The 115,046-nt window shown below is 48.6% G+C and overlaps 4 protein-coding genes and 4 non-coding genes across 9 annotated transcripts; 3 read left to right on the forward strand and 5 right to left on the reverse strand.

Moving 5' to 3' along the window:
• The first annotated feature begins 10,287 nt into the window (after nt 1–10,287).
• Nucleotides 10,288–48,884, forward strand: DOC2B (double C2 domain beta). The gene is made up of 9 exons (XM_064166424.1): nt 10,288–10,830; nt 23,644–23,723; nt 29,958–30,032; nt 33,875–33,984; nt 42,956–43,082; nt 43,261–43,418; nt 45,621–45,702; nt 45,879–45,975; nt 46,670–48,884. Exons 1-9 carry the CDS (start codon nt 10,500–10,502, stop codon nt 46,804–46,806), a joined length of 1,197 nt encoding a protein of 398 aa, XP_064022494.1. The 5' UTR covers nt 10,288–10,499; the 3' UTR covers nt 46,807–48,884.
• A 101-nt stretch (nt 48,885–48,985) lies between these two features.
• LOC135187591 (pinopsin) lies at nt 48,986–53,639 on the forward strand. The gene is made up of 5 exons (XM_064166425.1): nt 48,986–50,797; nt 51,359–51,541; nt 51,795–51,940; nt 52,151–52,390; nt 52,843–53,639. Exons 1-5 carry the CDS (start codon nt 50,449–50,451, stop codon nt 52,984–52,986), a joined length of 1,062 nt encoding a protein of 353 aa, XP_064022495.1. The 5' UTR covers nt 48,986–50,448; the 3' UTR covers nt 52,987–53,639.
• A 1,954-nt stretch (nt 53,640–55,593) lies between these two features.
• Nucleotides 55,594–93,584, reverse strand: TEX14 (testis expressed 14, intercellular bridge forming factor). Its single transcript, XM_064166136.1, has 34 exons — nt 93,470–93,584; nt 93,040–93,190; nt 84,132–84,246; nt 83,677–83,842; nt 82,851–82,987; nt 82,156–82,237; nt 81,587–81,717; nt 81,176–81,289; nt 80,599–80,722; nt 79,997–80,175; nt 78,164–78,315; nt 77,240–77,430; nt 76,880–77,027; nt 75,621–76,540; nt 74,820–74,923; nt 73,624–73,703; nt 72,795–73,061; nt 72,156–72,256; nt 71,680–71,844; nt 71,002–71,089; nt 70,157–70,247; nt 68,844–68,906; nt 67,912–68,039; nt 66,973–67,163; nt 64,988–65,039; nt 64,481–64,552; nt 63,513–63,590; nt 61,985–62,093; nt 61,702–61,797; nt 60,669–60,778; nt 59,352–59,415; nt 58,691–59,187; nt 57,621–57,872; nt 55,594–56,475 (listed from the first exon to the last, which is right to left on the reverse strand). Exons 2-32 carry the CDS (start codon nt 93,170–93,172, stop codon nt 59,154–59,156), a joined length of 4,485 nt encoding a protein of 1,494 aa, XP_064022206.1. The 5' UTR covers nt 93,173–93,190; nt 93,470–93,584; the 3' UTR covers nt 55,594–56,475; nt 57,621–57,872; nt 58,691–59,153.
• Nucleotides 84,786–85,001, reverse strand: LOC135187776 (small nucleolar RNA U3). Its single transcript, XR_010307437.1, has one exon. It is a non-coding gene; the product is annotated as a small nucleolar RNA U3 (small nucleolar RNA).
• On the reverse strand, nt 88,481–88,696 carry LOC135187786 (small nucleolar RNA U3). Its single transcript, XR_010307446.1, has one exon. It is a non-coding gene; the product is annotated as a small nucleolar RNA U3 (small nucleolar RNA).
• Nucleotides 89,686–89,901, reverse strand: LOC135187787 (small nucleolar RNA U3). Its single transcript, XR_010307447.1, has one exon. It is a non-coding gene; the product is annotated as a small nucleolar RNA U3 (small nucleolar RNA).
• On the reverse strand, nt 91,989–92,204 carry LOC135187788 (small nucleolar RNA U3). The gene has a single exon (XR_010307448.1). It is a non-coding gene; the product is annotated as a small nucleolar RNA U3 (small nucleolar RNA).
• Nucleotides 93,585–93,773: 189 nt separating the features above from the next.
• Nucleotides 93,774–112,146, forward strand: RAD51C (RAD51 paralog C). 2 transcript variants are annotated; one of them, XM_064166264.1, is made up of 9 exons: nt 93,775–93,925; nt 95,096–95,354; nt 95,601–95,767; nt 96,732–96,865; nt 99,568–99,699; nt 102,393–102,459; nt 105,336–105,396; nt 107,937–107,997; nt 111,826–112,146. In XM_064166264.1, exons 1-9 carry the CDS (start codon nt 93,808–93,810, stop codon nt 111,922–111,924), a joined length of 1,098 nt encoding a protein of 365 aa, XP_064022334.1. In that variant the 5' UTR covers nt 93,775–93,807; the 3' UTR covers nt 111,925–112,146. The 2 variants fall into 2 exon arrangements, with proteins under 2 accessions (XP_064022335.1, XP_064022334.1); XM_064166265.1 differs by lacking the exon at nt 99,568–99,699 and having other exon boundaries at nt 93,774–93,925.
• Nucleotides 112,147–115,046: the final 2,900 nt, after the last annotated feature.

The following is a 115,046-nucleotide window of genomic DNA, read 5'->3' on the forward strand; positions in this document are numbered from 1 at the left end:
GGCTAAAGCAGAGATAAGCTAAGTGCCAGGCTTTGAAGCTGTCAGGACACAGTGTGGCTGAAAGCAAGGATCTTCTAGGGTTGGATCACTGCAAGTGAGCAGCTTCTTAATGCTTCTTTTCTTTCTAATGTTTTCAGCTGCAGGAAGTGGCAAGAAACCAAGCAGCTGTGGGTTGGTTTGAGTGAGCAGACCCTGGAAACACCAGAGGACCTCATCTGAGCAATGCTTTGATTTACGTGGCCGCACATTACCTGCACCAGCTAAGGGGAGATGTCTGCTCTGGCTCACTGCATCCCAGCAAACTTCCCACCCAGCTCCTGCAGGGTTTGCTGCTCTCACTGGAGTTGATTGGTTCAAGCATGTTTAATCCCAAGGGCACTTCAAGGTTTAGCTCAGCATCTTGCAGGTCAGTGCTTGGAGATAAGTCAGGGTAATTTGCAAAGCTTTCGGTGGTGGCAAGGCCTGTGGTTACTCCAAGTCTTGATGGAAATGGTTTAGACACTGGTGAGCTACTCCTTTTGTCTGCTTTCATGTCAGCATTTGGAAGGAGGACAGCAGCAATTTCTGGGGCTGGAAATGCCTGGCAGTGAGCACCCCTTGGTCCTTCCTGACTCATAATTGCAGGGCCTGTGAAGGGCCATGCTGACTGCCTGAGCAGCTCTGCCTCACAAGAGTCCTGGGAGGCATTCAGTCAGGCAGCTGCTGTGCTGCTCACTGAACACCTCTCACCCTATCATTTTGTGGGTGGGCTGCAGAACTCTGCTCAGATATTCCTGCACTACTTCACTGCTGGGGCAGCTTCTTTTCCTACAGCCCAACCAAACTGTTGCAAAGTGGCTTTGAACATTTTTGTGCCTCTCACTGGTCTGTGGTTGTAGAGCCCATATTTCTGTGTTGAGAAATCAGGAATCAAGTAATTGAATCTCTCTCCCCCTTCCTGTAAAATCAAGTAATTGAATCAAAGATCATGTGGCTGAAAAAAAAGAACCAACAAAAACAAAGATCAAATATTTCATTTGGGGTTCTCTTTATTGGCCTCTTAAATCCTGGAGCTTTCTTTGCAGCCTACTAAGAGTGTTTTATGAATATCTTTTCACAGCTGTGAGTAGGATGGACTTAACTAAGCTGGTGAAGGGTCATGAGCACAGGTCTTATAAGGAACAGCTGAGGGCACTGAGGTTGTTCAGTCTTCAGAAGAGGAGGCTGAGGAGAGACCTCTGCAACTACCACCAAGGAGGTTGGAGCAATGTGGAGGATCCATCTCTTTCTGACATGTAAGTGATAAGAGAAGAGCAAATGGCCTCAAGTTGTGCCAGAGGAGGTTCAGGTTGGATATTAGGAAAATTTCTTCACAAAGTGGGTTCTCAAGCACTGTAACAGGATGCCCAGGGAGGTGGTGGAGTTATTGTCTCCGGAGGTGGTTAGAAGATGTGGCTGTGGTGCCCAGGAATATGGTTTAGTGGTAGTGGCTTAGCAGCAGTGGCGGGATTGTGAGCTCTAGGTGAGCAGCTGGACTTATCTTGAAGGTTTCTTCCAATCTCAGTCTGTGATTCTATGAGTCTGACTGCCCCTATTGGAGCTTGGCTCTTGGGAGGTAACAAGAATCCATGGGACTGGAAAGGGGACGGTTTTAGCCTAGGTTACCCCAATGCTGAAGCTGGAGGTGTGCTGCTCCATGAGAAGGGGCAAAGGGGCATGCCTATCTCAGCTGAGGTGTAACCTGTGTGAGCAAGACCTTGAGGAGGAAAAAGGTTGTTGTTTTGTTGGCATCTGAGTGGCCTGGGATTGTGCCTGACAGCACGAGATGGTCCCTGGGGTTGAACTGCCAATGACCATGACTGGTCACCCAGAAAGCTGCTGAGGATGCAGTTGGATGAGCTTCATTGGGATGCAAATGGATGTAAATTAATGTAAACATATGTCTGGGTGCAGGTAGTGGCTCGTGCCCAAATTATGCAAATGTTCTAATCCAATAATGCTAATGTCATGATTATCCAGCAACACGGTGTTCATTAATATGGTTCCCTGGCTCTTACACCCATCACTGTCAACATGATTATGCTGAGGCATAGACTTGTAGTGTCTCTGGCAAGTGGAGCTGGTGTCAGGGAGGGAAGGAAAGGGAGCACACAGGTCACAGTGGGACCAGGAAGGGCTGCTCAGCTACCTAGCGAGGCCCAGATGTGCCACATGCCCTGGAGAGTCCCCTCTTTGTGCCTGGCCAAGGTAGCACCTGGCTGCCACACTCTCCTCGAGAGGCAAACTTCCTCTCAGGAGCAAACTGGGAGCAGATTTTACAGTCCCCAAAAGCCTGCAGAGCAGCCGTACAGCGTTTCTTGATATCCTTTGCTGTGATCAGATGAGCAGGACTAGCAGGGCCATCTAGTGACTCCTCTGGCTGCTTAATGACCTGGGAGGTGACTCCTCCTTAGATGGGTATAATTTTGTTGTTTGTATTTTGAACCATACCCTTCAACTTGTTCACCTCTCCTTCCATCTCCCCCTTTTTTTTTCCTTTTGGCTGGTGGCTGTCACTTGCTCTATAGTTTTGTTTCCCCTGGTTCACTGCAGAGCTAGAAAATACTTGGGCTTCCTCCACAGTGTGATGGAAATTTGTTCTGTGTTGCTTTGGGTTGGGTGCCGTATGGTCAGATGGCTAAATAGCCTGTAGATCTGAGAGGAGAGGGACCCTGTGGGCTGGCTTTCCCTTCCTCCGTGCTGCCAGTAAAGCTGCTCTCTGGGCAGGAATCTGCTTGCCTCAGCTGTGGCCTCAATTTCTTTGCTGCTAACCCGCAGGTGCCAGTAGAGCCTCTTGCCGGGGCACTGCAGGGCTGCCTTGTCGCCGGCTGCTCCTGCAGCTCCGTGCCGGCTGGCAGCCACGGGGAGCTGAGGGCTGCCGGCCCCAGGGAAGGGATCAGCACATCATCCTGCTGCCTTCCCAGCCGGCAGGACTGCTCCCCCCCGTACCTCCTGTGGGTACATCCATGAGGTGTTTTGCAGTCAGAAAGAGAGCAGGTTTGTCTCTCTGGTGCCAGCATGAGCAGCCCTGCCCAGTTCGGGGAAGCTGAGGCTGTTTGCCCCCTCCAGCAGTCTGACCCCGTAGCAGATAGTAGCTACAGACTTGCCCTTCTCCTTCCACTAATCCAGGTCTTTTCGTTTTGCCTTCCCATGTGCGTTGCTTTTGGCAGTGTTGACATGACATGGAGTTTTATGGAAGTGGCTGAGGAAACGTCCTGGCGGCCGTGGTGACAGATTCCCTCAACTCACTGAGGCCGGTTGAGCCTCACGATCCAGGGATGGGCAGGACAACTCCCGGCCGTGCCAGCAGCGTCTGGGAGGAGCAGCAGCCAGGGCAGAGCTCCACCAGCCACTGCAGGGCTCTGACAGGTACATTTACTGCACCATCAGCACGGAGCAGGGGCTTTGCTTGGATTGCTTTTGACAGGATGTCGTTAGCCTGCTGCCTGTGTGGGAGAGGAGCAGCTATAATGCTCTCTTAATGCAGCCCAATTGCTCTTTAATTTTGCAAACCCGAGATGTTTCCTGAATCCCTGGAGCTCGCTGCGCAGCGCCTGGGTGCTGCTGGTTATTGGTGGCCTTTTCCCTCTGCTCGCAGTGGTGAGAGTGTGGGGTGGGAGCAGTCCTACCCCGGCCTTTGTGGAGCTCAGCTGCTCTCTGCCCTTGCTTGGCTTCATGTGTGTCAACTCTGGGAGCTAGTGGTGACTCCTGAAATGCCTCCTCCCACCAAAATGAGAGCAGAAAGTCTTATCAATTTCCATGGCAACAGGGCCGGGCCCTGTGCTAACTCTGTTCCTGGACACCTCTGGAGTCTGAGGAGTTGGGTGTGCCAGAGGCAGTGGTGCCCAGCCTGGGTGCAGCTCCCCAGGGCAACACCTGCTGCTTGTGCCAACTGCTGCAAAACACACATCAGGCTTCACTCCTGGCTGCCTGAAAAGTCTTGAGAAGTGATGTTGTCATCCTCCTGCAGCTGGGAGACAGTCGGGAAGGGGAGAGGTAAAAACAGGCTAAAACTACTCAGATAAGTCAGCTGGATAATCTCAGAGGACACTAACTCCAGTTTGGAAAGGCACTGAGAGCAGATAAAATTAGCCTAATGAGAGTTGAAGCTGCACAGCACTCTCCCCTCCTTTGAATGCAAGGGGTTGGGTCTGCATCTAGCTTACAGGCACACAATGCAAAGAGCCAGCGTGATGCAAGAAGCTGGCTTTGCCTGGCCTTGCGATGGCAACTCCGTGGTAAGGCTCTGGGGTTAAGGAAAACTCAAGGACCACGAGGAAAATAAGAAGGAAAAAGTCAAAAGAGGCTCATTCCTAACACAGCATCCCTGAGGAATGAGCCCTGGGCAGTACTGTGTCAGGGAGGTGTCAGCAAGGGCGGAGCAGGCAGGACAAAGGCAAGTAGGGGTAGGGTTGATGCAGAGGGGAGTTTTGGGGAGCCTGGGGCTTGGGGTCCTGCTTTGCTCAGGGTTGCCCTAGCTCTTCTTTCCTGCAAGTTCTACTTCCTCTGGTAGGTGCTGGCTGCAAGGCAGCTGATGCAGTGCTGACACCGGTGGGAAACATGGCTCACATTTCTGTTGAGGGCTGAACCCAAACCACCCAACGTTCCTAACCCAGCAGAGAGAGCTGGACACTGCTGCCTGCCAGCACAGGCAATGCACAGGGGCTCCTCTCTGCTATTGGGAGACTCCTGAAAGCAGCTAGACCAGCTCTGGGTTAGATGGGTGCATGGGGTGGGGCTGCTTCTGCTCTCAGCCTGGGTTTGGGGAGCAGTGAGTACAGGTTCCATGCTTGCAGAGCTGCCCAGAGCCTGGCTGGCTTCAGCCTCCATGTTGAGAGACGTGCACAGGTCAGCGAGGCTCGGGGGGAGCACAGCCTGCCCTCGTGCCCTTTTGGGTTGGATTTTCCTGCAGCTTCTCCTTTTCACTGCTCATAGATCCACCTCTAACGAAGTCCTGCGTTTGGAACACAGGCTCCACACAGCTAATATTTACAGCAACTGGTGATCTGCTCTGTTTGATTTGCAGGTGAATAGCGTGTTGGGAATGGTACATCAGGGTGGCCATGCACAGCAGGTTCCCTCCCTCAGCAGCAGGGTAGACATTTCATAGGACTCCAAAACCTGGTGCATTAAAATTACCAAACAAAACACCAACTATTTTGGGATTCACATCGAAATGGCAACATATGCTGCACATTGAACATCAGCCTCTACTGAAAGCTTAGCTATTCTGGGTCCATCCTGCATGGCACTGAGGATGCACAGGGAGCAGATGCCTCCCTACCTCCTCCTGTCCTCCTAGAAGCTCGCTCGCCGGTCCATCTGCGGGTAGCAAAGTGCTGGCAAGGAAGACATGGTCCACTCTTACCTCCAGATGGGTGTCTGATGATGTCTCTGGGAACCCTAGGTAAGATTTTGAGGGAAGAGGGCTCTCTCTTGTTGGCATTTGCCCTTTGCCTGGCTTTCTGAAAGGGTTTGTTTGTGTCTGCTTTGTAATAGAGCGTGGGCTGTATTTTACCACAGCGATTTTGTTCGCAGCTAGTAATTGCTGGTTAAATCTGGTCAAATGATGGTTGTTAGCAGGGTCTGTTTGAGCACAGATAACCTCAGATATTATTTGTGCCCAGGAGCAGTGGGGGCTAGGGTGCACTGGGATATCGGCACCGCTGGAGAGCCTTAATCGGCACAGCCTGGAGTAAGCCTCTTAGGATTATTTAACCAAGTTTCCTAGTTATCATTATTGTTATTGCTTTATTTAGCAAATGCAAAGGGTCTTTAACCAGATAGGGTCTGCAGTGCACTCGGTGGGCTCAGCCAAGCCTCCCCAGCAATCAAGGGCAGGGATCTTTCAGGGCAAGCAGCCTTGTTGCTGAGAGCTGTGCATCAGCCAGAAGACAGAGCCTCGAGTGAGCCAAAGAGCAAAGGCACATGTTGCTTTTCAATTAACCCCCTTCCCGAGTGCACAGCCATGCTGGAGCTAAGCTCATTTGAAGAAGAAAGAAGTATGTTTCATGCTTACCAGTGGGGTGCAGTGAAGACAATGTAGGTCCTGAGTCACCCCAAAGGGATGGAGAGGTCTGTTCGGCAGAGTGGTGGTTGAGTTGGACTGGCAACCTGGTTCTGGCCCCTGCAGCTGGGTTGAGCTGATGTTATCTGCTGGCACCACCTCATGCATAAGGCTGCAGGTACTTGCTGTGGCTTAACACGGGCTTAAAAATGCCTGGGGAAAGGACAAAAAGCAAGCTAGGGTTGTGCAGGCTGTGTCACCTACCTGCATGACTGTCAAACCTCCCTGCTCCCAGCCTGCAGTGGATGCCCCTAAATTCAAAGGTGCATGAGGTAGTTCCCTCAAAGGGAGGCTTTAATTTGGCATCAACTTTTTGTGTACCTTCCAGGCTCATGTGTTCTGCTGCAGCACCAGCAGAGCAGAGGGTTTCTGTGTGGCTGTTGGGTTTGAGCTGGCAAGGTATTAACTAAAGAATCAGTGGGTCAGTCACTGAATCTCTGGTAAGCCATGGGGATCTGCAGTGCTGTTGCTGTACTTTTCATTTGGAAATGAATTGATTAAACTGGAATCAGCTCTTGTGCTGGTAGATTTAAACCTGAGGGTAACTGACAGCAGAACTGGTGCTTAGTGTTTGAAACAAATTTGGCTGGAGAGTGTCCTGAGGACAGCCTGCGTTTGAGGTGTGTGTTTAATCTACGTGCTGCTGTTTTGTTTGCTGTAGGAAAGCTCCTTCTGTTTTCCCATTTGCATAGCACCAGCAGGACGGCTCACTGCTCACATAAGGCAGCTGGGCTGCAGCATGGCTCTGCTGAGGGCTTGGGGTGAGTTAGTGGCACAGGCTTTGTTTGGAATGTGCTTAAGTCTCTGCTTGTGCCCCTTGTTCAGACCAATAGTTAAAGTCTGAGCCATTCCAGGACAGGATCCTTTCCTGAGCCTGGGCTGGAGCCAGAGTGATAGCTCCTGCACCTCTGAGCCCAGCTGTCGTTGTAGGATGCTTTTAGCATACCAGTCCATGCCCTCATCTGACATGAGCAGCCAAACTTTTGTTGCACCTCAGAACAAGCTGCTGAAGTGCAATGTCCCATGTACTGAGCTCAGAACCTTGTCACAACTTGCATGTGTGGCTGGGAGGGAACATGGTCGTTGACAGGGACAATGTGCTCTTCTCCATCACTCCTTTCCTGCTTTGGTGCTGGCTCCACGATGGCCACCTTCACCTTCTCTAAAGGATGCCCTCCCTTCCTGCAGGAATGGGGTATCCCCTGCAGAGTGGCTCTGCTCTCTGACAGGCAGCGCTGTGGGTCCCACTGCTGAAATCAGCAACGTGATGTTTAAACTGTCACCTTTTGCAGGGCTGCTGAGGAAGCCAGCACCCCTCTTACCTAGAGGGGAAGGCTGCGTGTGTGGGCACTGCAGTGGCTCTAAATCACCCTGGCAGAGTGAGGGATCAAATCAAGTCACATTCCAGGGCATTAGACAGACGGTGGGAATTAAAAGCTTTACCTGGAAACAGGCTTTGTATCTCCAAGCCCTACTTTTGTCTTCCAGTCCAACTCTCTATTTTTGTCCCTTCTGTCTTCTGTGTTGTTGTACATCATGGCTGCCAGTGGTTGGTGCCCAGTTGTGCAGCCAGCCCCCGCACGTTTGGGGAGCTCTAGGTAAATATTGGGCTGTGCAGTCTAGGAGGAAACATTCAGACAGAGTGAGGTGATAGGAAAAGGGTGGTTTATCAAAACCAGGCTGCTTTGGGACTCATTAAAGGCTAAGGAAAGGCTCTGGCTCCTTTCAGTAGGCTTGGGATTGGTCACAGGCTAGGAAGTCCCATCTGGGCTATTAGCAGTAAGTCTAGTTTTTGTTTCAGTCTGTAAGGTCTGGAAACAGGGTCTCCCTTGGGGGCCAGTCCTGCCCTGACAGCAGGGAGATTTGCTTGCTTCAGCTCTCTCTTCACTTTTCCTTTATTCTCGTCCCCACATTCACTCTGCCCCTTGCATCATCAGTTGTTCTCTGCATCCCTGGGTTTGCTGAGCATCTCTCACCAGTGCTGCTGGACCCTGGTCCCAGCTGTGGGCTGTCACTGCTGCGGGACAGCTTTTAGGGTGCTGTGTGACACAGGAGGATGAGATGCTCAGAGGGCTGCCCTTAATTCCCAGAGCCTCAATTTCCTGACCTATGAAACAATCCTTGTCTCTTTGGATCTTGTGCTCTTTGAGGAAACATTTGAAATAATGCTGCTGTTGTAATGCTAGCAATGACATTAGGCTCTCATACATAACTTGATTTGCTTTATTTATTTATTTGCCCTTTCTTAAAGGGAGTTGCTGCTATTTTCTGGGCATCAGGCCCAATTTTTCTGTCGTTCTGAGTCCACACTGCATCCTGGATGCTGTACCCAAGATGGAGGCTGTGTGGATCAGCACATCCATGCTTTTCCAAACCCAGAGGCAGCTATTTGTGTCTTCCATGACGTTCTCACCCACTGTCTTGCTACCTAAAGATTTTCAGCCTCAACCACACAAATGTGAAGCAGGTAGCATTTCCATCTGAGTTAATACAGGAGGAGGACTTAGATGTGGGACGTGGATTATACTGTCCCAGGCTGGATCCACTGCTGGACCTCACTGCTCCTGTCGGAGTGCAAGAGGTAGGAACCATCTCAAAACAAAAACACAACAGAGAGAGGAAGGAGCAGCTGAGTGATCTCCTGCTCTCACAGGTTGTTAGAGGATCCATGTACATCATGTCTAGGTACAGAGCGATGACAAGTTTGGATGCTTCAGGAGAGAAATGTTTGCTTCCCAGCGGGAAGTAAATGAGGATAGTTTGCCTAGTGTTATGTTATGAGTCAGGGTTGTTCATTAACATTTACCAAAATCTAGATGAAAACTGAGTTCCTCATTAGACAGAAAGCTTGGGTGTCATTTGACTGAGTTGAGGGGGAAATTCTCCAAAGAATGGAGCTTTATTTTTGTAGTTATCTGCATGCCAGCCTGCAGGAGACTGCAGTTCTGTGTGCGTTGATGTGAGATCTGTGTGTTGTCAGGTTACCTGGCAGTACTGCCTGTGATCAGCTTGGCACGGTGGTGGTGAGCAGTGCACCCAGTGTGTCCCAGCTTCATGCCAGACCCACCATGTCTGAGCCGGCAGAAAGTCTGTGCTGGGGGAGTTGCCCCTCAAAAATACTTCAAATGCATTTTCCTGGGCAGGGAGAGTTTCTATGCAGCTTTTTCACCATGTTCTCACAGCATTTATTTTCTGTCACTCCTTGCTCAGAAGTCCACTTCCAGTAGCTTGTGGAACCACAGATTTATTGATTTGAACACAGGAGGAGATGAGGTAAAAACACCAGTTTGAGACCAGCTCCCGATGCAAAACACAGTTCAGCATTTACGGGGGAGCCTATGACAGGCTGCAGGGAGCCTGTCCCCTTCCCAGCTGACGATGAGGCTCTGTCCCTGCCTGGAAGTGTTGCCATAGGAGTGCTGAGCTTGTCCACAGTGGTTGTGGGTCCTGGCCCAGACTGTCACTCGCTCCTCTGTGATGCTTCGCCTGCTGCACTGCTCCATGCCGGCAGCCACAGGCTGGATGGAGAGGCTGTGCCTCCCGGGCTGCCAGCAAGTGCCATGTGTTGCTCCAGTCCCTGGTGCGTTCCCAACCCCAGAGGCTTGTGGGCAGGATGCTGCGCTCTGTGAGCGGGCTGGGGCCAGCTACAGCAGCAGGACACCACATCTGAGCTACCCCTGTGAGCAGCGGTGCTGCTGCAGCTGGGAGCGGGCAGCATACCACCCGCGCTCCTGCTCAGTATGCAGTAGAGCACCTCCTGGCACGGTTTAGCAGAGAGCCCTGAGGGCACGGGAGCTGCCACAGACCCTGGGGGCTGGGGCAGCCCTTTTGCCCTCTCCGCAGCGTGCCAGGGGTGCAGCGCAGCAGGACATCGGCTCCTGACCCCATGTGGTGACCTTCCCCTCTCCGGAGAGGTCTGCCGGGACTGAACCCCACTTTGGCAGGGGATGAGGTGAATGGGTGCGAGGAGGTGGGCTGCAAAGCTTCGACGCAACTTCTGTTTGGCTTCCCCTGGTCACAGAGGGGCTTTGCTGGGGAAGGGGCGAGGGGCTGACTGCCCGCACTGGTGGCCAGACCGAGGGGCTGGCCACAGCCCTCATTCCTCCCCTGCTGGGTACTGCTTTGTTGCTAGCTGGTGACATCACCCGAGAGCCCACCCCCTGCCTCTTATCCGTCTCTCCGTCTCCCTCATTTATTCACAGGCAGCACTGGCAGGAGCAGGGGCTGTGCCAGAGCCGGAGCTGGCGGCAGCAGCATGCGTGCGGCGTCTGAGGCTCAGGGCACGACAACCACGTAGGCTGCCCACCGGAGCTTCCCCTCTCACCTGCCTCCGCTTCCCGCAGCAGAAACTTCACAGCTCCCCCACGCACGGTCCGGGCTTCTCCGGGGGGGCTTGGCACCGACAGCCGCATGCATGACACTCCGAAAAGGAGAGAAAATGACCATAAGTATCCAGGAGCACATGGCTATTGACGTTTGCCCCGGCCCCATCAAACCCATCAAGCAGATCTCCGACTACTTCCCCCGCTTCCCTCGCGGGCTCCCCGCCGCTGTTGGCCGCAGCAGCGCCCTGCGCTCCGCCGTCAGCCAGCCCTCCGTCAGCCCCGCCGAGGCCCCCCGAGAAGAGGACGAGGACGTGGACCATCTCTTTGGAGCGTATGGCACGACGCCTGCCGAGCAGCCAGCCAAGCGCCAAGCACCCGAGGAGGTGGTGGATCCCGAGGGCTACGAATCCGACGACTGCAGTGAGTTCTTAAGTTTCCGCGGGAGTTTGCCGGGGGCCGAGGGCTAGGGTGGGTTTCAGGGCTGCTCCCCCACCTTGCTGGCTGAGCCGTGCGCCCTTCCCGGCTGCCGGCCGCGCTGTCCATCTCTGGGATCACATTGCAGCAGTGACAAGCCCCCTGCTCTAGCCAGGGAGGCTGTCACAGCACAGCTCCAGAGCGGCTCCTGAGTGCAGAGTGGTCCTGGGAGTGTCCCTGCTGCAGCTGGGCTGACCACTACACCCAAACTAGGGAAGTCTCCCAAGAGCCACCAGTTGCTGTGCTTTCCATTGTGGTTGATGCACTTCTCTGCCTTGTCTCTTGCCCAGATCCTTGCCTCCAAAGGCAGCTAGGCTCAGACCCTTGGGCTAATCCGTCTCAGTGGTGCAGCCTGCTCCAGCCACCCTGCCGATTAGCTGGCGATATGCTCCAGCATCGCCCGCTCTAGGTCAGGGAGATTTGTTCAGAGTGACATCTGCCTGGAAAATCTCTGTCCTCTCCCTCGGCAAACTCCAACATGTCATTCCTGACCCTCCAGCTGCAGACAGAGCCCAGTCTCACTGCATGCGACCGAGTGGGGGCTTTGGAACAGAAGGCTTTGGTGTTCTGGTAGATGCAGGTGTTTGCAGTGAGGTTTAACCCCTACTCACCCAGAACGTCCTTCCCATCCAGCTCAGTGGAGCTTGCAGGCTGCAAAGCAGCTGCCACCTGGCTCTGCCAGCCACAGTAGCTGGGCCAGCATTGCTTCCCTTGGGGTCGGTTAAAACCCAAAGTCTCCATTCAGCCCAGCCCAGGACAGATCCTGCAAGGGTCTGAGCACAAAGTTTGATGCTGAGGAAGGGAGTCAGTGCTGCTGAGCAGTGCTGCGTGCTCACTCGGGGGGAAGGGGGAGGCTGAGCTCCCACGACGCTGAGCTGTTTACGGCCCAGTGCTGGGCAGGCACTGGCTTTCCCTGCGTGAAATGTCACAGCCCTGCCTCGGCGTCGCTCCCTCGCTGCTGGGTGCTAGGCTGGCCTGGACTGCTGTCACCTATGCCAGACCCTGGATATGACCCCAGGGAGAGTTCCCCAGAGGACTGCTTACAGCAAGGTGGCACGGCCACCCCTGTGCCCATATCTGCCTGCTGACCACCAGCTAGAACTTGGGGACATGCTGGGGCTCTGGGTGCAAGCCCCAGACTGATGTTCCTTTCCTCCTCATCCCAGTGCTGGGGTCTGGAGGAGGCCAGAGCTGCCACACTCCCGGGGAGAACATCTCTGCTAAGCCGCGCGTGTCCCAGCCGAGCAGTTAAAGTGACTGTAACCGGATTTGGGTTATTTGCTGCTCTAATTATTAGATCTTCTTTGCTCATCCTGGCAATAGAAATGAGATCAGCTGGGCTCAGGGGCAGAGGTGTGTGAGAGCTGAAGCGTTTGGTGCCCTGGGGCACAGCACTTGGACTGGGTGACTTGAAGGGGAAATTGCCCAGGTACCGCATTCTGCGTTCAGCCCCTCCAGCGATGCTGGGAGCGGCTCTGCTGGGTGCCAGAGCCGGCGAGTGTTTGTCTCACCCTGGATGGTGTTAGGAAGAGTGTTTCTTGCAGCGTAACAGGTGTCAGGAAAACTGCTGAGGCTGGCTTGCCAGATGTGGTGGGTTTTCAGCTGGCAAAAGCAGAGCGGTGCCAGAAGCAGAGCAGGGAAGTGGGACTGCTGGTGTCACGTCTGTGGGGACAGCACGGTGTGGCCCTAGCCACTCTAAGGGCACTGGTTGGCATACATTTGCAGCATGAGGCTGTCACTCCTCTGTGTTTCACAGCCAAGTCGCAAGGCCAGACGAGGGCTCACTGGCCCCATTTCCCAGGCAGGGAGCTGGGAAAGGATTTGTACAGCCTGACTTGAGCCATCAGCTATGCTGGGGAGTGTCTCGCAGCTCCCCTGCATCCCTGGCAGCTGCTGCATTCATCACCTGCACTAAATTTCCCCTGGGGACCCTGTCTCTGCCTGTACAGTGAGGCAGTGTGGGGGTTTGCATGGTGCTAGTTCCCACGGGTGGCACATGGAGTTCAGGGAGTTGACTGAACACTCTGGGATGGTGATATGAGAGCCTGGGTACAGCACCTACAAGCCAAGGTCTTGCTGTGCTCCCAGCACAGTGCTGAAGAGGTGCACGGAGAGGGATTTTTGTCATGGCTGGATCCATCAGGAGGAAGAGCAGAGGATGACCCCTTCCCATTCGTCCCACCTGCCTGCAGGCTTCCCTACCTAACACCAAAGCACTGGTGCTGACTGCCTCAGCTCACCTGTGCTGTCTCCCTGTGCCATGCTCCTTAATCCTTTGCCAAGTCATGTTCCTGACCCCCCACCAGCAATCCTGGAAAATGCCTGTGGAGCTGGCAGGAGTTTGCCTCCTGCAGACAGCCTTTCCCTGGGACATAGGCAGCCCCAGAGCAGGACAGGCCTGGGAGGAGCTTTAGTGTCTGTTCTTACCCAATCAGGGCAGCCTGACCCCATGGTTTGGCATCTGTGGAGAGCAGAGGTGTGTGTGCATGCATGTGTTTGGTGCTTTGGAAAACCAAGGCTTCCTGGGCTGCAGAAGGCAGGTGGGATCCCTCCAGAGATGGGCAAGGATCTGACTGAAGTGTAGTAGGATGGGAGGGGAGCCACAGACCTGGGCATTCACTGGGAGGCTGATGCAAAGGCTTCGAGTTGTGTGGGGCTGATGCTGATGGCTTGGGTCATCACAGTGCAGTCCTGTGGAGCTAGGAAATGCAGTGCTCAGGGGTGCCGTGGAGGTGCTAAGGAAAGCAGACATGGTCCACGTGGAGCAGCCATAAGCAGCCTGTTGAATGCAGTGAGTGGCAAGGAGCAAGCAGAGCTGGGGAGGTGACAGAGCAGATACAGTGGAGACATAAGGTCTGGCTCTGGGCACGCTGGGAATCGTATGGAGCCAGCTCTTCCCACCACAGCTGCTGTGAGGATTTGCAGGGTCATGTTTGGCACCCTCTACCATCTCAGGGCCCTATGCCTCTTCTGTCCTCTGTCTGCAGGCTTGTTCTGGGAATGGAGCCCAAGCTGCAGAGCAGGACTCTTCCTGCAGTGTGTTTGTCCCCACTGGAGCTGCTGAGGCTGGGGAATGAGGCAGGAGCAGTGAGTATATGTGTTTAGTGCACATCTTGCAGCAGGGTGGTTTGGTGATTTCAGATCAGTGCTAGCATCTGCTGTGACATGGAAGGACCAGCCAGGGTTTGGGGCTGGGAAGAGGAGGATTCCCTCCTCCTGCCTCGGGTCACCCAGCTGTCACCTCAGCTTTGGTTCCCCTGGCCTGTGAGTGGTAACAGCAGCAGTGCCCTGGCCTATGGGGTCCCCAACCATCAGGGATGCTTCCCACCCAGTCACGCAGCACAGTGCCAGGGGAACTTGCTTCACATGCAAAAGAAGCAAATGCCAGCTAGGTGGCAATGTGCCACCTGCCAGGAGCTGGCTCTCACCTCCCATCTCCCCGATTCCATACAAATCACTGCCCCTCGAGCAGCTGTACTTGCCCCTCTGCAGCACCAGCCTGAGCTTGCTCCTGACTGGTTTAGAAAGGTGTCTGAATTCTGTGTGCAAGCAGCACCAAGGTAGAAACGGGGTCCTTCTGAGAGCACAGCTCTGGAGGGAGCAGCCATCCTTCTGCTGCGACGTGCAGGTTTCTAGCCCTTGAAGAAAAGCTCCATTCCCATGAACTGCTGCTTGGCTTTGAAGCAAGGCTGTGGCCAGCACTGGAATATTTCTCCTCTGTGTATGCTTGGCTCTAGACTTTTTGCTGAGAAGGCAGCCCAAGAACAGGAGGTTGTGTTGGGAGTTGGCATTTCTGGAAGAGCTGCCCTAGACTGTGGCTGCCAGTGCTCCAGGGCTGTTTCTATGTGTACAAACCCAGCCAGTTTTACAGTGTGCCCAGTTTTACTGATGGTGGGAGCAGGCTCATGAGCTCCTGAGCTGCAGCAGCATAAAGCCAACTTCAAACTAGAGCTGAGAGGCCTGTCCTGGTGCTCAGCTGCTTGTGACGCCTGCTGCGAGCAACGCCACAGAAAGTTATTTAGGAAGGCTCTTGTTTTGAGCAAAGAAGATAATTAGGCAGGCAAAGCCTTTGTGAAGATGTTCATCACTGGCTGCTTAAGGATGTAAAGAAGAACGAAAGTCTTAAGGAATGCAGGGCTTGCAAGTCACCTGGTGATGCTTTTGGGCAAGCAGGAGGGACAAGGAGGAGAAATGTGCATTGGAACGATGAGCATATTTACTTCTGAAATGCAGCTCCTTGGCATATGCTGCTCTGCTATTTATAACCTTTGAATTGTCTTTTCAATCCAGACAAGGCCAAAAGAAGTATTTTTTTTAAACTTGGAGAACTAAACAAACCACTGCAGATTTGGGCAGAGCCTGGAACATGGTTTTGCCAGTCTTAACCATGACTTGAGCTGCCTGTGCCACATAAATATCTGTAGGTGCTGGGCAGTGTCAGACTTGAGCTTTAAGGGCACTAAGGAGCTTGCAGTCTTCCTAAAGGAGACATGAGGTGTCAAGCAAAGTGACTTTGGGTTAGTTCCTGTCTGGTTTTCCCTAGGATACCCTGATGTGGGATGAGCTCTCACCCTTTCCTGCTGGCTGTCCCACCAGTGGTCCAAGTGGAGGCAGTGCATCAGGTCCTCCTGGTCCTCCAAGGAGCCTTCAGCCCCCAGAGATGCTCATTCCTAGGAGGTGGTTGTGGCCAGGGACACCCTGAAGGGATAAAGATAAATGTGGGGCACCTGGAGAGGTAAGGCTGAGCAGGATCTGTTTGGGCACCCCTCCTCCAACAGCAACAGAGGGGACCATATGGGCAGTGGCCTCCAGCATCTCCGCTAATGAAGGAGCTGTGTGGCTGTTTGTTAATGAGGGGCCTCCTGCTGCCCAGCTCCCTCCCAGCAGCTTGCCCAGCCCTTCACCTTGTCCTGGCATGATAGAGGAGGGAGGTTCCCTGCCTCATGATGTCTCTGCCACCCTCATCCTGTTACTGACACCCCTCACTCCAACGTGTTCAAGGGCTTCCCAGATCTTTCATGTTTGTGTTTAACGCTGGGGGCAGATTTTGGGGGGCTGTTAAGTGCAATCCTGTACTTCATTAAAGGAAGAGAGCAGGAAAGATTTGAAGGCCATCTCTAAATTGAAATTGCTGAAAGTCTAATTGCTGCTGACATCAGGGACCATTTAGTGCTGTAAAACATAATTGCATCTCTGAACTGTTCTGAGCAGATAAGTGTTCCTTTGAACACTCCTCCTGGAGAAGACAGAGTTGCTGATGAGCATCCATCAACCAGCCTCATGGAGAAGCAGCTCCCTGCTCTGGAGCTTGCCAGTGGCTGGTGCTGTGTCACCAAAACGAAGCAATATTAATTGCCATAGGATTTAAGGCAAAACCCCCATGACAAGACAGGCAGCAGTAAGGAGAAGGAAAAGTTGTGCTTGCTCCTCACTCTGGGTCCTGTGGAATTCAACCACATTGATGGGGCTCCTGTGTGCTGCATCTGGTCCCTGCTAGGATTTTGTGTAGGACTGGGAATGTCCTGCCCTGCCTGCAGCAGTGAACCAGAGTTCCCTGAAGCTACCAGCTGGCACCACGTGGTGCTGGTGCCCACAAGAATGTCTGTGTCCCAGCATGGTGTGCTGTCCACAGGACACCTTGCTCGTGGAGCCAGCTCATGGTGGTGCTGGCTTTCAGAAGTGTCCTGTTTCTGCTTGCCCTCACCTTCCCTGGCTAATGCTGAAACCTGTAGATATGCCTATGTCTGTAGGTTCATGCCAGGGGTCCATGCTACCATCAGACTTGGGGGCTTGGAGCTGTCAGGGTCTGCAGCACTGTGACTCAGCACCTTGCGGGATCCAGCCCTGACAAGCCAGGACGAGCTCAGCTCTGCCGCTGATTTCCAGGAGTAACCCTGGGGGTTTTCCCAGGCTCACTTCCCATGCAGCCCAAGGAGTTGGTCCTCAAGCTGCCCTGCTGTGTGCTGCTGGACCTGAAGAAGACACTGCTGTACCCAGGGGAGGCAGGAGGGCATGCAGCCACCCGCCGGAGTCATCTGCAGCAGCCCTGCTTGGAAATGGCAAGAAACAATTCCTATTCCTCCTGAGAAGTCATTTACCAACGTTTTACGTGGGGCTGTAAGTGTACAGAATTACTTGGTGCCTTTCAGGACCTTTAAAATTATCTCCATTGCAGAAGAAAATTAAAGCAATGGAAGAATAGGGCCCTATCTTTTATAGTGCATTAAAAAATACCCAGTCTGAAGGTTACTGAACCTGTTCTTTCTGTAAGGGAGAGCTAATCCAGACAATCCCCAGCAGTCCTTTTACTGCTCCACTCTGATCTCCCTGGCACAAAATCCTTGAGCAGATTATCTTGGGAGCAGCAATGCTGATAAGCAGAGGGACTTCAGGCTTTTAGACTTCTTTTTAATTAGTTCTATAGTGGTTTTTTTGTGCACACCTCAGTTTCTCCCAGAGTAGAGCCTGGCTGGGCTTTCTAATAGCAGTTGTGATGTTCAAGCTTCCCCGACTTTGGAAAGTAAGGAGCCCACTCAATCCTCACTTCCCTCCTCTGTGGGCTGTGCCGAAGCTCATGGGTCCATGCTGCAAGTGCTGATACCGCTTCCATGTCTGGAGCATCTCTTGGGCTGAGGAATCACAGAACCTTAGAGGTTGGAAGAGACCTCCAGAGATTATCAAGTCCAACCTCCCTGCCAAGGTAGGATCACCTGGGGTGGTTCGCACAGGAAGACATCCAGGTGGAACTCTTCTTTTGGGGTGTCCCAGGCCACTGAGAGGGTGGATCTGCCAAGTCCGGCTAGGGCCAGATGAGGGCACATAGCCTGCAAGGACAGGGCCTGGATAAGGCAGCAGAGCACAGATTTATCACTGCGTTTTGCCTTTCATCCTGCAGGTATAAATAGAAGCCACTTCAGCCTCGCCGTCACCCTGGGCGCTGATGGGAAATGTCAGCAATAAACAATTTCTGCCGACTCCACCAGCAAGGGTGGCAGCAGAGCTGTGCCCGGACGCTGCGCTGCCCCGGGCTGCGGGTGCGCTCACCACAGCCCGGGGGCTGAGCTCGGAGACACAGCTGCTGCTCCGGACTCTAATCATTCTGTGGCCCACTGAATTAATCAAAATGCCCAAAGGTCAGTGGGGGAAGAGGCTGCATTCCTCTGCAAGTCAGATTTATTTCCCTTTTTAGAGGCTGTGTTAAATGCCAGACCCTGGCCAGCACCTTCCCATCAATTTCTCCCAATTCATGGAGAGGGAAGAGGGTCAGAACCTGCTAATGAGTTCAACTCCCTTAATGGTTATTTTATCATTGGAGCAGAATAATCATGATACTAATGATATATCCTGGCCGCTCCGGAGAGTGCAAAGCTGCCTTTGTAGTGCCTGACAAAGGCATTTATTTGTATTTTTATTATTTGCAGCCTGTGTGATTAGAGGGCAGCGTTCAGAATAGCCCAGTCAAGTTAAATACGTCTGGTAACAGCGCTTTCAGTCTAATTGCTGCCCTTTTCTTTTTTAGGCACTCGCTCCCTTAATTAAGAGCACAATCGAGTCGCATCTCAGCTGGGAGGTTGGGTGGGAGGAGAAAGCAGTCAAGGGAGGGCGATTCGACCGCTTTGCAAAGGGCTCTGCTGCAGCCTCGGGGGCTTTGGGCCCCATCCTGCCGACTGGAGGTGGCAGATCTGCCACAGCCAGGACTGGGTGTGCTGCCAGTGGTTTGCAGGAGAGGTAAGGGTGGTGAGAGCTGTGCCAGTGGTTTGGTTTTGGCTTACCTGGCCGCTTGCTCGGCATGTTCCTTGTTTCAGCAGCACAGGGCTGGCTCTCCGCTGTGCTGTGGTACTATAGGGTTTTGCATGGAGCTGTTGTGGGCTTGTAAGGTGGTTCCCACTCCTGAATTTAGCTGGAGGTCTCCTGACATCTTTCAGGCTCCTGAGCAACCTTGAGGCCAGTCTGGCTGGAAGCAGGTGGTCAAGGGCACAGGCGGCTTGAGCACTAGCTTTGTCTCTGCTTCCAGTGCTGTGTTGAGTCTATCATCCAGCAGTGCATCCTCAGGAGATGATGGAGGCTGTGGGGCTGTGACCAGGTTCTGCTGCTGTGGGAGGTGTCTTCAACATCCCTTGCCCTGCTGGGTCCTGACTCTTGCAGCAGAGCTCACCTCTCAGCTTCATAGCAGCACCTTAGCTGACAAACTCCAAGTTAGCCTGATCCCTTTTGGCATGTCCATATGGCCACATTTTCAACCAATTAGCACTATGTTTTCTGCTGATGTTTCAACATCCCTCTGCCCAAGGAAGAGCTTTCCTTGGGAACTGAGACCACCAACAAAGCAAAAATCCCTTCAGAGATGGAGGACAGCCAGGGCCTGAGCCCAGCAGGGCTGGGGGAAGCCCTATGCCCCTGCCCATGCCCTCCCATCTGCTGGCAGCTGCGAGGTGAATGGGCACTGCTCAAGGTTTACTCATGGACCAGCACTGGGAAGCAGGACCTTAGTCTTCAACTGCCAAACAAGTGTCTGCTGCTGTGTTCTGGTTTTGCCCGTTTTGCTCCCCCGGGGCAGGTTGTGATGCTGAGGGTTCAGGAGGCTTTGTCAGCCTGTTTCACGCCAAGCTTTTCATCTGGTTTACAAATTGCCAAATGCAGCAGGCTAAGCCACGGGCCCCCTTCTGTGATAAAAATAAAATAACAGCTTGATCTTGGGAGGGCCGAGCGGCAGGGCTGGCAGGAAGCGGCTGATTAAAGGCTTCATCTTCCGTTCTCCAGCAAAAATAAAGATTTGCTGAGTTTTGCTGGGTTGGTTTTCGCTCGTGTGCTGTGGAGCATCAGGAATGGTGTGGTCAGCAGGAGCAGGGAGGTCATTCTGCCCCTGTACTCTGCACTGGTTAGACCTCACCTTGAGTACTGTGTTCAGTTCTGGGCCCCCCAGTTTAGGAGGGACATTGAGATGCTTGAGCATGTCCAGAGAAGGGCGACGAGGCCGGGGAGAGGCCTTGAGCACAGCCCTATGAGGAGAGGCTGAGGGAGCTGGGACTGGTTAGCCTGGAGAAGAGGAGGCTCAGGGGTGACCTTATTGCTGTCTACAACTACCTGAGGGGTGGTTGTGGCCAGGAGGAGGTTGCTCTCTTCTCTCAGGTGGCCAGCGCCAGAACAAGAGGACACAGCCTCAGGCTGTGCCAGGGGAGATTTAGGCTTGAGGTGAGGAGAAAGTTCTTCACTGAGAGAGTCATTGGACACTGGAATGGGCTGCCTGGGGAGGTGGTGGAGTCGCCGTCCCTGGGGCTGTTCAAGGCAGGACTGGACTTGGCACTTGGTGCCATGGTCTAGCCTTGAGCTCTGTGGTAAAGGGTTGGACTTGATGATCTATGAGGTCTCTTCCAACCCTGATGATACTGTGAGCCTCCTGCCACACCTGTCCCCCGGGCCGGTGCAGCCCTGAGCTCCCCGTTAGGAGGAGCAGCTGAGGCAACTGGGCTTGTTTAGCCCAGAGGAAATGAGGGGAGAAGCTGCTTGCTCTGAACAATTAGTTGAAAGGAGGTTGGAGCCAGGTGGGGGTCGTAGAGTCATTAATGTTGGAAAAGACCTTTTAGATCATCGAGTCCAAGTGTAACCTAACTGCCATGACTGCTAAACTATGTTCTGGAGTCTGGATGGATATTAGGAAAAGATTCTTCCCAGAGAGGGTGATTGGCCATGGGAATGGGGTGCTCTGGGAGGTGGTAGAGTCACTGTCCCTGGAGGTGTTTAAAAAAGGACTGGATGTGGTGCTTCGTGCCACAGTTTAGTCGGTTAGATGGCATTAGGTAACAGGTTGGACTTGATCTTGAAGGTCTTTTGCATCCTGGTTAATTCTGTGGTCTGCACGGTTCTTGAACACTCCACCCTGGGCAGTCTGTCCCAACCCCTCACCACTCTCTCATTGAAGAAGTTTTTCCTAATGCCCAATTTAAGCCTTCTCTGGCACAACCAAAACACATTTCCTCTCATCTTGTTACTTGGGAGCCTTGCTACAGCCTCCTTTCAGGTAGCTGTAGAGAGCATTAAGATCTCACATCAGACTTCTCTTCTCCGGACTAAACAACCTCAGCTGCTTCTCATATGATGCCCTCCGAACCCCTCACAAGCAAGAGCTGCCTTTTGTGACCCCATGCTGGCTGGCCCTGACCCCACCATTACCCTTCTCCTTGCCCTGTGAGCACACCCATAATCTTGTCCAGTACTGCAGTTAGGCTGACAGGTCAGTCTCTTCTCCCAGGTAACAAGTGATAGAATGAGAGGAAATGCTCTCAAGCTGTGCCAGGAGAGATTTAGTTTGGATTTTAGGGGAAAATTCTGTTGTGAAAGTGGTCAGGCGCTGGAACAGGCTGCCCGGGGAGGTGGTGGAGTCGCTGTCCCTGGGGGTGTTCAAGAGATGTGCAGATGTGGTACTTCAGGACGTGGTGTAATGAGCGTGGTGCTGTTGGGTTGACTGCTGGGCTCAGTGATCTTAGAGGTCTTTTCCAGCCTTAATGATTGTAGGATTGCAGAGCACAGGCAGTGGCAGCCAGGCACCAGCACACCGGGGCACTGCTGCACTTTCCTCATCCTCACACGGCATGGAGTGAGTTTGGCTGGTCTGGCTATGCTTGTTTGGGCCAAACTCCGGGCTGAGGCAGAAGGTGTTGCAGGTTTGGCCTCACTCTGTATCACTTCCATCTCCCGTGAGCCCTGGCAGGTAAACCCTGCTGATTTATGACTTACCCAGAGCGACAGTTAATACACCATGAAATTACTCCAGAGCAAGGAGGGGTACAGTGTTCTGGCAGAAGTCTCTCTGAATATTTGCTCTGCTTTGAAGGCAAGATATTTGCTCCGGAGCAATGATTTTTATTTGCTAGCAGGCAAACCTGTAGCTGATTTGTGTTTGGGCTGGAAGATCACTGTGAAATTGCAGCAGGAAGGTTTCAGTCCTCTGAATCTCTGCTGCCTCCCAGGGTACCCTGCTGCAGAGGCTACTGATGGTGGAAAAAACCAAACACCTTATTTCCTGCCATAAAGTTTGTCCAACTTACCTCCCAGGCAGCAAACCAGGCTTTGATATTAAGCAAAAGTATTCTGGTTTTTACTTTGGATTATTTTTTATCCCTGCTCTGAACCTGCATGCGTGATGGGAAGGTGCAGTTACCTTGGAAACAGCGGTGGGATGCGGTATGGTGGTGAGGCAGTGTTTGGGCAGACCCCTTTTTGGGAAAGTGGAGACTGAGAAGTGTGGGTTGTGGGGTTCAGAAGCACCCTGGAAGTTCAAGTGTGGCAACAAGTGAAGCTGTGCTAGGAGAGATGCTGCTCCACTCCCAGGTTTGCTGTGCAAATCAGGGCCAGGAGCCCTGCAGAAGGTTTTGGAAACGCTTTTGGAAAGCACAGCTTGTTTTAAAGGTTTTGCTCTGCTTCAGACTAGCACAACTTGCTCAGATCATCCGAAGGGAAAGAATTTTTCAGATCAAACGTCCTTTAACTGCTGAGGCTCTTCTAGTTTGTTCTGATCTCCTGCCCCTTCCCTGTGGTCCTGTCCCATGAGCTGCCGTTCCTGGGTTGCTGGTGCCATAAGGGACCACTGCTCTGATTAAAAGCTGCTGCTGTTTTGCCTTTTAACTGTGAAAGTATTTCCATGCTCACTGGGCTGAATTTACTCTTTGCAGCCAAGTCGGAGCTGGGAAGAGATCCCACTGGTGGCCTGTTTGTTTGAAGGTATCCCTGTGCAAATAGACATTCTGGGAATACCAGTGGCACTGGACAGGGCAGATGTGCTGAGTCTTGGCTGTGCTTGACCCATGTCAGGGTCTTCCTGGAGGAGGGTTTTCAACTCCTGAGGGTTAGAAGTCTGCTGGCTGTGGTGGGGCTGCTAATAGGTGAGGGTGACCCCTGGGAAAGCCTCTGTGCTGGCTGCAGTGCCTGGATGAGCCACAGCCATGCATCCCCCTTGCTGCTCTCTCAGGGCTGTGCCAGCCCTGCCAGCCAAACGTGGGGATGGCCACCAGCCTCCCGGCATGAAGCCATTTCATAACAGCCTCACAGGAGGTTGCTTTATGTTTTGTAATGTCTGCAGCCATTTCTCTAGCATCTTCATCCACTCCTTTTGTGTTTAGAAGGAGAAATGTGTTGGTTTGAGGCTAACTGGAGTACTTTACAGAGAGAAATTAAATCCTTAATTGTAAGAAGAAAGAAAAAAACCAGCAGTAACCCATAGCACTCATTCTTCTGCTGAGAAACACAGCTAGTAAAAAACACAGGCACAACACACTTCTCACATACTTCTCAGCTCTCAGTTCTGCTCCCTCTCTCTGGCAGTCTGTGTGTGGTTGCATCTGCCTAAACTCTAATCTGACCTAACCCTTTATTTCCCCTAACCTTCTTGTTGTCTTTTTTGACATCTCACCTCAGATCTCTCCAGATTTATCACATGAGATCTATGGGGATTGATCTGGTTATTTCTGAAGGGAGGGGAAGAGGTTTGGGTCGGGAGTCTGCTGGCAATCTGGTCGGTTTTGGGAGGGATTTTGTGTTTCTGCATTAGTTTTAACTTGTATATAACTGTAAATATTTGTGTATATTGTGTAAGTTGTGCTAAGCTGTAAATGCAGCTTCATTCCTTAACTTCCAGGTGGCTGAGTCTAGTCTGGGCGAATTCATTGTGTGTGTGGGGGTGGGGTGGGTAACTCTCAAAGCATCACAAGAAGAGACAGTGTTTGCTGGGCCACACAGGTTAATAACATCTTTTCTGCTTTGCAGCCACGCTGGGGACATTGGATTTCAGCTTGCTCTATGATCAGGAAAACAATGCTCTCCACTGCACCATCAATAAAGCCAAGGTAGGTCTCAGTGCTGGGTGTGTGACAAGTGCCCTGAAGCTGGCCACCTTAGTTCTGCATCATGGGGGCCAGGGAGCCCTGCCAAACCCGTGAGGCTACCCAGGTGACATGGTTGTGCCAAGCAAATGCAGCAGCAAGAAGAGTGTACAAGAGCAGCTGAGTATGCCCCCGCTATGTGGGTTGTGTCAGGGTCTCTGGTATCCCTGAGTGCAGCCATCCCTTTGGCAGGTCCGTTTTCACCCTGACACCCAGTGCCTCTGCCCTCTCCTCTCCCCCCATCCCTGCCTTTCAGGGCATTTCCATCAGGGTGGAGAGGGCTGTTCATCCCGAGAGGAGGTGGCTTTTCGGAAGAGCACCCAGCCCGCAGTTGTTATTTACTTGGCGCTGTGACCGGCTGTCAGCTTATAAATGGCTCTTTTAAATGCCGCTAATCACTGCCACAGAGTGCTCTGCCTCAGCGCCTTTGCCGTCTGCCTGATGGAAGCAATTAGGGTTTTTTTGCACATTTTGGAGCAGAAATAGATAACTGAGGCCCAGATTGTGCCTCTGACGGTGGAAGATGGTTCTGGGTGCTGCTCGGTTCCTCTCTGCTTCGCCCAGGACCAGAGCAGTGAGGGTTCCAGGTCAACACAACTGGGCCCCGACCGTGGTGGTTTGGTGGAAGAAGATCAAAGTCCCCATAGGTCTTTTAAGTCCCTGTACATGTGGGGAAGGGGTGGAGTGGTTTCAAGGAAGGCAGAAGAAACTGAAGGGGAATGGGCTGTGAGCTGAGCCCCTAGAGGATCAGCCCCCACTCTTTTCCTTCTCAGGATGCTCCTGTGGGGAGCTGCCACTGGATTCTTTGCAGCTCCCCTTGGCTGGAAATGCACATCCCCACCCCAGGATTCTCCCCATCTGGAGTAAAACCTCACGCATGACAGCTTGGCTTTCGGGAGGAATGTGGAGGCATCTGCCCCAGAAGACTTGGAGCTGCTGCTGGCCCTAGCTCCCTGGCAGGACTGAGGCAGCCAGTGGGTTGTGCTTCCCTGCCTGCCACCCCCTGCCCTGTCCCCCGTGAATCACTATCAGCCTCTGGATCAGGTTTCCCTTGGTGCGCTCAGGAGCAGTGCCAAGAAGATTTCTAATTGGGCTTGCAGTAGGTGGAAGACAGGGAGCAAGGAGACCTGCAAGTGCTAGATCTAACAGCAACAAGAGCAAAGGCAGAGCTGGGTGGAATCAGTGGTTGCTGACCCCCATCCTGTGGGCTTGGGGACACCACGCAGCGCTGGCCCCTGCTCGTGGGCTGGGCATCCCCTCCCCTCACTGCTCTGACATTCAAGCATTCAAGTCCTGTTCATTTCCATTCTGCTCTCATTCTCCCATTTCTCTCTTTTATTTACATTGCCATCTGCTCGCTCTCATTTCATCTCTCGCCTGGGGAAAGCTGCCAAAACTTGACTACAGAAAGGTAAGGGCCAGGACTCTGCTGCCGGCGCTGGAGCCGGCGCTGGCTCCATAGGCGCTAGAAGTAGTGCTGTAGAGGAGGTGATCTGGTGGCTGGTGAGCACTGGGGCCACGGCCAGGGACCACAGCATAGTGCTGGGATGTGCCTTAGGGTGCGGCTGGCCAGCCTCATGCCTTCAGTGAAAGTTCCCTCGGGACATGTCCCACCTGCAGCATCTCCTGGAGCCTCAGCTGCTGGCAGCAGCCGTTAAAACCTGGACTACTTCAGCCATGTGAGAAGTGTTTTTCTCCCTTCGGTAACACCCCCTTCCTCCCCCTACACCTTTTAGCTCTTTGGTTCTCTGTTTATTTAATTTCCAGCATTTTTATATCTACTGATGTCCTTCTCAAGTCCCGTTTTCAGCTCATGGTCACAGGAAGGGGGTTAGCAGGCTCCTGAAGGCACTGAGAGTGGGTTAAATCTATCCCAGCCTCCACACCGATTTTCTGCTGCTGTATTGTGCAGGTCAGGACAGCTTCTCCTCCTGGGGTGCTTGCCCTGGGGACACCTGAGGCATTTCTTGGTGTGCATTTGCAGTAGGATCTGAGAAGAGATGCTGGCTGTTTCCAGAGCTTCAGAGCAGTCAACATCCCAAGCTTGGATGCAGCTGGAATAGGGAATGAAAGGAAGTTTGCTTTATTGCGGTGCAGAAGCCAATAGCTGCAGGGGTATCCCCAGACTGTGTTCAAACCAGAAATGAGGCACTTGGTGCCTCAGTTTCTCTAACAGCATGTAGAGGTGACCTGCCACCAGGCACTTTGTGCCTGGTGGCAGATGGATGTCTGAGGCTGGTTTAGGAAGGCTTCCAGCAGCTGGTGTCTCTGCAGGCTCTAGCTGGGGAAGCGAGGGTGCTGGTTCCTCCTGGTGATGATGGGATTATGTGCAGGGCCACTGTTAGCTCCCATCTGGATTGTGAGGCAAATCCTCTGAAGAGTGAGGGAAGGGGCACTCAAGGTGCATTTCCCTCCAACTTTAACCTCTTAGGATAGTCCTACACTTTGGTGTTGCCTTCAGCAGATGTTGTCAGGGTATGGTCTCAGCAACACTTCTCCCCTCTCCACGCTGTCTGTGCCAGCACCAGGTTGTCTCTCCTGCCGTGCTGGTGTGAGCCCTGTGTCAGGCAGAAGTGTCAGGGCTCGCTGCTGTTGCACTGTGGGGCCAAAGCAGACGTCGGCTTGGGGCATTGCAGTGCCAGGGAGGAAAGAACCCACATCACTCCCCAGCTGGAGCAGTGGCATGGTCAGTGTTCCTGCTGCCTCTCCCTGGCCAGCAGAAGCTCAGGACCCTGTGCCGACAGGAGCAGGCAGGCTGCCAGCAGCTGCCTCACGCTGCTGACTCTGGGTGTTGGCAGCAGCTCTGTCCATCCCCTGCCTTTCACGCTTCAGGCATGGTGCAGCTCTGCTCTGGGCAGTGGGAGAATATATCAAGGTGGGCTGGGAGCCTGCATCTGGGTCGCAGGAGCAGATGTGTGGCAGGAGGGCTCTGCCCTTGCTGCCTGCTGTTGTGTATGCATGTGTCCATGTGTCCTTCTGGGGTTACACCTCCCACTGTCTGTGGGAAACAACTGGGCTGCCTCTGTGCTGTGCTAGGCATTACCCTCTCCTAGAAAATGAGACAGAAAATGATACAGTGAAAGTGCAGGCACCAGAGTCTGTGCCCTGGCATGCTGTGCCATGGCGTGGGTGAGGGGCTCGTTTTCTGCTCGGTTCTGCAGATCCCATCCTGCTACTTAGAGCAAGGTAATGACCTGCTATAGGGGCGTCTGTAGGGGTGTGAGGCAGTGCAGGCATCGTGGGGCTGTGCTGTCCTGTAGCTCCATTGCCCTCCTACTTCCAGGAAGAAAATGCTGCGGGTGAGTCTCAGCTGGCTGGGCAGGCAGTGGGGTGGGCAGCTGGCTAGGCGGCAGTGCAGGCAGCTCCCTGGCCCCAGGCAGGCCACGTAGAGCAAACACTGCCAGTTTGAGCCTAGCTGGGGACTGCTCTCTTGCCTTGGTGGCTGCAGCCACGGTTAGAAAATACCCAGGAGTTTCCACCCTGCCAAGCGTTTGGATGCTCCCCCCCTTGCAGCTGAAGCCGAGCACTGGAGGGCTGCGCTGAGTATTACTTATGGATTTACTCATAAATATTTATCACTGCAGGGAGATTCCTGTCTCCAGGCTCTGTGTCCTCTGGGCTATTGGGGTGGTTTGTCCCATTTCAGTATGGGATGCCTGGGCCTGTGAGAAGGTGCCCGGGCTGTTTTTTGGGCAGTGGGAAGCCGGCTCAGCAGGCAGGCAGCTTGCCCTGGGGCAAACGATGGAACGAATCCTCCTGCTGTGATTTCTGTATGCCTCTAGCGCGGCGTTAATCGGCAGCCCGATTAGCCTGACTGGTAATTAAATCCTATTGATTAGCTAAATGTCACTGGCACGGAGAGCAGCTGGCAGGGGCTGGGATGCAGCGGGGCTGTCGGTCTCTGAGGGATTGCAGCAGGGATGTTGGGGTTGGGTAGAAGAAGGGAAAGATGAAACAGTTTCAGCCCCATTGCCTTGTTGCACAGCAGCGTAAGTCGGTGCTGGCAGGAGGACTGGTTGGAGCTGGATCTGTGCTGGCTGAAGCCAGTGGGCCACTGCCATCATGCATGAGCCTCCTCTGCTCCTCGACTCTCTAGGAGCTTTAGGCTGGAGATCCCTCTCCAGGCACAGGAGGCAATGGTGCTGGTTCCTCAGCAGGTCCCTGGGGTAAGGTGCACGCTCCTATGGGAGCAGCTTTGCAGGGTAGAGCCACAAGGGCTATTCTCACGGTAGGCACATCCCTGTTCCAAACTCGTATCAAGTGACATGGGAGGGAGTGAGATGTGACATTAGAAGCCATTTTCTAGGCTCCTGTCAATTCATCTTCCATAGCCCATCTATTAAAAAAGCCTTTAATAGCCTCCTCAGAAGGTAATTTAATTGAGGTGAATTGATGGGTGAATTACAGAGCTGTCTTTCTCCATCCATTTTCCTGGGAATTTGCTTGGTTGCATTTGATGTCGTTTGCTGTGCAGCATTGGGCCCGTGGGGCACCCTGGAGGGGATGGGGAGGTGGGGCAGAGCTTTTGCTTTCCTCAGCCGTGAGCAGTTTGCACACCCAGTCAGATCCCTTCCAGAGCCTGGGGACCAGCCCAGCCCCTCGCTGCTGTGTCTGCCCGTGGAGTCGCAGCTGACACCACTACCTTCCTCCTGTTTTCTCTATCTGCTGCCTTCCTGGGCCAGGGACATCACCCGAGAGGCACTGTAGTGAAAGCAGAGACATTTAGCCTCCATTCACTGCTGATATTTTTATCCTTTTGGCTCTGCTTTAGAAGCAAAATCCTCTTTGCTGGGCACCATTTGGTCTCCCCTGCCCCAGGGCAGTATGCTGGTCTCTGAAGCAGAGTCCTCTCCAAGGTCAGGAGCAGCTCAGACCCTTGGCTGAGTTGTGCAAATCAGGGAGGGGTAAGACAGGAGTGTCCCAAGGGGCTGCCTGGAGCTGTGGGTTTTGCTGGATGTGTTATTTTGTACCTGCAAAGCATGGAAGCTATTTCCCAGCATTTCTCTCTTTGATTTGCCCAAGACAGGCCCTGATGATTACATTTTCCTCACATGCATCCTTTCCCCCAGCAGCCCACAGGATTGCTTCCCTGCCAGGTGGATCCCTGGCAGCTGCACACACTCATTAATTCTGGGCACTAAATGCTCTGCTCATCATGTGAAGGGTGTGGCGAGTCCTTAACATCAGCCAGCCTGAGTTCCATGCCTGAGATGGAGCTGGGGTTGGATGGGTACTTCTGCAGAGAAGCTCTCCTCTGATCCAGGCAGAGGATTGTCTTCAGCCAGCCTAGAAATAACTCCTGCAGGGATCCTGCAGCCAGCCTGGAAATGATCCAAGGGCTTAAATGATGTAGCTTTTATCATTTCCACTTAGGACTACTAAAAATTAGGCTCCATTTTTCATGCTCCTGTGTTGCTTCCCTACCCCATGGAGTTGGTTTCCACCTGGTCTGTGCAGCAGCAGCTTTGGGTTGGGTTTGTCCCTCACCCTTGAATAGTTTTCAGCCTGCTGCTTGTTTAGAATAGGAGCAGGTTTGTCTCCTCCTTCTGCCCTAAACAGAATCAGCTCCATCACTCTAACAAACAAGACCCACATCAGCCTTTAAGAGCTGTGACGGTCTCACAGGCAATCCCTTAGGAATGGCCATGGTGAGCATTTCCTTGTGTTTGTGCTCCAGAGCCTTCAGATGTCCCTGCAAACCCCACAGCAGTCGGCTGGCAGCAGCCGCCCAAGCCGCGCTTCTCTCAGCGGTGCCTTCCCAAGGAGCAGTAGGTAGGTGCTGTCCCAGCCCGGGGGAGCACTCTGGAGACCCGCGGTGACAGCAGAGGGGTGAGGGGCGTGTTTGCTCGGGACCAATTGCTAAATGGCAAACCCCGGTAATTGCAAACCTTGAGAACCACTGCGCTGTATTTAGCTAACCCTCAAATTGATCGTGATCAGGGTGTCAGAGGCAGCTGCTGGGAGAGCAGCGAGGAGCTTTGTGGCCGCTGCCAGGTGCAGGTGAGAAGCTTCCTGCAGCCCCTCCTTGGCGCAGGCGGCAGAGGGCTGAGCCTGCTCGGCTTTTGCTGCGCAGCCCAAACCCTGCTCCAGCTCTGTTCTCCACCTTCCCTCCGCCGGCAGATGGACTCAGCAAAGCCACCCTCATCTGCTGAAGAGGTGCTCTTGTCCTGACTCCTGCTTCTGCTGTTCCCTCTGCAGGGCCTGAAGCCGATGGACCACAATGGTTTGGCAGATCCATATGTGAAATTGCACTTGCTTCCTGGAGCCAGTAAGGTGAGACCTTCGCCCTGCTTCCCTTCACCTTTCCCTTAGAAAGCACAGCTGGGAGGCTCCCTGGGGACAAGCTCTTCACCCAGGGGCTGCTGATTCCTGCAGCCAGACCTTGAATCTTCTGTCTAGCTCTCTCTCAGGTGAGAAGGTGGCAGTGGGAATGGACTTGAACTAAATTCATCCTTGCAGGGTGGCAAATGCCTCTGGGATCTGGGTGCCAGCCCTGAATCCTCACCCTTGGGAGCAGGGACTGCAAACACTGCACTCCAGAATCCCCCAGGGAATAACCTAGTGAAACAATCTGAAGCTGTGCTGCACCTGCTGGGGAGAGAGGTTTGGGGTGGGGTTGAGTTGTTCTTTTTTAACTCCTCTGTCCTCCTCGAAATTGAAACAGTGGAAGGATATGTGCAGGCAGAGCTGTTTAGCCTGGAGAAGAGGAGTCTGAGAGGAGATCTGATGAAGGTTTCTAGATGTCTAGAGGGTGGGTGTCAAGAAGAAGGGCTCAGGCTGTTTTCAGTGGTCTCCAGTGATAAGATGAAGTGAAATAGACACAAAGTAGAACACAGGAAGTTCCATCTTAACACAAGGAGGTACTTTTTTGCCATGAGGGTGCTGGAGCCGTGGAGCAGGCTGCCCAGAACGGTTGTGGAGCCTCCTTCTGTGGGGGCATTCCAGAGCCTCTGTGGCCTGCCCTGAGTGACTCTGCCTTGGCTGCGGGGGTTGGACTCGATGATCTCCAGAGGGCCCTTCCAACCCCTACCAGTCTGTGGCTCTATAACCATCTCCTTTTTTAAAATTCCCTTTTTCTTCTGCGTTTGCACTCCCCCTCAGATCATAAAGAAGCAGAGTATTAATCGTAAGGGAAATAATTCCATCTACTTAGGTTCAGCGCTTGCTGGAGAGAGGAGTAATTAAAGATATTGATGTGTAGTGAGAGCTGGGTGTAACTGATGGGGAGGCTGGATTTAAATGCTAAATGTATGTGTTATGAATATTAATTGCAGTCTTATTTCACACTAAAGGAACGAGCTTTTTTGGGGGGGAGGGGAGGTGTATTTACTTGTTACGGTTCGGCTGAATTAATTCCTAATGTTCAGGGCGGTAGAGGGAGTTTGTAACCACATTTCAGGTTCCGCTGGAAAGGGGAGCGCCGGGAGCGCTTCCATCAGCGATGCTATCTGCCACTTCCATGTTTTGCAAATGCATTGATTAGCATTTCTGCTGGAGGTGATGGAGACCGGAGAGGCAGGGGGGAAGCTCTGAGCCGAGGGTAGTGCAGGAGCTGCAGGTTGGGCGAGTCCGGAGCGGCTTGTGGAGGAGCGGGGTGGGGGGAGCCCTCTCCTTGCGCCCACCTCCCTCTGTGGTTGCTCTGGCTTTGTGCTGTGTTTTCAAACGGCACTGCCCAAAATCTGCTCTGGGAGAACTGAGCAGGTCTGGGGGGCTTGTGGATGTTTCATGGAAATGTAGAATTGTTTTGACTAGATCACAGGCTCACAGGATGTCAGGGCTTGGAAGGGACCCAAAGAGATGGTCGAGTCCAACCCCCCTGCCAGAGCAGGGCCATACAATCTAGAGCTCAGGTCACAGAGGAACACATCCAGACAGGCCTTGAAAGTCTCCAGAGAAGGAGACTCCACAGCCTCTCTGGGCAGCCTGTGCCAGTGCTCTGTGACCCTTACAGGAAAGAAGTTCTCCCTTGTGTTGAGCTGGAACCTCCTGTGCTGCAGCTTCCATCCATTGCTCATTGTCCTATCCCAGGCAGCAGGTGAGCAGAGCCTGTCCCCTTGCTCCTGACCCCCAGCCCTCAGATATTTGTAAACATTTATTAGATCCCCTCTCAGTCAGAAAGGTTGGACCAGGTGATCCTTGAGGTGCCTTCCACTCTGGTGTTCTGCAATTCTATCATGTGTTTGCTTCATGCAGAGCTCTCCACATGAGCTGATTACTGACTACTGAGCCATTCCAGATGGAAGAAAAAGGCACTTGAGAGCTCAGTTTAATTCATGTTGCTTGTCCAGGGCAGTGTTAGCTGCTGGGTGATGCCCATCATGCCGCCCCATCGTCTAAATTCACCTTCCTCCCTGGCTCCAGAGGCTTCAGCCCCATCAAGTCTGAGCAGGCAGTGGGTGCCACCAGAGTGCTTTCCCTGCTCTCCTTGTCACCCCTCAGCAAACTTTACACTTCCTCTCTGATATATCTCTTGCTGCTTGGGCTGGACCCTGGCCACAGTATCGCCAAGGAAGGAGATAAAGTAAGTGTGGGTTGAAACCTGGGTTGCCTTGTTTGAAGCAACTTCACAAAGATTTGAGGCAAATAGGCTGTTAATGACAGCAGTAGGCCATAAATATGAGCACCCATCTGCAGTCTCCTTCAGTCTGCATCGCTCTGATCTTGCCCTTGGACATGCCTCCAGGTGAGCAGCATTCGACACAGTGAGGTTGGTGCCTGGGAGCAGCAGCGTTTCCTCCCACACTGCAAACAAACTCCTGCCTGAGAGGTGGGGAAGGTGGCTGGCGTCGCAGGGATTTAGATGCTGCTGCTAATTGAGCCTTTGCCCCTGCACCCTGGTCAGCTCCTGGAGCATCCTGCCTTGCTCCTGGGATCTCTTGTCCTGGTGCTCAACATTTTGTAGCTTCTCATCCAGCCGCTGCAGTGCTGCCAGAATTTCTTTCAGAGGCAGAAATGGCTTTGGAAACCTAAATGAGAGCACCACACAGAATACAGAGACTTTCTCTGACTCTGAGAGATCAAACCTAGAGCAAGCAGTGGCTTTGCACAGTGTTTGGGAGCAAGATGCTGTGCCATGACCCCTTGATGGCTGCACTGCACCAGCAGCTCTTCCAGCTGGTGGCCGTACCTAGCTGATGTGGAAGAGGCTGTGTGCTTGAGGTGCTTTTGGTGGAGAAGGGACTTGCCAATAAGGTGACCTCTCTCTTAGCTGCAAGCATAAGCTCTTTTCTTCACCCCACGCTTCATCTCCCGCTCACATTTAGCTCAGGGCTGGTGAACAAAGATGGAGAAGGCAGCAGCTCCCCATAAAGACATACAAGACAACTTTGAAGTGTTGATTTCCTCAGAGTTCCTCAACTTAACAGTGGCTGAGGCAGGGATTGAGCTTTCTGAATTCATACCTGTTTGGAGGGAAAATTGCTGCCCTGGCTGTCCCAGGCTGGGGAATTTTGGGAGAAGCCCCATCCAAAGCCTCCAGCCCTTTGCTTCTGCTCTTTCTCTGTCCCCGACAGAAGCAGGTGGCTCAGGGGGTAGGGAGATCAGTGTCCAGTGATCTAGGGGGCTGATGTGTGCCTGGATTCCCCATCCATGCCGGTGACATGAGCTGCTACAACAGCCCCACTGTTCCCAGCTCCCACTCTGCAGAGCTATGGTGTTGAAAAGAGTTGCCAGTGCTAACAAAACGCTTATCAAGGAAGTTATTTTGAGTCAGGCAGGAACGGGAGCTGTGCTGGGAGCAGGAATGCAAATAAACAGACAGAACAGCAAATTGGTATTTTTTAATGAACCTGAAAAGACATTTTTCCTCCTCTCTCTCTTCTGCTGCATAAGTGAAATCCCCATCCTCTCGCTGCGCTCTGCCAAGGTTCTCGTTTTGCTGGCTCCCTCCAGCATGTGGGGTTGGATTGCTTTGCAAATGAGCCACTGAGTTGCTGTGTCTCTGCCCCTCTGTGTATTTCCGTGGCCGGGGGAGGATTTGAGCCTCCTGTTTTGCAGATTGGCACAGAAGGGCAACAGCAGCAAATGCAGCAGCATTTTCTCTCCTCTGTCCATCGGTGCCCAGACGATCGCCTGGGGCTGGGTGTCACTGACTGCTGTCTCCTTTGTTTTTCCAGGCAAATAAGCTGAGAACCAAAACGCTGCACAACACCCTGAACCCCACCTGGAACGAGACCCTCACCTACTATGGCATCACCGACGAGGACATGATCCGCAAGACCCTGCGGTAGGACCCCAGGGGGGTGAGCAGGGTGCTGAGCCTGGCACCAGGGAGGGGGACCTAACTCATGTTCCTCAGGCTGCCCCAAGCATCCCTCCCTATTTCCTGGGCGACCTCATAGGGCCTCCCGTGGCCCAGCCCCACAGGGTGATCCTGCTGCAGTGCAGGGCAGAGTTACTCCCCACCAAAGCTCATGCACAGTCCATCACTCCTACCCTGCCCACGCCTGATGTGTGCAGCTGCTGAGGAGTGTGGTCCTGCTTTGTCATTAGCTTCATACTCACTGGCTGGGCTCCTGCCTGCAGGGGTGATGTTACTTGGGTTTGGTTTTAACCTCTTCATGTCCAGCTCTTCACCCCATGTGTGTGTTAAGTCTTTGTGATCATGCCTTGCTGGGAAAATCCCCTGGTAAAGCTCTGGGCACATTTTAAGGTTGAGCTTTTTGAAAGAAAGCTGGAGGCATCCATGAATTATTGTCAAACTAAATGACAATATTGACATTATGACAAAATTATTGTCAAACTAAATGACAGAAGTTTGTGCCTATCTATTTCATTCTTTGGTTCAATCTCTGCGTGTTCAGCATCTCCTAGCAGCATCTCCCAGGGGCTGGGGGAACGTTGTGTGGAGCTAGAGGCGGGCAGGGGAGCTTGGTGGGGCCATGGGAGCCTGGAAGCACTGCTTTGGCAGGAGCAGACCTCTGTGAGCACAAAGGGGTTTGTGTCTTGGCCACTGTCCCACCTGGGTGAGGTCAGGGCGTGATCCAGAGGCTGTGGACAGATCCTGCCCAGAGAGGGTGTCCTTGGCCACTGCATCACCACCCCGATCTGGGACCACTCTGCAAGAAGGTTTGCCCGCAGATCTGCTGTCAAACAAAAGAGGATTTTGCGTCCTGCTCTGAGGACTCAGGGCTTCATCAGCTCCGTGGCTGCAATCTGACCTTGCTTATTTGCAGGCACTCCGGGAGGTTATTGTTTTCCCCACGGTGAGAACACAAAAGCTGCCTTAGAAAAGGTGCTGCTGAGGGGTGAATTTGGGCAGAGCCTACCTGTTGTCTGCAGCGTGCATAGAGATGAGAAATTTAGCGCGGCGGATGATTATTTCAGATGGAAAGCATTAGTCATGCTGAAAGTGCTGCAGGCCTGTTGGGCTGGAGAGCCTCTGCTTTGTGATGAGGGGTGGGTATTTTTCACTCCAGGCTTTGAAGTTTTCAGCCTCTTCAAGCATGGAAATCGGTTTGTAGAGAGATGCTCGGCTGAGTTGTTTGCTGAAAGGTACCACGGAGCAGGAGGGCTTGACACCACTCCCTGCCTTTTTGGGGTCCTGGTGGCTGGTCATCCCTGGGGGAGGGCTGTGCTCACCCACTCTGGAGAGGCAGCAGGGAGGAGTGGGTTACTCAGTGGCAGGGTGATATGCAGGGATGTGTGTGAGCCGGGCTGGATTTACCCTTTAGAGAGCAGATCTGGTGAGGAATGCCTGAAGGAACTGGGCTTGTTCATTCTGGAGAAGAGGAGCCTAAGGGAAGAGGGGCCACGCTGCTCTCTGCAGCTCCCTGAAAGGAGGATGGAGTGAGGCAGGGCTTGGTCTCTCCTCTCTATTGTTAGGTGATAGAGCAAGAGAAAATGTTTCTTGTGGTCAGGTGTTGGAAGAGGCTGCCCAGGGAGATGGAGTCACCACCCTGGACATGTTCAGGGAACTTGTGGACGTGGCCCTTGGAGATGTGGTTTAGTGGCTGTAGTGGTGTTGGGCTGACAGTTGGACTCGATGGTCTTAGAGGTCTTTCCCAACCAAAGTAATTGCATTATCCTGTATGATTCTGTGATGCTCCCTGCAGAAATCTCTTGTTAGCCCATTCCAACTCCTGCCCATCAGACTGGTCAATGGGGAGCCAGGCTTGGCCATCGGCTCCTGCAGGGCTCAGTACTAAGTGCCATGCACAGACCCTTGACCCCAGGACTCCATGCTGATACACTTGCTGTGTGGGTGGATGTGGCTGAACAGAGGTGGCATTTCTGTCTTGGGAGCTCCGTGGGGAGCTTAGGAAATTGCTGGCAAGGTCGGTTAATGGCCAATTACCCAAACAGCTTCAAAGGGCTCCTTTCAGGGAGCTGAGGGGGAGGCTCAGGCTCACCCCTGGTGCAGGTGCCCTGTGTGAGCTCCCAGTCAGGCCCTGTGGGGAGCGACACTCCCTGCAAAGCCTCATCTGCCTGTGCAGGGACAGGGTCCCCATCTTTTGGCACCTTCTCATGCCACCAGGGCCATCTATCCCACACCTTCTCATCCATCAGAGCTGCCTCTTTGCAGGGAGGTTCCCAGGCTCTCCAGCACTCTGCACCAAGACTGCACATTGCAGCTGAGGTTTCCTTGCCAGCAGCCGACCCTGGTGAATTAGGTGATAATTAAGGATCAGAATCTTTTCTATGTGGAGAGAAGCATCCAAGTGCAGTTCTGAGTCACTGGCATTTGCAGCTAACTGATGGCCTTTGCTGGAGCCTGTCCCCAAGCCTGGAAATGAAGAATTAAAGACACAAACCGGAGACAAAGAAACAAACTTTTTGTTGGAGAAGATTTTCCAGCTGGCACCTCTGCCGTGGGGCTGTTGCATGGCATGAGAGCCACCTTCTGTCCTGGCTGTGTTGAGTCTTCCTAGGGGGTTTCAGCCTCTTCTCTTGTGTGGACCCCCAAAAAATTTCTAGTCAGGACTCTGGTCCCTTTCAAGAATGTCCCTCGTGTGGGTTGGTGTGTGAAGGTTCAGATGAAGTGCAGCTCTTACACCTTTGGTGGCTTCACTGTGCTCATTACTTCTGGCCTTGGCAGCAGGGCCCTGCCTGCCCTCAGGCACTGGGCATGTGCCAGCTGCTCTTCCCAATGGGTTAGGCAGTATTTCAGGTGGGATCTCAAACTCTTGCCTATGACTCAGGGAATTCTTCTGCTAGAACAAGCTTCTGAGCACTGTGGCTGTATTTATTATGTTGCACAGGGGAGCCAGAGCCTAAAATTCAAGTGCTTTTCATTTTCCTTAAGAGCAATTCCCCAACTCCACTTTTTCCTTTCTCTGTTTTTATGCTTGAAGATATTGGCAAAGGAGATTTTATTTATTTATCCTGAGGCAGGTTTAGATAAGATAAAAGAAAGACTTCTTTCAAACCAGCCAGGAGGCAGAAAAAGCCACTTTTTATTTTAATTCCTTACTTGAATTTTCTTCTTTTCAAACACTGGATGCTTAATCGAGTAGAAGGATGCAGGACTGCGAAATGTGGCAGCTCCTCACAGGGACACCCACAGAATCGGAGAGTCATAGAATCATTTTGCTTGGAAAAGACCTTTAAGATCAAGTACAAGCATCAGCTTAACACCTCCACGGTCATTAAGCCGTGTCCCCAGATGCCATGCCTGCTTGTTTTTTGAACACCTCCCTGGATGGTGGCTCCATCACCTCCCTGGGCAGCCTGTTTCCATGCCTGACCACTCTTGCAGTAGAGAGATTGTACCTAATATTCAACTTAAACCTCCTCTGGCACAACTTGAGACCATTTCCTCTTGTTCTATCACTCAATACTAGCAGAAGAGCTGCCCAGCTGAATTGGGAGCTTTGCTTTACAGGAGGAGGGATGGATGAGCTGAGGACCTCAACAGTGACCTCAGTGCTTGTTGTCTGGAGCTCTCTAAGGTCTTTTTATTTTGGTGTGAGTTGAGATCTTTCTCCTCTATGAGGCTGTCCATCACACCAGTGACAATGGCTCTTCACCCTCCCATGCCATGTGTCTTCCCACCTTCGGTGCTTCACTTCCCCCATCCATCATCTTGGTAAAATATCTCCTCCTCCTCCAGGAAGGGCCAACTTCAAAGCTGTGGGGCCGCTGGGTTCCCTGGTGCTAATGAGGCGAGGCTCCTGCAAGGCATCTGTCTGGAGTTGAAAGAGCATGAGTGATGCTCCCCTCGGTCTGGGAGGTGATTGTTCCTCAGGTGCCTCCTTGGTGCTGCGATGCACAGGGGCAGAGAAGACGAATGCAAAATCTCTTTAATGTAGGAATAAGGAAGGAGATCAAAGCTGCTGCCAGCCTTCGCCTCCCGGCTGCCTGCAGAGCCTCGGATGTAGTGGAAAAGCACCCAAAAAAGTCTTCTCTGCCCACCCGGGCTCTTGGTGGAAACGTGTCCAGCATGGGTTAGTGTGGGCACAGAGTGCCTGAAGACCTGCTGGGGAACAAGTGGCATTCACCTGGTTGCAGGGACCAGAGCAGGAGCATCCTTTTCCTCCTGAAGAGCAGAGCAATGAGTCCCTTCTTGCCCGGGCCCCCCGGCCCCACACCGTGTCCTAACAAGCTGCCTCTCATCCCTGTGCAGCCTTGGCTGAGCTGGTCAAGCGGCAGACCCAAGCCCCAGGAGCTGCTGTGGATCACCTCCCCAAGCAGGGCCACCCCCAAGGGAGAAGGAGAGGTGAAGGCAGCTCAGCTAATTGCGCTGGCAAGCAGGGTTTTGTTAATGAATCAACGCCCTCAGAAACCAGCAGCTACCTCAGATTTCATGAAGCGCAGCAGGTGGGAGGATCTCGAAAGGTCTTATTCATTCATTGAATTAAATATCCTTGAGTCTAGCCCAAGGCTTAATAGGGATTAACCAACCCACCCACCAGCCCGAGAGAAGGCACATTCGGAGCTGCTCCAAAGATGCTGGGCTCAGAGGGCTGGAGTTGCTGGGCTTGGGAGCAGGTTCCTTGCCAGCATCAGGGCTAAATCCCACCCTGCATTCCCCTCTCCCAGTCCCTCTCTGTGATCTAAGCACGACCACACCCCAGCAGCTCAGCTGTGGTCTCTGGTAGTGGGGAGCCAGGGTGCAGGACCAGGGGCAGCAGAGGAATGCTGGAGGGGAAATTAACATAGGCAGAGTCAAATCTCCTGCGTTGAAACAATGCATGTAACGGGCAATAAATAGATTGGGTTCATGATAAATATCAGGGCTGGCCAGCTATTGGATACAGTTATTCATATCCAGATACACTGGCAGAGCCATGCATTATTCATGTGCCACTCAGCTAGCCCACGAATGCCAGGAATTCTTTGTTTAATCATGTGTTTGACAAACATTATGACTCATTAAATATATTATTCAGAAAACAGTATTTGATCAGGTCTAATAGACGTTCTGCAGACACCCAGAGCTTCAGGGTCCCACCAAACAGCTTTGCTCCAGGAGCACTGAATGAGGTTGCCTCCAGAACTGCAGGCACACTCCTCATTTCATCTCGCTTTCATGGGGTGTCTGTGCTCGCTGTTTGAGGGATTTTGTGATGGAGCCTGGCACTGCATCCTCCCTTGGCTTTTGGGAAAGCCGGGCAGTCCCAGGGTGGCACCTTTTCCCATTTTCTCTCCTTGCCAGGCATTGCCTGCCCTTAATCCAAGCAGACATCACCTGCACATCTGCTGCTCCTCTGAGAGCCTCCCAAGTTGCTGTAAGGACCATAAGAGATCTGTGTCAGAGACAGGAGATGCATCTTCAGGCACCGCTGCTTGTTACGTGCATGTGTGTTGTGGAAAAAGGTCCTCAGTGCCCCCCTGCTCTCCCCTGCCTGCGGTGGGAAAGTGGCCAGAGGAACGTGTGTGAGAGCAGAAGTTGTGAGTCAGCCTGAGCGGCGGTGAGTCAGGACTGTAACCCAGGAGCCCGGGCTGAGTAGGAGGGAGAAGAAGTTTAATGAGCTATGATTGTGCACTTGCTGCTTAGTTCTCTTTCAAGGTGGCTTTCACAGCCCTTAACTTAGAGATCAAGACCCCTCGGTGGAAGCTGTCAAAGCAGAAGCCAGGCTGGGTTTAATGAAGAGAGGCAAGGGAGGGATGGTGTTTGAGTTGAGGGCTCGGGCTGGCAGGTGAGCGTGGCTGCCAGGGGCATCTCTTGGTTTTTGTCATGGAGCTGATTTTTTCCCACCGCGTCGGTTCCCTGTGAGAAAATCCAAGCTGGTGTGATTGCATTGTGCCTGCTTCCAAAGGGAGGGCAGGAGCTGCCCCTGGCTCAGGCTGCCTGCCTTCGCCCGTGGGCCAGGGCGCCACCAGCCTGCCTGAGTTACAAACTGTCCTGGTGATGATGAGCCACAGCCAGCCTGAGTCCAAGGGCTGGCACAGAACTCTGTGTCTGAACCACCTCGGCACTACACACAGATGGGCACAAAATGTGAGTATCCTCCTGAGAGGTGGCCACAGGTGCCGGGGGAAAAGAGGGCTAGGAGAAACTTGGTGATGTCTCCAGCTCCACTGTGCAGCTCAGGGACAGCAGCTGAAGGTCTCTGAGCTGCTCAGGGGCTGGTGCCCGCAGAGTTACTTGGTCGGGGGGAGCAAGGGGCTTCCCTGGGGCTCAGTGTGATTCTCCTGCCTCTCCCACTGTGACACTGGAGGGGCTCTCCCTGCCACCACCACTGAAATTTTCCAACCTCTTCCTTCCTGGGTGTCTGCCCATCCCGGGTGGTTCTGGAGCTTCACAGTGTGTAGGACATTGCATTTGGTATCTTTTTCTTGTGCTTCCGGGGTGCATCTGGACATTGTCAGGGGAAGATCTTATTAGTCGTGTTCTGATGAGGTAAAACTAGCACCAAAGCCTCCCTCTCCTGGGTGTAAAAATATAGCCCTGGCTGTCAGCTCCCTGTGAGGTCCACACTCCTCTCTCTTCAGCCCAGCTCTCCTCCAGAGCTCTTGCTTTCCCTCCAGCCCAGCTCTCCTCCAGAGCTCTTGCTTTCCCTCCAGCCCAGCTCTCCTCCAGAGCTCTTGCTTTCCCTCCAGCCCAGCTCTCCTCCGGAGCTCTTGCTTTCCCTCCAGCCCAGCTCTCCTCCAGAGCTCTTGCTCTCCTCCAGAGCTCTTGCTTTCCCTCCAGCCCAGCTCTCCTCTAGATCTCTTGCTCTCCTCCAGAGCTCTTGCTTTCCCTCCAGCCCAGCTCTCCTCCAGAGCTCTTGCTTTCACTCCAGCCCAGCTCTTCTCCAGAGCTCTTGCTTTCACTCCCCAGAGCCTTGGCCAGATGGGTGTGGAGTTGTGCATGCCTGGCAAGTGCCACTTCTTGTCTGGAGCTGCCGCTGCTCCTTTTTCTGTTTTGTTCTGTAGAAGGGAGGTGAGAGGAGGAGAGGAAATAGGAAATATTGTGCCTGCATTTGAGATTCTCTTTGAGGATTTTACTGTTGCAATGGGGTGGGGGTTTAGTGGGTATCTATAGTAACGCTGCAGCCAGCTATGGTTTTCTGGAAAGCAGCATTCCCCAACTTGGAAACTGGAATTTGTTTCCAGACCTTCTTCTTCTGTTACTCGCTGGCCCTGACAGTCCTTGTGCTGGCTCCCTCATCATCTTGTTACTTATCTGTGGGCATGAAGATGGTCAAACCCTTCCTGGATGCAGCTTCCACAGACAAACCATCCAGGCACTGCAGAGGCCTGAGGCATGGTGTGCAGTTCATTACTCTGAGGCAGGATCACAGGGCACCATTTCTCTATAATTACTCTTACCTCTTTCTGAAGAGGTCTCACTTGTTGAAACCTGGCAAGACAGGATTTGATCCCTTGAGAAATGGGCACCAGTGGGAGTGGGTGAAAGACAGAAGAAATCAGGAGCTTTTAAATGGACAAGAAAACTTTGTAGGGAAATTAAACAAAGAGAAAGGAGGAAAAGGAAAGGAAGGCAAGGAAAAGGAAGGGGAATGCCATTCCTTTACTGATGAGAAGCCCCACTGTATGGTTCCCATGGGAGTGCAGGATGCACCCTTGAAGATGGCTTTCCTTGTCCCCAGCTCCAGGCAGTGCTGCTGGGGCCAGCTAGTCCCTCACAAGGCAGCCAACACCTCCTGGCCCCTTCGCTGGGATTTCAGGAGCTGTGAGCAGAGGCTCTGTGCATTCACTAACTTTGCTCTTCTGTCGTCTCTCCTGATGCCTGGAATGGGCTGGGAAGCAGCAGAGAAGTGACTCATTAGCTGCCAGCTCAGGGAAGGCATTTATAGCTCTGCCATGGCAAGCAGCCTTGGCTCTGCAGCCTGCCACTGCCCATGGACGCAGGCTGCGTCACCGCCCGTGCCTCGGGACCCGGCCCTGCCAGGGCCCCGCTGGGGCTGGGAGAGCTTCTCCTGGCTGAGGTGTGGTGTGTTTTGCAGGCTGCGGCTACAAGTGCCTCCTGCTTTAGTCTGCATGTTGGGAGAGGTGGCAGAGGACCTCCTCCTGTTCCTGCATGGGGCAGCGAGGGCCCCAGCACCAAGGGACCCCCTGAGAGCTGACACACTCAGAAGAGTGTCTAAGCTCTTTGGTGGGGAGGGACCTTTCTCTTGGCCATGCAGTCTGAGAATGGATTTAGGCAGAGCCACCTCAGCTGGGCAGGATGCAGCTGGGCTGGCAGCAGCTCAGAATAGTTTTAGTCACTGATGATTTTGGTGCCTTTATGGAAGAGCTATTTGGATACTTGAGGCTCTGGGTTGCTTTGCTGACAGTGCCTGGGTTGGGCTGTGTGTTGGACATAGCAACTGTGGCAGTGCAGGTCATGATGTTCAGAATCTGTGAGCATGTCCCTGGAGGGACCCCAACCCCTGAGAGGGTGACAGCCATCCCGAGGAGTGCAGGAGCCAGGATGGGGTTTGAGGAGAAGAGATGGCCACGGTGGCTGTGTGGCTCAGCTGAGGTGTGCAGGTAGCTCCATGTGGGGGGCTGCATGATGGATCTGGGAGACGTGGTGTAGCACAGCCTCTGTCTCCTGCATCACCCCTCTGCTTCCCCAGAACTGGTCCCACTGTCCTGGTAGCCTTGGGTCTCAGCTGCAGAGGTGAAGCAAACCAAGGTATCAGATGCCACACTGAAACATTGTGAGCTGCCCTGGCTACGCTCTAGCAGTGGGTTGATGCCCTCCAGCTGCCTGTAAAGAAGCTGCCTTGTCACTGACCTGGGGAATGATGGCCTCGAAGTTGTGTCCTCGCTGGGGGGGACCTGCCCTCTCCTCAGCAGCCCTGCTAAACCTGTGCTTGTTGCAGGATCTCAGTCTGTGACGAGGACAAGTTCCGCCACAACGAGTTCATCGGGGAGACAAGGATCCCACTGAAGAAACTGAAGCCCAACCAGACCAAAAATTTCAGCATCTGCCTGGAGAAGCAGCTGCCGGTGAGTGGGCCCTTCAGAGCAGTGTACCCCACGCTGGGCTTGCAGGTAGAGCAGCTTCCTCCTGGGGCGTGTGGGAGCAAAGGGTGTGCTCAGGGATGGGGTGAACATCCCTGGCACCGGGGAGTGGGTGTTCAGATGTCCTGGAGCAGCCCCTGGACTGGCTGTGTTTCCTCCACAGATAGATAAAACAGAGGACAAGTCACTGGAGGAGCGTGGTCGGATCCTCATCTCCCTCAAGTACAGCTCACAGAAGCAGGGGCTGCTGGTGGGCATCATCCGCTGCGCCCACCTGGCCGCCATGGATGCCAACGGCTACTCCGACCCCTACGTGAAAACGTGAGTGATGCTGTGTGGCCACACCGGCAGGGCTGGCGCTGCTGCTGGCAGCCCCTGGCCAAGCCAAGCTGCCTCCTCTTGCCTCTCTCTGTAGTGGAAGTAAATTGATCTCATTAGGGGATGCAAATGAGGGCATCGCGGCGGCAGCTTCTGGTCCCTGCCGCGTTATTGCCCGGCAGCTGTTCCAGATCCACTCAAAGCACAGTGGGTGCGGGAAGCACCCGGTGCCCTGTGGCCATGTCCGGGCCAGTGCCTTGTCCCTGCTGGTTCAGCAGTGACTGTGTAGTCATGGTGCCACCCTGCCAGGCTCAGCACTGCCCCCTGGCATTGCCCTTGTGTGGGAGAGGGGCTGCGGCAGGGATACAGCCCTGGGGACAGAACTGAAGGCCCAAAGCAGGCAGGTGTGGTTGGGTTTTGCTGGTGGTACAGCCCCAGCCTGGCAGGTGATGGGTCTGAGCACAAAGATGGATACTGCCCAAGTAGGATGAAGCCTGTGCCTGATGGTCCTGGACCTTGCTCAGCATGTGGAAGAGGCTTTGCTTTCCTTCTCAGTGACTCCCAGCACCTGCATTTCCTGTCTGGTGACCCCCAGCCTCAGCTTTCCTTCCCGGTGAACCCCAGCCCTTGCTCCCCCTCCTGCTGGACCCCAGGCTTTTCACTCCTGGAAGCCCACACTATACCTGCTAGGGTTGGGAGGGCTCCTGGATGAGGTCTGGCCCTCCTGGCTGGTGGCACAGGAGCAGCAGTGTCCCAGGAACAGGTAATTAATCACCACCTTCCAGGGGTGCCAAGGGAGAGGAGGCTCTAGCCCAGCTCCCAGCCCGGCATTGGCAAGGCTCTAATTACAACGTGTGTCTAATTAGGTCAGACAGCACTTTAATCGCAGTCCAGGGCTCGGGTGACTCCAGGGCCTGGTTAACAGGGCCCAGGGCACATTTACTGGTCCCACTGACACTTTGCAATGTAAATGACTGTTAAGAGCCTTCCTGCTGGAAAATGCCAGCAATATTAAAAACAAGAGGCATTAAAATGACTCTGTTGGGCTGCTGGCACTCAGCCTCACCCAAGTGGCTCAGGGAGGCTGATCTCATGCAGGGGTTGAAAAGAGAAGCTGAGGAAGACCATAGTTTGCTGTCGCAGAGCCCTGCACCACCACAGCTCCTGGTTTTGGGTGGATGACATCTTTCATTCTCTGCAAAGCATGGAGGAGCCAGGGCAGAGTCCTCCCTGTGCCCATCCTATGTCCCTGTCCCCAGGGTGCTGATCCACACTTTGACACTTTCAGGGATGTTATTTGTTAAGGCAGAGTTGCTGGGAGGCCAGTGACAGAGTTTACTGGCAGCACCTTCCCATTTAATTGTTTGTTAGGAGTGAAGGTGTTCACACAAAACCCCACTCCTGCTCTTTCAAATGCTCCTGGGAGGCTCAGTCCCTGGAGCAAGATCGTCGGTCGGTTTGAGGTGCCCCTGGTGCTCTCTGGGGTAGGTTGTACCTGCAGGGCTTAAGTCAGAGCAGATAGACAAGAGATGCTTCTTGGAACAAGCCCTAATTTTTTAATTATGAGCAAGATCTGGAAAGTGTAATAAGGAAGCAGAACTGATGTTTAAAGGAGCAGAACCAAGACAAAGCAGTGAAGGATTTGCTTTGGCCTGGCCCAGACTTGAGGTGTCCGCTCAGCCTGAGCACACTTTAATTTCATTTGCTTTCTGGCCCTGCTGATGCACCACAAAACATCTGCAGGAAACAGCAGTGCCAGAAGCTGTGGCTGCTGCACTTGCTCCTGCATGTGGGTTCTGTCTCTTGGGAAGGCTCTGGATGAGCAGACCAGGCACACAGTCCCAGGTCTGGACTAGTTCTGAGATGGGAGCATTTACTTTAGGATGCTGGAGCATGCGTGTGGTGCCAGTGTCCCCTAGGGACTGGAGATGGGATAATCTGTGCTCTCTGATGGCAGCTGGCAGCTTCCCTTGTCCTAACTTGGGACACACTGCTTCCCTCCAGACATTCCCAGCATTTTGGCATTGGAGGATGGAGCTGCAGGTCCAGGGGTCTTAGACATCCATCTCACCCTGCTCATGCAGCTGCAGGTGCCTCAGCCTGTGCCCAGGCTGCAGAGGAGGGCCTGGGCAGTCCTGCCTGGTTTCCTTTCTGGGCGTGGGTACAGGGCCTGTGTGTGACTGTGCTGTGTTGGTTTCCTTGCAGCTACCTGAAACCAGATGAAGACAAGAAATCAAAGCATAAGACAGCAGTGAAGAAGAAGACTCTGAACCCTGAGTTCAATGAGGTGAGTTTTCACCAGCTGTGGTTCTCACCTGGGGGCTTTTCTCAGTCCTTGGACCTAAAAGGAGGAGAAAAACCAACCTCAGTCACTAGGTGAGGGGTGGAGGTTGAGTTCCCTGTGGGTGGCAAAGAGCAACAGCCCAGCGAGTTCATCCTGACTCTGTCTTCACTCCCCAACAGGAGTTTTGCTATGAGATAAAACATGGTGATCTGGCCAAGAAGACCTTGGAAGTTACAGTGTGGGACTATGATATTGGGAAATCCAACGACTTCATAGGTGAGGGAGTGAGGCACTCCAGGAGACCTCCTCAACCTCTGTTTTTTTGTTTTATCTTCACCTCCTGTGCCTCCTCTTTTTTTCATCTGCTGCTCTCCTCATGTTCTCCAGCCTTCTGGTTTGTGCTCCATCCCCATGTTCCACTCTGTTCTGCTTTTACCTATTTCCTACCCCTGAGCCTCTCCTACAGCCAGCCCTACTGTTCCTTGCTTCAGACACCCCCTGTGAGGAGCACTCAAGCAGGGAGAAGACCCAGCCCCTCCCACCTTCTCTTTCCAGATACTTTATAAATAAACCCCAGGTTCAGCAGGGTTTCATTTGTCTCTGTTGGACACTCAGGCTGGCTGTGATTCTGTTCCTGATCACTGATTTGTGGCTAACAAGTGCCCAGTACCTGACAGCCACTGCAATGCAATCAGGAACCAGCCCTCAGCACATGTATGAGCAGCCTGGGGCAGGTCCCAGACTACAGCTCTGAGGGGCTGGGGAAGCTGGGCTGTGACTGCCCGTTGTGTCACTTCAGGCTGTGACATCAGATGCCATCAAGGCAGCTGCATGATCTGGCTTCATCCTTTGGCATCCCCTAGCGCTCCTTGGTGACTATGCATCCCCTAGCATCCCTTGGCACCCCTCAGCACTCCCTGCCTGTCTCTGCACTCACCTCTCCTCTCCCCCTCCCTGCCTGTCTCTGCAGGTGGAGTGGTGCTGGGCATCAATGCCAAAGGCGAGCGGCTGAAGCATTGGTTCGACTGCCTGAAGAACAAGGACAAGAAGATCGAGCGCTGGCACACGCTAACAAACGAGCTGCCAGGGGCCGTCCTCAGCGACTGAGCGCCACGGATCCACTCCCAGGGCAGCCACAGCCTTTGGACTCCTCTCGTGTGGGGCTTTGGATATGGGGGATGGTGGCACTGGGGCAGCCGGTTGAGCGGGACAGCCCTCACCACAGCCCGGCTGCAGGGAAGCCCTTCCCAGGGGCCGGGGCAGCAGCGGTTTGCTCTGCTCAGCAGGTCCCAAGCTCTGAGGCTTGTCCAAAAGGCCTCTTCACACCCTGCGGCGCTCCTACACGCGTGCCCTCGCCTGGGCGGGCGCAGCCAGGTGCGCGCCACGCGCCTGCATGCACTGCGGCTCTGACTCCTCTCCTGACTTTGCTCTACGGAATCAGCTCCTCGCTGCCTTGCAACCCAGTGGCAAAATGAATGCGTCTGTCTCCTTTGTATGTCTCAGCCGAGCAAAAGGCCTCCCCTCAAACCTGGGGCCTTTTGCTCAAGGCTGTTGTGCCACGTCGCTGGTGGTTTGTCAGTCTCTGTGGTTTGGGCCTCTACAGTCTTTTCTGCATTTAAAAGCTCCTCTGTTGGAATGGTTGTGCCCCTTGATAACCTTTGGGAGACTCTTTGCTTTCCTTCCAGGAGTGTTGTGCTCGTCCTCTCCAGGTGAAGTGAACCAGGCAGGCTGACAGACCACTCTTGCTCCCCAGGGAGGCTTCACATGTCCAGAAGTTAGGAGGGGGGCAAAATAAAAAGCTCAGTGAAGCTGTGGACCAGCAGCAAAGTCCCTGTAAAACCACTTCTTCCCTGCCAGGTTTCAGCATAGCTATCTTTTTTTCCAGCCAAGCTACGTTTTTCTATCAATTTTCCTCCTCTCCTCTTTTTTTCCCCCACCTTTTCCCACCTCCAAAACACAACCAAAGAGCTCTAAGCTGTCACCTGAGCCAGCACCGTGTTCACAGAGATGGTTCAGCTCCAGTGTGGCCATTGGGTTGGGTTAATTTTCTGGCTCAAACAGTACCTAGCCCAGTTTTCCATGTTCAGCACAGGAATGAAGGGGTCATTTAGTAGTAGTAATCCTTTCTGCATCCAGTGGGGTGAATCCTGTGGGGATGGAGCTCCAAAGCCTCATCCCACCGGGCACTGGCTCTTGTGCAAACACAACAAATGTGTGTTGGATATGGGGGATGGTGTGGGGGACAATCAAAGAGCCAGGGCCGGTGGGATGAGCTAAAATTTTCAACTGCCTGTTTCACCCCACCAGGGATTTTGTCAGCCTTTCACCTCTCATGCCATCAGAAGAGCTGCTGGTTGCCCATCGCCTTCCCTGTGTCCAACTTCTTTGGAGTTTGGGCAACCCAACCTTTATTTTTCAAAGCGGTGAGTGTGTTATACCTTGTTTGATATCAGGGGGAGGGGAAAAACCCCCACCAAACCAGTGTTCCTAGGGGAATTTTCTTATTGGAAATGTTCCTGTTTTTCATCTGGAACAGGTTGTGGGTAAGTCCTGCCTGGGGGTGTTCAAGGCCAGGTTGGATGAGACCTCGAATGGCTGAGTCTAGTTGACAGACATTGCTGCCCATGGTGGGGAGGTTGGATGAGATGATCTCTAAGGTCCCCTCCAACCTAAGCCATCCTAGGATTCTACAGATCTGCATGGATCTGGCAGCTCCTCAAGTAGGATGTTCCAAACTCATCCTCTCTCTCACTGGGCCAGCACCTTAAAGCCTGGTTTAGGGTTTGAGCTTCCACATGCACCAGGTTGCCTGTGCCTCCCTTTTCCCACGGTCACTTTTCAATCCATGGTTTTCAGCACATCCTGCCAGGAAATTGGCTTATGCTTAGAGGTGGAGTAGGACATGGGGCATGTGGTGTGTTTATAGGTCCCTTCACTTTGCCCCCCAGTCTTTTCTAAGTGGAGATCTGTCCATCCCAACTGCATGCAGAGTGGTGGTCACCATGCCTGGCCTTGTGCAATGTTTGATACAGATGTTTTGCTACCATGTGAAGGCTGCAGAAACTCTCTGTATCTGCATCCTAACCAACTTTTGTATTTCAGTATTATCTCTCTGTGTACTTTTGGTCAGATTTGTTAATATTTATAAGAAGAAACTAAAATAAAAAGGGGAAAAAGAAAAACAAGTGGATGCCAGCAGTGCAGTTTTTGCATCTCCTCACGTCAGTACTACGGTGTGTAAACTCAATGTGTTGCAGCACTCCTCAGAGCACCGCCAAGTGAGGCCACAGCTGGAGTACAGGATCGAGATCTGGGCTCCCCAGTTCAAACTGGAGAGAGTCCAGCAGAGGCAACTGCAGCATCTGAGGAGGAGAGGATGAGCCTTGGGTCTATCTATCCTGGAGAGCAGCCTGAGAGGAGGATATTCTTGATGCTGATCAATAGCCGAAGGTTGGAGGGCAGGGGGATCGGCCCAGACTCTTGTCAGTGTGGCCCAGGAGGTTCCACCTAAAAAAAGCTGCTTTTGTGTGACGGTGCTGGAGCCCTTGAGCAGGCTGCTCAGAGAGCCTGTGGAGCCTCCTTCTCTGGAGAGATTCCAAACCTACCTGGACACTGTGATCCTGGACAACTTGCTCTAGGTGAGCTTGCATTAGCAAGGGACTAAGTGATCTGTGAGTGACCCAGAGAAATTAGATGAAACGCTGGGGCCTGGTGAAGACTCAAGGGAGTGGGAGATGATTTTAAACCAGCACATGGGGTGCTGCTTTGTTCTTCGCTTTCCAGTCTCTTGTTGCTGCAAAAAACAACAACCAGACAAACCCAAACCAACCCCATAATGTTGCTGACTCCACATCCCCACTTTCACTGGGGACCCTGCTGTGTCAGCAGGATGATGTGAGGTTGTACAGGGTCTGGAGGGTGAAAGGGAGATTAGACAAAGCAGGATTAGAACCCCACTAAATCTCTGGTCTTTCTGCAGGTTCCATTAACTTCTCATCACTTAAGGTGCTCTTCATCAGCATTAGAAGGGGGTTAGAGGCACCCCTCTGGGCAATGCCTTTTCACTGAGCCAAGTCCTTGTATGGATTTTGCCATCTCCAACGCTGTGACCATCCTGGGATGAAGGTGCTGAGACCTCTGCCTGTGCTGGGAGGGGTCCAGGTGCTGCCTGCCCCATGGCTGCTCTCACTCCTCATTTCATGTATATTTCCCCCCACCATTTATATTTTCAGAAGTGACTACTCAGGCAGCGTGTGGCCAGGCTGGTCAGGAGTACTGAAGGCAATCACAGAATCACAGAATCAGCATGGTCTGGGGTGGAAGGGGGACCTCCAAAGGTAGTCTAGTCCAACAACCCCTGCAATGAGCAGGGACATCATCTGCTAGAGCAGGTTGCTTAGAGCCTTGTTGAGCCTGACCTTTGGGGCTGTGTTCCTGGGCAGCCTGTTTGGGGAACAACAGCCAGTCCCAGGTGCTGAGGAGGAGGGGCCAGGCTCATGGGGGAAGGCAGCTGGGATGTGCTGTTCAGCCATCAGCTGTGGCTTGAGTCACTCTTTATCCCCTCCAGAATAAAGAGCTGATTATTAAAGGGGAGGAGGACAAGCCCCTCAGATTGAAAAACAGCTTAAGGGTATTTGACTGCAAAGCTCCCTAGGCACGTCAGACTCTCCTGTGTTATAAAGGGCCTTCGCTTTTGGGGAGGTTCACCTGCATCAGCTGGCCTGGTACTGCTGCAGCTCCTGTAGATCAATGTTGTACTCCAACAGCTCACAGGAGCCTTCAAATAACGGGACCCCAGGGCCTTATGATGGCCCCCAGTGGCCCCACCAGGCTCCACGAAGCATGTACCTGTCGGTGGCAGTGCTGATGGGCTTTGTTGTGGTGGCTGCGTCAGTTGTGAACGGCTTGGTCATTGTGGTTTCCATCAGGTACAAGAAGCTGCAGTCCCCTCTGAACTACATCCTGGTGAACCTGGCTGTGGCTGACCTGCTGGTGACACTCTGTGGCAGCTCTGTCAGCTTCTCCAACAACATCAACGGCTTCTTCATCTTTGGCAAGCGGATGTGCGAGCTGGAGGGCTTCATGGTCTCCCTGACAGGTAATCCTGAGACTTGCTTTGGTCTTTGGTTGGTGCTGGTGTTTAGCAGCTAGGCTCTGGGGAAGGTTTCAGTCAGCTTGTTGTGACTCCTGGAGTCAATCCTTTCATGCACGATGTAAGACTCCATCAGCTGCTCTTTAGCACAGGGAAGGGTCGGGTCAGGTAAGATGGTTGGTCGTGCCAGGTCACCACAGGTCCTGTCCTAGTCTTCATAGTGCAGGAAATGTCTCTTGAGTGCACTGGGAGTCCTCACTCAGGATGTGCTTCAGGGGTTGCTGGCTGCTGTGTCAGCACATTGGTGGTTTGTGTGCACCTGCACACAGCCTTTTCTCCAGGACACTCCAGTGGAGGTACCATGGGCATCACCATGCCACATCACAGATGCCCAATTGCCAGCACCAATTTTAAGGGTCAGATCTTCTCACAGCTATCGCTGGCATAAGAAAAACCTTTTTACAACAATATTGACTTTCACAGCTCCTCATCTGCCACATCCTGGCATGGGCACCAGAGCAGCAGGAGAGCACATTCCTAGGACATAAACCCTCCTTCTCCCCACAGGTATTGTGGGACTGTGGTCCTTGGCCATCCTGGCCTTTGAGCGCTATGTTGTGATCTGCAGACCCCTGGGAGACTTCCGATTCCAGCACCGGCACGCGGTCAGCGGCTGCGCCTTCACATGGAGCTGGTCACTGCTCTGGACGACACCACCACTCATGGGATGGAGCAGCTATGTGCCTGAAGGTAGGGGAGATGTGCTTCAGACTCCATGGTGTTGGCTTCTTGCATATAATTTCTCAGGTAGGGGTAGTTGGAGCATGTTTAAAATGTGAACACCTCCCGCTTCCTCAGTCAGTAATTCTCCACTTCAGGACACACTGCAGCCCTTCCTACACATCTGAGGGACCCCAGAGTCCTGAATCTATTTTTTGAGCCTGTTACTGAGCCCCATCCAAGCCTTTGGTCAATTTAGCATTCTGAAATTGTTTTGGTCCAGGTCTGAGAACATCTTGTGGGCCCAACTGGTACACTGGTGGCAGCCACAACAACAGCTATATCTTGGCCTTGTTTGTTACCTGCTTTGTGATGCCACTTAGCCTGATTCTCTTCTCCTACACCAACCTGGTGATGACCCTAAGATGGGTAAGTAGGACAGGTACAGGTACATTAATACTTTCCACTCTCAAAGCTGCAGGTGAGGCACAGCTCTGTTGGGATGAAGAGCCTCTTGGCAGCTTTTTGTGACAGTCGATGGAGCTGGCATCTCCTGCTGCTGATGTCAGAGCACATCGGGAAGGAGGTGCTGATGGAGGTTGTTACCAGGTGTGCCTCTCTTTTCCAAACTCCTCACAGGCTGCGGCACAGCAGAAGGAATCAGACACAACCCAGCAGGCAGAGCGGGAAGTGACGCGCATGGTGATCGTGATGGTGATGGCTTTCCTCATCTGCTGGCTGCCCTACACCACCTTTGCCCTGGTGGTGGCCACCAACAAAGACATCATCATCCAGCCGGCACTCGCATCCCTGCCCTCTTACTTCTCCAAGACAGCCACAATTTACAACCCAATTATCTATGTCTTCATGAACAAGCAGGTAAGAGAGAAAGCTGCAAGATAATGAAGCCACAGCTTCTCTGGGGCTTCTGGAGAACACCTTTATGGCCCCATGAAATGTGGAGGAACTTTCTATCCTCCCTGCAAACATAGACACAGGCTCAATTCAGGTGTTAATGATGTAGGCAGCAAGGATTTGGGGAATAGCAAGGGAGGAAGCAGCCTCTGAGCCTGAGCAATAGCTCATTTTCTGCTTCTGTGATTTTATGGGGTCAGGGAACTTAATTTTAGATCACAAACTGCTCATTGAGCAGACAAAGCAAACAGAATGGAAGTTTTATTGTAAATAAACCACCAGAGTCTGCAAATAGCCAGGAAGTGATAGAGATCTCACTCTAAATAGAACAAGTGTTCAGTCCCAGCCTCTGCTACAAGCCACAAGGTGGACAGGAGCTTCTGTCACAGCATGTAACCTGTGTTCTTCTTGCCCAGTTCCAGGGTTGTCTGCTGAAAATGATCTGCTGTGGTCACCATCCTTGGGGGACAGGAAAAACTGCTCCTGCTGCTCCCAGACCTCATGCGGGCATCACTGCAGAACAGATGCAGAATAAGCTGTCACCATCCCACCCTGTCTAACTGCTGTCAGATCCTGCCTGAACCAAGATGGAGCTCCAAAACCTCATCCCACCAGGCACTGGTGCTTGTGCAAACACAAGATTCATTGTGACACCTGATGAGATGAGCTAAAATGTTCCACTGAATATTCCACCCCACCAGGTGTTCCTATTTGTCATCTGGAATAGGGTGTAGATGCCTCCTGCCCTTCCAACCTAAGCCATCCTAGGATTCTACAGACCTGCATGAATCCAGCAGCAACTCGAGTAGGATGTAGCATCTTATAATTAGTTTAGGGTTTGACCTTCCACATGCACCATGTGCCTCCCGGAGTCACTTTTCAATCCATGTTTTTCAGCACATCCTGCCAGGAAATTGGCTTATACCGAGAAGTGGAGTAGGACATGGGGCATGCGGGGATATGTGTGTGTGTATATGCCTTTACTTTACACCAGTCTTTTCTAAGTGGAGAATTGTCCATCCCAGCTGCATACAGAGTGATGGTCATCATGCCTGGCCTTGTGCAATGTTTGATACCGATGTTTTGCTACCATGTGAAGGCTGCAGAAACTCACTGTACCTGCATCCTAACCAACTTTTGTATTTCAGTATTATCTCTCTGTGTACTTTTGCTCAGAATGGTTAATATTTATGATATGAAACTAAAATAAAAAAAGGGGGGAAAAAAAAGTATGCGTGCTTGTGCCTTTGCATACGCGCTCATGTTTGCCTTTGCATACGCTCTCACATTTGCCTTTGCGTATGTGCTCATTTGCCTTTGCGTACACGCTCATGTTCGCCTTTGCGTACACGCTCGTTTGCCTTTGCGTACGCGCTCATGTTCGCCTTTGCGTACGCGCTCACCTTTGCCTTTGCGTACGCGCTCACCTTTGCCTTTGCGTACGCGCTCATGTTTGCCTTTGCGTACGCGCTCACCTTTGCGTACGCGCTCACCTTTGCCTTTGCGTACGCGCTCATGTCTGCCTTTGCGTACGCGCTCACCTTTGCGTACGCGCTCACCTTTGCGTACGCGCTCATGTCTGCCTTTGCGTACGCGCTCACCTTTGCGTACGCGCTCACCTTTGCCTTTGCGTACGCGCTCATGTTCGCCTTTGCGCACGCGCTCACCTTTGCGTACGCGCTCACGTTCGCCTTTGCGTACGCGCTCACCTTTGCCTTTGCGTACGCGCTCACCTTTGCCTTTGCGTACGCGCTCATGTTTGCCTTTGCGTACGCGCTCACCTTTGCGTACGCGCTCACCTTTGCCTTTGCGTACACGCTCACCTTTGCGTACGCGCTCATGTCTGCCTTTGCGTACGCGCTCACCTTTGCGTACGCGCTCACCTTTGCGTACGCGCTCACCTTTGCCTTTGCGTACGCGCTCACCTTTGCCTTTGCGTACGCGCTCATGTTCGCCTTTGCGCACGCGCTCACCTTTGCGTACGCGCTCACCTTTGCCTTTGCGTACGCGCTCATGTTCGCCTTTGCGTACGCGCTCACCTTTGCCTCTGCGTACGCGCTCACCTTTGCGTACGCGCTCATGTTCGCCTTTGCGCACGCGCTCACCTTTGCGTACGCGCTCACCTTTGCCTTTGCGTACGCGCTCATGTTCGCCTTTGCGCACGCGCTCACCTTTGCGTACGCGCTCACCTTTGCCTTTGCGTACGCGCTCGCCTTTGCGTACGCGCTCATGTTCGCCTTTGCGTACGCGCTCATGTCTGCCTTTGCGTACGCGCTCACCTTTGCGTACGCGCTCACCTTTGCCTTTGCGTACGCGCTCATGTTCGCCTTTGCGTACACGCTCGTTTGCCTTTGCGTACGCGCTCACCTTTGCGTACGCGCTCACCTTTGCCTTTGCGTACGCGCTCATGTTCGCCTTTGCGTACACGCTCGTTTGCCTTTGCGTACGCGCTCATGTTCGCCTTTGCGTACGCGCTCACCTTTGCGTACGCGCTCACCTTTGCCTTTGCGTACGCGCTCATGTTCGCCTTTGCGTACACGCTCGTTTGCCTTTGCGTACGCGCTCACCTTTGCCTTTGCGTACGCGCTCATGTTCGCCTTTGCGTACACGCTCGTTTGCCTTTGCGTACGCGCTCATGTTCGCCTTTGCGTACGCGCTCACCTTTGCGTACGCGCTCACCTTTGCCTTTGCGTACGCGCTCATGTTCGCCTTTGCGTACACGCTCGTTTGCCTTTGCGTACGCGCTCACCTTTGCGTACGCGCTCGCCTTTGCGTACGCGCTCATGTTCGCCTTTGCGTACGCGCTCACGTTCGCCTTTGCGTACGCGCTCACCTTTGCGTACGCGCTCGCCTTTGCGTACGCGCTCGCCTTTGCGTACGCGCTCATGTTCGCCTTTGCGTACGCGCTCACCTTTGCCTTTGCGTACGCGCTCATGTTTGCCTTTGCGTACGCGCTCACCTTTGCGTATGCGCTTGCGTTCGCCTTTGCGTACGCGCTCACCTTTGCCTTTGCGTACGCGCTCGCCTTTGCGTACGCGCTCATCTTTGCATACGCGCTCATGTTTGACTTTGCGTACACGCTCACCTTTGCGTATGCACTCACGTTTGCCTTTGCGTACGCGCTCACGTTCATGTTTGTGTACGTGCTCATGTTTGTCTTTTCATATGACTTGCTTTGTGCCTTTTCCACACCGGTCCTTTCCATCACGTATATTCACACCTTGTCTTTATACCAGTTTTGGCCTCAACCTCTCTCATCCCCCCCTCCATATTACACAGACATAGAGAAGGGCTTGGAGGTGGGTGGTTCTTTGACTTGACATGATATTATCTTATTGCAGGATCTGCCCCTGTTTGGTGGGATTGTATCAGTATTTTTTTCCCCCTTCCTGTGCCACTGGAAGTTTTTTAAGACCAAAGACAAGATCAGTCATGTTTCCTCACAGCAAAACCTTCCATGCTCCTGTTTGGTTGTGTAGTTGGGCTGAACATGGCCCAGGTGTGATGGTATCTCCACAGTGGTTCACAGGACAAAGCTGCAACACCCTCCCTTGCCAGACGCAGCTGTGTGTGTAGTAATTGTTCTGTCTGTGAAGTTTAAGGTCATGCTGCAAAACTGGCAAAAATCCAGCATGGAGTGGAGACTGTTAATAAGCAGCAATAACCACTGACACTTTGACATCCATCTCTTTTACCAGTTGATGGAAGGTTCCACAGAAAACCCTTCAGCTCCTGCTACTGTAGCTGCCACTTCTCTCTGGGCAAGTTTCACATATGCCACCTTAATGGATAACAAAACAAAAAAGCATAGCTCAAGGACACAGAATTATTATCTTAAATGTCAATTAAGATATAAGAAGAGTCTTTATTCCAGATTTCAAGAGGAGGATGGAAACTCCTAGAGTCTGAGGCAGTTTATGTGATTTAGAAGCCCATGAATAAGGCTTCTAAACACAAAGTTTAGCCCCGACTGCAGACAGCAGCAACCCCTGGGACACAGTGGTATCTTCACAAATGCATCATCAGCTTGGCTGCCTCCATGGCTAAATCTGTAAAAAATTATATTCTGAACACTTAAATTGCTTTAAAAACGAGACTGATCCACACTCACGAGACCTAAAGGTTCACTCTCCCCTCCCCAGTTTCCTTTCCATCGCAGATCATCCATAGGGTCCAGACCCAAGCACACCTCACTCCTCACCACCTCCCACCACGTGTGCAGTTGCAGCAAACCTGTGAAGGAGTGAGCTCAAGGAGCACTGCTAAAAGTTGTTCATCATCTGCCTAAACTGCCTCCCTAGCATGCCCTCCAGCGCCTGCTAATAGGCAGCCAAAGAGGCAAATTGGGGCTGGCAGATTGCTGATGAGATTTGGGAGACTGAAGCTTGTTTTCCTCTGCCTGAGCTTCCCTGCACCAAAACAAGAACAAAATAAAAATCCTCACTTCAAGACCGCCACAGTGACAGTTTTCTTTGTGTCTTCACCAACTCCCAGCAGGGTCCTGCCAGCACCTCCAGAGAAATGCAGCACCAGGGGCAGTATTCCCTTTCCCTCACTCCCCTCGCTGTCCCTCGATCTCCCTCTCTCTACTTGCTCTCCCGCACTCAGAACTGCTTGCATGCAAGAGGCTCAGAGAGGAATTAGAGCAGCTCAGTATCACTGTTTTAATTTAATTAATTGGCCTTTCATTCCCTGAGAAGCTGAAAAGCTTCATTAGATGAGCCCACTCTGATCTTCTCTGCCGTCTTTGGCTGGTCCTTGTTTAATTGTTCCTGTTAATTACAGCTTTTGTGTCCAGGCTTTATGTTATCACCAGGGTGATTTGCATTCAGGCTCCATGTAAATCTGGAAAAGTACAAGCAGCTGGAAAACTGCAGTCTGCTGCGTTCTGGCCTTGATAAAAAGAGCAGACAGGCTATGGGGGCTACCTGAAAGGCTCTCTGCCACCAGAAATAAGAGTTCTCCACATTAAGATTAAGAGAAGATAGGGAAATGGTTCCATCATCTGCTCCCTTTGCTCTGACAGGTAAAATAGAAAAAGAAACCCAAGAAGCTGAGGAGGTTGCACACTGCAAGGCACTCTGCAGCTACACACGTGTGAGAACACATTTGGGCTTGCTCCACCCAGCACACTGCTGCAGCCCTGCACATGTTCATTACTTTTCATTTAATTAAGCAAGCCTGTGAAACATACCAAAACGTTGTCCAAAGGGAGACTGAAGGGCCCTCGGCTGCTTGTCTGTTGTAGGTCACAAACCATGAAGAGGAGAATCCCATAGTGAATTTCAGATTTCCTTTTGGCAGGAGTTGGTCATTAGCCTCCGCTCCTTGCAATACACAGCCCCAGGCTGACTAAAGCAGATCCTGTTCCAGCTGCTTCCGCCAAGAATGTGAAGTTCCACATGCAGCAAAGACACAGACCTCCCACTGAAAGAAAACCAGGTACCTGCAGTGGATACAAGCCCTGGTTAGAAAACGTTAAACTCAAGTGTGTGGTGCACAGGACCACTGCTGTCAGGTGCAGAACTCACACTGCAGCCTCCATGCTGCTGGTGCTCCAGCTCTGCCATCACTACTCCAGGACTAAACCGATGAGAGGTTTTATTTTTCTCTTGATCTCTTCTGAAGGAAGTGTGCCGGTTCACAGCACCTCCCTTGCACAGCTCTATGAGTGCCTAGTTGTAAGGCACAGTCAGATGACGATGAAGTGAAAGAAAACAAAAAAGGACCCCTAGAACAAAACTCCAAACCCAGATAAAGAACCATCCGGCAGCAGGATAACCTTGGAAACTTTTTAATAGCATTGTAAAACCCAAATGAACAGTGCCAGGCAGCACTCCCACACCTCAACGGGAACATAATAGCAACACGTGGGGCACCCAGCTGTGCTAAGGCAGCTACAATCTCAGTGTGTCTTACAAAGGGACAATCCTCACACCTCCTGCAACTCAACAGTAGTTATAACAAGACACATAGTAAGTCAAATATTAAGTCATGCCCGAACAAATTCTGAGCTAAAGCTCAGTTCTATTCAGGGACCCTTTTTTCTTGTGGGTCAGGCCTACCAGAAGTGTGGCTTCTCTAGCCGTGCAATATCAACCAGTCTTCCTGTCGAATGCCAGCAGGCAATGTGTTGCTGCAGTCTCTGGAGAACATTGCCTTTCTCTCATTAGCTTTTTGCACAGCAATTAATCCCCTTAATCAGTCAAATCAGTTCAACACTAGATCACAAAAGCACTAAGAAAAGAGAAAACAAGAAATTACCTTGTTAAATTTAATGAGCAAGGGAAAACACACACGGCACAGGCTGCCACCGCACCCCATGCTCCACCAGGGGAAGGCTGAAGTGCCCGAGCAGTACTAGCAGCCCTCAGGATCAAGTCTTTGGGGCTGCTCCACTGAAACCTGCAGCAGGCAACAGAGCAAGGAATTCTTCTGCATGTGATGCTCTCACAATCAAAAAAAAACACAACACACAGTCAGCTTCCTAAGGATGCTCTAACAGCTCTGGGATGTTGCTGGTGCTGCATTCAGGAGCAGCAGTCGAGTAATGCCAGGACTAATTGGTACAATGCAGAACATCAGATTTTCTTCTGTCCTTTCTGCTGCAGTTAAATGAGTTTGGAGCTTTCCAGTTGTTGGTGTGGTCAAAGTAGGTTGTGATTCACAGGCTGTACTGTACAAGCAGCAGGTAAGCAGGTGATAGAACTTATTTTCACTATTTTAATCACTCAAGAGAGCTCTGATCCAAAACAATTATCCTGTAGGAAAGCAAAACAAAAAAAAGTTACATTTTTTCCCCTTATGTCAGACTAGATGCAGAAGGGAATGGGATTTTATATTGCAAAACAAGAACGTGCCTCCAAGCAGCCACAGAACACAAAAATGCCTACTAAAAGCCAATTTAATTCCCAGAGAGGCTCACCTGAATGGTGCAGACAAAGACAGCTGCTCCTCTAAGTGGGATTTCTGATTTTCGGGATGCATGTCTAAAAAACATGTGAATTCAGTTCAGAACCAAGCAGAACATAAAGAGCACAGCACACTTCAAAGAGAAAGCTCTAGTTTCAGCAGCAGCATGCTGCATCACCTGCCACACACCTCTCTGCTAGGACTACTGAGCTGTGCTTGTGATCAAAAATCAGCCTTGATTCTGTTGCCAGAGTCATTACACAGGACCCTCAGAAATCATTCTGGTCTCAAAACCTAAAGCCAGATCCCTGACAGCTTGGTTCTTCTGAAATTCTCATGGAAAATAGGGTTCTATATGCTAATGGTAGGCAAACAACAACCACAGTGATGATACGTCCAGCTCTTTGGGTTTAAAAATGACCACCAACAGTCCCAGGAGGAACAAGAGATACAGGATATCTTGGACTTGGGAGGCAAGCCTGTTGTAGAGCAGTCTGCTGCACAGGTATTGAATGTCCCCAGCACTGAAGATCAGCCTCCTCTAGGCCATCTCATGCTACAGTCAAAAAAAAATCAAAGCTTCCTCTCAAAATGTCTGCTGCATTTTTCTTTCCAGACAGAATTTCAGTTCTCCCATGCTTCTGCCAAGCACTAAATGCACATTAACTTAATGCACCTACATCAGCCCCCACCCTGTAACCAGAGACATCTTTAACTGAGAAATGCTGAAAATGGCAACTTTTTACTGTAGCTGTAGAACACCTGTCAGCTTTGACAGCTCCTAATGGAGATGTGGACTTAACAAAAGAGAGGAAACACTCTTATCTTTTGTCTTCAGCCTTACTTATAGGTTCTATTAAAGGGAAGCCAAGGGAGATGTGACTGGAACAAACGTTGAAGAGATTTGATGGCATCAGCAAACACACCAGAGGTACAAACCAAACCATACCAATAGTAACCAAAGCCTCTACAGTGTGAAGTGTGTATGTACCCAAGGCAGAGAGGCTGAGCACTAAGCAGGACACAGTGTTACTAACCAGCAGTGCTTTTGAGGCAGAGGAAACCACACTCTCATTATAGAGACACAGCAACTCTACCTAACAGTCCGTAATGCCTCACTCTCAACTACCCTAGAAAATCATCAAGGATCTCTAGAGAGTTTAAGACTATAGCAGCTTCCTCTCTAACAGCAGAGGTAGAAACAGCACCCAGATGAGGGAAATGAAAAGAAAGGAAAACAATCTGTGCAAGCTCAACCAACTTAATGCTACCAAGACAACAAATGCAACTGCCTAGCATGGCACGCAGCAGCTTTACAGATGACAAGGACCTTCCGAGCTCCCTGCACAGCTTGCTGGTGCTCTGCCTCTGGTCCCGGCTCCACCTTCCTCCACTTCCTTCTTCTTTCCAACATCTTCTAGGTCTTGCAGGCCTGCAGCCCTTGAATGACAGAGTTTTGTGTTTCACTTCCTTCAGGCAGGATGAACACAGAACACAAAAACAGAAGCCCCTCGAGGTACTAGATGTCTTTTTAACTGTATCTGACGTGTAATGGGCATTTGCCCCACTCCAACCCCAAACTGCCCTTCTCCTCCAAGAACACAGATGTGCTTTATCTTCACATCCCTAAGCAGTGTCTAATAACATCACTAAGAGAATGACTACAGTGTGAGCAGGCTTTGGACCAAGCCGTTTCTGAAGGTGGCAGTGTATACACTGCAGGAATCAGTCTGCTCTTCTGGCAAGACCCTCCTGGTTACTGTGACATTTGCCTTCTGTGCTCAGTAAGAAAATAAACTTCTGATGCCAAAGACAAGAACCGCTTGTATACTTTAGTAAGGTATATGTTAGGAATGACTTAGGACTACTCACTGGCATTTACTGTGGCACTATTCAGTTACTAGGCTCTGATCTTTAGTTCTAAGAAGCAAAAAGCTCTTTGTGCTAAGAATCTTTTCCTTCAAGTAGTGAAGGTATGACTTCTGGCTTGTTCTTCCTTTCCTCCTGCATTGCCATGACAGTGTCAACATTTTCCCAAACTATCTGAGTTTTTCCTAAAGAGTTTCATAATTCTGAGCTCTAAAAGTACATTCTTCTTCCTCTCTTCTCTCACCATTCTATTTCTCCCTGGCTTCTGTGAAGGCTCTGCAAGCCTACTGAAGTATTTGTTTTCCACCTACAGGAAATTACAATTAACAAAACATTCCTTTCCCTCTCAGTTTAGCATGGATGTCTCCAGGCAGGTTCCCTGACATGTTGCTCTCTAAGGAGTTACAGCCCATTTTCTGTAAAATCCTGCACAGGTCTGTGCAGAGAAGATAAACAAAACTAACTTGTGAACAAAGTGTCAATTATCAACTAACCCAAGAGTCTGTCCCGGGGGATGTTGTTGCATCTCCTCATCTCTAGGAGCTGCAGGGAGCATTCTTTCTAAAACATCATCAAGAGTAGAGTGAGCCCTGTTGAAAAGAAGATTTGAAATGGATGCTGGCAAGTTTAATGCTACGCATTTTAAAAGGAAACTGTCAAAATTATCAGGGCTCTTAAAAAAGTTGAGTCACTGAATTCTGGTAAAATACACTGGAACCATTATTCTAAGTCTCAGTAACTGAAAGCCAAACATACCTCACCAGGCTTTTTTCATACCTTTCTGTTTCCTCTGCTAGATGAGATGACTCTTTAGACCACACACTATGATTTCCCTTCTCGTTCCTCTCACACTCTTTTTCTGACTCTCTGTCATCCATTTCAGGAACTATTCACATAAACAGAAAGATTTTAGTATTAAAACAAAGATTTTAGTGTCAAAGGTATAAAGGAAGGTTAAAACATTAAGATGTGTTTTTATTTGCTGCATCTGGGAAACTTCCACTTGTCTACTTATCAATTACTCTTTCCTCACTCACCTGATTTTCTACCAGTTAAGGAAATTCACATCATCTACAGTCAAAGGTGGCCAGCAGCAAGACCTAGATAAATATTTCACTGTAACACATTTTTAGATTCACAGGACTGAATGTTTTGCTTCAGACCAAAAAATGAAAAGCGCATGTGGAAATTAATCTTTAATCTTCCTCTTACAATCCCAGATATGGGAGAAAAATCAAAAGAGAACCTGTGGATGTTGGCTTTGTTACCCTACTTAGCAAAATCCAGCGATATCCTCCTCCCAAGACTTATCTCTGTAAGTTCTGTTCCCTACAGCATCTGAATATATTCAGCCACCTTCTGCTAAGCGACGATAAGCAGGAAGCAGTAGGCTGTCACAAAAATGGAGTCTGAAATAGCTGTACTTTATGCAAATACAACAAAACCCACAGTGATTGAACAGCAAGCAACACAGGCTGCTGCATTTCCCACCACCCAAAAACAAGATACTCCTATGAATAAAGTCACAGCAGCTTCTGTCCCTTGGGAAAAGATCTAACAAAGCTGGAGGGTAACACAAACAAGTGCCAGTGTCATTCTCAAGTGATTACACTACTTAGCTTTTTTTATAGACCAACTCATGCTCGGCCTTCTCTCTCTTTTTTTTAGCTGCTCTTCACTTTCTGACTCATTGGAAACAAATGCAGAGCCTATTAAGAGTCAGATTTTCTGCTCCTCTGACACGACTTGCTGTACATCTACAAATTATTTCCACTCATTACAACATGCAGTTTCAGAAGCACAAGGATTCACTACTGCTATCTTTGGTAACAGGACAGGAAATGCACTATTGATTACCCCAGTGGCTGCTGCTCCCTTACACTGACATCAGAGGCATTATTTCATTATGGTAAGAAACATAAGCGCTTAGTGTGCACTGGCCACTTGCTCAAATGAACTTCCCCCCAAGAATGGAAATTTGCATGGCATTTGTCACTTGCGTTTGAACACAGCAGACTGGATAGCAGAAGATCACTCCAACAGTTCAGACCTGTAAGCCTTCCAGAGCCATTAGAGAGTGAACACACACAGAAAGAGAGCAAACACTGCTGCAGGGGGGAAAGTCTGTGAAAACTCTGTATAATCTTACCAAGAGACTCTCAAGTTTCTGCTGGACCACAAATACCAAAAAGCTAATCCCTCAAGGCTATCATACAGCTGCACATACAGTGACAAGCATGCAGAGTAATTCTCCAGCAAGCCAAGAGTGACTTTCTGTTTGCAATCTCTGCTGTTATCAACTAACCATTTATTTGCACTTCACAGCCATGCAAGCCCTCCTCTTTCAAGTCTTCCACGATGGAATCTTGCTGCTTTAAGTATTCTGTTAAAAACAAGATTCCTTTCTTATCCAGAAGATCTCAACTAACTCTTACAACCTCAAGTGCCACTTTATCCAATCAAATCCAGATGAAAAACCTTTACATAGAATCACAAAAATGGTGAGGGTTGGAAGGGACCTCCAAAGATCATCTAGTTCGACTCTCTCTGCAGCCAGCAGGGGCATCCTCAGGCTGCCCAGAGCCCTAAAACTAACCTAAAATTAGTTCATATATTAATCAAACAAATTGTCTCTGACCATTTCTTCAGTTGATGGCAGTCTCCACATGTCCTTGTTTTGCTGAATGAGGAAACTGAAATATTAGAACCTGTCTGGGTGCTTCATTTCTAGAAGACCACAGGACCTATTACATAGATTTATTATCCCAGTGTCTGGTGTTAGCTTAGAAGAGATTATAGCTGGAAAAAAGCCAAAGCAAACTCTTCTGTAACATACACCAGTAAAAACAATACAAAGTTCTTACACTGTGTTCTGTCTGAAGATGTATGTGACTACAGAAAGAAGGCTGAGGCCTACAAAAATACCTGAGTGATGCAGTTGCCTGGGTTACATTTATTTTAAAGGAGAACAAGCATTGCTCTGGGACACCACTGCAAAATTCAGTCTACACAAAATTCATCTCAGTATTAAATTCCACCTGCACTCAATAGTCTGGCTGCTGTCAGCAGAAGCAACTAACCATGGTGTGAAATGCAGAAACTCAAGGACTAACTGCCAGTTATTCAAGTTGTTGATGCCTAACTTCCTCATTATTGACCTGACTACAACTGATTTGGAAGCTCTTGTGTATTTTAGCGGTGACTGGTGTGGGAGGGATCCTGACTGAAGACAGCTGACAAGCCTCACAGCATTCTGGGTGAAGTGCCTCTTACCAATTTCATCCAGCATCTCTTGGGCTGGTGGAGGCAGCTCATGAATGAAGTGGTTAGGTGTCTGGGAGAGTGCTGAGATGGAAATAAAAAGAAGAGCCTAGTTAATTATCAGTGATTAATCTTTAATACTGTGATACAGGCTCATTCACATCCTATCAAATAGCCTTAAATAATTTTATAATGGAAAAATCCTTTAGAGCTAGACTTGCACATTCAGGTCTCAATCCTGTACCACAAATTTCAGGCCAGCAATATTTACACTTCAGATGGAGGCTGATTAGAGGTCAGAGTTCTTACTCTGCAGGTGCAAACACAAAATCCATAACCCAATTACCCTTACAGTACAGAGTTGTGTGCAAAGCCATTTATCTCTAGAAAAAGAGATGCCCAGGAAGGGGAAAAAAAAAAAAAAACAGAAAAGAGAGAAAATTAAAATATAGAAATATAAAGTTTCTTTTCAACAGTCTTTCTCTACTTATTGATCATTCTGCTTGGGCTGAGACTTACCTGATGCCTTCCTGGTGCTCCTCGAGGGTGAAGCAACTACTGGCAGCTCATCCTGTAAGATCATACAGAAAGCAACACAAGGAGGTAAACTCAGGAACTGCCAGCCCTCAATCCTCCCCCTTTGACACCACAAACCCCAAATGAGGTAAGCTCTTAATGAAAGCCCTAGATGACCATTAAATTTGAAGATAAGCTCTTTGGTCAGTTCAGAACATGAAAGCAGAGTTGGCACTGACATAAGCAAGATGTGTCAGAAAGTCTGCTCAGGATGCTGTGGACTCATCTTTTGACTGGCCACAAAATATCATCACAGCTACATAACCTGTATCCATTTCAACACTCTGCATAGACAGCTGGATGGGAATCCTCTGACAGGACAGTGCCAACTTCTCTTAAGCTCCTGCTCCCTGCTTTCAGTCTCTAATTATTAAAGCCAGAGAGCATATTCACCGAGAGCCCCCCAAAACCAAGAATTGGTAGGCAAGTTTCTCCATGTCCTTTAAATGGAAATAGGTGCTTCATGCACTTAATCTTAGAAAAAGATTTTAGACAAGAGAGTGACACAATCAAATCTCTCCATGGAGCCAGTCAAGGCAGCCCTACACTGTTAATGGGTTTAATGAATTCCAACTGTCTGCTACACAAGCAGAAAGACACAGACCTAACCTGATGACAACGCTGCTGCTCTGGCTGAACAAATTCTAATTGAATCTTTAAATGACAACCCCATCAATGAATAACAGTAAGAAAAGCATAAAGGCAACTATTTTACATCTAACTGTCTGAGAAGACAGCTAAGCTAACGCTGTGGCTCCAGAACACCTTCAATTCCAAAAAGCTTACTGGAAATCACAACACTGACCTCGGAAACTGTGAAGCCCAGAGGACTTTTTGATACAACAAAGCTGATAACATTATGCAATGCCTGTGCAGAAAAAGGACCAATCTAATGCCCCAGTACAAGGATTTCTGATTATTTACCTGCTTCCAAACTACGAGGTGAACGCTTCCACCTTTGTTTTCTTCTAGGAATCGTTTATTTATGTACTACTTTACCTCCCCCTGCTAAGTTTCAAGAACTCCTCAGTTTCACTCAAGACCTCGAACACACCTGCATATGTATTTATTTTCCTTCAGGTTTGTTGCCTACTTCCACATAGATCAAAAGCTTGTGGCTCACAAGTCATTCGTGCATTCAGCTGCTGCTGAACCCCACCTCTCCCAACAAAAACATTCCTTTTCCACCTGAACATTTCACAGATTCTTTACCACACTGGTGCTCCAAGATTACCATTTCAAAGGCTGGGCTAAAGCAACTCTTAACAGCCAAGGGAGGGATGAAAGGCCCGCAAGGCCACTTTGAGGCTGGACAACATTTACACACAATGAGGTACAAGGAGAATCCAACGGTTTGTACAATCAGCAGCATGTGCTGACTACTTTGAAATCAGTCAGAACTTCTGGCATTGCGTCAACAGATCCAGGATCCAAAAATCAGTCAGAACTTCTGGCATCGTGTCAACAGATCCAGGATCCAAAAATCAGTCAGAACTTCTGGCATCGTGTCAACAGATCCAGGATCCAAAAATCAGTCAGAACTTCTGGCATCGTGTCAACACATCCAGGATCCAAAAATCAGTCAGAACTTCTGGCATTGTGTCAACAGATCCAGGATCCAAAAATCAGTCAGAACTTCTGGCATCGTGTCAACACATCCAAGATCCAAAAATCAGTCAGAACTTCTGGCATCGTGTCAACACATCCAGGATCCAAAAATCAGTCAGAACTTCTGGCATCGTGTCAACACGTCCAGGATCCAAAAATCAGTCAGAACTTCTGGCATCGTGTCAACACGTCCAGGATTCCAAAATACTCATGAAAACCTGGAAATGTTTCTGTGTTTTCCTTACCTTGCATTACGCTAAGAAAGTCTTTTAAGACTATCTTGGAGAACAGCAGGCATAAAGGACACTTTCTAGACTTACTGGCTCATTCAGTTCAGGGGAGCAAACTCCTGAAGCAACTGAAGGAATTTCAGCACCTTTTTCCTCCTCATAGGCTGTAGCAAATGTCTTGGACACTGTGGAGGGGATGTCTTGAGAATTGCAAAAGGAAGCATCTGAAGCTACTTCATGATAGTGTTTGTATTCCTCAAAGGCCATTGGAATTTTGTCTTCTGGAAGTAAAAAAAACCAACAAACATATATATATTTACAAAAAGCAAGAAAAATTATAGCAAAACTGGAAAACTGTTTCTAGATTACTTTTTTTTTTACGTTGGTCACATTACAGTAGAAGCAGAAAAAGGTTTCCTGTGCTTCAAGAGGCATCTGCACAGGAAACCAAAACTCTTGTCCACAAATGATCTCTAAACAAATCCAAACTGCTCACCTAAGAGTTCCACCTCAGACATTATTCATGCAAAACTGCCAACTGAGAAACTTAGAGTACTGTTTAACACCAATGTAATAAAAGTCCAAAGCCAAGAGAGAATTCTCTTTAGAGAATAAACTCTTATACAACACCTATCACTTTATCAGCACTCAAAACGTACTAAGTGCTTATTGTATTGTTGGTCTTTACAGTGCTAAAATCTGTCTGATTTATGAAGCCCATCATTAACTACCAAGTTCAGAGACCTTTCAGATGTTGTGTGTTAAGAGATTTCTTTTGAGCAGACATGCTCTAACTACAGAGTTCCAACTATCTAGACCCAAACAATGAGATTTCAAACAGCAGGTACAGTATTTCTTGTGGTTACTTATTCCAAGCCTGGCATTTCTCCACTGGTGGTGCACGAATGGAGTTTCCAGGATTCACATCACTGACTTTTACATCAGCAAACTTTGGCAGAAAGGTCTAACCCTAGGCAGAAAAAGGTTAAGCAATTCACTGGTCCTTCCTTCTTTGCTCTCTGCAGTTACCTGAGCCAAGTGGAGTGCTGACGCTGGTTGGTGCATGACTCACTCTGGGAGTTTTGCAATCCAGTTCCCTGTAATAGTTCTCCTGCTCATAGTGGATACTTGACAAATCCTGAATATCTGTCACTGATCTGAAGTATTGGAAGATGTTCTGACAGTTAGAATAGCAATAGCCACTTCTTACACTTGTGAATCACTAAGTTCAGCTGTTTTGAGGGTCTTTACAATTTCATTTTGTTCAACCTTATCTTTTCCAGAAGGAAAAGAGACATTCCCCTTGAAAACTTCCCACAGAATTCTTGGAAGGCTACAGATCACTGTTTTCAATAACCTTGCAGAGACACCAATGGTTCATTATTTCCCTTCCCTTAGAGAATTTCTTAGTATGAATAATCCTGCTATAAAAACAAGCTTGGGAAACTGCCTCCAAGAAAAGGCAAAACCTTCAAGTGTAAACCATTAGGTAGAAAATGCTCTCCAAAGCCAAGGGAGGATCCCAAGGTTTAACAAAAATTAACAATCCATGCTTGGACTCGATGACCTTAGAGGTCTTCTCCAACTGAAGCAATTCTCTTGAGTCTAAAAATTGATTTAGCTCCCTACTAATGATTTGCTTTTTGAAGTGATTTTATTTCTTCTGTGCAATACAGCCAGAAGAAAGAAGGAATCCCCAGCACTTCAGTGAGAAGCAGCACAGCCAGATGTACACTAAGTTAATTACTTATGACAATATTTCAAGTTAAGGACAACTGTATGGGATAGCTCTTTTATACTCATCTCCCAGTATATCAGAAGAAAATATTCTTTCAGTATTTCTGATGTCTTCTCTCAGCTTTCATCTGTTTCATCTTCTTGGTTTGCATCAACATAAAACTTTCACCATGCTAATGCCCAGCTTGCTGGAGTTTTGATATAAAATGGCCTGTGGCTCTTACACATCATGTTCTTTGCATTCTTCCTGTGGCTCCCACAGTGTCACTTCTTGTGCTGTTTCAATACTGCAACGAGGGAAAAAAAGTCACATTCATTCATCCTGTCAGAGGATAAAGAAATATATATACATAAATATATCTATTTTAGTTTCCCGTCTCGGAAAGTTTAGAGGACTACCTTCTCCCTGGGGCACACTGCAGCTTCTAAAAAGTTTTTGCTTATAAAAAGGTTTTGCATAAAGCCTTAGAGAATAGAGGGTGCTAGGAAAGAAAACACAATTTTAAACACATGGATGTGCATCCAGCAAGGAGGAAACTTCTAATTGACCTGCAGTTTCAGAACAGAAGTGACAGCTAAGTAACTATCTGTGAATACACATGGCTCCTTGCTTTCACTCCTCTGCACTGTAAGCTTTCCCCTCAAACTGTAACAACCCCAATCAAGGTCAGAGAATTAGTCAGAGGCTCAGAGCTACAGTTATTCCTCCTGCTAGCTACAGCTCAATTCCAAGGTGAAGAGTGCAACCAAAACAATCTTTCTTTTACAACTTAAGGCCCAACACTCTCCTCCAGTGGAGAGGAAAGAGACTGATGCTGACAGACAAGTAAAAGCTGCTCTCACTCCTAAACTAAGTGAGCAGCTGCTAACTCTGGAGGAACACAAGGCAGGCTGAGCTACAGGAAGGCCAGAAGCTTGTAAGAAGCCTTGAAAGCCTCTGCTGAAAGACCTTTAAGCAAAAGTACCCCTTGCAGCATGGGGTGATGATTCTGGTCAACATCTCTGCATGTTAGTGGAATATAAAGCTTACAAAAATTCTAGATAGAAACACCTCATGTTTGACAGATGAGACTGCAAGTCTCCAAGCATAGCCTAATGCTATCTGCAGGCAAGATACTTCCATTGGATTGTTCCTACAGGAGGGAAAAAGGAACCACTTGAGTTCTAAAACCAAAGCACAATGAATTTAAAACAGATGACTGGAACCTTAATATGAATTATCTCTGCTCTGCTAAAGACTGACATTTATCAGTGCACAAGGAATTGTAATATATACATGACTTAATTTTCCTATTTTAGCTCCCTCATTAAGCTAAAAAAAAAAGCCCCAAACTGCACACTATGAAAGAGAAAAACCCCTGAGACACTTGACTCCTTTTAGTATTTTCTTGGCAAGGAACTATGCTATGTAGATAATGATTAAAAAGCACCACTGGCATCTTATTTGAATATTTTTTATATACAAGCAGAATCAATAGAGAGCACACTTTATAACCTCATTTATGCTTGAAGTAACAACGAACACAAGTGTATCTACCTGGCCACAGGCATATGGCTGAGTTGATTCACTCCTAGCGTGTTGCTGCCGGAGTTCTGCGCCACTGCGCTGCAGGACAGGATTTTTCCTCCTGAATACCAATGACAAATGTTCCCTGTTATTGGGTTTTGCAAGTACAAAAAGAAAGCACAACTCATTGAACAGGAAATTGCAACTTTATTAAATTTTTTAGTTCTTGTGACCTTTTGTTGTTGGCAAGAGACAAATGTGTTTTAAAGATGCGTTTTCATAAACATACCACAGCTGCCAGCCAGTCAACCACCGAAGCACTGGGGAATTTCCCAACATTTACAAATCCCAGCTAAGAGAGGCAACAGACTACAAAAACAACAACCATCCTTCCATTATTCTGCACACAAACCATGTCAGCTCTTAGGATTTTGAAGCTGGAGATCCTTTTAGCAATAAGAACATTAATGTGTAAATACAACTCTAATTCGGTTTCCAGCACCACGGTAAGTTGCATAAAACGATTAAGCTTAGCCCTAGGGTAAAACCAAAAAAGGTTGTAAACAAGTTTTGGGTTGTTTGGTTTGTTTGTTCTTTTTTTCATGTACATAATTTAGAAGTTATGTAGTTGCTGAAATACAGCCAGTACATAACCACCACACTCAACAGTATCTCAGTGACTGCAATGCTCAAATCTCCTCTTCCAAAATCCTGCCTACCCTTACCTCTCACAAAAATAATGAGGAAGAAGAGATCAAGTGAACCCAAGAAATCAAGCTCCAGGCTTCTGACAGGACTGCTGCTGACAAAAATGTTGTGCAACAAGACTCTGTCTCTCTGACTCAAAGACATCTTCAAAAGAAAGAGCACATTACCTGAACCCTGAGCACCTGCATCTTCAGGCAACTGTTTCTGCAAAAATCCTTCACAAGCATCTTCTAATTTGTCCTCAGCATCTGAGGTCTGAAGGGGAGGAAAAAGGAAGAGACTTCAATTTCTCTCAGGCAAGCTGTGAGGAGTAGGGCAACTCTCCCAGAACGATATTCACAATAATCAGAATAGAGAGACAAACTTTAAGAGCTTTTCTTCAGCAAACAGCATGGACTGGACTGAATAGTTCCTACAATGGCTCTGGATCTTCAAGAGATGGAAGATGGTTCTACCGCTTCTGAGGGCTGTAATTGATTATGCTGTGAAGGAAACACTGCCTAAAACTTTTCTTACCCACAGATTATATAACTGCCTAGTAAAAGAATTAAGAAAACATGCCCCTGATGGTTTGGGACTCTTGTGGGGTTTATTTGTTGGTGGCTTTTTGTTTGTCTGGGGTTTATAGTTTTTTAGTTTGGTTTGGCTTGGGTTGTTGGTTGGGTTTTTTTTTCAGGTAGGTTTGTACTTTAAATGAACAGGGTTAGGATTTTCTCAGTTTTAAATGAATCTTTCTTTGGAGATACTATTTCCAAAGAAAAGACTGAAACCTGCCATTCTTCCATTCCCTACAGCTCTTGTTCAATTCAAATGGGAGCATAATGAAACCACATTGAGTAACTCACGTCCAAAGGTCTCAACAGAGGCTTCGCTCCTGTCTTCTCTGTTACTTGTACTACTAGATCTGAGTTTCCCTGGGCAGCAGTAGGAAGGAAATAATTAGGAGTCAAGAATTCTTCAGACACATCAGCAGACGAATTAAAGGAACAATATAATTCCCTTGAATGCCCCTGTGGAAGACATCATCATTTGAGATGCTTTCCCCACTATTAAACAAAACACATTTCAGTCAATAATGCTAATCAACACTGCATCAAACTGGAATTATATTTGATTTGATTGCTCTGAGTTTCAGCCTCCTGCTCCTTCCATGACCCTGATGGCTTACAGACCCAAACAAAACAAAAAAGAGAGGAAGCAGAGGGATTGGTAGATTACAAGTGAAAAGATCAGCTGTTTCAGTAGATGAGTGTGCAAGACCAAGCTGAACTGTTCTACAGATAATTAGCTGCCACTAGATTTCTTGGATTCCTATGCTTACTTTAGGGAGATTTTCAGCTTGTTGAGGAAGGACTGAATCCTTAGGAATGGCTATTCCAGACTCTGCTTCCTCATCTTGTGAGGGCGACCAGCAACTTCTCCCTGGGATGTCAGAACAGAACAAAATTATTAGGCATGAAATAATAGCACTGATGGAATATCAATGAGAGCAGACAGTAAAACTAGATTGTCAGGAACATGGAGAAATAATGACATTTAAATGCTCACATTGTTAATCTAGGCATGTGACACTTTCCTTGTTCCTTTATCCATAGCTATTACAAAAGCAGTACCCACTGTGCTGCTACAGAAAAAGCATCTCTGTAGTCCAGCTGAAAGAAAGGAGGGGTGAAAGCATATTGGTGCATTTGAAAGCTTTGGGTCTCCCCCACTGACACACAGTAATCAAGCATGATGGAGGGTCTGCAAGCTCACTGGAATTAACTCCACCTATTAACATGTAATATTCATCCTAGTCTATTATTTATGTTCACCAATGACTGACTGATTGCCCAGCTTTGGGGCCAAGACCCTGGAAGGTAAAACTGACAACTGCTGTAACAAAATGACAGAAACTGAAATCTGCTGGGAGATGAAGTGAGACAAAGAGAAAAGATTGGGGTTTGGCTTTCAACCTTACCTCCAGAACTTCTAAATGTAGACTGTAAATCACTCTCTTCAGATTCAGATCTATCCTCACTGCTTAGATCCCAAGGCTCAACGTTACCACCTGTCTGCCACCTATGTCTTTGCTGGCCTTGACTTTTCTGGCATCTAACAGTGACATGTTGAAAGGATTCCTTTACACTCTCTGCTTCACTTTCAGATGTACATTCACTGGCTGAATACGGAGAGCCAAGTTCTAGTTGTCCTGAGGCCACTCTTCTGGCCATCTGCTTTACTTCAGCTACACAAAAAGAACAAAATTACCAATTCACACAACAGAATTTGGACTGTCAAAGCATTCCTGTGTCTCATTGAGTCTGCAGGCTTTGAAATGTTAAAATTATAGCCTGTAAATCCCTTCATCATGATGAGAGCTAAACACATCCTTCCATTTTAAGGGAAGCTTAAAACCTGCATAAATTGCTGTGGACAAGTCTTCACAGGAGCAATTTCTGTCAGCTGGCATTCTCCATTATTCATGCCTGTGCTGCCATCCACTGGTCGCTGCCACACCACCTTCTCTAAATTCCTGTGCTGTCTCTCCCTTACATCCTCCACAACAGGGACAGAAATTCCTTGAGTTTTATAACCAAACCATCCTAACGTGCTCGTGATTATTTTATGCCCCGAATGTGCAAGACACAGGATCCTACTCATTTGGTTTCCATCCAAGAGCAGCCCAATGGTGCTTCAGCAATTAAGGCACACACAGCCCTTCCTTCATTAACAAAACGTGTGAGGTTTCAGTGCACTGCACTGCAGTAAGCCCTGCTGGCATTCGTGCTAAACGCTGATTTACTTACTCCTCCATTTTGATTGCATCATCCTTCTCTCCTCACTTATTTCTGCACTGTGAATTTCAGATCCTGACCTCGCATAGCACCTGTAACACATGGTGAGGAAACACACCAGACTGTTAATGCACCAGAGTAAGTATTCTCCAGTCAGTAAAAGGCTAGAAATTGGTTTGATGTTAATTAAAAGGCTGCAAGTACACGTTCTAAGAACCCACCAGAACGGGAAGATTAAGTCCTCAGCAGCCTAGAAAGCATAGACAGTTATCTAGGACTACTATGGCTGAACTAGAGAAGCTATATGTTAAATCTAGATCTGAAAAGCTGCTGACTGCCTCCAGAAGGTGTAGCTGTATAAACAGCAGACAATGAATGCTGTACAGATGTGGTTTATTTGGGTCAGTAAGGTGATCAGTGGATAGCTGAACATAGTCAGAAGATCAGATTTAGATAACAACAATCCTACCACAACTTGAGTTCCATCTACAGTTCATTAATTGACCACTTATGTCAGCACCTGACATATTTATCTTCTAACCAAGCACATCCAATGCCAATAGGTCTTTACTGATCCAACTTGAATCAGCTGAAACGTTGCTGCAGTTTCTCCAACTGATTCAACCCAAACACTGAAGGAGGTGCCTGTCCCCATCTTCTCAACTAACAAGATATATGAATTCGCCTAAGTTTTGCAGAGTACTTTCAAGGTGTACTTTCCACTCACACTTAGAAATACAAAGGGACAACACTAAAAGGCACTGCAAACATAATGAAGTTGCATATGCTTTGCTGTCACTGGGTTTGGCAAGACTGTTCTACTCTCACAGCCCCTAACATAGGTCCTAGTCCCACACCAAAGTATTTCTACTGAGAGTTAAATGAGGCTGAGCAGAAAGGAGAACCACCTAAGGGTGGTTGGACAGTTATTAGACTGCTCTCCTTATGCATTATTACCATTGTGGAACACTGATGGACATCAGAGTGACATCCAGAACCTGTTTGAATATCCCTGTCACAGCAGATATCCAACCAGCTTTGCAGATGACTGCATCACAGCAGGGTCCAAACCATGCCAGATGGCTTCTGGCTTACTGCAAAAACCACTAAATGCCATCCTCAGTCCTGGATGGGGGAACTTTTGACAGTGGATGTGCCTAGATGAATCTGCTAGAATTAACTCTTCTGTGAATATGCTCAGAACTCACCACCTCTCTTCACTTCCATTTGCTGCAGAATGTGAATCACCTCCTCTCTGACACTGCAAGTTGAACTTTCTTTTGCATCTTACAGATACATATGGGAATAAATGCTGAAATGAGTCCAACAAGCCATGATTCAGCACACATCAGGCATTCTGTTAATTACTAGCTGAACTACCTATGAGAAACACTAAGAACTGGACCAAGTAGAGCTTATTCCCTAGGTTATATTTTAGTAGCACTGCTCAGGAGAAAGAACAACTCCAGACCTTACCCTAGGAAAATCTCTGCCCTAGCTTAACAGGAGGTTTCAGTTGTATGGAGGTGGACACTCAGAACATTGCTCCCAGAGCAGTGAGTGGACCTAAATGACTCAAGATTATTCCTACAGCAAATCAATACATTCATTTCTCTCTTTCCCTTTGGGCTAAGCATGTCAAACGTTTGTAATTAATAATGAAAATTATCTAGAGGCCCTTTGTAATGGCAGCTTATACCTCCATAACTAAGTACACAAATGCCTTTCTCCACTCACTCTTTTCTCTGACAGGCCCATCCCCACTTCACTACAGGAGTTTATTCCCTCCTCAGCCACTGGACTTGTATTTTGCTGGCAGGAAAGGGAAGAAAGAAAAAATAATACTACAGCACTGCTGAGCTGACTACAGTCATTCCTATATGTTATGTATATGACATCCACCTGCATTTTAAAAGGCAAATTCACCTCTCCTTTTGGACCCTTCCATAACTACATCTCTTTACCTACTAAGGAAGCGATAAACGCAGTCCCCTTACACCACACCTTACCTCATGGTTTAGACTCATTTGATCATCCAGGCTTTCCACCACACTGAAGCTGAGATCATGATGCTTTTCATTTTTACTCTTCTTCATCTCATGTAAGCACTCCCACTTCTCTTCTGGAATTGCCTCCATTTCCTTTGCTGTCTTTGAAGCAGTCTGGCAGCTGTTTCCATGCCGTGCTCCTTGTGCTTGATGTGCTATTAATGGTGAAATACAGATATTTGATGGTGGACCTATAGCCTTCCATAAAAAGGTATTATCTCCAGAAAAAGGGTAGTGGGTGCTTTGAGAAGTGCCATCAGATCTGTTCCAGTGTGTCTCCCGAAGCAGCTTCTTTTGCTTTCTGGTGGCTTCCTCTCCATCTAGTTTCTCGTGTGCTCTGCACAAAGAATCTGATGCTTCCTGTAGCATGCTCTGGGCAATCTTTAGGTTAAGAACACATTTGCTGATGTACTGGTCAGGTGAGGATGTACTAGTTATGGTTCTCCCAGCACCTCTGCTCACCTGCACCAGCATGGATAGGTCAGAGGCTTCACTCATCTCCTTCTCTGTCACATACTCTGTACTCAATTCTGGAAAGCCACCTTCCTCATAAACTGACTTTTCCTCACAGTGCCTCTCAGGTGATGCAGGAGGATTCTCTTCTTCTTGCTGCCTTTTTTTATCCTTAGTTGTTTGACCCAATCCAGCTCCTTCTTCCAGTATTTCTTCTTGAAGGTCTGAAAAACTGGCAAAGATTTCATTGATTTCAAAACTGCAGAGGCTGTCATCCACATCACTGACATTGGGAGTCATCTCGAGTTCAGAAGCTGCATCACAGACTTTGTCTTGTCCAACAGGCTGTAGACTGGTGGATGCCTCTTGGTCCACTAAAGCACCATTCTCCTCACGAGACAGAGAGTATCTTGGGGCAGGAAAGCCATCTGGAAAATTTGATTCTGAGTGTTAAGCCACTTCTCCAGATGTCCATTAGAACACACTACTTTCATGCATTTAAGAGGCAACATCTGTTAGAGATTACATGAGCAGCATCTAACACCTCTGCTGAAAATAATGTCTCAACTTCAAACAACCAGACTTACCATCTTGAGCTCACCTTAGCGTTAGGGAGGCAGCTAGAATCCAAAGCTAACTGCCTTCTCTTTTTGAAATACATCACAGAGTCTGAACATGCTCACATTTTAGTTGTTTTTACCAGACCTCTATGGACTGAAGAATACGCTATGGAAAGGACACGGGACATCTTGCTAGAAGAAACTCACCAGCCTCAGCTGTCTCCTTTTCCTGCAATTCCTGTATTCTCTTCTGGTAGCTGAAAGCTGAAGCCAAGCAGATGTTTACATCTGCAAAAACAGCACGTCTTTGTGCTGACAGTTCATCAGCACAACCAGTTTGAGACTTAGCTATGTCCTGTAACACAAAAAATGCAATAAAAGACAACTACATTTGACAGTTCAGTGTCTCAGCTTTCTCTTTTAAGGTGGTTTGCCCCCACAACCAGAAAAAGATACTCAGTGTCATCAACTGTCTCCCATCTAGATTTAAGCAAAAAAACTTGAATCTGAATGGACAGCAAATGCTGCAATATCCAATACAGGGAAGGTTTCAATCCTGGAAGTCACCTTTAAGTCATTTTTCATCATATACTGAATGTCCTGAAGGTTCATGGAGCGGTTCTTCTGTTTAGGCTCCAGCCCTGACTTGGTGATACCATAATAGGGCATAGGAAGTCTGACATCTGCTTCTAACTGTTGTCCTGAAATGATCAGCTGTTTAATAACTAAGCCTTCAAAGCCTTTCCATGGAGGGGTCTCTGCAGGACATAAATACAGACTTTGTCACAAGCTGTCTGTCAAAGTTAATGAAAATAAGGAAAAAAAGGGAAGAAAAAAGAGAGGGAAAAGAACCAAAGGCACTGCAGCATTATTGCACATCCTCTGATTTACAACCACACAAGCACTCAGTCCACTCTGGCATCTCCTCTCTATCTTATTGCAACACTGGATGCTTTAATAGGAGCTGACAGCAGTCTCTCAAGGACAGTTACACTGCAAAGCACACTCTGGATTCTTTATTACCAACTAGCCAACAGAGGGTGCAATTTTTTAGGGTAATTGTTTATCCTATTTCACCATTTAACAGTGAAAGTCAATATATAATACATGGCATTATCTGAGCAGCTGAAAGCTGCACAGGCTTGTTCTGTGCCTTGTGAACTTAGCTGAATGTGCTGCTGTCCCCATATGAAGAAGAAAGATAACCAGCAGGAAAAGACCATAACCAAAATTGTATCTAACACCAGCATGAACCTCATCCTTTAGTTAAGCAATCTGAAGGTTTCCAATTAGATTTTACAAACATTTCCAGGAGTCTTTGCTACTGTCATCAACTTTAGGTTTCCTTTTCCAAGTTAACTCTGCGTGAGCTATCACAGCAACATTTTACAGGCACGCAGGGGAATTAAACAGACACTGTGGCTTCACAGTCTGCACTGAAAACATTCAGCGGACCACTCCTGTGACTAAAGCCCCAAGTTACAGATGTACCTGTCAAGGCTTCCTGCATGACCACACAGAAGCTGTAAATATCTGATTTGACTGTGACAGCTTTTTCAAGGATTACTTCAGGAGAGCACCACCTGTACAGCTGGACTGGGACAGGAACACGTGTCAGATCACTGTGTGCTCCACCATCTTTGCTGCACAAAGAGAAAGAAGCTGTGAGTTGGGACACACAGCACAGTTGACTAGAGGGTATCTCTTCTGGAACTGAACACCTCAGTCTGTTGTAGCTGTCTTTCTAAAGTTTAAATACCTAAAAAAGTCCAGAATATACTTGCAAAAAGTATAACAAACACAAGAGTGTAATGTTTTCACACTAATAAATGTATTCTGGCACATTACAGGAAAAAAACCACCTCCTTTAACAAGTTTACACTCAAAAGGGAATCTGAGAACGCTGAAAAATTCCCAGTAGTAATTTTACAAGCAGTCCTTGTGCTAGTTTGAAGCTAGCTAGAACGTTTTGGTGAGAAGGACTACATTACAGGCTGTGAAAGGAAAACAATAGTGATGTCTACTTCACTCATTAGCTTGCTGAGATGTATAAGAACAAGAATCCAAACAGATAAGGGAGTCGCTTCTTCTGGGGGAACTGGCTGAGCTGCATCTTTCTAGCCTCTCTGCCATCTCTCTGATTAATCCACTTTGCTTCCTAACCCCCCTGGATGAACCTCCATTCTTCCCTGGGACTGGGGTAAGGTTGAGAGGGGTGGGAGAAGCTGAAAGGGCGGTTGGGAGCCCCAGAACTCAGGTTTCTGGGAGGGGTGTTGTGTTTCTGTATTACCTTTTACTCTGCATATTTCTGTATATAACTGTATACACTGTAAACATCTGCTTGTATATTCTGCTAAGCTGTAAATAGAAGCCTCATTCAAATTTCCAGAGCCAGCTGAGCCTAGTTGGGTGATTTCCAAAGTGTGTGTGGGGGGGCAGGTAACACCCAAGCCATCACAATCCTTTAGCTGTGGCCAGGGTTCTCCAACCATAGACAAAAGATAAGAAGGTGCTACCTAGATTGTCAACACTTATTCTGCAATGTGTATGTATGTCTAGGAAATAACTTCCTCTTCATGTCTAATTTTTGTTAGCCAAGAGATCATCACAATACATTAACAAATTGAGTTTGCAAGGACTTTGAGGAAGCATCTTTGCACCTTTCAGGACATTACCATCAGCAAATTTTTGTTTATTATGAACTTTGCTCTCCTTTACAGTCTAACCAGCCAGATACTCCCTTTCTAATCAGACTGCACTACAGGAAAAAAAAGTGAAAAATTGTATTAAAGCACTAATTTACCAAGATGAAATTATTGGTGTCCCACATAAAAGAAATAGTCTTTTTGTCACTGGTGGGAGTTAATTACTACCAGTTCAATGAGGTGTGGAATCTTCAATCATTTCAGGTAATCGTCCATAAGCACAAGTTCAGCATAACAAGAGGGGACTTAAATTATTTCCAGGCCAGCAACAGAATTAGCAAATCAAAGAAGCATTTAATCTCTGTTCTAGAAGATTAGGTTCTGTTTCTCTGTGATGGTACTTCTATGCTCTAGTAAAAAGTTCCTTCTCTAGTTTCTATTTTGAGATAGTTACAGAAACTAAGTGTGATGGTTTGGGCTCCAAAACTTGCTGCGCTGTCTGTGGCAAAGTTAACCTCCCTGAGCAGCAACAAATTGGAGTTCCTCACTCCCATAACTCTGCCTGACTCAGAGGCAGAGGTCTCTAGCCATCAACAGAACTACTTCAACAGAATTTAACACTGCATTTGACTTCAACTGTGTCTATCCCTTTCACAGGAGCAGTGAGGAAGTTCTTTACCTCTCTACCATGTATTCTAAGTTGCATAGCTTTGCCTCCCCAGAAGAAACCATCTGAACAGCATAGGAGGTCAGCGAGCGGTGTATAAATCCACGGGAGTGAAGGAAGCGCAAAGCGTCACTGATTTGAAGCAGCACATGCAATATTGTCTCCATGTGCAGCACTGGGAACTCTGTACGCTGGAAAGAAGGAACAAAACACCCAGATGTACCAAATCCACACTGCAGGTCCTTAAGGCTTGATGTATTATACAAAGAAAGTCAATATGATACAAACTGTAGCATGAAAGTATTCAAGGGCAAAAGCTGGTCTCACCACGCTTGCAGTACAGAACCACATGCAGAAGGTTAAAATTTCATTAGAATTTAACAACAGCCCTGCAAAAACTGACACCAAACAAGGAAAACAATGGAACTGCACCTAAAAACTACCTAAACTATCTGTCAGTGACAAATTGCAGCAGCTCACACTGAGTATCTGATGCAATGCAAACCTGGATACACAGGCTGATGTGTATCGCCCTTTGAGTAAAGAGAGCAGAAGCAGTCCCTGAATTTCTTCTCAATTAATTACTGTTAAAAAAACCCAAGTGCTGCAATTACCCTTTCATGAAGGATGCTGTACAGAGAGCCAAAGTTAACCCTTTCATACACCAAACGAGTTTTCTTCAAGTCACCAGAAAGACAGACAGACATCAGCTGCAGCAGATGAGGATGACGGAGTTTACTGCGACAGGAGAGGAAAAGAAGAGTACATTGTAAGATAAACCTCAGATTGGGAGAGTCCTGTCTTGGTCTGGCCTTTTGGGTATTTTTATCAACACAAAGTGAATGCTTCTAACTTTTCCTTAAATACCCACCTTTTTAAAAGACTCATAGGTCAGGAGGCATTCAGGAAAGAGTGCTTACTGTCACAGCTAGGAGAATCTAGAAACAAGCCATCCAAGCAATGTGTAGTGAAGTATTTATCCAAGCGTACAAGGAGAGAATATCATCTTCTCCTGGATTACCCACTGGGGAGCAAGTGGAGTGTAAAAAACAGGAAAGACACATCTGTGTTTCTCATCTGGAGAGGAAGTGTCACCTCAGCCTAACAGTCCTCCCAAGGTTAATCACATTTCCTCCCATCACTGGAGACACTCAAACCCCAGGGGCACTTGTGGCTACTGTACACTCTTACCTACTGTGTTCCTGCTCCGCAATGAGAAGATCAGCTAAGCGCAGTTTACTGCAGTTCTGATGGGGCCCAAAGCTGAGTTCTTTCACTGTAACTCTGCTGCCTCCCCACATTAAGCTGCAAGAAGAAAAGGAATTTCTACAGGATGCTGTCTGCAATATTGCTTTTTTTCCAGTTACAGGATTGCATCAAATCATTTTCTAATTCTGAAACGCTCTGGTGCTGTCTCCTATTGACCCCAAGAAGGCCTAAAGAAGATACTAATCAGTAGACCATTTGCAGCCAGAAAGCAGTGGGGGAATACAGAACAGACAAGGAAAAGTATCCAAAGAGACAATCTCATACAACAACTTGCTGATAAATACTAAGAGATACCCACTAAGTGGGACTAAAATGGCTTACGGTTCCACTTACTTTGTCATCATCATGTATGGTCCAACATGGTAAGAAAATGCTGCTTCATCGTCTGCCTGAACCACATCCTTTTCCCCGATAATGGGGAGAGATGCCAAGTACCCCAGATGCCCACTGCCTGCAAGATAAAACTGAGACCACACCAAGGTATAACCAAAAGGAAGATGCAACAGTTCCCAAGATCTGTCAAATGCCACAAGCTCACTAACAACTGGAGTGCAACTGCTGCAATGGCAGCATGAGCCAAGGCATCAGAATTCGAAGCTAAAAAGATATCCCTGTCAAAAGCTTCACTTTCTAGAGAAGCTGAAACAGGGCAAGCAGAGTCATTAACAACTCTCCCAGGTGGCATTTAACAAGGGAGCTTCTATTGCCTGTTCCAGAATGGCTTCCTCTGGCAGTGCAGACTAATGACTAAAGGCCTGACTATTTGGGCTCTCCACCCCTTCAGCAGAAACAAGAATGCACTAGAAGTTAAAAATAACACAGGCAGGGTAATTACTGTGAAGAATACGTGACTGAAAAACTGCACTAATACCGTTAGAAAACCATTCTCAATAGTGCCTTACCTTCCCAAAACCAAAGCTGTAAATGTTCTTGGTGGCACTGGCTCCACTTCTTAGAAATTTACCCAGAGGACTGTCAGCATTTCTAAGTAATAAAAACATAAGTTATAAGGGTAACAAATGAGTGAATACAGAAAAAAAAAGAGAGAAAAATGCAGAGAGTCTTCTTGAGCCACAGCTTTTTAATGCCGCACTTGACTGGTGCTGTGTGGATGCTGACATGCCAAATTATTGTGCAACTCATTAATATTTGATAGATACATCATTATGATGCATTTGATTAAAGCAGGATAGTCCAGTTGAATTATATATATACACACACATATATATATATATACACATACAGGCATCCTGCATGGCTTTCTGGTCACGAGCCTGTACTTTTCCTAACACAAAAGCTCTTGGAATGGTTGGAAACACACCCCTAAAGATTTGCAGTGGCTTTAAAAGGTCAAGAAGCAAACTATTTCATGTTACCATCTTTTTAATACTATTAAAATACAGTATTTCAAGAGTATTTCTTAATATATGGATATTTATAACTATCAAGTTTCTATCTAGAACTTTCACAACAGAAATAAACACCTAGCATACAGTGGGTTTAAGTCTGCTATGGACAAAAATATGTTAAAGATAATAGAATGCACAGGCAAAACCCTCCATGCTCAGTCCTGCAGTATCTGAGAAGATACTCTTACCCCTGAACAAGGCCACTAAACCTAGATGGACAGCAGACCAGAGCTTTTGATGAGCCAACCTTCCTGAGTAGATCAGAGGGAAAGTTTTGAATGGCAGCCTGCATGTGGAGTGTACAACGCTGTATAAATTCCAGCATCTAAAGAGGAGAAGGAAAAGAAAAAAAATAAACAATAATGAAACTACTTCAGAACTGCCAGAGAAATAATTTAAAATTAATAGATCATGACTACTGAAAAAAAAAAAACAACAAAAACAATAACTACTTCCCTGCAATATTGAAATAGGCATTTCAAGAAATAGCTAGACAGAAAAACCTGAAGAACATGAATTACAAGAAAATGTAAGAGAAAGCTTACTTCAAACACTAGGGGACAAACTCTCAATTGTAGTTTCAAGTTTCTTTTCTAGAGGAGCAGTACTCTGAATAAGCCTTACAGTAGTCATGAGTAAGCCCTCTTGGTACCACATTTTGCCACCGCACTAGCAAAAAAAGCACCTTTGCTGTCACTGTTCATGCACAGACTGAGATACACTTGAAAACTATTCCTGAATTGCACATACAAGCAAACAAATTACGTACATCAGAGATCCAGACCAAATGGCTGTGAGCCTCCTCACTGCACACGTTACACAAAGGTGTAATTCCAGACAGACACATCCCTGCATGTCAGGAAATTTTGAATCAAGAGAACTCCAAAGTACCATTACTGCTGTTGAAAAATAATGTTAAATAAATATCTAGAAGTCAAGAATTTCTCTCTGGAATGTGGAGCTTTCTTCACTTTGAGATGAAGATGTGACCCAGCACTTATCACACACGTGTACCTGAGTACTGCTTTCTTTTCCAGATGACATAGCCCAGTACTGAGGAGTTTTTCCTTCTTCGTCATGTACTCTCAGATCACCTCCTGCATCCAGTAACTTGCTAAGAATCCACTGACTTCCTGAGAAGGCAGCTGCATGGACAGGGGTGCTCCCATCATAACAGCGACTGAGGAACATTAAAGTCAAGTGTTTCAATCTATGCTTACTACACTTCAGTAGATGTGCTGCTGGGGTAAAAAAGCAGCACTTAAGCAACGTTTATGTGCTCCCAAACAACAACATACACCATGAAAGACCTATTTACCTCTGAGGATATTTGGCTAAAACACCAACGTGCATCTAAAGCACTTCTTCATTTTCAGACAGTGAATACTGTATAGTCCATTGACAAGAGCCACCAAAAGACAAAACATTAAATTGAGTTAAGAAAAAAAAAAAATATATATATACTTAACTGATTAGCATCTGAGCCATAATGCAGCAGGACATCCACTATTTTACCCAGACCCAGCAACGCAGCCACAAAGAGAGAAGTTTGTCCCATGGAATTGCAAGCATCAACAAAAATACCTACAAGAAAGAAAAGATGACAAAGGGAGCAAACAGCCTTTCTATAATAAAATTTCTCTTATGTCATGCACCATTTGGTTACAATGCTTTCAATTAAAGTATGTATAAATCCCAAAGTATGAGCTAGGATGATCACTAGTAACATCGGAGAACATGCTGGTACAAAACTAAACTCTCCTAAAACAGTAATCAAGAGTTAAAGAAACTGTTACTTCGGGTAATTTTATTCAAAATAATGAACTTCATTCTGCATCAAATCCATAGCTCAGAGGACTATGGATCTGAAACCACTACAGCTCACACAGCCAAAAAATGATCTGATTTTGGAACGATGACTTCAAAACCGACACTCGCATCCCCTGCTACTAACAAAGTTCCAAGGCATTTATTGTCACCGAAAAGAGCAAACTGCTCTAGCTGAGGACGTCGCTGCTCAGTGCAGGGCACCTGAACGGGAGAAGCTTGGGGGGTCTCTTCCAGCCAAACCATTCCAGCATCTACTCTTGGAACAACGAGCAAAGAAAATGCGTGGGTCACAAACCACTCAGCCCGTGCTCTCTCCCTCCTGCCTCTGCACAAGGCAGAAGCAGGAACGGTCATCAATGGCCAGCGGCTCCTGCACAAGCAGCGCCGCTCGCCCGCTTCGCGCTCAGGAGAAAGCACCTCGCTCCTCCTCGTGGTTTGTGATGCCGATCAGGGAAGATCACTCTCCTCTAGTGACCAACTACAGAAATGATCCCTGAAAGTATAGTCTTAACCTCACCACCGCCGCGACGCGGGCCCCACCGCCACGCACCGCCCTCTAGCACAGGGACACTGCAACCAACGGTACGGACCGCGGACCCCCGCGACCCCACCCGCCTCCCCCACGGTGGAAACGGAATCGGCGACCCACGGACAGCCCTGCGAGCCACGGAGGGCCGCGCGACGCGGCGTGATAGCGAGACGCCCCCTGCATTTGCATGTTCTGCCCGAGCACACCAATCAGACGCACCGCTCTCAGCGCGCAGCCTCGGTGCCGCACCGCACGTGACGCCGCCCGGACCGGCTCCCGTGCTGGGTCGTGCTCTGCCCACGCCGGGACGTGTCCGTACACCCGCCCGACCTGGCGCTGGCTAACTGCGCCGCCCACAGCTCGCATCTCCCCGGGGGCAGCAATCGGGACCTCGCGGCAGCACGGCACAGCACGGCCAGGCCCAGAGGGCTGCCGCTCGATCAGCTCATGCCAGAGAAACACCATCTCAAACGGCGATCTCTGCAGAGTCCCACAGACTCCACGTCCCAGGGCTGCAGAGCCACAGACAAGTTACAGCGAATACAAAAGCCTCTGCTTTTTGCACCAACGTTAGGCAGCTCTGCTCGACTCCTTGCCTGGCGCTGTGACGCAGTGACTTTGTCACCTTGTCCCACGGAACAGACCGGCCACGAACACCATCGCTCAACATGGACACTAGGGCACGAACACACTCCACGGGCATCTCTTTTCACTGAACACCATACTCCACCCCCATCCCCACCGGACATGAGAATTTAAACCTTCCTGGCTACTCGAGGGAGTAGCTCCGCCCGTGGAAAGGCCAAGGGAGCTCGAGACAGCTGCTGGAGTGCAGCCCTCTGATTACCATCCCTTGTTGGTTATAAGGCTGGAAATGGTGTTGATTCCAGAGGTCTACAAGCAATCAAAAGGGACTTCAAGGCACTGGGAAAGGCAGTTGAGGGATCAGGGTCACAGGCAATCTTTTCACCTCTACCCTTAGTCACAGGTTGGAATGCTGAGAGGCAGAGGAAATCATACCTGATTATCAAGTGGCTCAGAGGCTGCTACCACCAACAAAATTTTGGATTCTTTGATCTTGGGGAACTTTTTACGGCCCTGAGTCTGCCACCAACATTTGGGGTATAACTGTCTCGGAAGGGGAGAAAGATCCTGGCACATGAGCTGGCAAGGTTTGTTGAATGGGCTTTAAACTAGGCTGGAAGGGGGAGGGAGTTAAACAACAGTACTAGAGACAAACCTAGGAAGGCTTAGGGTAGTAGGCTAGAGATAGGAGTAAAACCAGCAGCCCAGCTGAAGTGTATGTACACTAACACATGCAGCATGGGCAATAAACAAGAGGAGCTGGAAGCTTTGGTACAAGAGGAAGAAAACTACGGTGTTGTCACCATAACAGAAACATGGTGGGATGACTCACACAGTGCTGTAATCAATGGCTAGAGACTCCTCAGGAGAGACAGGCAATGGAGAAGGGGTGGAGAAGTGCCCCTATATACTAAGGATGCTCTGGATGTCATAGAAGTGGAGATTAAGGACAATCAGGTTGAGTCCCTATGGGTGAGAATTGAGGGGAAGGCCAACAAGGCTGACATCCTAGCTGAAGTCTGTTATAGACCACCCAACCAGGAAGAAGTAACAAAGGATGAGGAAAAGGCAGAGGTACTTAACACCTTCTTTGCCTCAGTCTTCAATAGTGGGACAGGTTGTCTCTGGGACAATTGGCCTCCTGAGCTGGCAGATGGAGTCAGGGACCAGTATAGTCCCCCTCTAATCCAAGAGGAAGAAGTTAGGATTCAAGTGGCTGAGCAGGTCTCTTACAAGTCCAAGGGACCAGATGGGATCCATTCTGGGGTGCTGAGAGAGCTGGTGGATGAGCTGGCCAAGCCACTCTCCATCATTTATCAACAGTCCTGGCTCAATGGAGAGGTCCCTGAAGACTGGTAGATGGCCAATGCGATGCCCATCCACAAGAAGAGTCGGAGGGAGGAACCAGGAAATTACAGACCTGTCAGCCTGACCTCAGTGCCAGGCAAGGCGATGGAACAGGTCATCTTGAGTGCCATCGCAAAGCACCTACAAGATGGCCAAGGGATCAGGCCCAGCCAGCAGGAGTTTATGAAGAGCAGGTCCTGCCTGACCAACCTGATCTCCTTTTCTGATCAGGTTACTTGCCTGGTGAATGTGCGGAAGGCTGGGGATGTAGTCTACCTGGACTTCAGCAAGGCCTTTGACACCATCTGCCACAGCAAGCTTCTGGCAAAGCTGGCAGCTCATGGCTTGCCTGGATTCACTCTGATATGGATCAAGGACTGGCTGGAGGGCTGGCCCGAGAGAGTGGTGGTGAATGGTGTCACATCCAGTTGGCAGCCAGTCACTAGTAGTGTGCCCACTCTTGTTCAGTATGTTTATTCATGATCTGGACCAGAGGATTGAGTCCAGCATCAGTAAGTTTGCAGATGACACCAAGCTAGGAGCAGGTGTTGATCTGTTGGAGAGCAGGAGAGCCCTGCAGAAGGGCCTTGACAGGATGGATAAGTGGGCAAAGGCCAATGGGATGAGATTTAATAAGGCCAAGTGCAGGGTTCTACACTTCGGCCACAACAACACCAAGCAGTGCTACAGGCTGGGGACAGAGTGGCTGGAGAGCAGCCAGGGAGAAAGGAACCTAGGGGTACTGGCAGACAGTAGCTGAACATGAGCCAGCAGTGTGCCCAGGTGGCCAGGAGAGCCAAGGGCATCCTGGCCTGGATCAGGAGCAGTGTGGCCATTAGAACAAGGGAGGTGATTCTTCTCCTGTACTCAACACTGATCAGGCCACACCTTGAGTACTGTGTCGAGTTCTGGGCTCCTCAATTCAGGAGAGATGTTGAGGTGCTGGAACATGTCCAGAGAAGGGCGACAAAGCTGGTGAGGGGCCTGGAACACAAACCCTATGAGGAGAGGCTGAGGGAGCTGAGGTTGTTTAGCCTGGAGAAGAGGAGGCTCAGGGGTGACCTCATTGCTGTCTATAACTACCTGAAGGCAGATTGTATCCAGGTGGGGTTGGTCTCTTCTCCCAGGCAACCAACAATAGAACAAGGGGACACAGTCTCAAGTTGTGCCAGGGGAGGTCTAAGCTTGATATTAGGAGAAAGTTCTTCACAGAGGGAGTGATTTGCCATTGGAACGGGCTGGCCAAGGAGGTGGTGGAGTCACTGTCCCTGGGGGTGTTCAAGGACAGCCTGGATTGGGCACTTAGTGCCATGGTCTAGTTGATTGGATAGGGCTGGGTGATAGGTTGGAGTGGACGATCTTGGAGGACTCTTCCAACCTGGCTGATTCTATGATTCCATGACAAACTAGGGACCTGGAGTTTACCTGTTGTACTAAGAAATGCTTCCCTATACAGGTCTACTACCCAAGTTCATCTCTCCACCCATCTATTCTTGGAACAGCGAATAAAAAAGGAGTGGGTCACAAACCACTCAGCCCGTGCTCTCTCCCTCCTGCCTCTGCACAAGGCAGAAGCAGGAACGGTCATCAATGGCCAGCGGCTCCTGCACAAGCAGCGCCGCTCGCCCGCTTCGCGCTCAGGAGAAAGCACCTCGCTCCTCCTCGTGGTTTGTGATGCCGATCAGGGAAGATCACTCTCCTCTAGTGACCAACTACAGAAATGATCCCTGAAAGTATAGTCTTAACCTCACCACCGCCGCGATGCGGGCCCCACCGCCACGCACCGCCCTCTAGCACAGGGACACTGCAACCAACGGTACGGACCGCGGACCCTCGCGACCCCACCCGCCTCCCCCACGGTGGAAACGGAATCAGTGACCCACGGACCTGCTCCGCGACCCAGGGATCGCGACGAGGTGGGACAATGGGGGGGGTCACTCCCTGTATTTGCATGTTCTGCCTGTGAGAACCAATCAGTCTGCCATCAGCCAGTGTGACACACACCTGCACTCTCCCTGCAGGGCACGAAGCCTCCCCCAAGACCATGCAAACTGTCGCTGGCCTATTCAGCAGAGGATCTCGTGTCAAAGCATACACGAAAATGGCCATCAACTCCTGCGCCCGTGCTCTCTCCCTCCTGGCCCTCATGCTCACAACCCAGAATGCCACCAAATCCCTTGTTGCATCAAAAGAAGTGCAGCCTAAGGAAAGGCTTTCACCCCTCAGCTCTGCTGAGACCCCCACCTGTAGTGCAGGGCCGAGTTCTGGAATCCTCAACACAGGGGAAGCATGGGTCTGTTGCAGCAGAGCAAAAGAAGGCCAAAAAAAACACCTCCGTGCTGGAACTCCTGGGCTGTAAGGACAGGCTGAAACAGCTGGGATGGTCCAAGCTCAGAGAAGGTATCAGGAAGACCTTCCTGTGGCCTTTGAGTGCGTAAAGGGGCCGATGGTTTTCAACTAAAAGTGGGAGAATAAGCCTAGAGGAAGCAATGTTCGACAACGCTGAGGATGGTGAAACACCGGCCCATCTTGGCCAGCAAATTAGTAAATGTCTCAATCACTGGAACCGTTCCAGATCAGGATGCAGGGAGCTTGAGCAAGCTACTCCAGCTGAGGACGTCGCTGCTCAGTGCAGGGCACCTGAACGGGAGAAGCTTGGGGGGTCTCTTCCAGCCAAACCATTCCAGCATCTACTCTTGGAACAACGAGCAAAAAAAATGCGTGGGTCACAAACCACTCAGCCCGTGCTCTCTCCCTCCTGCCTCTGCGCAAGGCAGAAGCAGGAACGGTCATCAATGGCCAGCGGCTCCTGCACAAGCAGCGCCGCTCGCCCGCTTCGCGCTCAGGAGAAAGCACCTCGCTCCTCCTCGTGGTTTGTGATGCCGATCAGGGAAGATCACTCTCCTCTAGTGACCAACTACAGAAATGATCCCTGAAAGTATAGTCTTAACCTCACCACCGCCGCGACGCGGGCCCCACCGCCACGCACCGCCCTCTAGCACAGGGACACTGCAACCAACGGTACGGACCGCGGACCCCCGCGACCCCACCCGCCTCCCCCACGGTGGAAACGGAATCGGCGACCCACGGACAGCCCTGCGAGCCACGGAGGGCCGCGCGACGCGGCGTGATAGCGAGACGCCCCCTGCATTTGCATGTTCTGCCCGAGCACACCAATCAGACGCACCGCTCTCAGCGCGCAGCCTCGGTGCCGCACCGCACGTGACGCCGCCCGGACCGGCTCCCGTGCTGGGTCGTGCTCTGCCCACGCCGGGACGTGTCCGTACACCCGCCCGACCTGGCGCTGGCTAACTGCGCCGCCCACAGCTCGCATCTCCCCGGGGGCAGCAATCGGGACCTCGCGGCAGCACGGCACAGCACGGCCAGGCCCAGAGGGCTGCCGCTCGATCAGCTCATGCCAGAGAAACACCATCTCAAACGGCGATCTCTGCAGAGTCCCACAGACTCCACGTCCCAGGGCTGCAGAGCCACAGACAAGTTACAGCGAATACAAAAGCCTCTGCTTTTTGCACCAACGTTAGGCAGCTCTGCTCGACTCCTTGCCTGGCGCTGTGAAGCAGTGACTTTGTCACCTTGTCCCACGGAACAGACCGGCCACGAACACCATCGCTCAACATGGACACTAGGGCACGAACACACTCCACGGGCATCTCTTTTCACTGAACACCATACTCCACCCCCATCCCCACCGGACATGAGAATTTAAACCTTCCTGGCTACTCGAGGGAGTAGCTCCGCCCGTGGAAAGGCCAAGGGAGCTCGAGACAGCTGCTGGAGTGCAGCCCTCTGATTACCATCCCTTGTTGGTTATAAGGCTGGAAATGGTGTTGATTCCAGAGGTCTACAAGCAATCAAAAGGGACTTCAAGGCACTGGGAAAGGCAGTTGAGGGATCAGGGTCACAGGCAATCTTTTCACCTCTACCCTTAGTCACAGGTTGGAATGCTGAGAGGCAGAGGAAATCATACCTGATTATCAAGTGGCTCAGAGGCTGCTACCACCAACAAAATTTTGGATTCTTTGATCTTGGGGAACTTTTTACGGCCCTGAGTCTGCCACCAACATTTGGGGTATAACTGTCTCGGAAGGGGAGAAAGATCCTGGCACATGAGCTGGCAAGGTTTGTTGAATGGGCTTTAAACTAGGCTGGAAGGGGGAGGGAGTTAAACACAACAGTACTAGAGACTCTACCTAAGAAGGCTTAGGGTAGTAGGCTAGAGATAGGGGTAAAACCAGCAGTCCAGCGTCCTCCATCCGTGCCACGACGTGTGTGCCAACGAAACGCCCCCATCCGGGCTACACCGACCGGGGCTTGGGCTGTGGCAGTTTTCATGAGATGACAACAGACGAGTGGCTAGATTGCTGCTTACCCTGCCATCAGAGCAGAGGCCTGGCAGTCTGAAGGGGATGCGCTGCCTTCCAGCGGCTACGGAGACCCCGCGTTTGCAGGCATGCTCTCATCTACCGCCTACAACCCAGAGTGCCACTATAATTAACACTATCCTTTAAAGCTCTGGATTCAGCCTAAACACCAAGGACTTCCACACCGCAGTGACCGTAATACTGCTCAGTTTCGCCTAGCCCCAGACTCTGGAAGATAACTTGTGGCTCCACAGGATGCTAGGGGTTGGAAGTGACCTCCTGAGATCATTCAGAAACCCTCCCGCCAGAGCAAGCACAGCTCACCATCGTTACATGAGCTGAGTATAACGTACTTGATACCAGTATTTCGCTTTTGATTTTTATTTTATTAAATCTGTTTACATTTCAGCCCACAAGTGTTCTTGCCTCCTTTCCTCGTAGGCTGAGCCCCGGGTGACAGAAATGACTAAAACACACATCCCCTGCTACTAACAAACGTTCAAAGTATTTACTGTCACTGAATTGAGTAAGCTGCTCTAGCTGAAGAGGTCCCTGCTCAGTGCAGGGCACCTGAACGGGAGAAGCTTGGGGGGTCTCTAAACCATGCCAGCATTTACTCTTGGAACAACGAATAAAAAAGGAGTGGGTCACAAACCACTCAGCCCGTGCTCTCTCCCTCCTGCCTCTGCGCAAGGCAGAAACAAGAACGGTCATCAATAGCCAGCGGCTCCTGCACAAGCAGCGCCGCTCGCCCGCTTCGCGCTCAGGAGAAAGCACCTCGCTCCTCCTCGTGGTTTGTGATGCCGATCAGGGAAGATCACTCTCCTCTAGTGACCAACTACAGAAATGATCCCTGAAAGTATAGTCTTAACCTCACCACCGCCGCGACGCGGGCCCCACCGCCACGCACCGCCCTCTAGCACAGGGACACTGCAACCAACGGTACGGACCGCGGACCCTCGCGACCCCACCCAGCTCCGGCCGCGGCGACAGCAGCATCCGCCACCGCGGGCCGGTGCGACCGACGGCAGGGCCGCGAGAGGAGCGGGTAACGGTGACACGCCCCCTCATCTGCCTGTTCTGTCTCAGCGGGCCAATCAGAAGCTCGCTCTCGCGTACGCACTCCCCCGCGGCTCCGCCCCGGCCGCAGCTGCTTCTATCAGACCTCACCGCCCACTCCGGCCCCGGCGCAGTCCCCGTTTGCCTGCACACAGCTCTCGGGCAGCTACCCGCTTATACAAGCAGAACGGCGACTTTAGGACAGCAGACGGTACTATTAACACGACATAGAGCTGCAGCAAATGCCAGGTTTCTTTTACAACATTCTCTGCTCTCGCGTGGTTAAAAATCCAAGCGTCACAAATACCAATATTTGAACCACAACTTAAGTGTTCTGCAACCTGTATTAAGCTTAAAATCTCACTTAAGGAGAATATTTCTAAAGCAGCGTTTTACTTATCCAGTATTTCAGTTATTTCCTTACAATCACCTGACAACTAAAAGCTTCATTTTGTATTTATTTTCATCTTTTTAACAATTCGGTAATTAGTGCTACCTACAGAAGAGGCCAAATATAATTAATTTAAAAATATATATTTCACTAACAAATTTTAATTGTACAGACTCTACATTCTTTTTAACCAAAAACATACGGGGAAAAGTAAAGCTTTTCTGCCAGCAGCTGAGTCACAGTTTAACTTTTACCTTTTTTCAGAAGCTTCTTCACCTTTACGTAGTTTCCTTGCCTGACGTACTCATGCAGCTCAGCTTCCAGGGAGTCACCCTTGATACTTCCAAGTTGGACTGGGCAAGGAATTGGAAGTGGGCCTTGAGCCATCCTCTTTCCACAACAGATCTAGAGAAAGGTAAAAAATACCATGAAGCCACTCAACACCACAGCTGAGAGCACTTAATTTCATCTTCCAAATCTTTAGCATCTGATAGATTTGGTTATGGTGGCTCTGCCCAGGCAAATCCCAAGCTGGACAGTTAAAGCAAGTTCTTTGGCTAACAGTGCCCTATGAGAGAGGGCTTGCCCCCGAGACAAACCGAGGGGCTGTTAGGGGGCCCCAAGGAAGGAAAATATGTCCCCAAGGACGCAAAGAGAGAGGTGACGAGGCAAGGGCACAAATACCTTTACAGCCTGTCAGGTGCACAGGCTGCTCCGGACTGGCCAAAACAGGACTAAGCTATCATCGTTCCTGGGTGAGACACGCTCAAGCCGCGCACCCTGTAGCCGCTGGGCCCCACTCCCACGCCGAGTGACCCCTGCCCCGCCCCACCGCCTCGCCCTTAACAGCCGCTCCCGCGCTCCCGCGTGCCGCGCATGCGCAGCCATCACCGCCTGCTCGCGCGCCCATGGGGGCGGTTCCCTGCGGGGGGCGGTTCCCTGCGGGGGGCGGTTCCCTGCGGGGGGCGGGGCTTGTCGCGGCCTAGAGCGGCGCGGCCGTGGCTGGGGGGGGTGCGGGCGGCATGCAGCGGGACGTGGGTAGCCTGCCACTGGCCCCCGCTTTGCGGGTTCGCCTCGTCGCCGCTGGCTTCCAGACGGCGCAGGAGCTGCTGGAGACCGGCCCCTGCGGACTGAGTAAAGGTACCGGCCCGGGGATGGGTCCCTCCCGCTGCTGGGGTCCGTCCCGGCGGCACTGGTCTTTATAGGCTGTTTACCCGGGTCGCGTCCCCAGTTCGAGCAGGTCTCTTCCGACAGCCCTTCCCTAAGCTTTTCCTCTCCCGCGAAATTCCTGTAGTAGCTTGTTAGCGAGGACAGGCTTCGAGCACGGTGCACATAGTTCAATGGTTGATGCATAGTCTATAGCGTGGGCAGGTGAGGCTGAGCCCTGCTCAAGTGGCAGCTCCCTTGAGAAGTGTCACTGGGACCTCAGGGGGAGCCTCGAGAAGGGGGCAAAGCCTGTACCTGATGACATCACCTGTGCCTAAGCTTAAACCAACCAAACAAACAAAAGCCAAACTGCCTTCTGAGACAAGACTGTTGATAGATATAAATGGGACACAGAAAAAAAAGCCCCAGAGGTTTCTGTCTCTTCATTCCCTTTCCACAGCTGTAGGTGCTTTAAGCAAAGCAAACTTATTTTCAGAAAGCTGCCTCTTTCAAGAAGCTCGGATAAGATTTGAACAGGTGTTGCAAGGAGTGTGTCATGATTTTGATTATCAGTAGTTTTAGTACCTGTGATAAGATGGGGTAATAGTTTTGCCTTGAAGACCAAAGTGAAATAGCTCTATCCTGGCAGAGACAGTGTGCAAAGACACACAGAGATATTTGCAGGTATCTCTGTGCCTTGGTCTGTGTTTCACATATAGAAATGATGTGTAAGGTCCCTAGCCCTGGAGTGCCCTCAGAATTTGGAGCACGATCAGTAGGTGTCACTCACTTATTAGTCTGCAGTTGGACTCCTTCACAGGACTTATTTGCTTCAAATGACGTTAATATGGGGTAGCATATTCAGAGCAGAACAGCTGAACTGCATTGCCAGGTCTCACCCACGTCTATCAACAGCAGTGTTGATTTTATTTGCAGGTAGCATACTGGCACCTGAATTCTGAATGCAGGGCAGCATTGCTCCAAGTTCTTTTGAAAATCACACCATTGGTCCCAGAGCTGTACATTGTTAAAGGATGAATACTTGTGTGTGACCCTGCAGAATGATCAGGTTCTCTGAAAGAAGCTGAACTCTCTTTTCATACTTTAAATCACTGCTTATAAAAACAAGGTGATGGTGGCAGTTCATGGTTTTGGCTCTTTTAGAAATTGGGATCTCCAAAGAAGAGGCACTGGAAGCATTGCAGGTTGTGAGGCAGGAATGTCATGGGGATGCAGCAAGGACGACTGGGGGATCAGGCACCACCAGAAAATGCACAGCACTGGAACTTCTGGAAGAAGAGCAAGCTCAGGGCTTCGTCGTCACCTTTTGTTCAGCACTAGACAATATTCTGGGAGGTGGCATTCAGCTAAGGAAAATCACCGAGATCTGTGGAGCACCTGGCGTGGGGAAAACACAGCTATGGTATTTTATTTATAGATTATTTTTGTACAACTGAGAATCACCTTTCTTAGTCTAGTTCCACTGTTTTCTTGTTGTCATGGCTTCAGTCTCTTGATTCTCCTACAGCACAGTAAATACAATTGTGATAATGGCTGCACTGCAACCTGTTCTTTGTGTTCCTCAGCAGAACTGTCACTTCAAGAGTGAGCTGGGAGGGGAAAGCTCTGTGATGTAAAGATTTCTCTTTTTTTCTGTTTTACATGGCAGTATGCAGTTGGCAGTAGATGTTCAGATCCCTGAATGCTTTGGGGGTGTAGCAGGCGAAGCTGTGTTCATTGACACTGAAGGAAGTTTCATGGTAGACAGAGTAGCGGATATTGCCACTGCCTGTGTGCAGCACTGCCAGCTCATTGCTGAAGCTCATGAAGAAGAAGGTACGTTACTCTGTCCTTTCTTTCTGCCTAGGCTGGGGTCTGACTGAAACAAGTGTCTAGTAGGCTGCAGCTTTACACTTGGAAGGTTTCAGCAGCAGTGTTGGCTGGAGGAGTTCTTGTTGCCAGCCTGTTATTTCCACCTGCATGTATTGTACCCTGAACTGTGACACTACATGAGGCCATGCTGCAGACTGAGCTTATCTGCTTTAATAATAATTCTTTTTCTATGATGATATGTGAGTGGTTAGGTATGGATTTTGTTTTACCATTTGCTGATTCTAGCACCTTAGTGGTCAAATTTACAGCAAAACCCAAACATGAATCTGTGAGACTGTGATACAGGGGCCTGAAGAACAGCTGGGGAAAGGGAAGAGGAATGGCAAATTTTAAGGCAGTATTGCTGCTGAAGCACTATATTGTCAAATTGTGGCTGGAATTCAGCTTCTTCTTAAGGTCAGTGTAGCCAAGTGGCATTTGATAAAGAGCTTTGTTCTATAAGTCATCAGTGTCTTGGGAATACTGACACAATTTCTGTGTTGCTTTTAGAGTACTTTATGCAGCAAACTTCTGTTTAAACAGAGGTTAAAGGACACCATATTAAATGGGCTACTGCCTGTACTTTAAACAATGGATGATGAATAGTCACTGTTGTCCTCTGGTGGTGTTCTAGCTTGAAAATGATTTACTGGGAAAGTTCATTCTGCAGAAAGAAATTTTTCATTTTTGGAGCACTCCCTTGGAGGCTCCAGTGTATCTGTGAGCAAATGCTGAGAGAGCATCTGCTCACCACCACCTTGACTTTCAAGCCAGATGGAAGGTATGTTTCCCACAATCTTTACCTTGACTGTTCCTGGGGGTTTTGCTGTTGCTATATGTGGAAAGCATAGTTTGGTAGAATGATGAAAGTAGCACTATGCTAGTACACACTTCTGACTCATTTACTCATCTATTTGTTTGTTCTCAGATCATCTGAAAGCTATGGAGACTTTCTCTCTTGAAAGTATCCTTTCTCACATATATTACTTCCGTTGCCGCGACTACATAGAGCTTCTAGCACAGGTCTACCTCCTCCCAGACTTTCTTTCAGAGCACTCAAAGGTAAGGGATATTGCAGACTTACCAGAATATACTACTCTTCTTCACACTAAAGATTTTCCAGGGATATGAATCTGTTACAGTAGCTTGAGTAGCATCTTGGTACCTCATCAGATTGGCAGTGATACACTAGTTGATGCAAAACCTATTTGCTTCATCATTCCTATCCCAGTTACTCTTGAGAGTATTTTGCTACCACTGCTGCCATCATCCTGAATCTCCACTTTGAGATGAGGATACCGGCTGTATTTTGCCACATGTTGTTACTTTTCTGTAAGCACAGAGTACTTTCCTGTACAAAGAGAGACTCTGAGCTAGGCATGTGTGTGGTGACCATGATGCAGGAGCATTGGAGAGGCTTAGTGTCATATTTTTTTGTCCTAGAGGATCAGAAGTATCCTGCATCATCTTGGCATCCATAAAGTCACAGTCACTCTTTTCCTTCTTTCTAGTATGTCTTCTGTTGCTACAAGCAACCAGAGCCTGCAGCTTGACTCTTGGGTGGACTACAGCCAAAAAGTTCCCTAGTACCTAGTGTCTGTGAAATGCTATTGTAAGGCAGATTTTCACCTCCTCCCTCCCAGATTTCTAAATTCTGCACAGCAGATCCCTCCCTAATGGGATCTGGGGAAGGTGACTTGTTCCTTGTTCTAACAGCACAGATCAGTGTTGTTTAGCTAGATTGTCTTTTCCATTTTTGGAAGCTGTTCTTGAAAGCACAGATGGGTGTCTTACTTTTGCTTAGTGTAGTCTGGTATCTCCCTTTCTCTGCCAGGTACTAACGGTGCCCTGTTGTGTTTGCTCTTGTGGAAAGTACATGGCTTCATTAGCACAGTTACACTGGGATGCAGCTCTCTGGTACCATCTGTGCTGATTATCTGTGCTTGGCCTGAAGCCTGAAATACTGAAGGTTGCAGGAGAACTGCAAGACTTGGTGATTCCTTGGCCAGGCTATAAGTGACTGGACAGATTGCTCATTGCAGTCCAGATCTCATTAAAATTAGTCTGATCCCCCTGTGGGGACCTGGAGCTGAGACTGGGACCATGGGAAACTGTCAGGCTTCAGGGGGTTTTTGAGAGAGACATAGTTGTAGAGAATGTCATCTGGAAATATGAATTAGTTTGAGATCTTGTTAATAATATGAGAAAGACTACACCAGAAAATAATCTTGTTATAATAAACCTAATTCTTCAAGGGCTACCAGAGACAAACTGACGTGGAGAAGGCAAGTGTCTTTCTCTCTCAATGTGGCCTACTTTTGAATACTTTTAAGTCTACTTGTTTGCTATTTTATAACAAGTGCATCTGGGAGAAAATAAATTAAATTGCATCCTACCTGGACACATTATTATTCTGGTAGGCAAGTTATGTAATGATCTATACATTCCTTTCTAGTATGAGTCATGTTTGTACTGTTAAACTGATTGTTCTTCAAGTCAGAAAATTATGTAACAGGAAGATGTAGAGGCTGAAGAAAAAGAATTTGCAGGAAGGAGGAAAAATAAGGAAAGAGAAGGAAATCTTCTTTTAATTATAACTTTTTAATATTCTTTTACAAATTGAGATTGTTTTGCATTTGGAGGCCTTGGGCCATTTCACAGAGTGATGTTTGCTGCAGGCTTGTATGTTCTAGTCACAAAGAAACTTCCCAGTAATGACTTAAATCAATAATACAAATACTCAGTATTCTTGCATTGTTTCCAGTTTGTTATCTTGTGCATTAATGCAATAACTTGTAATACCTAGGAGCTGAGTGACATCTGAGCATGCAGATGCTGTAAGATGATCCATTTCCCTTCTGTGTTTCAGACAAACTTGGGTCATCAAAACAGCTACAACAAATGCAGTAAAAATAAATCAGAACCCCAAAGTAATGTTAATACAGAGTTCTTGAGGGCAGTGAGCCAGCAGCAGCATTGTGCTCTACCTTCAGCTCATTAATGCTACAGAAGACATAATTCAGCAAAGCAAACATCTTCTGGCAAGATAGATGCTCAGCTCCACCACACAGTGTCTGGAATATCTTTAAGCATCTGTTAAAATCCGTGTTTCTGAGCTAGATCACTGATGTAAGCCTGAGAATCAGATGAGTTGTGTTAACAGTGACTACAGACAGCATGTATTCTAATTTTGGTTTGGATTTCATTTTCGAGGAAGAAGGTGAAATAAATTAGGGTTCATGGAGAGTTGATTGAAGTACAATTCTGACGTGCAATGATTTTTGTTTCCCCTCCAGCTTCTCTTCTGCAAGGCTTTCAGTCCAGCCTTTTTATTTTGCATGCTGTACCAGGTGCTGCAGAGATAAGTCAGCTAGCTGTAAATGAGGGAGATCTGAAACTGGGAACAGTCAGAAGGGCAGCTCTGTGCTGCATTAACTAATGGGGGAGCTTAGTGCAGCGTTTTCTTTAAGCTAGTGCAGCAATGGTCTGAGCTAGTGTCTGTGCGTAATGCAGCACTGCACTGAGCAAGTGCACTAGTGTGTGAGGACCTTGAGGCTCTTCACCCTGTGCTCTTGTGGAGTGTTCTGTTTCCAGTATGCAGACAGACAATAAGTGTTATGCTCTCATGCATATCTGAGTAGGAAATGAAAGATTGCCACCACCTTGTATAAAACATTCCAGTGCACTTAAAAAGAGGCCTTACTGCTCTTTGTCATTCACTTGTAGGGTAGTAATGGTAGTTGCTGCTTTTCCTTTCCATTGAGGTCCGGCTGGTGGTAGTTGATGGAATTGCATTTCCTTTTCGCCATGACTTTGAGGACCTCTCCCTTCGAACCAGGCTTTTGAACGGCCTGGCACAGCAGCTGATCATCATTGCCAACGATCACAAAGCTGCAGTAAGTCTGGGATGGGCTTGAATCACAAACTTTGGTACAAAAGATTAAGCAAATATGATTTGTGATTGTCTGCAAATAGCAAAATCACAGAATGTCAGGGGTTGGAAGGGACCTCCAGAGATCATTGAGTCCAACTCAATAAGTCCAACTCCTGCCAAAGCAGGATCACCCAGAGCAGGTCATGTAGGAACACATCCAGATGGCTCATGAAAGTCTCCAGAGAAGGAGACTCCACAACCTTTCTGGGCAGCACGTTCCAGGGCTCCATCACACTCACCATAAATGTCCTCATGTTGAGGGGAAACCTCCTGTGTTCCAGGTTGTACCCATTGTTCCTTGTCCTATCACTGAGCACCACCAAAAAGAGCCTGACACCTTCGTTTTGACACCCACACCCCAGATAATTGTAGACATTGGTAACATCCCCCCTCTCAGCCTTCTCTTCTTCAGACTAAACAGACCTAGGGTTCTCAGTCTTTCTTCATAGATATCCAAGTCCATTATATATCCTCATAGCTTTCCACTGGACTCTCTCCAGCAGATCCCTGTCTCTCTTGAACTAGGGAGCTCAAAACCAGACACAGTATTCCAGGTGTGGTCTCACCAGGGCAGAGTAGAGGGGTAGGAGAACCTCCCCTAGACCTGCAGGAATGCCCTCTGCATTCCTGTTTGCCACTGCGCTTAGTGAATGTAGATGTATCACACAGGCAAAACTGTCCAGATGAAAAATGCCTGGTCTGGCTAAAGCAAGCAAAACTTGCATTCAGAGCATCCTGGGGATCCTCATGAAATGGCAGCATTTGTCCTGCTGGTTCATATCAGCTGTTTTCATGATGTGCTTGGACAAAGAACGCTCCTTTGGTGCCTTCTACCTACAAAGCTCACTCAGTTAAAATACAGCAGAGTATTTAGTGATTCCAACACAACTTTCCACCCTTAATTTAAAAATGAAGTTCTGCCTGAGTGGAGGAAAACCACTTTATCTGTTGGTTTGGCTGGCTCTTCTGGCATCCATGGAAACCCACAGCTTCTTTCCCGGGCTTTGTTTCTACGTCATTTGCGCCAACATGGAGGCAGCAGATCCGCGGCTGCGTAGCCAGCAGATGGCACTCAGAAGCTGCATCTGTTCCAGAAATCGTTTTGGCAAAGTCTTCTGCAGCAGGAAAGCTTTGCTCAGGAACGAGAGCTCAGCTAGCCTCAAAATGGTGCTTGTGCCTGTGTTTCCAGGTGACTTGCAGCCTCATCACCTGCCACTCTCTGGCACAATTGGCTTTTGTTCCCCACTGCTAATAATAAGTCTCTGCTCCTGCTTCCGCTGATAGCTGCAGGAAGGGATGGAGCAGAGAGCCTGGCCTGGGCGATTGGGCTGGCTGCTGTGAGCGTGCCCTCTGTGCTGCCCTGATGTGAGTTACCAAGCTTCTTCCTGCTGGCGTGGGCACCAAGGGAGAAGTACGTTCTGTGAGTGCTTTCACTTACAAACTGGGTACCTGGTGACCTTGGACAGGAGCAGCTCTCATTGTACAGTCTTCATTTCTTTGGTCAAGGGAAACATGCTTAACCTGCCTGTATTGAACAAGCTCGCAGCTTAGCACAAGTGCTTGCTAAATGGCACTGACCTTCAGAAATGATTTTGTTCAGGGTAGCCCTCTTTGAGTTAGTTCCTTGCAGCTTGCATGCCAGAGACTGCTTGTCGGGGAGCAAGGCTGGGCAGGCTGAATGCTCTAATATGGTAGGAAGGAAGTCCCTTCAGCTTCTAAAGCTGAACTCGGTGGGTTGTGCTAGGATGCCCAGACCAGCCCTTCTCCCGCAGTGAGATGGAAAGCCTGTGTGGGGCTGTTACCATCCACAGAGGATGAGTTACTTCTCTCAAGTATGCAGTGTGTGTCTTGGGGCTTTCAGCTATGTAAATGTTCCGGTGTGTGCTCAGTGGAATTGCTTGCTCTAGCACACTTCCCGAACTGCTCAAGCAAGAATCTTACAAGCCTGTCAAACAATGAACCCCTCGGGGTTTAAGATAGGTACAAATTTTTATTTTTCATTTTTAGTGAACTTTGAAATTAATATTCCTGGCTCTTTTCTGTCTCACCCACCCCCACTTCTACCAGGGATCTAACCTAGACTGTCTGTGAACCTCCTACGAGTGATTCGTGCTGCGAAAACACTCCCCCGCTCTGTCTGTTCACTTTCATTCTGCTTAGTGTTGTACCCACTTGCGCATTTTTAGACTCCAAGGTGCAGAAATTCTGTTAATCACTGGGCTTCTGCGTGTATAGAGCAGCACCACCAAGTTCATTTATACCACAGTGACTGAAATCTATCTCTTTGGAGAGGGCTAGCACAAGTCACGTGCATCTAAATACAGATCCAAACAGCATTTAGAAGAAGTGTTCTGCAGTGTGCAAGTTGTGTAGGGTTTGCATTCACTGGGAAGGGAGAAATTTTGGTTTCTTTGAAGTCTTGAATGAAAGAAACCTACCTTCTATGCAAATTGAAAACGTGGTTTGTAGGGTTCTCTTGTTTTGGCTGTTGAGGAAAGCTTGAGGCACCTTTACATTTCCTTCTTGTCAACATAAAAGCTTCATTACAGTTGGCAAGAGTTTTGCCTGAGTAGCTTGAGAAAAGCTATTTTCCCACCAGTATGCTTCTTTGCTGGAGATATTCTTTTCTTTTTGGTTTTGTTTTTTGTTTTCTAGGTAGTTCTGACAAACCAAATGACAACAAGGATTGGACAAAGCCAGTCCACACTGGTACCTGCTTTAGGTAGGTGTTTAGCTTGTGAGCTAAAAACTGAGTTAACCTTCACACCTGTGATTTCCTTTCCTTTGGCAGCCACATACAAAGAAAATGAAATTGCTGAATTGTTGCACCCTAGCAGAATCCATGGTGAAAATACTTGAACCATGTGGAACTGCTGGCATTCCCCTAGCAAGAATGTGATGATGAACAGGTTAAAGCACTAACAGAAGAACACCTCAAACAGTGCCTCAGTTTCCTAAATTCCCTGAGAGCCTTTCAGTGCCTCTCCAAAGCAGTTGAAACTGTTTATTTTGCCATTACATGTGAGCACATTCCAGTAATTCCTTGCAAAGGCGTGCCATATTTACTGCATAGCTGGAACCTTCTGCAGTGATGACATTGAGGGGAGCTCTAGGTGGGATCCTCAGCTACAGCCAACCCATAGTGAGTTTAAGTGTATGTTTCAGGCTGCTCCATTTTGCCCTGACAGGAGCAGAGTACCTCCATAGACTCTTCTGCTGTGGTCATAGGGGAAAAGAGAATGGCTCTTCTGAAGCAGAGAGCTTGACAAATGAAGAAGAATCTCAGCATTTAAATTTTATTTCAGCATGTAACTTTGTATTATTTTATAGTGCACTTAAAGGGCACAGCTTGCCTGTCCACAGCTTCACTTTCTGTGAACTAAATAATAATTATGCTCTGGATGGGAGGGAGGAGAAGGGGGCAGTACAAAGGCAAAGATGTCCTCAGAGTCTGTACAGGCTGTGAAGCATTTAGCACAGATGTGAGATGAACCCAACAGATAGAGACCATCTCCTTTGAGAATGTGAAGAATGTGGAATTTTGAGTTGTGTGTGCAGATAAAGTCCCATCTTCCAGTATCTGACCCTTTCTGTCACGTTTGCCTCTTGCCTTCTGATACATTCTTTTTGGCAGCCTTTCTGGATCAATTAAAGCTGATAGATTTGGTCTGGTTTCCAATAGCCAGCCTTGTTGGAGAGCTGCTGTGTTTATTATAGTCTCAGGGACAGTAAATGATGTGAAGACATTCGGAGTAGGTTGTAATTCATAGATACTGTGTATTGCCTTGCATGTATTTTCTTCCACAAACATTTCATTTGACCATAAACCAATAGTGACTCTCACCAGACTGTGTAGCCACATGGGATTGTTAAAGTGAGTAGTGTGTGCTCTTGCAAAAAGGAAACTTTGTGTCACTTGGCACTACATAGCTGAGCTAAGAGATACTCCCCTCTTCCTAAACAGCAATATCTCAAGTTGAGCATTTCAGAGTAGTACAAAGCTGTTTTCATTTTGATGTGAATTTATTCCACAGACTCAGTGCAAGTATTGAGCTGGTGGATTACAAGGTGATTTTTATGACCCATTCTGAAGGGATGTGATTTCAACAGTCTAATCCTAAAGGCTAAAGAACCTCTTGTTCCTCCAGGGCTGGATGTAGCCAAAGGAACTATTGAAGGAGGGGATCAGCAGCAAAACCCAAGTCAAATCAATCCTATTGCCTCCTCTGAATAGTTTGTTTTTTTTTTCCCCACTGATTGGTAAGCCTTAGAAACAGCCTTTTCTAAGATTTCACAAGAGCAGTAATCTCTAAAGTCTTATTCAGCTTTCTAGCAGAAGGGAAGTTATTAATTATGGGGTAGGGGGGCAGCACAGATGCTGGAAGGTATTATGTCAAGAGCTTTATGAAGGGGACAGCTTGCTTTCCCACCACTGGTAACTAAGCTGGGTGTTCCTAGACATTTCTACTGGATATATTTAGAAAGGAGGTCAAATATTAATCTACAGTCAGTTTAACTCAGAAATACCTCATTTTACAGTCACATCTTTCTCTCATGTTTGATATGTTTGGAAACATTCTGGTGTGGAATTTGTAGCCATTGTAAAATGTGTTTTGATCTCTGACCGTGGAGCGTATCTGATAGCCAAAGCCTTTAATCTCAACTTAGATATAGTGGAGCAAAGTCTGGCAAGATGCCTGGAGGGTCTAGGTCTTCATTACAGTGGAAACGTTTTTTTCCCTTCTCTGAGCTATAATGAATGCCAGAGTACATGGGGCATGTGGGGCTGGTGACATGATGGAGACCCCCAAGTGAATCAGAAGTTAGAGGGCTGTAAGCAGGGAGGCTTGCAGCACTTAACCAAAATGACTGTTTTAAAATGCCATCTATCTTTGGACTACTGACTGTCTCCTGGGATAAACAGAGGAAAACACCCAGTAAAACTGTCTATAAATTGACTGAGCTTGTGCTCATGTGAGAACTGAAACAGTAGGGCTGTTTCCCCTGCTGTAGGCTAACAATCCAAACTCCCTTCTCTCTTTCCACCACCTCTTTCTTTTGGTTGTGTTTTGTGTTTTGCTGTCAGAAGCAGAAGACTGCTTCAGGGGTCCTTAATACTTTAATAATCATTGACTTTCTCCCAAAGCTTGTCTCCCAAAGGGAGTGATGTTTGCTCATAATTACGCCTGAGAGACAGAATATTGCAATTTTGAAGTAGGATTTAGACCTACTTAGTAGACTTCTTCAGTAGTAATTAGAGAAATCTTTTCTTCATGCTGTCTCTGTTTTCAAGATTTGCCTAGTACCTGTCCTTTGTTAGGTCTGTGAAAAATCCTTCTACAGCTATGGAAGTACCACATGCAGGGGTCTGTAGAACTCATTTGAGTGCAAGGGTTATTCCTTGCCTCACTGTATTTGATGAGCTAGTTGTGAAATCCCCACACACGTGAAAGAGATGGGATTCATTACTGCAAGGAAGGTGGATATGTTTTAGTCCTGGGGGGCTTTTTTGGACTCTGGTCTAATTTCAGTTCAGTTTATTGCTGCTGCTGCTGCTGTTACAGGAGATAAATAAAATGACTTGTTTGTGTCATCCAGGAGAAAGCTGGGGACATGCTGCTACTGTCCGTTTAATCTTTCACTGGGACAACAATCAGAGGTAAGTGCAAATGTAGACCAGTAAGGTCCACAGCAGTAGTGACAAGTGTGACACCTGGGGATCTTTTTCAGAGCAGCATTACTGGCCAAGCAGGAATTTTATTTGATTTCTGCCCTTGGTCTGCTGTGTCCCAGGCTACTGAAGGTCAAGAAGAGCTTTCTGGTTGAGCTTAAGCTAATGTGGGCTGAGCTGTTGTGCTGCTCCTCCTCCTCATGGTCAGCTTGCTGCAGTGCTGTCCTTTCTTCCTGTCAGGATGCCATGGCTCATCTAATGACAGCTGCTCTGACCCAAGAACTTAGGATGGGGTGACTAAGTAGGCAGGTTTTTTGCTATCTGCATTTTCTGAGCAGAAAGTAGAATTTCTTTGCTCCAGTCTTTTGGGTTTCAATCTGTACAATGCAAAAAATGCCCTGAGAAGGCTTTTCTACCTAGACAGTGATTCTCAAAAGGACAGACTGTAGGCCTTACTGACCCCTGACCTCAGTGGCAGCTGTTGGACCCTAATCCTTTTGAAGGCAGCAGAATGGTTTCCCAAAACTGGATACCTATACAGATAGCAAGTTAGAGTGACTGAAGAGGTAGACAGCTGTATTTGCTCCCAAGGCAAAGCAAGGTATAGCTTCCACAACACTAAGGGAGGGTAGTTTTAGAAGACCAAAGGAGTGAGGATGTCCCTTCTGAAAACAGTATGGAGTTCTGTCTGTTGCAGTGAGATTTCTTCTGTCTCCAGGGTCACTATTGCAAGCTAACTTCTATTTTCTGGTCTTTTCTATAGTATCACAATGCAGCAACTTGAGATTAAGAAGCCTTGCTTCAATTCCATAATCTTCTGCAAACAGCTAAGAAAAGTGTGACTGGGCATAGTTTTGCTTGCTAAACTTGAAAGAGAAATGCAGTGACACTTTCTTGGGGAGTTTTTTAAATTCTAAGTTTGAAGGCAAAGCAGAATGATTATGGCAAGCTGTTTAATTTGGAATTAAATTAACATCACTGATTAGTTAACAGCTTTTATAAGACAGAAGTTGCATCAACATAATGATTGCAGAGTGAACAAAAGTTAATTTTATATATCAGAAGTAAAGAGCTTTTTTTCTTCTGCAGCACAGCTAGGAAGGCTGGGGATAGAGGTTCCAGAGAGCAAGAGAGACAAACAGGTTTTTATTTACTGTTCTAAATGTGCAGCTAATATGGAGCAGGGCCTGCAGAAGCACAGCAATTCCAGTTGTTTTTCTTTTAAAAGCAGAAGCAGCTGATTCTGTTGCATTTTCACACAGACTCCCTATACTTGATGATCCATTGTGGGTTTGTTGGGTTTGCATTAGGTTACTGAGGCACAAAAACTTGAGAATCCATTTGACTCTTTTTTTTTTTTTCCTTAAATTGTGCTTTGGCCAAATATGATACCTGTCTCTTCTACTACTGAAAATGTCAGGGCTTAATTATAAGGGTTCTGACTGCTGTGAGGAAGGATCCTGTTGAGTCAGAGTCACAGAGCAGAGCTCTAGCTGAGCGATTGTAAAAGCATGGCTTCTGCAGCTTCAGATTTAGGCTATTCTGTGAAGTATAAACCCACCACTTAAATGTTCTGAGGAATTCCCTGTGTAGCTAATATGAAGTGGCAGTGTTCCTCAGGCTGTAATTACGTGCTCTCTAATAGAATGGCACCTCAGGGAGTCAAAAAAGCCCCAAAAATAATTAACAGGATCTTCGGCAGGGTGTCGTGATACAGAGAGCAGAACACTTTCTGTATTGGCTTTATATAAGTGTCAGTTTTGGGGAGGTGGGCATGGTGCAGGCTGGCAGCTGTGGGACTGGTTTAACTCCCTTGCTTTTGAGCTGCTTGGCAACCTCCTGTCCATATTGTGCAAGTATCTATGGGGCTAGGTGCTGCATAAGCACAAATCATGCTGCATTGCCTAGAGTCTGAATGCACAAAATCAAGGAACTGTTAGAGGAGAAATACAAGGGAAATGATTTTCTCAAGGTGATGCTGTATGTCAGTGGCAAGGTCAGACTCAGAAATAGAATATCCTATCCTCTTTCTCCATCCACTAGGTTATATTGACAGGCTTGTGGAAGCTCTAGAAAAGTCTTCCCTAGAAGCATTTGAATTCTTGGGGATACAGAACCACAGAACCATCTCAGTTGGAAAAGACCCCTGGGATCATTGAGTCCAACCATCTCCCAAATGATTGCTTAATGGAGTAGGAAAGAGTTGTTCTGCAAACCTCTTTTGTTTGCATTTTAAAAGAGTGACATTTGGAATTCATTAATAATGAATATTGGTTCCAAAATGTGATCAAATACTGTGGTGAAACAAGGCTAATGTTCCCATTTTTAGTAGGTCCGCATTGTAGTGCAGCTGGCAGGCCATGCAAAGGATGGGAATTTGGCATCCAGTTTGAATAACCTAAATGAAAATACCTAAGAATTCCACTGGTCACCTACCCCGTGACTGTGGAAAATCTGGGTCTGGTCATTTGGTTACTTGGAATGTTTATTACTGTATCCACTAATAATTATCTGGGTTTTGTTTCCAGGTTGGCAACATTGTACAAATCACCAAGTCAGAAGGAGTCAACTGTACCCTATCACATCACAGTTAGTATCTCTTTTGGGATGGGGGTACAGAGATGGGACAGAGTTGTCTGAAAAATTCCTTTACAGCAAACAGACAAACCTGAGAGGGATGTTACCTGAGAAGGTAACCAGCAGTAGTGGGATGTCTCCAGGGTTATTAATATTTTGCACTTTTTTCCCTTAGAAAAATGACCCAGTGTGTTAGTCCTGTTCCAGTGAAACATTTTGATTTCCAGATCAAATTTGCAGGCAGCCTGTCCCCATCTGTTCTTGTGCTGGTACTGCTTATTTTATCTGCCCTTGATGTTAACTTTTGGCCCAAGTGCAATTACAGAGAGCAATCAGGCACTCTCTGAGCCTTCATTCTGGGAGACTTGAGCAAGCCAAGCTGTTTTCTCCCTTGTCATGTAGGTTACTGATTCCCAAGTGTCTCTTCTCTGCATCTGTTTCAGTTATCCTTTCAGGATAAGGGTGACCAGAATCATACATGGTATTCCAGAGGCCTTACCAGTGCTTTGTGCTGTACCTACTTCCACATCTCTGCTTTAAGTGCATTGCCTGATACAACCCAGTTGTACTAATCTTTCATAGCTCCATCCTACCACTGACACTCTGGCCAGCCAATACATACACATTTTTCACTTCATCACCATCATTTGAGGAGCTTCCAGCTTATGGCCTGGAGTCCTTATTCATCCCTAGTTAAACCCTGTGATTATTTTCTTTTGTGGAGTGCTTAGATACATATTAATAAGAATACATACTGCCTAAGCTCTATTTAGGATCAAACCCCCCCCCCCCAGCATTTGACTCTTCCATCTCAAAATGTCAGATACATAGGTACATGCCATAACTATTTGCTGTGTGTCCTCATGGAAACACGTTGCCATAGCATTTCCTGCAGATTTTAATGCTGCCATGAGATCTTCAAAGTGGTGAACAAAAATCAGATTTCTGGGTTTTTTCAGTCCTGAGTGTATTCACCTGGACAGAAGAAATATTGCAGATATATCTAGAGATAGATAGATAGACAGATAGATATGTACTCTTAGTTTTGTAAGGGCTGGAAGGGTAAGTGGGACTGCATCCCAAGACTATTTGCATCATGTGATGTGAGCATGCAGCCTTTTCTCTCCAGCTGACAAACAGATGGATTTTATCCTGAACAATTTAATTGCTTTTCCTTTCAGTTTTGTATGCATTATAAAACAGCTATGCTGTCATCCATATGAATTCACACAATCTTGAAATACAGTTGAGAATGCATCCTAATCAAAGCATAGTTAAAACATTAAGATTATCCCTGTGGTTTTCCCCTTAATCCTTTTGAGCTGCTCCAGCAGATTCTTTAAGTAAAAAAATGTATTATCCCTGTCTCTTTCATGAAATTCAGCTCTGATGGTAACAGTCTGCTGTTATAATTTCTAATTCCCATCTCCATAGTTAAATTGAAAGCTGTAGATACATGTTAGATGTTTCCAAATCTGATCTAGCACATCTATGTATAACCAGCATTAAATATATATATATTTATATATATACACACATAATAAAAAATATAATAAATTCCTCAAACCTAGATCCTCATGGATTATTTAGGCATCTGCCTAAATAATCTTAGCTATGTGGTACCACTGACAGCTGGCTCTTTGGTACCTGCAAGCTGATGGAGGAATGTGTAATTTAGTGACCAAGCTCTAGCTCTTTTTCAGCTGTGTCCTTCCCACCACTCTGAGCCAGTGTGGAAGCTGTGGAACACTCAGCTGTTTCTTTCACAGGCTGATAAGGATTCATTCTTAAATGCAGAATATAGAAATGTCAATTGATTTATGCACAAGGGAGTAAGGAGATCCTCTGATTCACCTACATTTCCTGAGTAATGTGACCTGATTATTTCATTGTGAAAGACAGAGACCCAGGACCTATATTCTGGGTAGGAATTGTGTCTCCCTGTACTGTGGAGGGTCTTCCAGACTAGCAATGAGAATACTGCTCAAGTAATCAAGCCATCTATCTTTGTCAATCTTGATGCAGTTTGTATACAGCAGAAGATGTTAAATCACAGAATCCCAGCATGGTAGGGATTGGAAGGGATCTGCGGAGACCAAGTCCAACCCTTCTGCTAAAGCAAGGTTACACAATGCAGGTTGACCAGGGTCATATCCAGGTGGGTTTGGAATCTCTCCGAGGAGAGATTCCACATCCTCTCTGGGCAGCCTGTTCAGTGCTCTGGCACCTTCACAGCAAAGCACTATTTTCCTAAAAGAACAATTCAAAACGACCATAGACTGTCTGAGCTTTGAAGGTCCCTGGTTCCATTAGCCATGTTCTCACCATCCAAAACCCACTAACAAGTTTACAAATATATACCACTTCTGTTTTTGGGGCACTGTGCCCAGAAGGTATATATGCCTTTAAGTGCAAAACGTCTATACTAAGCAGCCTGCTTTATCATGTCCTGGCCATTAGAACCGTTGGAATGCCTTCCCTGGGAGTCTAGCATGCTGGATTAAGTGGATTCTTGGCTGCAGCTCCACCTTTGTGCCTAAGGGAAATGGCAGAGATTAGATGCAAGCAGCAGTGAAACACTAAACTTGAAGATTCCCCATTACACTATTTAGAATAACACTTGACTTGCTTATTATAGCAGAGGGACTGCACAAATGTTGCCCTTATGGCACCTCTAGCTGTTTACGCCTCTAAAAACATAGCAGGCTGCGTGAGGTGAGGCATTTAGAAATAGAACACAGAGATGGGTGACTTAAGCAAAACACTCTGATTGGGTTTTGTTTTGGATTGATCTTGGTGTGGGACACACTGGCATTTTGGGAAGGTCCCATGTCTGTCAGTAATTCTTCCTGGTTTTTTACACTGCACCGACGTAAAATGTCAGCTTTGCTGAAGGGCTTTCATCCTCACATTGTCTCTACCTAAGCATTTGGGATCCCCAAAGCAAATTTTTTTTCTGATTAACCCATTTTCCCTTCGAAGTCTGCACTGCAGAGAGTCTTCCCTGGGCTGCCAGCAGCACTCCCTGCACAGCATTTGCCTGGAGATGGGCAGACAGTTGCAGGCTTCAGATCTCTGTGTCTTCATCTGCAGTGATGACGTTAACTAATGATTTTCCAGATCTTTCATATTTTAAATCTCCCAAAAGCATTACACTGGGAGCTAAGGTAGCAGAAAATACAAATGGTACAAGCCAAATAGATCACTTTAAGCTCTCTCCTGAGCAGCAGCATCTAGTTTTCACTTCTACATTTAGTTTTTGGCAGTTAAAAGGTTCTCATTCCATTATGTGCCATAAATTACTATGCTGGGACAGGCTTTGCAGTCTAGAGACTAATTCAGATCTGCTGTTCTCTTACAATGTCTCATTGAGGTTTTCAGTTCATTAAGTAGATACATGAAACAAAAATAACCTAGGTTTTAGAACTCACAGTTTTGTTTCTGAAAATGACTGAGGCAATTAATCCAGTCATCTCCTTGCTTCTCTGGGAGCTTGAATAAGGGCTGAAGGATTTGGCTTTTAATTTATTTAAATAGGCAATATAAGTTAATTTACAGAGGAACAGTGTTTGGTAGCCATAGGGGTTATTAGTGGTAAAATGAAAATGATACCTTGGTTAGTGGAAATAAAGTAGCTTAAAACAAATAAAACCAGGAGACATGGTTGGCATGCATGTTGAAGTTCTGCAGTTCTGAGCTTAGCCTGGTCTATAAATGATCTCTGGCCACTCAGCTAAAATAAAGGACAGGACCATGCCTTATTCTGATCTTCTGGGAACTAGTTACTCATGCTTTATATCCACTGAAGTGTTATCACACCAGTTTGCTTGTATGTTACAGCCTCATGGCTTCCGAGATGTGGAACCTCCAGCTGTCACTCAGAATGCACAAGGTGCTGAAATGAACCCTCGCAAACGGCCACGGAGAGAAGAGGAATAGTTAGAGTGGTCCAAGAGTTGAATGTTAAGAAATCTCTGCTACAGGAAAAGAGCTGCATAGTCAACATGCAACCACAGGTAGCCTGAGAGACTTTAATTTCAGTTCCTGCTCTGGATGTTACTTTAACATGAAGACTGCAATTTGCAAATTTCTGTCACAGGAAACTCCTTTGTGTATAGCATTGTTTTATTTTTACAATAAAATCTATGTTTTCTAGGACAAGAGGCCTCAGATTTTTTGGAGAGAGGTGGAGAACACAACTTTGTGTGAAAAAGCAGTAACATGAGCATCTAGCACAGTACATTTCTGGGCCCCCCAGTTTAGGAGGGACATCGAAATGCTTGAGCGTGTCTGGAGAAGGGCAACGAGGCTGGTGAGAGGCCTTGAGCACAGCCCTACAAGGAGAGGCTGAGAGAGCTGGGATTGGTTAGCCTGGAGAAGAGGAGGCTCAGGGGTGACCTTATTGCTGTCTACAACTACCTGAGGGGTGGTTGTGGCCAGGAGGAGGTTGCTCTCTTCTCTCAGGTGGCCAGCACCAGAATGAGAGGACACAGCCTCAAGCTGCGCCAGGGGAAATTTAGGCTTGAGGTGAGGAGAAAGTTCTTCCCTGAGAGAGTCATTGGACACTGGAATGGGCTGCCCGGGGAGGTGGTGGAGTTGCCGTCCCTAGGGCTGTTCAAGGCAGGATTGGACGTGGCACTTGGTGCCATGGTCTGGCCTTGAGCTCTGTGGTAAAGGGTTGGACTTGATGATCTGTGAGGTCTCTTCCAATCCCAATAATACTGTGATACTGTGATTTAATGACACAGGTCTTCATCACTCATCTGTTTCAGTGTGTATCTGAATTTAAACAAGGCTTCATGCTGAGGTCTGCTCACATGCCTTAGAGCAGGGCAGAAGGCAGTGGAGCTGCCGATGGATGCTTCAAGATAATACATGCCCAAAACCTGTGCCAGATTGGGGTGTCAGCCCTTACCTGCTGCAAAGTCCTTGATCAAGGACAATCAAAGCACCATTTTAAACTTCTCATTTATGTGGCCACAACAGAGATGAAAGCCTAGATCTGAAGGACAACAATAATCCAGCATCGTAATTTTATGTTCCTATCCAAAGTATTTTACTGTCACTCAAGCTGGAGCCAAACTGCTTCATAGCCCTTATCTTCCATGTTGTCCTTCTACCAAAGCATTCAGAACAAAGACTGCAGTCAGGATCTGTTTTGTTCATGGCTTAAATAAAGAGGAAACCCAAGCTTGTTAGACACCAATATATTAGGAGCTCCCCAGTCTAAACCAAATGGATGAATGTACAGTGAAAATACAGCAGGGTTTTTATCTTCTTTTTATGAAAAGAAAACAAATCGATGAGATTATTAGAGGAGAAGAAAGGTACTGCAGTGCAAAATAGTAATTACCTCAATTATGAGAAGTGTTTGTCTGTACGCAGGCACACTTACAACCCCCTTCTGGCATAGTGTTGATAATGTTATAGCTGAGGAAATGCAGCCAGCAGGCTAAATGGAGAATTCAAGTTGTGGGAGTCACTACCTTTAATTTTTAATTTAGTAACACTGAACTGACTTTGCCTTGAAACAAAATTCTGAGTCACAGAACTTCTCTATTCAAAAAGCTGCAAAAAAGCGGCAGCGATTTTTGGATCATCAGAGCGTTTCGATATTAATTACATAATGAAAAGTGTTCAACTGCCATGCAGCAAACAGCTGTGTCACCATTTAAAAACTGTGACTTGGGGAGAAGCTCTCAAGCGAGCATGACATAGAGGAGGAAAAGCAGCAGGATTTGTGACTCAGACAAACATTTCAATGCAGGAGACACAGGCAAACAAAAAGATCCTACCGCATGTGATGTCAGCAAGCAAATGGTCCATTTGGGAATAATAGCTTCCTACGTATTGCAGCGCCAGAGGAGGGGGGGAGCTGGCACAGAGCACAGTGCCTACGTAGGTACAAGGAAAACCATCCATTAAAGATGCTGTAGCAGTATTTGAAGAAGTGCTGTTGGTTGCTAGTGATAGCTGCTATCGAACGTGTTTGGTATTTATGGAAAAATCCATTTCTCTCTGTTGTGTTCTGATTTAATATCCTCACCGCGTTCTGCCACGTGTGAGGGGAGTAAGGACTCGTCTCCGATATACTATTCATTTTAGCTGACTCTGGGGTTTTATTTTGTTTGTAGTAGAGTCGCATCCAGAAGCCCCAGCTGAGATGATGATCCTGTTATACCAAGATAAATGGTTTTGTCTGAGTAAACGTTAGATCATCCAGCATTCCAGGCTTCATTATCAAAATAAAAAACCTGCATGGTTACTGCTTAACAATGGGAGTTACAAACCCTTGAACGAAAGCATTGGAGGCTCCCACTGCTGAGATTTGTTTTTTTGTTGTGGGTTTTGGTTTTTTTTTTATTCATATTGAAGCTATTATAAAGATCAGTTCTGCAGATCAGAGCTTGGGAGAAAGATCTGTTGGTGGCGACAAAATTAGATGAAATGAGCCAGATTTTGTTCTCATCTGCTGGAGACAAGGAAGCTGTTCCAGGCTTAGAGCTGCATATACAGAATTTGACCGTTGCCTCACCGGTAAATCTTCCCTGGCAAGTTGGTGTTTTCTTACATGTACCTGGAATTCTCCTGAATGTCACAGTGCACAGTACTGGAAGCACATGAGATTTTTATGACTGCACAAAAAGTAAGATTCTAACTAGCCAGTGTCACAGCACTGCATCAAAAATAAAATAACTTGTTCAGTTTGCTGCTCAAGTCCCTGTTTTCTGAAAGCCATGAACTTTAACTATCATGCTGAGTTTAGCATGATTCCATTTTTTAGGGATGACATTTACTTGTGGTGTTGGAACCTACTTCATCACCACAAGAAGAATACAGCGTCTGCCACAGGGCTTGGCAACGGGAAAACACTGTGGTCACAGTGCACTTCTTCCGAAGCCTAGAGTCCTGCCTTGAAACTCCCTGGTTTGCAGAGAAAAAATAACAATTAATTTCTTCCTCATTCTATGTGTTCTGCCCCTTCTTCTCCATTATGAAACAGTGACAAACCAACCAGCTTTCAAGTAGAACAAACTAAAAGAAATGCAGGGAAGAAAACA

The sequence above is a fragment of the Pogoniulus pusillus genome, chromosome 27 (genome assembly GCF_015220805.1).
Source record: "Pogoniulus pusillus isolate bPogPus1 chromosome 27, bPogPus1.pri, whole genome shotgun sequence".
Classification (NCBI taxonomy): domain Eukaryota; kingdom Metazoa; phylum Chordata; class Aves; order Piciformes; family Lybiidae; genus Pogoniulus; species Pogoniulus pusillus.

Coding starts and splice junctions, on each gene's coding strand:
- DOC2B (XM_064166424.1), top strand. CDS start 10,500: ATGACACTCCGAAAAGGAGAGAAAATGACCATAAGTATCCAGGAGCAC. Junction 43,083..43,260: donor GCCTGGAGAAGCAGCTGCCG/GTGAGTGGGCCC, acceptor TTTCCTCCACAG/ATAGATAAAACAGAGGACAA. Junction 45,976..46,669: donor GAAATCCAACGACTTCATAG/GTGAGGGAGTGA, acceptor CTGTCTCTGCAG/GTGGAGTGGTGCTGGGCATC.
- LOC135187591 (XM_064166425.1), top strand. CDS start 50,449: ATGTTGTACTCCAACAGCTCACAGGAGCCTTCAAATAACGGGACCCCA. Junction 50,798..51,358: donor CTTCATGGTCTCCCTGACAG/GTAATCCTGAGA, acceptor TTCTCCCCACAG/GTATTGTGGGACTGTGGTCC. Junction 51,941..52,150: donor TGGTGATGACCCTAAGATGG/GTAAGTAGGACA, acceptor AACTCCTCACAG/GCTGCGGCACAGCAGAAGGA.
- TEX14 (XM_064166136.1), bottom strand. CDS start 93,172: ATGGCTCAAGGCCCACTTCCAATTCCTTGCCCAGTCCAACTTGGAAGT. Junction 81,718..82,155: donor ACAGCTTTGGTTTTGGGAAG/GTAAGGCACTAT, acceptor GTGTGGTCTCAG/TTTTATCTTGCAGGCAGTGG. Junction 73,704..74,819: donor AATGGAAGTGAAGAGAGGTG/GTGAGTTCTGAG, acceptor CATGTGTTACAG/GTGCTATGCGAGGTCAGGAT.
- RAD51C (XM_064166264.1), top strand. CDS start 93,808: ATGCAGCGGGACGTGGGTAGCCTGCCACTGGCCCCCGCTTTGCGGGTT. Junction 96,866..99,567: donor TTCTTTCAGAGCACTCAAAG/GTAAGGGATATT, acceptor CTTTCCATTGAG/GTCCGGCTGGTGGTAGTTGA. Junction 102,460..105,335: donor CACACTGGTACCTGCTTTAG/GTAGGTGTTTAG, acceptor TGTGTCATCCAG/GAGAAAGCTGGGGACATGCT.